This window comes from Pongo pygmaeus, chromosome 13, assembly GCF_028885625.2.
Source record: "Pongo pygmaeus isolate AG05252 chromosome 13, NHGRI_mPonPyg2-v2.0_pri, whole genome shotgun sequence".
Lineage (NCBI taxonomy): Eukaryota > Metazoa > Chordata > Mammalia > Primates > Hominidae > Pongo > Pongo pygmaeus.
The window spans coordinates 36,167,418-36,311,596 of record NC_072386.2 but is presented as its reverse complement, the minus strand read 5'-3'; the positions used below and the strand labels follow the sequence as shown (position 1 = coordinate 36,311,596).

At 37.8% G+C, this 144,179-nt stretch overlaps 9 protein-coding genes and 6 pseudogenes across 9 annotated transcripts; all 15 read right to left on the bottom strand.

The window, feature by feature from the left end:
* Nucleotides 1-21,012: 21,012 nt before the first annotated feature.
* IFNA21 (interferon alpha 21) lies at nt 21,013-22,036 on the bottom strand. Its single transcript, XM_054501618.1, has one exon. The coding sequence runs from the start codon at nt 21,986-21,988 to the stop codon at nt 21,419-21,421; it is 570 nt and encodes a 189-aa protein (XP_054357593.1). The 5' UTR covers nt 21,989-22,036; the 3' UTR covers nt 21,013-21,418.
* Nucleotides 22,037-38,501: 16,465 nt separating this feature from the next.
* On the bottom strand, nt 38,502-39,100 carry LOC129044719 (interferon omega-1-like; annotated as a pseudogene).
* A 7,703-nt stretch (nt 39,101-46,803) lies between these two features.
* Nucleotides 46,804-47,373, bottom strand: LOC129043459 (interferon alpha-10-like). Its single transcript, XM_054500160.1, has one exon. It carries the CDS (start codon nt 47,371-47,373, stop codon nt 46,804-46,806), a length of 570 nt encoding a protein of 189 aa, XP_054356135.1.
* A 4,386-nt stretch (nt 47,374-51,759) lies between these two features.
* Nucleotides 51,760-52,356, bottom strand: LOC129044068 (interferon alpha-4-like). The gene has a single exon (XM_054501617.2). The coding sequence runs from the start codon at nt 52,327-52,329 to the stop codon at nt 51,760-51,762; it is 570 nt and encodes a 189-aa protein (XP_054357592.1). The 5' UTR covers nt 52,330-52,356.
* Nucleotides 52,357-53,024: 668 nt separating this feature from the next.
* Nucleotides 53,025-56,005, bottom strand: LOC129043458 (interferon omega-1-like; annotated as a pseudogene).
* Nucleotides 56,006-63,638: 7,633 nt separating this feature from the next.
* Nucleotides 63,639-64,377, bottom strand: LOC129044064 (interferon alpha-10-like). The gene has a single exon (XM_054501612.1). The coding sequence runs from the start codon at nt 64,335-64,337 to the stop codon at nt 63,768-63,770; it is 570 nt and encodes a 189-aa protein (XP_054357587.1). The 5' UTR covers nt 64,338-64,377; the 3' UTR covers nt 63,639-63,767.
* A 2,662-nt stretch (nt 64,378-67,039) lies between these two features.
* On the bottom strand, nt 67,040-68,023 carry LOC129043457 (interferon omega-1-like; annotated as a pseudogene).
* A 7,148-nt stretch (nt 68,024-75,171) lies between these two features.
* LOC129044063 (interferon alpha-16) lies at nt 75,172-76,112 on the bottom strand. Its single transcript, XM_054501611.1, has one exon. The coding sequence runs from the start codon at nt 76,104-76,106 to the stop codon at nt 75,537-75,539; it is 570 nt and encodes a 189-aa protein (XP_054357586.1). The 5' UTR covers nt 76,107-76,112; the 3' UTR covers nt 75,172-75,536.
* An 11,885-nt stretch (nt 76,113-87,997) lies between these two features.
* LOC129044718 (interferon omega-1-like) lies at nt 87,998-88,595 on the bottom strand (annotated as a pseudogene).
* A 3,407-nt stretch (nt 88,596-92,002) lies between these two features.
* LOC129044074 (interferon alpha-4-like) lies at nt 92,003-92,572 on the bottom strand. Its single transcript, XM_054501630.1, has one exon. The coding sequence runs from the start codon at nt 92,570-92,572 to the stop codon at nt 92,003-92,005; it is 570 nt and encodes a 189-aa protein (XP_054357605.1).
* A 4,391-nt stretch (nt 92,573-96,963) lies between these two features.
* LOC129044073 (interferon alpha-4-like) lies at nt 96,964-97,533 on the bottom strand. Its single transcript, XM_054501629.1, has one exon. The coding sequence runs from the start codon at nt 97,531-97,533 to the stop codon at nt 96,964-96,966; it is 570 nt and encodes a 189-aa protein (XP_054357604.1).
* Nucleotides 97,534-99,561: 2,028 nt separating this feature from the next.
* LOC129043456 (interferon omega-1-like) lies at nt 99,562-102,260 on the bottom strand (annotated as a pseudogene).
* A 6,359-nt stretch (nt 102,261-108,619) lies between these two features.
* Nucleotides 108,620-109,609, bottom strand: LOC129044025 (interferon alpha-10). Its single transcript, XM_054501538.1, has one exon. It carries the CDS (start codon nt 109,551-109,553, stop codon nt 108,984-108,986), a length of 570 nt encoding a protein of 189 aa, XP_054357513.1. The 5' UTR covers nt 109,554-109,609; the 3' UTR covers nt 108,620-108,983.
* A 1,491-nt stretch (nt 109,610-111,100) lies between these two features.
* LOC129043455 (interferon omega-1-like) lies at nt 111,101-113,228 on the bottom strand (annotated as a pseudogene).
* A 7,200-nt stretch (nt 113,229-120,428) lies between these two features.
* LOC129044032 (interferon alpha-14) lies at nt 120,429-121,432 on the bottom strand. Its single transcript, XM_054501545.1, has one exon. The coding sequence runs from the start codon at nt 121,360-121,362 to the stop codon at nt 120,793-120,795; it is 570 nt and encodes a 189-aa protein (XP_054357520.1). The 5' UTR covers nt 121,363-121,432; the 3' UTR covers nt 120,429-120,792.
* Nucleotides 121,433-144,179: the final 22,747 nt, after the last annotated feature.

Genomic DNA, 144,179 nt, shown 5'->3' with positions numbered 1-144,179 from the left:
CTCATAAAATGGCCAAGTATAAGTTAGCAAAATAAAATGCAGCAAAATCGATGACTAGGGGTTCTGGCAGAGGGGAAGAATGAGCCCAATGTTAAGGTACACAAAGGCAGGGAAATGGCTGTTTCTGCTAGAGGCTCAGAGAAGGCCAAGTCCTGGGTCAATGAATTGCTCTTAGCTTTGCAAGACCAGATACTTGCTCTTTTTTCATTTAATATACATAGGATCAGTTCTGAGGAGGGAAGGGAGGCGTCACGCCAACTGGCTCACAAGAGATTGTCAACCAGTCCCCAATTACTAGAACAAGCAGCCTCTTCTGGCAGGATAATAGATATTAGCCTTGCCTGAGCACTCTACCAAGTTAATAAATCCACCTAGGCAATGAAAAGAGTGATTTGAGAAACTCAGAGTAAAAAATAAAGAGAACTGGATAATCCCAAAGATTCTGCTCTTTATCTGGATAATGATGATGACGATGATACTAAAAATGATAACATTGGAATTTGTTGCATGTTGACTAAGACCAGCCTCTGTTCTAAGATATTTGAAAATATTAACTCAGTCTTTTCAATAACCATATTTAGATTCCACTCATTTATACAACTTTCTGGAGAGAAACATATATATGGAGAGATGAGCTATTCTGAAAACACCAATGATTTAAGGTCAAACCTTTAGGGGGAGTCAATATAGTGGCTTATCTGGAAGACTCTATCAATGGAAGTGGAGGGTGGATATGAGTAGATAATTTACAAACCAAGGAGAGGCCAGGGCATGAAGTCAGGTGAGCAGGACAAGTGAGATGACAAGGGATTCAGAGTTCCACGTCACATGCCAATGTGTTGCCATCTATTTGTAGACAGAGCAAAGGGGGTGTGTTGTGAGTAAATTGAACTAATTTTAAGTCCTAAGTAAAAGTAGACCTTTTAAATAGTTAACAGTGAGTAGATTTTTCTGCCAATTGTAAAAAAGGGCTAAGATTTAATGAGTAATTTTAATTTTTGATGTAGCCATTTAATGCTATTAATTTTCCTCCTAATACTGATTTAGCTGTGCCCCAGAGATTCTGAAAGGTTGTATCTTTGTTTTCATTAGTTTCCAAGAATTTCTTGATTTTTGCCTTAATTTCTTTGTTTACCTGAAAGTCATCCACAAATAGGCTGTCTCATTTACATGTAGTTACATGGTTTTGAGAGAACTTCTTGGTATTAATTTCAGTTATTATTGCACCGTGGTCCAGTAGTGTGCTTGGTATGATTTTTTTTTATTTTGTTGAGAATTGCTTCATGGACAAGCATGTGGTTGACCTTAGAGTACGCGTTATGTGCAGACGAGAATGTGTATTCTGCTGTTGTTGGGTGGAGTGTTCTGTAGATATCTGTTAGGTACATTTGATCAAGTGTTGCATTTAGGTCTCAAATATATTTGTTAGTTTTCTGCCTTGTTGATCTGTCTAACACTGTCAGTGGGGTTTGGAAGTCTTTTGCTCTTATTGTGTGGTTATCTAAGTCTCTTTGTAGGTCTCTAAAAACTTATGAATCTTGGCACTCTAGTTTCGGGTGCATATATATTTAGGGTAGTAAGTGTTCTTGTTGAATTGAGCTCTTTATGTAATGCCATTTTTTTGTTCTTGTTGATTATACTGGTTTAACGTCTATTTTATTTGAAATAAGAATAGTAACCCCTACTCTTTTTTTTTTCTGTTTGTTTGATAGATCTTTCTCCATCTCTTTATATTGAGTCTATGGATATCATTGCATGTAAGATGGGTTTCTTGATGACAGCATACATTTGGATATCGCTTCTTTATCCATCTTGCTACTCGGTCTTTTAAATGGGGGCATTTAACCCATTTACATTCAAGGTTAATATTGACATGTGAGGATTTGATCCTGTCATTGTGTTGTTAGCCTGCTGTTATGTAGAGTTGGGCTACAGTTGGTTTATAGTGTCAGTGGGCTAGGTACTTAAGTGTGTTTTTGTGGTGACTGGTAATAGTCTTTCATTTCCATGTTAAACACTTCCTTAAGGACCTCTTGTAAGGAAGGTCTGGTGGTAACAACTTTATTTAGCATTTGTTTATCTGAAAAGGATTTTATTTCTCCTTTGCTTAGGAAGCTTAGTTTGGCTGGATATAAAATTCTTGGTTGCAATTTCTTTTCTTTAAGGATGCTGAATATAGGCCCCCAATCTCTTCTGGCTTGTAAGGTTTCTGCTGAAAGGTGTGTTGTTAGCCTGATGGGGTTCCCTTTATAGGTGACCTGCCCCTTCTCTCTAGCTTTCTTCAATATTTTCTCTTTCATGTTAATGTCAAAGAATCTGATGACTATGTGTCTTTGGTATGTTCATTTTGTATAGTTTCTTGCTGGGGTTCTCTGAATTTCCTGAATTTGTATGTCAACTTCTTTAGAAAGGTTGGGGAAGCTCTGAGTCTTCAAGCTTCCATCCTCAGCTTGGTCTATTCTGCTGTTGATACTTCTGATTGTGTTATATAATTCTTGTAAGAGTTTTTCAGCTCTAGAAGATCAGCTGTTTCTTTTTTGAAATGGCTATTTCATTTTTCAGCTCTTGTACTGTTTTATTGGATTCTTTATATTCTTTGGATTGGATTTCAACTTTCTCTTGAATATCAATGGTCTTCATTTCCATACAGATTCTGAATTTTATGTCTGTCATTCTAGCCATCAGTTAAGAACCAGTGCTGGGAAGCTAGTATGGTCATTTGGAGGTAAGAAGACACTCTGGTTTCTAGAATTGCCAGAGTTCTTGTGCTGATTCTTTCTCATCTGTATAGGTTGATATTCCTTTAATCTTTGAAGTTGCTGTCCTTTGGGTGGGGTTTTAAAATTTTACATTCTTTGATGCCCTTGAGAGTTTGACTATGGTATAAGTTGGGTTTAGTTGATTGGTTTCATTTCTGGATGATTTCAGGGGTATAAGTTTCAGCTCAGCACTCCCAAACTTCATGTTTTAATGCTGGGGTGTGGGGGTACCGGGATCAGGACTATGGCTTTTTTTCTCTGGTCCCTCAAGGTTAAGCATCTGGTATGCTGGAGGGACAAAGGTGTTCCTTGTATGCTGGCAACAGCACTCCAATGAGGGGTGCTGCCAAAAATACTTCAGTGGGGAGGTGGTGGGCAGCAGGGGCCCCCATGTATGACATGCTGAAAAGCAGCAGGGAAAGTCTACAGTGAGTGAGCCCTGGTGGGGGAGGGCTGTGGGTGGGTGCTTGCCAGCAGGGGCCCACTTGCAGTTCTCTGACTATTAGGTAGGGTCTGTTGGTGAAAGAACTAAGGCAGTGCCCACTGGCAAGTGCCTCGGCTTGGCAGCAGAGGCCATGCTGAAAGTGGGTGTAGACAGGCAGTGTCCCTGGGATAGGCTGGCAGATCATGGGGTGCTCATATTGGACTGGCCCATCCCATGGGAAAGATAGCCCTGTTCCATCCAGGTCCAGCAGCCAAAAAAGGCTAAAGCCACCTAGAGAAGCATGTGAGCCTTGGGGAATGAGCTGTGCTCCATTGTACCTCTTCCTACACAAACCCTCGGCTCCATGCAGGCTGGAGTTCTGTCTTTTTCAACTCTCCAGGTAGCTATCCCTGCCAGCTCAAATGTCTGTGGGGGTTATGGGGTCTCCTGAAGCTAGGATTCCAGAGGTCTATGACAAGAGTGGCTCACTCTATGCCTATTTTACTCACTCCTTCCCCAGAAGCTGCTCCAAGTCAGGAATGAGTCCTGGAGCTTGGCAACCTCATGCAGGGTTCCCAACTTCCTCCCCTTTCAGCTTGGGGTCTACATCATCCCTCCGTCCACTCTTCATGCCTTCTTTCCAAAGATCTGTTTAAAATGTGCCAGTCTACTTGATGATCTGGTCTTTCTTGGTGAGAGAAGTTCTTCCTGGCTGTATCTAGTTGGCCATCTTGGCTCTCTGTCTGTCTTTCAGAAGTTTTTCATGATCCACCAACTTAGGACAATCAAATTCTTCATGACCTAGAACCTAGAGTTTGTGTCTTTTAGAAATGACATCAGAGGAATATTCACTTTGAACTCCATTTTAAGGGACCATACCAAGTTCTTATCACCTACACTGCAGTAAAGCTTCAAGGCCTCAAACCTTTCGTCCACATCTCACAACTCAAAAAAACTCCTTCAGATTCTTGGAACTGCATACCTAATTTCCTGCTGTCCTAATCATTTCTCATTTTTGTTGTACAGGAACGTCCACGGGACCATAATCGGTGCAAGCTTTCGCTTAAGCTTGTGCTCTAACACAAAACCAGAGCAATTGTTGGGTTTGTGGGCTACTACCAAAAAAAGTCAGAAAACAAATCTACTAATGCCAATGTCTGTGTTCTCAATGAGAGTCACACTGACACTTCAAAGGAAGAGTGAAAAGCTAATCTTGAAACTCTGAACATCACTGTTACTTGATTTTTTATACTCAGTAGAAACAGCACTCTAACCTTTCCAATTAATAATCTGATCATTACAAAATATAGAAAACATATTCAAGTGTTGCCTGAGCAAAAGTATATTTTGTTTCTAGGTAATGTACGTTTGAGACTTAGGAATTACCCATGTTGGTAAAAGTAATTGCCTGTATAATGTCACCAGATTAAATCAAATAAAGTCCTTTTTCAGCAAATGTGGTTATATACCCTTACAGCATGCTATACATAAACCACAAAAAATGTAAATTTCCACTGGGCTCTGTTCAGTAGCTATGAAGATTTATGGGTAAACAAATTTAACTGATCCTTGCTCAAGTACAGCTAGGTTTTCCTTTTTCCAACCACTGAGGGCTGGGTCTGTGGAGAATCTGCTTATTCCATTCTGCCTCCTCACTAGTTTGGATCATTCTATTTGGCTTGGCTCACTCCTGCCTTTGGATTAACTTTCCCTGAATGTCCCCGTAATAGCTTGTATGATCAGAGGCCAAAATAGTCAATAACCAGAATTAATTAATTAACTTTCAAATAGACAAAGACAAGCTAGTTTCCCTAGTGGGACTCCTGGGGTCTTGCTCTTGGTGGTAGTTGGGTACTGATTATGTAAAATTGGAAGCTAATCTTTAATTTGGGAAAAATCTTGAATTTTGTAGACAATCAAACCTTCCAGGGTTTAAGATGGGTATAAGCCACTCATTGAAGGATAGATAAGAACATATATCTTCAACCAAAACACTTAGTGAAACATCATGTAGCTTTAGATCATTTTGCCCAAGTTGGAGGCTTATGTTTGGTATTGAAAAAAACTGAATACTGTACCTATCTTTCCCCTGAGTTTGTTACTATAGAAAGATTAAGAAGGTGACTAATACTGCTGTTTTCTTAGACTTTGCCACCAAATACATTAAGGAAATTTCTCAAGAGAAAGAAACACGTAATGTATTTGTATATGTTTTGAGATAGGGTCTTGCTCTGCTGTCCACACGTCCACACTGGAGTGCAGTGGCATGATCATAGTACACTGGAGCCTCAAACTCCTGGGCTTGAGGAATCCTCATGCCTCAGCCTCCCAAGTAGCTGAGACTAGATGTGCATGCCACCCTGCCTGGCTTTTTTTTTTTTTTGTATTTTTTAAACATAGGAATGTGATCTCACTTTGTTTCTCAAGCTGATCTTGAACTCTGGGTTTCAAGCAATCCTCCCACCTTTGCCTTCCAAAGTGCTGGAATTACAGATAAAACCCACCACACGCAGCCCACATAATGTGTTTATGGGAGCAACTAACAGTTGGTTTGCAGGCAGCCTAAATAGGGGATGGCAAGGTTGGGTTTTCCAAGGTTTTCTAATCCTTCTATTTCTTCTAGTGAGTCTTTAGGTTATTATGACTTGTGTTACCAGACTATCAACAAAAGTGGATACCTCTTTAAATCAGGCCTATTTATGGTGAATTATAGTTCTTAATCACCATCACACCCTTAAGACAGACTATGAACAATTAGACTCAAATACTGCTTAACTGCCTAGAGAGAGAGAGAGAGAGACTGACCCAGGTGAATCCAGAAATATTTTGTTTTTTGCCGGCTCCTGAACTGAGCCCCCATAAACAGTAGACAAAGAAAGAAAGGCAAGGATAAAAATATTGTCAAATATTATGACTTTGAGTTTCCCAACTCATCCTCCTCCCATCTAGCAAGAAGAAATCTAAACATCGGGTTTGTAATGTGAGCAAACATTTGGAAGATTCCTCCTCCATTGAAGCCCCTTCCTGCTAGCTGAGCAATTCTCACAAACTTCCTGATTAACTTCTTCAATTACAACATTGCACAAACTTATGCTTCCTAAATTTTACCCAATGGACCACACGCTTTCATTTGGCAATTATTGTATTCTCTGAAATTCCTTTACTTATGTCTTGCTGTATCTTACTACTACTGGACGGGATACAAGTCTGTCAAAATTCAAAGCAACAATGAGAATTTCTCCTAACTACAAAGTCAAGTGACATGATCTAATAGGAGTGAATTTGTACATTAGCAAGGTATTTTTTAAAAAAGAATTACTGTAATGTCAAACAAGAGGTTTTTCTTTATTTTCCTTGCAGTTCTATACCCAGATGGGCAGGCTATACAGATTCCTAGTGTAGCTCAACACATGGAGGGAGGGATGAGTCAGGAGGCCCTGGAAGCCTGAGCAGGCTGGAGGCAAGGGATACATCCTGACCCTTTCTCTCTCCACATAGCTGCCCATTGCCCAAAAAAGAGGACAGGTCCTGCTTGAAGCTGGCACTATTTCCCTTCTGTAAGACACAAAGCTAAGGAAATGAACTTTCAGAATTGAGGTCAATACTTTTCAGGAAAGAGCTCATTTTAGCTCTGTAGAAAAATCTCCTGCCAGGAAACAGGATTGTGCGTAGAAGAGAAGGCTGCTCGCCAGACTTGGCTGCTGTTTCTGTCAGTCACGGTCAGTAGTTGGCTCTCTTCCTCTGTAAATCTTTTGATAACCCCCAGAGTAAAATGGATCCTACCCTCTATTTCCTTTTTGCTACAACTACTATTACGTCATTGTAACAGGAATATTCCCTTAATTCCAAAAATACTTACCAGGAGAGAAAAAGGCCTCTTATACGCGAGTTTCTGAAAAACCAAAAATTTGCACTCAACTATTGCTTTCAATTGGTAATTGTGTACACTTTAGGGGGACACAGCCAGAAACCACAATGGAAGAGAAAGCAGCTATATGACTGGGCAGTGCAGGTTAATGAGGAGTGAATGTAGAGGGCACACTGGAGATTTCTGCACTGGAGAGGGAGGAAACTGTTATGATATGGGAATGAAAGAATGGGATCCTGTAAGCAGGGAGGAAAGAAAACTGTGGCAGGCAACAGAATTAGCAAATGAAATATATATATGTGTATGTGTGTATGCACACAAATGTGCATAGGCATTTATATACACACATATATACATGTATCTGTGTATATTATGTATTGCCTACTATATATTATATGTATTGTGTACTATATATTATATACTCTGTAATATATTGTTAAAATATATATTATTATAATTTATATTAAAATATGTTATACATAATATAATAATATATAATATATATACACTTTTAACTTCAGTTTAGGACACTAATCCCTGTACCAGATATTTACAAACCATCAATTTTTGATTAAATATTAATCACATATCTTCAGTGTCAAATGGTATCTAATTTTGAGTCTTTTTCAGAACTCCCATTTCTCTTTTTTTAGACTGTCAGCATTTTGCAGCTGCTTATAGACAGTGGAATAGGAGAGTTCACTATTCTTATATAGATCTGTATGAATCAATAAGAAAATAGTCACCATCTCTTAAGCAGTCTGGAAGATACTCTGCTAAGTGCTTTAAAATATTTTAGTTTTTCTGATACAGAAACTCCAGGAATATTTCCATCTTATTTTACATTTGTGAAAACTGAGGCTCAGAGGGGCTAATTGAATTACCTAGGATCACAGATGTGTGCTGGCCGAATCTAGATTCAATGCAGAATTCTATATTGCATAAGTAATTACTTAAATTTTATAGTTTGAAATTCTGATACATTTTAATCCCCAAATTATACACTCCTGCTCATTGGCCATCTTTCATTCATGGATGCTGTTGTATTTTTAAAATGATTTTCACCCTATATTGCTCTTTAATTTTGATACTGGGGAAGAGAAATATTCTGATCAAGTTTCACTTTTCCGTCTTATAAAGGAACTGTCCCAGATTGTTATGTTCATTGTAAATTATTTGTGAATCCCTAAGAGTTAACAATTTTTATGAAATAATTATTCTACTTATAGACCAAGTCTTAATTTAGTCAGAAAGAAAGGAAGTGATAGAGAAGAATAATGAGAATAATAATTTTTTTTTGCTGTTTTTTTTCTTTTAGACAGTGCCTCATGCTGCTGCCCAGGCTGGATGGAGTGCAGTGGCATACTCATGGCTCACTGCAGCCTCGACCTCCTGGACTCAAGCCATTCTCCTATTTCAGCCTCCCTAGTAGCTGGTACTAAAGACATGCGCCACCATGCCCAGCTAATTTTTTTGTTTTTTTTGTAGAGATGGGGTTTTTCCATGTTGCCCAGGCTGGTCTCAAACTCCTGGCTCAAGCAATCTGCCTGCCTTGGCCTCTCAAAGTGCTGAGATTATAGGTGTGAACCACTGCACCCAGCTGAGGCATGTTTTTAAATAACAGTAAAAACAATGTGACAAAAAGAAAACTTAGGTAACCAGATTATTAAAACATATGATTACTAAAAAATGTTATATTATAGTGGTAATTAGATTTAGGAGAAAGAACTTATCTGATATTAAAATGGCAAAAGTGATATTCAATAAAATGGCTCTAGGGTGATCATGATTACTAAAAATCAATGCAAAGTCTCCTGTCAAGCAATAGATGAAAATATGATCTTGATGGAATACAGGACAGACATAAGAGTAGATTTTTCGAAAGAGAATTTGTACAGTACAAGTTTTATTAATTATTTATTAAGAAGGCTTGAGCTTGTCCTACTACCTTAACAATGACAGAACTGACAAAAAAAATATATGCAGCATAATTTTACAGAAATTGGATGACAGACAGCTCTGGAATGTGACCCTAATACAAACAAACAAACAAACAAAAATCTTGTGTTTCACAATTAACCTACTTTCTTCCTGGAGGTTTAGTGAAGAAAAGAAATAGAAGATATAAATAAAAATCAATGTTAGCTTTTTGAGATGAAAAATGTAATACTTTAAATGAGATAATTAACTGTAGAGGTAAAGCTCAGTTACTTTAAAGGCATAGCAGTAGAATCTTTCAAAAAGGAGGCATGGAATGAAATGAACCTCTGATACTTGGAGTACCAGAAGAAGGAAGAGGAGAGTTAATGAAAATATTTGGAGAAATAATGTCAGGTGATTTTCTGAATTAGATTAAAACAAAACAAAAAAATTTATGAATTCAAGAAGCTCAATAAATTTCAGGCAGCATAAACGCGAATATATATTTAAAACCACAACAAAACACATCATTATAAAATTGCTGAGAACAAGTGATAAAGAAAAATCTTAAAAGCAGTTACTGATAAAAAACACATTACATATAAAGAAAGATAAGAATGCTTTCAAACATCTCATTAAATAGCATGCAAGGTAGATGCCAATTAAATGGCATGTTTAAAAGTTGAAAGGAAAAAATAACACCAAACTTGTTAACCTGGAATGTTATATCCAGCAAATATATACTTCAAAAATGAAAGTAAAATTAAGACTTTTTCAGGGAAACGGAAGTTGAGAGAATTATCACTACCAGACCTGTACTACAAATATTGTTTAAAAATGTTCTTCAAGCAGAGATGAAATTATATCAGATGAAAACTTGGAGCTACACAAAATAATGTAAAGTATTAGATTGTTTAATAAAAAATACAAAATTTATTCAGTGATATAAAACACATGTAGCATAATAAATACAGCACAATAGCTCAATGTCTAGGTAGTGTATGATAATTTAAAATATTATGTGATGAACACTACAAAAAAACTAAAATTAAAACAAAACAGACTAGAAGAATAGCTGATAAAATGATAGTGGAGATAGAGGGAATTATTAAAACTGTAAACTAATTTAGGAGAAGGCAAGAAATTAAGAAAGAAAGGAACAAGGACAACAGGAAGAAATAAAATAAGCAAGATGGGAAACATACACCCAAACATATGCATAATTAGATTAAATGTTTATTGTCTAAACTTTCCACTAAAAAAGTAGAGATTGCTATACTGGGAAAACAAAAGCAAAACAAAAACCAAAAACCGAGCAAACAAAAATAAGACTCAAACAAAAAGATCCAACTTTATATATAAAAACACAGGTTAAAATTAAAGATGGAAAAATTATACCATGAACACACTACTCATTAGAAAGCAGAAATGACTTTATATTTTGTTATACATAGTAAAATGGTTACTATATATAATGTGTTTTTCTACAGACTTCTTTTGGACGCTAATATAGATCATATGCTGGGTTATAAACAAGTTTCTGTATAATGAAAAGAATTAAAATGATAGAGTATGCCCTTTAATTTCAAGCGAAACAAACCTAGAAAACAGTAGCATAGTCCAGGCATGGTGGCTCACGCCCATAATCCCAGCACTTTGGAAGGCTGAGGCATGTGGATCACTTGAGGTCAAGAGTTCGAGACCAGCCTGGCCAAAATGGTGAAACCTCGTCTCTACTAAAAATACAAAAATTAGGCTCCTGTAATTCCAGCTACTTGGAAGGCTGATGCAGGACAATCTCTTGAACTCGGGAGGTGGAGGTTGCAGTGAGCCGAGATTGCACCACTGCACTCCAGCCTGGGCATCAGAGTGCGACTCCATCTCAAAAACAAAAACAAAAATGAAAACCAGTAGCATAAAGATATCTGAAAAACTCCCAAATATTTGAAAATTAAATAATACACTTTTAGGTAATTCATGGATCAAAGAAGAAATGTCAAAAGATACGAGAAAATATTTTGAAACAAACAAAAAATACAACATATCAAAATTTGTGAGACACAGTTAAAACATGGTTAAAGTATAATTTAAGGCTTTAAATGCTTATTTTAGAAGAGAAGTCCAAAATCAACATTCTGTATGTTCCACCTTAACAACTAGATGCCGGTCACTGTGGCTCACCCCAGTAATCCCAACACTTTGGGAGGCTGAGGCAGGTGGATCACCTGAGGTCAGGAGTTTGAGACCAGCATGACCAATATGGTGAAACACCGTCTCTACTAAAAATACAAAAATCAGCCGAGTGTGGTGGCGTGCATCGGTAATCCTAGCTACTTGGGAGGCTGAGTCAGGAGAATAGCTTGAACCCAGGAGTCGGAGGTTGTAGTGACCTGAGATCGAGCCACTGCACTTCAGCCTGGGCGGACAGAGTGAGACTCCTTCTAAAAAAAAAAAAAAAAAAAAAAAAAGAAGCAAAAAACAAGCTAGAATTAGAAGAAATTAAACAAAAATTATATAGAAAATGTATAGAAGAAACAATAAAGAGAAGAGTGAAAAATCAAGGAAATAGAAAAACTGTAAAGCAAATTTAAGAAAACAAAAGCTTTTTGTTGTTGTTGTTTTAAATTAGGACTCTAGCAGGACCCATCTAGGTAAAAATAGAGGAAACAACTTACCACACTTCTATAATTATTCATCCTTGAACCTACTCCAGTCTGGTTTCTGCCTCATCAAGTCTGCCATGCCACATCTTACTAAAGTCACCAGTAGCATCTAAGTTTTCATATCCACTGAGACAGTTTAGTCCTAACCTTTCCTAAATGCATCATTCAATTTTTAAACCCTTTATTTTATTTTTCAATACTTTCTGATGATAATTCTCTCCTGATTGTCTCCTAACTGTACTCACTACTCCATTTCTGCACCCTTTGCTCTTCTCTTCCCTAATCTTGTAAATTGAAGATCTTCCTAAGATTTAGGTCATCTTCTCATTCTACACTGTACTTATAAGTAAACACATACATTACCATGCCCAGATTCCTACAAATCATGTCCAGCTTATACACTGTTGAAGATTCCAAATCCACATATGAATCTACCAACAGGACATAAACACACACATTACCATGACCAGATTCCTACAAATTATGTCCAGGCTTATACATTGTTGAAGATTCCAAATCCACATATGAATTTACCAATGGGGCATCTGTTTTTAGATGTTTCATAGGAACTTTATGGAGTACACCTGTTTGTTTCCTTTCTTGATATCCCTTTTTCAAGCTTCTGATGAGAGAATCCTTTGTCCTTGACATCTCATGAAAACATAATTGAAATGTATTAACCATGATTACTATTTTTGTTTCTTTCTTTAAAATGGAAAGTTATGAGAGGATGTTTTGCATTTGCTTTATTTACCTATATATTTGCAGAAAAAATTGCATAATATGGCATAGAAATATGCCATTTTAAAACATAATCTGACTGAAATAAGTGAATGAGGGAGTTGAATTCAATAATCTAGCTTGCAAATTTAGATTATTTCTTTTTTTTAAGAAGAAACATATCCAAGAAGTCTTTTGGGGAAGAATGTAATAAATATAAAAAAAAGTAAATAAATGTAAAAAATCAATAGAATATAATTGGACACAAGGTAAAAGTGAACATATTTCGTTATATTTTAATATATTACAAAGATGAACAAGCTATATGACAAGAACTACTTTAAATATCATAAATAATATATCTTAGAGAAAGCATATGAGTGAATATAGAAATGCACTTGAGCCCTTAGCATATTAATCATAGTTATTTAAAATTTCTGTTTTGATGATTTCAAAATCTCTGTCATATCTGGACTTTGTTCTGATGCTTACTCTGTCTTTTCAAACTATGTGTTTCATCTTTTAGTGTACCTTGTTAATTTTTTGCTGAAAGGTGGACATGATGGATTGAGTAAAACGAACTGAGGTAAATTGACCCTTAATGTGAGGGTATTTTAAAAATCTAGTCAAGTGAAGCAATGGGAGTGGAGAGGGAACAAAGGAAGCTGTAACTGGTTGTGATCGATTAGTTGTAAACACCACTGCACTCAGACCAGCCCAGTGTAAGCCTTTGTGGTTATCTTGCTGGTGGTTAGGCTGCGTTTCCTGTTTCCTGTAGCTTTATGTGTCAGAAGCTAAAATTTGCTCTTGTGTCCTTGCATTTGTCTCCCAATTTGTCTTTGGATTTCTCTAGAGATTCCTTCTTAAAGTCTAAGTCTAAAATTTGCAGTTATTTTCAGTTGAAATCCTGTTATACAGGAACCCTATTGATGTGATGGTAGATGTGATGGTTAATTTTAGGTGTCAACTTGACTGTGTTAAGGGGTATTCAGATAGCTGGTAAAGAATTATTTCTGAGGATATACGTAAGAGGTATCAGGGAGAGATTGGCATTTAAACTGAGTAAGAAAGATCTGCCTTCACTCAGTGTGGATGAGTGCCATCCACCCCAGGTAGAATAAAAAGGCAGAGAAAAAGGCAAATTTTATATATATATATATATATATATATATATATATATATATATATATATATATATATATATGTAATACTAAAATACTAAAAGACAAATTCTCTCTCTTCCGCTTCTGCATCTGGGACACTCTTTTTCTCCTGCTCTTGAATATCAGAACTCCAGGTTCTCTGTCCTTTGCACTCTGGGACGTGTGCCAGTGGCTTCCATAGTACCCATCCACATTGGGCGAAGGTTGATCTTTCTTACTCAGTTCATGGATTGAAATGCCAATCTCTTTCGGAAATACTCTCACAGATATACCAAGAAATAATGCTTTACCAGCTACCTTAAGTTTATTTCTTAATCCAGCCAAGTTGACTCCTAAAATTAAATACCACACCCTGGAAGTACCTGTTCACCTCTAGAGTAAGGTTTCTGCTTCCCAGAAGAGTCTCTTTAGGTCCCTTTCTCTGTACCAAGCATGTCCAGGTCTTCTAGCTGCCAATGAAATCCAGTGCAAAGTTTGTCCAGGAGGAACAAGTTCCAGATAGTAGAGGAGCTCTGAGTGGAAGTGGTTGAATATTTACTGGAGCATCTCATGGAGGACAGAGATGGCATCGGCCTTCTGGAACTGTCTGTCATTCACCATCTCCTGGGGGGAGTCTAAAGTCATTTCTGTCCTTCAGACACAAGAAATGTCTGAAGGACATTGTGAAGACACAAGTAGAGATTCTGCTTATTTGTCCCAGAAGCATTGGGTATTCCTGTCAACCAGGACAGCTCTGAAGCAGATCAGGGTTCAGAGATCAGATGCTGCAGCAGCTAACCACCACTAAGACCATTAGAGAGGTGGGCAGTTGGCGATCTTGGGCTGCTGACAGCCTGGATAAGGTGTGTGTCTGTGTGTGTCTTGGTCCCTAGTTTCTCTGAAGACTTTTCCATGCTTGTCATTTAAATAGAGAACATAGTACTTTTCATTTTTTGAATATTTCTATATACTGCTTTTTTTTTTAACTTTTCTTTATGTATTTTCTAAATAAACTAGAAGATGTGACAATTTATTCATTTCATTTTCTCAGTTTAATTTAATTTGTTTGAAAATGTTTGAACATAAATGGATTCAAATCTTTCTAATGAAAAAATCCTTTTGTTAAAGTCAAACCTCTGTAAATAATGTTTTTCTTTTGCTAACAACAAAACTTTACCTTTGACCTGGGCTGTTTTCATCTTCCTTTTCGCATGTCAGCTCTGGATTGTCCTCTTGAGACAGAATTTTTTAAAAAAAATCCAGTTGTGCTCAGGTATTTATTCATTTTTATTTTAAAAGTATTTAATTTTATTTTTATTTCCATAGCTTTTGGGGGGGAACAAGTGGTGTTTGGTTACATGAGTAAGTTCTTTAGTGGTGATTTGTGAGATTTTGGTGCACACATCACCCAAGCAGTATACACTGTACCTAATTTGTAGTCTTTTATCTCTCACCCACCTCCCACCCTTTCCCCCTGAGTCCCCAAAGTCCATTGTATCATTCTTATGCCTTTGCATCCTCATAACTTAGCTTCCACTTATGAATGAGAACACGAGATGTTTGGTTTTCCATTCCTGAGTTACGTCACTTAGAATAATGGTCTCCAGTTCCATCCAGGTTGCTGTGAATGCCATTATTTCATTCCTTTTTATGGCTGAATAGTATTCCATAGTGTGTGTGTATATGTATATATATACATAGTGTGTGTGTATATGTATTATATATACATAGTGTGTGTGTATATGTATTATATATACATAGTGTGTGTGTATATATATATCCTTTTTATGGCTAAATAGTATTTCATAGTGTGTGTGTGTGTATACATATATATAAATGAGTGAATAAACATATATCTATAAACATATATGTATAACATAAACATATATATATAAACATATATATATGTTTCTTTATTCACTCATTGATTGACGGGCATTTGGGCTGGTTCCACGTTTTTGCAATTGTGAATTGTGCTGCTATAAATATGCGTGTGCAAGTATCTTTTTCATATGTTGACTTATTTTCCTCTGGGTAGATACCTAGTAGTGGGATTGCTGGATCAAATGGTGGTTCTACTTTAGTTCTTTAAGGAATCACCACACTGTTTTCCATAGTGGTTGTACCAGTTTACATTCCCACCAGCAGTGTGAAAGTGTTACCTTTTCATTGCATCCCCTCCAACATCTATTATTTTTGGATTTTTTTATTATGGCCATTCCTGCAAGAGTAAGGTGGTATCACATTGTGGTTTTGATTTGCATTTTCCTGATCATTAGTGATGTTGAGCATTTTTTCATGTTTGTTGGCCATTTGTATATCTTCTTTTGAGAATCGTCTATTCATGTCATTAGCCCATTTTTTGATGAGATTGTTTGTTTTTTCTTGCTAATTTGTTTTAGGTCCTTGTTTCATACCAGGGATGCAGGGATGGTTTAACATACGCAAGTCAATAAATGTAATACATCACATAAACAGAATTAAAAACAAAAATCACATGATCATCACAATAGATGCAGAAAAAGCATTTGACAAAATCCAGCATCCTTTATGATTAAAACCCTAAGCAACACACTTTGGGGACTGTTGTGGGTTGAGGGGAGGGGGGAGGGATAGCATTGGGAGATATACCTAATGCTAGATGACGAGTTGGTGGGTGCAGCGCACCAGCATGGCACATGTATACATATGTAACTTACCTGCACATTGGGCACATGTACCATAAAACCTAAAGTATAATAATAATAATAATAATAAAAGAAAAAAAAAAGAAAAATTGCATAATAAAACAAAACAAAACAAAACAAAAAACCCTAAGCAAAATTGGCATAGAGGGGACATACATGAAAGAAACAAAGGCCATCTATGAAAACCCACAGCCAACATAATACTGAATGGGGAAAAGTTGAAAGCATTCCCTCTGATAACTGGAATCAGACAAGGATGCCCACTCTCACTACTTCTATTCAACATAGTACTGGAAGTCCTAGCCAGAACAATCAGACAAGAGAAAGAAATCAAGGGCATCCAAATTGGTAAAGAGGAAGTCAAACTGTTGCTGTTTGCCGATGATATGCTTCTATACCTAGAAAACCATAAAGAGGTCTCCAAAAAAGCTTCTAGAACTAATAAATGAATTCGGCAAAGTTGCAGGATACAAAATTAATGTACACGAATCAGTAGCTCTGCTATACACCAACAGTGACCAAGCTGAGAATCAAATCAAGAACTCAACCCCTTTTACAATAGCTGTAAAAAAAATTAAATACTTAGGAATATACCTAACCAAGGAGGTGAAAGACCTCTAGAAGGAAAACTACAAAACACTGCTGAAAGAAATCACAGATGACACAAACAAATAGAAACACATCTCATGCTCATGGTTGGGTAGAACCAATATTTTGAAAATGACCATACTGCCAAAAGCAATGTACAAATGCAATGCAATTCCCATCCCAATACAACCATCATTCTTTACAGATCTCTAGACAATCCTAAAATTCATATGGAATTTGAGCCTCTATAGCCAAAGCAAGACTAAGCGAAAAGAACAAATCTGGAGGCATCACATGACCTGACTCCAAACTATACTATAAGGCCATAGTCACCAAAACAGCATGGTACTGGTATAAAAATAGGCAAATAGACCAATGGAAGAGAATAGAGAACCCAGAAATAAACCCAAATGCTTACAGCCAACTGAACTTTGATGAAGCAAACAAAAACACAAAGTGGGGAAAGGACACCCTATTCAACAAACGGTGACGAGATAATTGGCAAGCCACATGTAGAAGAATGAAACTGGATCCTCATCTCTCAACTTACACAAAAACCAACTCAAAATGGATCAAAGACTTAAATGTAAGATCTGAATCCATAAAAATTCTAGAATATAACACCGGAATAGAATAGAATATAACACCAGAAAAATCCTTCTAGACATTGGCTTCTAGATATAATTCTAGATCAAAGACTAAGACCTGAAACCATAAAAAATCTAGAAGATAACACCAGAAAAACCCTTCTAGACATTGGCTTAGGCAAAGACTTCTTGACCAAGAACCCAATAGCAAATGCAACAAAAATAATGATAAATAGGTGGAACTTAATTAAACTGAAAAGATTCTGCACAGCAAAAGAAACAATCAGCAGAGTAAACAGACAACCCACAGAGTGGGAGAAAATCTTCACAATCTATACATCTGAGACAGGATTTATTAGACCCATTTGACAAGTAACCTCCTTAGGAGAAAGGCCTATATCTTGTTCACTCTTTTATCATTATCACAGGTCTCATAGTAATGACTCAAGATACAATTATTAACAAGTATCATATTCCAGTAGGATACAATTATTAACAACTATCACATTCCAGTGGGTGTAGCTAAAAACATAAAAGACAGTTATTAACAAATAATATTCTCAGATTTTCTCTTAAAAAGGAACACTTTCAGCCAGGCGTGGTGGCTCATGCCTGTAATCCAAGCACTTTAGGAGGCTGAGGCGAGCAGATCACTTGACATCAGGAGTTCAAAACCAGCCCAGCCAACATGATGAAACATCATCTCTAATAAAACATAAAAATACAAAAATTATTCGAGCATGGTAGTGCACACCTTTAGTCCCAGCTACTTGGAAGACTGAGGCATGAGAATTGTTTGAGCCTGTGAGCCAGGGGTTGCAGTGAGCTGAGATTGTGCCACTGCACTCCAGCCTGGGCAACAGAACGAGACACTGTCTCAAAAACAAAAACAAGCAAAGAAACAAAAAAACCAGGAAGACTTTCAAGTGTGGCCATGTCCATGTGGCTCTGCCTCACCAAGGCCTCATGTGCAGGATTGTTGCAAGAGTTTTTTACTCAGTATTGTTGTCGAAATCACTGGCTAGCTTATATGTTTTAATTGCACATGGGTGTGCCAATTTTAATTCCAAGACCCACAACATTGTTATCCTTTCCCAGCACAATCTCACCTCTCAGAGAGCACAACTTTCATCTGACCCTCTGGATCTGAGTGCTCACAGACACACCTCTTCCAATCTAACTCTTGCCAACACACTAATGTGATAGTACAAGTTAGCTCATCACAACTTGAAACTTTTAGTACACCTTTACTGTAGGGTGATTGCTTTTGTTCCCTAAACAATCAAATATCTCCAGAGTACTTCTGTGAATGACCTAGGTTGGCAGCAGTAACCTCATCTTCCTTTGATCAGATATATAGGTGTCAAGTGTTTCCATAGCCTCCAGATGACAAAAGCAAAAATGTATACTCAATATGTGTGCATGTGGTCAGGGGGTGGGTAAATTATCCTTTGTAAATTTTTATCTTAGATAGCAAAATAAATTTATTTGCCAATTGTTGATTTCTGATTTGAGTTCAATGCATTAAACTGCTGAACATTTATTACACTCCAAATTTCTTAGCTAGCCAGAGGATTCAATGATTACTTTTTCTCATAAGGAGGTCATACTGAAGTAACTACTGAATGTCCCTACGTTTTTCCATTGGTGCATTTCTACTGAGCTTCTTGGTTTACCATTCTCCACCTCACAATAAAAATGAGGGGCAATGAAGTCCAGAATATGATGCTAGATAAAATTCCTCTTCCTTACTGGTTTCATTGTCTTTCTCTCTCTCTCTCTCTCTCTATATATATATAAGATATATATATTTTGTATATATACTATATATAATTTATATAAAAGATATATATTATATATCTTATATATAATTTATATAAAAGATATATATTATATATCTTATATATAATTTATATAAAAGATATATATTATATATCTTATATATAATTTATATAAAAGATATATATTATATATCTTATATATAATTATATAAAAGATATATATTATATATCTTATATATAATATATATAAAAGATATATATTATATATCTTATATATAATATATATAAAAGATATATATTTTATATATAATATATATAAAAGATATATATCTTATATATAATATATAATATATAAAAGATATATATTATATATGTATTATGTATCTTATATATAATTATATATGTATCTTATATACATAATTATATATATGTATCTTATATACATATATATATAATTAAATTAGTATTTTTTTGCCAGGGTTGTCTTATTGCTTCTGAATTACTCCCTATTCCATCTTGAGTTTAGTACCTCAACAGGGAAATAAAAATGGTAATGCAAAGAACTTGTATTATTATTTCCCATAATTTTCAAGTCATCATTTTTCTTTCTCCATTAATCTTTTTTAATAAGCTGTTGTTACATTTGCATAAGTTGAGGCAAAAGAAAAAATGTAAGTCTCAATATAATAAAAGTAAAAGAAACAAAGTGACTAGATGAAAAGAGAAAATGGAGTTCTTATTTTCTCTTATCCTTCCACCTACCTCAGTATGGTTTCTGCTTATTACTTCCACTTGTCCAGTTTTCATAAGGTCTGTGTTCCCACTGCATTGATCTGTGTTCCCACTGTAGTGAATGGTTTCAATCCACAGAGCAGTTTAATGATATTTAACATAGTATTAATCAAAATAATGAAGAAAAACAATGATAATTATAATTAATTAAAATGTCATAATTTCAAATCAAAGTATTAAACATATTAAAGTGGTTTGGCAGTCCATCAAATTCACAAAATCTATCCAGAGACAAATATATTTTTTAAAGTAAAAATTATTCAGAGAAAAAAAAATCCACGTTCTTTTCAAAGTCCCACTCTATTTCTCTCCTCCACTTCTGAAAGCAAACTTTTCAAAATCATTTTCTCTACATATGGTCACTGGATTTCTCTTCTCCGATTCACTCTTCCAGCTTACTCCACTGTGATTAATTCCACCCAACTAGCTCTATCAGCGGCAATGCCATCTATTTTCCAGATGTAATGGACACTTTCAATCCACATTTTGCATGAATGCATTGATTCTTCTAAGCAGTTTCAGTCTTTTAAATATGCTCTTAACAACATTTTTTCTTGTCCCAATGCATGGCCATTCAAACTCTTTCCTAGCTCTTCTCTCCCTTTAAAGATGAAGTTTGCAGGCATAAATTTTAAGTCTTTTTCTCATTCTATTCAACTCATGTGACATATTCTGTTCCCAGGCTTTCACTTCATGGTATTGCTTGTAAATTACAGGCAAAAATATCAGGTTGCCAATGGACACTTGCACTTAGATGTCTACTTGTCTACTATAGAGGATATCTACTACTTTTTAAAAAAATTTTTGATATGCCTCGCTTCAGTTTTACTGAATTCCATTTGTTTTTATTTCTTCTCACTATAGCATTTAATGTAACAGGTATTAGAAAGTATAGTTATTATTTTCCTTACAAAAATAAAAGACACAAGAAAGCGAAAACTGTATTTGTTATGTTCACCTAGATATCCTAAGGGCAATATAAAACCTCGCTTAGAGAAAGTCAATTTTTACTTACAATTTGGATATAATGATGATGGGTAAATGAATTGTACCATCCATTCTTTAATGAGATTGCACATTTGGGCTTGGTATTTCTTTATTAAAGAATAAACAAATAATACAAGAAGTTTTAATAGTAAAAATTAATAAAAACAAAATAATATATTGACTAAATATAAATAACATATTTTGATATAACACAATGTAAAACTACACATAGTATTACATGGACAAAAATAATTTAAATCATATAAATAAATAAATATTTCAATAGATAGATAATTAGATCTATCAGCATGGTCATCTGTAAAGGACTAGTGCCTGCACAGGTAAACATGATGTTTCCTTACACTCCTGAAAACATCTGAAAATTTTGATTCAACTCATGCGGTGGTTATAGGAGAAATGAGTCTTTGAAGTGGCAGAAGTCATAGAAGTGTGGAATGGTGTATTAGTCAATACAGATAATTTCCATGTTGAATCAGGTTTCATTCCTTCCTCCTTAATCTTTCTTGAAAGGTTTTTGATAAAGAGAAGGATCTCATGATTTCTGCTCTGACAACCTCCCAGGCACAAGGGCTGTATTTCTTCTCTGTGAGATAAAGAGTGATTCTTTGGAAGTATTTCTTCACAGCCAGGATGGAGTCCACATTCATCAGGGGAGTCTCTTCCACCCCAACCTCCTGTATCATACAGGCTTCCAGGTCGTTCAGTTGCTGGTTAAGTTCAGTGGAAAATTTTTCTAGGAGGCTCTGTTCCCAAGCAGCAGATGAGTCTTTTGTGTTGAAGAGATTGAAGGTCTGCTGGATCATCTCATGGAGGACAGAGATGGTTTGAGCCTTCTGCAACTGGTTGCCATCAAACTCCTCCTGGGGGAATCCGAAATCATGTCTGTCTTTCAGGCAGGAGAAAGGAGAGATTCTTCCCATTTGTGCCAGGAGTATCAAGGCCCTCCTATTACCCAGGCTGTGGGTCTGAGGCAGATCACAGCCCAGAGAACAGATGGATTTGTAGCTGAGCACCACCACGGCCATCAGTAAAGAAAAGGGCAGGGCCATTGGGATGTTGCAAATATTGCTAGGCTACTTGAGATGGGTAACTTTGAACCTTGGCTTCTAGGTTTTCTGAAGACTTTGCTCTGTGCATAGGTCTTAAATAGTGAACATACTAATTTCCATTTTCTAAATTCCCTAGTTTTACTTTCTATCTCTGTTTTTGCTTTCTTTATGCACACTCTACATGTGTTTACAGATGTTTTTCATTTTTTTCATCATTGCCTATTTTTCCCCGCACTCAAAACATTTTATGGTATTTTTTTCTAATTGAAATCTTCATGAAATTTTAATAACACAGATTTGGCATATCTATTTAGGTATTCTACGTATACCTCTACTTCACAGATAAAAACTATAAAGTTTGCTCTTTTTATTCAAAGTAAAGTTAAGAATGACAGAAAAGTTAAACTAAAATCTAAGTTTAAAACCTACTGACATTTAACTTAATTTGATAAGTATATTTGTGGAATGACTTTTAATGTAACTCATTCATGTAAATTTTGTATCAAATTACATATGCAAAATAAAAATCTATATAAATACACAATAATATGAATATAATTACATAGTTATTCAAAACTGCTAAAAATATGAATCAATAATTTTTTAAAATTTTTCTCATAGTATATGAAGCTTTGAATTTTGCTTTATATGAGAAAATAATTTGTAAACTTAACTAGCTCCAGCATTCATCCAGATATTGCCAACACATTTTTCTTTTCAGCACTTGACATAAATATTGATGTGTTGAATAACTTGAGTAGAAATAAATCATATAAGCTATTTGCATTTAATTCTCAAAGTCTACAAAACATCCTGAAGAATTGAGGATCAATCATAAGCAATAACCATGATAGTCAATGGCAGCCCAAAGGTATGCAGGTTAAAGCCACATATTGTGATAAGACTTTAAGATCCAGCAGAAAATGGACAAAAAGTCCTTCAATCACAGCCATCTATTTGCCATAGGTTTGTAACACTGATCTTGCAAATATTTTATTTATCTTCATGAACTCAATACAGTGCTTCTAATATCATACACAAGAAAACCCAATGAGAAAGATATATATTAAGCAATGAAATTTTGTTGGATAGAGTTGTTGGAGAGTCACAAACTATTGTAATATGTTAGATTTGTTTATACTATGAGAACTAATTTTTGTACTCTTAGAAGAAGTATCATTCTAATAAATATATGGGACTTAGAAAATATTATCAATTAAATCATTTTTGGCATTTTTCATTGAAGTTCAAATTCCCTAAAAGTTTTCAGAAGTTCCTATCCAAGTCAATTCTTATCAAATAAAAAAGAACATCTTTGTTCTAAATTCATAAATTTATAAATATTGAATATTATCATGTAAATAATTTACTTTCAGAGTGGTCCTGAACTCTGGGTCTACCTTTTTTTTTTTTTTTTTTTTTTGCATAAGAGGTTAGTTTGCCTTGGCCCTGTAGATACTGAGTCCTTAAATGGAATGAGGTCTGCTTTAGCAAATCAGCTATTTAGTAAGTGGAGTTTTTACTAGTTTCTCATTTTTTCTTCTACTTGAAAGTGTTCAAGAATGAGGCTATTTTTCTTCATCATGACCATATTTGCTGGGATTGTAATAGACAATGACAAAAATTTCCATTCAGCTTTTACTCAGAATCAATAATGCCCATTTAGTTTACTGCTAAAACCACTAGGATTCTGGGGATTCAAGTTGCAAGAGTAGCATAATATGATCCTTTGCCTAGCACTATATTAACTATTTATGACTTCATCTCTAATCTGTCCTCTACTTTGTTATAATAGAAATTAGCTAGCCTGGTGTCAAATACAGAGTCACATATCTAAATTCAAACTCTCCAATTCACCGAGTTTATAGGAATCAGATAATTTACTATTCTCAAAAGTAGGGAATAATAGCCTCTGTCCTCCATATAATCCTACAGCTTTCCTTCCCTGGATCAAATCCCCAGAATGTGTATGTGAACTGTAAATACTTGTGACATCATTTTTCCATCATTTATAAATTTCAACTTCAAATTATGTGATAATCTTTAGATGACACTGGTAGAAAATCAGCCTGTTTATATAAAGGTAGAGATTATGAAATAGATCAATTTTAGAAAATAATCGAACACATTTTATTATTCATTAGTTTAAATGATTCACTTAAATTCTTTATATCATTGAACAATTAAAATATTCTACATTGTGAAATGTGCACAGGGGTTTCCATAATAGAGGAGCTTTCATTTCAGAAATGTATATTTTGTACATTAATTTAGTAGTTTATCCAGTCAACACATTTTTATTGAATTTTGGGCTAATCCTTTTTATGAGACCCTGAGAATACAGGGCAATTTTGCCCAAATTATTATTCTTAGTGTTTGAAACACCGGGGGAGAGAATATTTTTTCTTTGTTCACTTGAGATTGTATTGGGAATTTTTGCATATTCATTTTTTATGTAGTATTTTGCTGTGAAAATTTGTTTTTCTATACTTTGATTTCTTTCATTTTCATATTCAGGTTAGTGTCAATGAAAGAATATAAATATAATTTTCAAATGGACTATACAATGGTTCTGTGTGGCATTCACAACAACAAATATATTTATATTTCTCACATCACTTTTCCTAGAAGGTAAAAGTTGTCTGATTTTTCCTCTTAATTTATGGGAACAAAAAGAAAACAAATGTTATGTCTAAATGTGATAAGCATGTAAGAGGAGAAATACCTAATGTAAATGACGTGTTAACGGGTGCAGTAAACCAACATGGCGCTTGTATACCTATGTAACAAACTTGCTCGTTGTGCACATGTACCCTAGAAATTAAAGTATAATAATAATAATAATAATAAACAATGACCAGAGGGGAACTTAAAAAATATCTTGAGACAGATGAAAATGAAAACACAACATACCAAAGCATATGTGATGCAGTGAAAACAGAACTAAAGGGGAAATTGAAAGCTGTAAAAGCTTATATTAAGAAAGAAGAAAGACCTCAAACCAATGAACTACCTTTACAAGTTAAGGAACTAGAAAAAGAAGAAATAAACACATAGCTAGGAAGAGGAAGAAAATAAGAAAGACTAAAACAGAAATTCATAAAATACAGAATAGTAAAGCAATTAAAAATCAATGGAACTAAGCATTAGTCTTTTGAAAGGATCATCAAAATTGACAAACCCTTAACTATATTAAGAAATAAGTAGAGAAAAATCAAATAAAAATCAGAAATAAGAGAGGACACATAACAACTGATGGCATAGACGTAAAAAGGATCGGCCGGGCGCACTGGTTCACGCCTGTAATCCCAGCACTTTGGGAGGCCAAGGCGGGCGGATCACGAGGTCAGGAGATCGAGACCATCCTGGCTAACACAGTGAAACCCCATCTCTACTAAAAATACAAAAATAAATTAGCCGGGCGTGATGGCGGGCACCTGTAGTGGAGGCTACTCAGGAGGCTGTGGCAGGAGAATGGCGTGAACCCGGGAGGCGGAGCTTGCAGTGAGCCAAGATCGCACCACTGCACTCCAGCCTGGGTGACAGAGCGAGACTCCATCTCAAAAAAAAAAAAAAAAAAAAAAAAAAAAGAAGTAAAATGGATTATAACAGACGACTATGAACAATTATACTCCAACAAATTGATTAACCTAGAAGAAATATGTAAATTCCTAGAAACAAAAAACTTACCAAGATCAAATCAGGAATAAACAAAAAATCTGACTAGACCTATAACAAGTAAGGAGATTGAATCAGTCATCAAACTTCCCAATAACAACAACAATAAAAAAACCATAATCAGATGGCTTCAGTGGAGAATTCTATCAAACATTTAGGGAATTAACACCAATCTTTCTCAAAATATTCCAAAAAATTGAAGACGAGGAATAGTTTCAAACTCATTTTATGAGACTAACATTTCCCTGATAATAAAGCCAGACAAGGACACTACAAGAAAAGAAAACTACAGATCCATATCCCTGATAAATACTGATACAAAAATCCTCACTAAAATAATTGTAAACCAAATTCAACAGCACAATAAAAGGATTATACATCACGACCCAGGGGGATTTATTACTCAGATGGAAGAATGTTTGAACATATGAAAATTAATCAATGCAATACATCACATTAACAAAATGAATGAAAAATATACATAATAATCTCTACAGATACAGAAAAGGAAATTGACAAAATGCCATATCCTTTCATGATAAAAACATTTAACAAACTTGGAATAAAAGGAAGTTACCTCCACATAATAAAGGCCATGTATGAAAAGCCCCAATTAACAGTATATTAAATGGTGAGAAACTGAAAGCTTTTCCTCTAAGATCAGGAACAAGCAGGGATGCCATTGTTACCACTTTTATACAACATAACATTTGTAGATCTAGTCATAGCAATTAACAAGAAAAAGAAATAAAAAGCATTCATATTGGAAAGGAAGAAGTAAAATTATCTTTTTGTGTATAGCCTGATCGTGTATGTAGAAAACTCTAAAGTTCACACACACACACGCACTCACATACAAACTGTTAGAACTAATAAATGAATTCAGCAAAGTTGGAGAATACAAAATTAAGATGTAAAAATGAGTAGCATTTTTATATGCTAACAATGGACAAATCTGTAAAGGAAACTTAAAAAATAACCCCATTTGCAATAGCATCAAAACAATAAAGTACTCAGGAATAAACTTAAAGTGGAAGTTTAACTTAAATAAACTTAAAGTGGAAACTTAAGTGGAAAAAATTTATATATTGAAAACTAGCAAACACTGCTGAAAGAAATTAAGGAAGAGAAATGAAAAGACATTTCTGTTCATGGATTGGGAAGCCCATCATTGTTATGATGTTCAAACTATCCAAAGCAATACACAGATACAATGCAAGCCCTATCAAAATCACTAAGGCATTTTTGGCAGAAGTAGAAAAATCTGTCCTAAAACTCTTATGGAATCTTGAAGGACCAGAATCAATCTTGAGAAAGACAAGCAAAGCTAGAGGCCTCACCCTACCTAATTTTGAAACACATTACAAGGCTACAGTAATACAAATGGAATGATACCGACATAAAGATGGACATATAGGCCAATAGGAGAGAATAGAAAGCCCAGAAGCAAACTCTCATGTATATGGTCAAATGAACTTTGACAAAAGTGCGAAGGCTACACAATGGTTAAAGATCAACTCTTCAAAAATCAGGTTGTGAAAACTGTATATACACATGCAAAGGAATGAAGTTGCATCCTTACTTTTCACTACATGTTAAAGTTAACTCAAAATAGATCAAAGATTTAAACATAAGACCTGAAACTATAAAAACTTTAGAAGAAAATCTTCAGGGGAGGCTCAGACAATGGGTTTGGCAATGAAATCTTGGATATCACACCAAAACACAGGTAACTAAAGTAAAAATAGATAAATTGGAGTATACAAAGATTAAAAATCTCCGTGCATTCAAGGACTAAATCAAGAGTCAAAACCCAAACTTCAGAATGGCAGAAAATATTTGCAAATCATACATTTGATAAAAGGGTAATAGCCTATTCAGAATACAGAAGGAACTCCCACATCTCAACAAAAAAAATATAACTTGAGTAAGGAATATGAATAGATATTTATTCAAAAAAGATATACAAATGGCCAACAAGCATATTTCTCTGGCCTGAATGTTTGTGCCCTGCCAAAATTCATATGTTGAGACCCTAACCCTTAGGGCGATGGTGTTAGGACATGGGCCTTTTTGGGATGTGATTAATTCCATTGTGGCTCATTGTGAAATAGGACACGGGCCCCAACCACACACCAAATCTGCTGGTACCTTGATTCTTGGGCTTTCCACCCTTCAGAACTGTGAGAAATAAATTTATGTTATTTATAAACTACCTAATTGATGATATTTCATTATAGCAGCCTGAATGAACTAAGGAACATAGGAAAGATCCTCAACATCACTATTAGGGAAATGCAAATCAAAGTCACAATGAGATTTCACTTCACATCTATCAAGGTGACTACCATCAAAATAAATAAAATAACCAGTGTTGGTGAAGATGTGGAGAAACTGGAACCCCTGTGCACTGTTGGTGGAAATGTAAAATGGTGCAGCGCAGCCACAATGGAAAACAACATGATGTATCTCAAAAAATTAAAAACAGAATTACCATATAATCTAGGAATTGCCCTTATGGATATATATTTAGAATCGTTTTTGTTTTGTTTTGTTTTTATGATGGAGTATCACTCTGTCGCCCAGGCTGGAGTGCAGTGGTGCAATCTCGGCTCACTGCAAGCTCTGCCTCCCAGGTTCACGCCATTCTCCTGTCTCAGCCTCCCAAGCACCCGCCACCATGCCTGGCTAATTTTTTGTGTTTTTAGTAGAGATGGGGTTTCACCATGTTAGCCAGGATGGTCTGGATCTCCTGACCTCGTGATCCGCCCACATCGGCCTCCCAAAGTGCTGGGATTACAGGCGTGAGCCACCGCGCCTGGCCTAGAATACTTTTTAAAAACGGGATTCAAAGATACATTTTTACATCCATCTTCATAACAATAGCCAAAAGTTGGAAGCAATCCAAGTGTCCATTGACGGATGAATAAACAAAATGTGATATATACATACAATGGAATATCATTCAGCCTTATATATATTCCATTAAGCATATACTGGACTATATTATTCAGTCTTATACCATGGATGATTATTCTGCCTTATCATATTATTCAGGAAAATGTGGTATATACAGATAATGGAATACATTCAGCCTAATTCTGACATATACTACAATGTGAGGACCTAATGTAAGCCAGGCACAAACAGACAAATGTAGTATGATTTCAATCATATGAGTTACCTAGGGTAGATAAATTCATAGAAACAGAAAGTGAAATGGTTGTCAGGGGTGGGGGTCCAGGGCAGAGGAGATAAGGAGCTGTTGTTTAATGAGTATAGTTTCGGTTTTCCAAGATGAAAAACTGATGATTTGTTGCATGGCAATGTGAATTTACTTAATACTGCTAAACTGTATACTTAAAAATGGTTAAAATGGTAGATGTTGATCAGATGTTGGCAAGGGCTCAAAGAAAAGTAAGCATTCCTGGTCCAGATTTTGGCTTTCAGATTTGCTGAATCCTGTCTTCACAGAGTCAAGGGAGACATATCAGCTAACTCAGAAGAGTTTATACACAAGAAGGCAAATTTTTAAGAGTCTAGTATTTTTTTTTCTGGGTAGTCCTAAATGTTAATTGCACTAAATTCTCCCCTGGTATATAAATAAATTAAGCAGATAAATAATTTGCTTGTCATATATCTAACAAGAAGTAAGGAAATAGATAATTGGAAACAATACTTCCGCCAACTTAATAGAGTTAAATAACAAAAATAACATTAATTAAAAGAACTAAATAGCTAAATTATAGAATATATTTACTATCAGTCAGGCATTGTTGTTAGTACTTACAAATCAATCCTCATTTTACCCAATGAAGAAAAGGCCCCATGTTGCATACATGTTGAACACCTATTACATGCCCTGTCCCATTAAGTCACTGGAGACATCTGTGGCTACAGCAGGCAGTATAAATTCTACTATTTTCCTCATTTTTAAGAGAACAAACCTAAGCACAGGGAGCTTTTGAACTGTGGAGCCACTGTTGGAACCCAGAAAATCCCATTTAGAGTACTCAGCTCTTAGGTGTGCTCTGGTAATATGTCATAAGAACCAGAGCTGATTTCTAGACTCTGGTCCACATTTTTCTTTCCAGCAGAGCCCTACCTAAATAATGAGAGGGTCTTTCTCTTCTGTTCTTATTCCTCTCCTCCACCGAGAAGCTTCATTTGCTCATGCCAGACATGTTTTGTTATTAAATTGGGCCCCATGTTACTTACACATATATCCTAATTTTGTCTTCCTAAGACTGTATTTTCATAAACTTGAATATATTTGCCAAACACTTTGTTCACCCCAGTAATATATCCATAGGCAGCTCTTTGAAACCCTACTTATTTCTATCCATTTATGAAAACGTCCACAAGGCTTTAGATTTCTGTTTGTCACACACCTTTGTGTCATCACCAGGATATAAGCATGCGCTAAAATCAGAACTAAACCAACCAAATGAAGGCTCAGAGCTCAGGGAGGGTACATCTAGAAGGGCTTACTAAAGGAATTAGAGGTGTGGAAATGTAAGCACATCTGGGGAAGAGAGGAGAGCCCAGTGCATTAGAGGAGAAGGACTGAGATGACCGAAGACTGAATCACCTCACTTGGCAGCTGGTTGATGCCTTTTATGCCGTAGGACAGAGAGTTTGCTGCTGGGTTGATTGCACATTCTGACTGGAGGAACCCTAATGGCTAAGGAACAGTCTTTCAGACAGTTACATTATAGATAGAATTTTCTGTCTTCTGAAAAAAATTAGGAATCTAATGAATGATTTAAATCAACTAAATACATAAACAACTTTTAAACCAGTAAGGTCTAGAATCTTGAAAATCTATTCATTTTTAACTTTTTACTTTGAAACAATTTTAGATTTACAAAGAATTGTAAAGATATTATAGAAATTTTGCTTATGCCCTTAACCCAGCTTCTTCTCATGTTAACAACATACATGAACATGGTGTAATGAATCAAAACAATGAAATGAACATGGGGCCATATTACTAACATTCAGATTTTACTAAGATTTCCTCAGATTTTTAAAAACTGATGTTTTATTTCAAGAATCAATCCAAATTGATTCTTGATTTGGATCGATTTTTGTCAATCCAAATTGTTGGATTGTTGTCATACCTTCAGTCTCCTCCAATCTGTAATGCATGCTCAGTCTTTCTTTGGCTTTCATGACATTGAAACTTTTGAAGAATATTGGTCAGTTATTTCATAGACTGTTCACCAATTTGGATTTGTCTGATGTTTACTCAGGATTATGCTGAGGTTGTGTGTTTGAAGGATTAAAACCACAGAGTTTATCTGATCGTCTCATTACACAATATCCAAGGTACATGATATTGATATCTTTTATTACATATGTTTTGTTACTGCTGATGTTAACTTAATCACTTGGTTAAGATGGTGTTTGCCAGACTTCTGTCCTATAAAGTTACTATTTTTGCCATCTACACACTACATGGTAGAAGCATATCACTAAATACAGGCCTACACTCAAGTCTCTAATCTAGTTTGTCTCATTCATTTTTATGTTATCTTACATTCTTGGTGATATCATATAATTAGCCATTTTAGGATTCACAAATGTTTATGATTTCATGAAGCCAATACTCTCTATATTAGAACAACTCTAAATTTAATCAGGAAATAATGCAAGCAATAATATTAAAATGTATAAAGGGATTCTTGAACTTAGGTAGCTCAACCAGAAGAATTAAATGAGTTTTAAACTATCAGAAGTAATGTAAGTGTAGCAATTTGTAAGTTTAGCAACCATATTAATACAGAAAAAAAACCTGAAAAAGTTGTATTATCAGAATTAATGAGATTTATGGTAGAGCTGCATCTATTGTTAATAACAAAGAAAATAAAATTGCAATAGAATGTTGTGCAATAATTGCTTGTCACTCTAACAAAAATTAATTTGGATTCTCATAGCATATGGAAAAAATTCTAATATATTACATAATTAAATGTAAAAACACATTTACAAGAACAGGAACTGAATATGTGTAAATCAAAAGACTTAAGGAGACGTGGCTCTATGTTCTAGACAGTGCTTGGAAAAATATACAAGAAACTGTTTAGTGTTTGGTACACACATGAAATAAAGAATAAGTATCCATCAAAAGATTATGGCTACAATGTGCAGGAAATGTTTTGACAATGATTAGGAATTCTAAAATTATAAATCAATAATGTAAATAAACAACATCGAAACTAGAGTAAATGAAATAACAGGTAAAATAAAATCAAAATTGTAAAACTTAATTGAAAAAAGAATTTAAACTAGCAAGTAAATGAGTTACTATTGAAATTTACTACCAAGTAGTATTAATTAGAATAATGATAAATTACCTTTCAGCCAAATAAATAAGCAACATTTTAAATAAAAAAAAATTAATGGTTAAATAAATGAAATATTTAAGATGTTCAGTACAGCATGGGAAATATAGTTAATAATAATGCATTGTATACTTGAAATTTGCTAAGGGAGTAGATATTATATGTTCTCACCATGCACAATAAAATATTATAACTATGTTAGGTGAAGGATGTGTTAATTAACTTGATTGTCAGAATCATTACACAAGGCATAATTAAAGCAAAACACTATGTTGTACACCTTAAATCCATAAATTTTAATTTCTCAACCATATATCAACAGAAAATGTTTAAAGATTTTGTTTGAATTCATCTATTCTTTGAAAATGATTTTCAGAAAACACTAACAAAATGTGCATGAAGATCTTAACCCACATTCTCCTACAAGTATCATCTTATTTCCCTACTCCACAAACAAGTTTCCCACCACAATTTTTTATGCATAGAACACCCAAATACCCTTATTATATTTCTTCTTCAACCCACTCCCATCAAGTTTCTGTCCCATTCATTCTACTAAACCAGATCCACCTAAGGCACTGATGGCATCTGTTTTCCAGTCCGTTAGGACAGGTCAGCCTTCATCTTCCCTGAAAACACCACTGTCTACCCCTCGCTTGTCTCTCCCTCATTCTTTCTTATTTCTCCTTCCAGCTGCACTGACCACTCCTCCTAAGTGCTCTTTGCCCTTCACAGACTCTCCTTCTCTGCCCTACCAATGACTGTTGAGGATCTGCAGGACTAAGTTTAGATCCTGTCTCATCGTTCCCTCAATTTATAACTATGTTAGGTGACAGATTCCCTAATATCCATTCTCATGTTCTCAATACCAGACATGCAATAAAGAATCCCAAATTAATACCTTTGCCCATGGCATTTGTTGTTCATTCTAGACCCACATTCCCAGCTGCCAATAAGATTCTGGAAATACTGTTTCCCTTGGTGTCTGTGGGATTTTGGTTCTAAGACTCCACACCTGTCCTCCAGATACCCAAATCTGTGCATACTCAAGTCCTGCAGTCCCCTTCATATATGCGAGTTTCACATCCCACAAATACTGTATTTTCTATCCAGTTTAGTTTTACATGCAGAAAATACAGATATGTAAGGTGAACTGTATTTGAAAAAAAAAAAAACCTGGAGGAAGGAGCCAAGATGGCCGAATAGAAACAGCTCCGGTCTACAGCTCCCAGCGTGAGCAAGGCAGAAGACAGGTGATTTCTGCATTTCCATCTGAGGTACCGGGTTCATCTCACTAGGGAGTGCCAGACAGTGGGCGCAGGTCAGTGGGTGTGCGCACCGTGTGTGAGCTGAAGCAGGGCGAGCTTCCTCACTCAGGAAGCTCAAGGGGTCAGGGAGTTCCCTTTCCTAGTCAAAGAAAGGGGTGACAGACGGCACCTGGAAAATCGGGTCACTCCCACCCTAATACTGCGCTTTTCCGATGGGCTTAAAAAACGGCACACCAGGAGATTACATCCCGCACCTGGCTTGGAGGGTCCTACACCCACGGAGTCTCGCTGATTGCTAGCACAGCAGTCTGAGATCAAACTGCAAGGCGGCAGCGAGGCTGGGGGAGGGGCGCCCGCCATTGCCCAGGGTTGCTTAGGTAAACAAAGCAGCCTGGAAGCTCGAACTGGGTGGAGCCCACCACAGCTCAAGGAGGCCTGCCTGCCTCTGTAGGCTCCACCTCTGGGGGCAGGGCACAGCCAAACAAAAAGACAGCAGTAACCTCTGCAGACTTAAATGTCCCTGTCTGACAGCTTTGAAGAGAGCAGTGGTTCTCCCAGCACGCAGCTGGAGGTCTGAGAATGGGCAGACTGCCTCCTCAAGTGGGTCCCTGACCCCTGAACCCTGGGCAGCCTAACTGGAAGGCAACCCCCAGGAGGGGCAGACTGACACCTCACACGGCCAGGTGCTCCCCAATACAGGAGCACCCAGATTCATAAAGCAAGTCCTGAGTGACCTACAAAGAGACTTAGACTCCCACACAATAATAATAGGAGACTTTAACACCCCACTGTCAACATTAGACAGATCAACGAGACAGAAAGTTAACAAGGATACCCAGGAATTGAACTCAGCTCTGCACCAAGCGGACCTAATAGACATCTACAAAACTCTCCACCCCAAATCAACAGAATATACATTTTTTTCAGCACCACACCACATCTATTCCAAAACTGACCACATACTTGGAAGTAAAGCTCTCCTCAGCAAATGTAAAAGATCAGAAATTATAACAAACTGTCTCTCAGACCACAGTGCAATCAAACTAGAACTCAGGATTAAGGAACTCACTCAAAACTGCTCAACTACATGGAAACTGAACAACCTGCTCCTGAATGTCTACTAGGTACATAATGAAGTGAAGGCAGAAATAAAGATGTTCTTTGAAACCAACGAAAACAAAGACACAACATACCAGAATCTCTGGGACACATTCAAAGCAGTGTGTAGAGGGAAATTTATGGCACTAAATGCCAACAGGAGAAAGCAGGAAAGATCCAAAATTGACACCCTAACATCACAATTAAAAGAACTAGAAAAGCAATAGCAAACACATTCAAAAGCTAGCAGAAGGCAAGAGACAACTAAAATTAGAGCAGAACTGAAGGAAATAGAGACACAAAAAACCCTTCAAAAAATTAATGAATCCAGGAGCTGGTTTTTTGAAAGGATCAACAAAATTGATAGACCGCTAGCAAGACTAATAAAAAAGAAAAGAGAGAAGAATCAAATAGATGCAATAAAAAATGATAAAGGGGATATCACCACTGATCCCACAAAAATACAAACTACCATCAGAGAATACTATAAACACCTCTATGCAAATAAACTAGAAAATCTAGAAGAAATGGATAAATTCCTCAACACATACACCCTCCCAAGACTAAACCAGGAAGAAGTTGAATCTCTGAATAGACCAATAACAGGCTCTGAAATTGTGGCCATAATCAATAGCTTACCAACCAAAAAGAGTCCAGGACCAGATGGATTCACAGCCGAATTCTACCAGAGGTACAAGGAGGAACTGGTACCGTTCCTTCTGAAACTATTCCAATCAATAGAAAAAGAGGGAGTCCTCCCTAACTCATTTTATGAGGCCAGCATCATCCTGATACCAAAGCCGGGCAGAGACACAACCAAAAAAGAGAATTTTAGACCAATATCCTTGATGAACATTGATGCAAAAATCCTGGATAAAATACTGGCAAACCGAATCCAGCAGCACATGAAAAAGCTTATCCACCATGATCAAGTGGGCTTCATCCCTGGGATGCAAGGCTGGTTCAATATACGCAAATCAATAAATGTAATCCAGCATATAAATAGAACCAAAGACAAAAACCACATGATTATCTCAATAGATGCAGAAAAGGCCTTTGACAAAATTCAACAATGCTTCATGCTAAAAACTCTCAATAAATTAGTTATTGATGAGATGTATCTCAAAATAATAAGAGCTATCTATGACAAACCCACAGCCAATATCATACTGAATGGGCAAAAACCGGAAGCATTCCCTCTGAAAACTGGCACAAGACAGGGATGCCCTCTCTCACCACTCCTATTCAACATAGTGTTGGAAGTTCTGGCCATGGCAATTAGGCAGGAGAAAGAAATAATTGGTATTCAATTAGGAAAAGAGGAAGTCAAATTGTCCCTGTTTACAGATGACATGATTGTATATTTAGAAAACCCCATTGTCTCATCCCAAAATCTCCTTAAGCTGATAAACAACTTCAGCAAAGTCTCAGGATACAAAATCAATGTACAAAAATTACAAGCATTCTTATACACCAATAACAGACAAACAGAGAGCCAAATCATGAGTGAACTCCCATTCACAATTGCTTCAAAGAGAATAAAATGCCCAGGAATCCAACTTACAAGGGACATGAAGGACCTCTTCAAGGAGAACTACAAACTACTGCTCAATGAAATAAAAGAGGATACAAAGAAATGGAAGAAAATTCCATGCTCATGGGTAGGAAGAATCAATATCGTGAAAATGGCCATACTGCCCAAGGTAATTTATAGATCCAATGCCATCCCCATCAAGCTACCAATGACTTTCTTCACAGAATTGGAAACAACTACTTTAAAGTTCATATGGAACCAAAAAAGAGCCCGCATCGCCAAGTCAATCCTAAGCCAAAAGAACAAAGCTGGAGGCATCACGCTACCTGAATTCAAACTATACTACAAGGCTACAGTAACCAAAACAGCATAGTACTGGTACCAAAACAGAGATATAGATCAATGGAACAGAACAGAGTCCTCAGAAATAACACCGCAAATCTACAACTATCTGATCTTTGACAAACCTGAGAAAAACAAGCAATGGGGAAAGGATTCCCTATTTAATAAATGGTGCTGGGAAAACTGGCTAGCCATATGGAGAAAGCTGAAACTGGATCCCTTCCTTACACCTTATACAAAAATTAATTCAAGATGGATTAAAGACTTAAACGTTAGACCTAAAACCATAAAAACCCTAGAAGAAAACCTAGGCATTACCATTCAGGACATAGGCATGGGCAAGGACTTCATGTCTAAAACACCAAAAGCAATGGCAACAAAAGCCAAAATTGACAAATGGGATCTAATTAAACTCAAGAGCTTCTGCACAGCAAAAGAAACTACCATCAGAGTGAACAGGCAACCTACAGAATGGGAGAAAATTTTCACAACCTACTCATCTGACAAAGGGCTAATATCTAGAATCTACAATGAACTCAAACAAATTTACAAGAAAAAAACAAACAACCCCATCAAAAAGTAGGTGAAGGACATGAACAGACGCTTCTCAAAAGAAGACATTTATGCAGCCAAAAAACACATGAAAAAATGCTCACCATCACTGGCCATCAGAGAAATGCAAATCAAAACCACAATGAGATACCATCTCACACCAGTTAGAATGGCAATCATTAAAAAGTCAGGAAACAACAGGTGCTGGAGAGGATGTGGAGAAATAGGAACACTTTTACACTGTTGGTGGGACTGTAAACTAGTTCAACCCTTGTGGAAGTCAGTGTGGCGATTCCTCAGGGATCTAGAACTAGAAATACCATTTGACCCAGCCATCCCATTACTGGGTATATACCCAAAGGACTATAAATCATGCTGTTATAAAGACACATGCACACGTATGTTTATTGTGGCAGTATTCACAATAGCAAAGACTTGGAACCAACCCAAATGTCCAACAATGATAGACTGGATTAAGAAAATGTGGCACATATACACCATGGAATACTATGCAGCCATAAAAAATGATGAGTTCATGTCCTTTGTAGGGACATGGATGAAATTGGAAATCATCATTCTCAGTAAACTATCTCAAGAACAAAAAACCAAACACCACATCTTCTCACTCATAGGTGGGAATTGAACAATGAGAACACATGGACACACGAAGGGGAACATCACACTCTGGGGACTGTTGTGGGGTGGGGGGAGGGGGAGGGATAGCTTTCGGAGATATACCTAATGCTAAATGACGAGTTAATGGGTGCAGCACACCAGCATGGCACATGTATACATATGTAACTAACCTGCACATTGTGCACATGTACCCTAAAACTTAAAGTATAATAATAATAAAATTTAAAAAAAAGATAATATAAAAAAACCCAAAACCCTGTATAAGTGGACCTATGCAGTTCAAAAGTTCAAACCCATGCTGTTCAAGGGTCAACTGTACATATACCCCAAGTACCTTAAGAAGGACATCTAACATTGTTTTCCCTTCCTGGCATCATTTGTATCTAAAACTTCTGGTGTGAGAACATTGTTTTCCTTTACTTCTTTTTCTAGCTTTTAAGAGAATTGCAATAAAGTAAGCATTAATCCTGTTTTTACCTCTCTTTCTCTGTAAGACTGAGAGTGCTTCATTCAATTGTATTTCTTGAAGGGAACTCTACAATCTGCCACTTACTTAACTTATACATATAATGTGAATGGAGTAAATGAACAAATACATTTCATTGTTCTTTCTTCAGTTTTGTTCAAAGTTGCGTGTGGATTTTGTTTTTAGAAAAAAGATTTCAAGACATTTTCCTTAATGAATAAAACAAATGAGAATTTAATGAATAAAACAAATACAAATTTAATAACATGGAAAGATGAATATATTTGTAAATTTTAATACAATGTAAAGATGACTATATTATTATATGTAAAATATCTAAATATTATAAATGAAAGAGCTGCAAAAAGAATGGAAAAAAGTAAGTAAATAAAACACATCAGGGCAGTCATGTCTTAGGAACCGAAGACCAGAGCCAAATGTTTTTAACATATACTTGCTTACTATTGTTAACAACGTATTTGCTGAATTTAATTCAATAAATTCTGTGACAACGGCAGTAATAAGAGCCTATTGAAATGACCAAAGACACATGTGCAAGTGTGATATGGCAGATTAATCAATGAGAATAATTTCAGGATGACCCCAGGTCTTCATCCTTACTTCTCAGTCCTTCTTACAAGTTTGTTGATTGAAGAGAAGGATTTCATGATTCCACTCAGACAACCTCCCAAGCACAGTCACTGTATTTCTTCTCTTTCAGGTAGATTCCCTGGATACCCATGCATTCCCTGAAAGTACCTCCTTAAGGCTAGTGCAGGGCCCCAATCACCCCCACAGATTCTTCCTCTCCTTTTGCCTGCCTTAAGCAAGACTCCAGGCATTCCAGCTGCAGATGTAGTCCAGTGTGGAGTTGGTCCAGGAGGGTCACGTTCCAGGCAGCAGAGGAGCGCGCTGTGGGGAAGAGGCTGAAGATCTGCTGAAGCATCTCATGGAGGACAGACATGGCCTGGGCCTTCTGCAACTGGCTGCCATCCACATCTCCAGGGGGAACCTGAAGTCTCTTCTGTCCTTGAGACACAAGAAAGTGGAGATTCTCTACATTTGGGTCAGAAGTGCCAAGGTGTTCCTGCTAACTAGGCCATGGTTCTGAGGCAGGGCCCAGCTCAGAGATCCAACAGGGCCACAGTGGCAAAGCAGCAGGGCCATGAGTAGAGGAAGCATGAGAACCATTGGGAAACGAGGGTGCTGCTGGCCTAGCTGAGCTGGGGTCTGGATGAAACTTGGACTCCAGGTTCTCTGAAGGCATTCCTTCTATGCATGGCTCTTAGTTGGAAACAAATAGCTTTCAGGGTTGGCCAAGATGGCCAACGAGAAGCTGCTAGTGTGTGCCACTCTCAAGCAGAGAAATGGAAGGGGCAAGTAAATACAGCACCTTCAACTGAAACATCCAGGTACACACACTGGGACTCAAGAAAACGACTTGACCAATGGAGAACTGAGCAAAGCAAGGCAGGATGAATGCCTACCCAGGAGTGACACAGAGCCAGGGGAGCCTCCCCTGCCAGGGAAGTGGTAAGTGAGCAGCCTTGGGGAACCACGCTTCTCCCACAGATCTTTGCAACCCTCAGGTCAGGAGATCTCCTAGTGAACTCACTCTACCAGGGCCTTCAGTCTGACATGCAGGGCTGTGTAGGGTTTCAACAGAGCAGCCACTCAGCAATGCATGGGTACCCTGGAGCCTTAGATACCCAGGCTTCCCCACAAAAGAAGCTATAACTCCAGCCAAGCAGGAGGCTAGACCCCTGTACATACCCCTAGGAAAGGGGTTTCATCCATGGGGCTGAGCAGTGACAAGTGGCAGGCCCACCTTCCATGGCCTGTCTCAGGGTAAGACCCACTGACTTGGGAATCCAGCCAGCCACTGGTAGCAGCCTCATACCTCCCTGACATGGAGCTCCCAGCGGCAGGGGGTGGGCTGCCATCTTTGCTGTTTCACAGTCTTAGCTATTGAAGCCTTTGGGTTCTAGGGAGTTCAAGGCAGCTAGGGACTGGAACAGCCACCCAGCACAGCCCAGCAGCTCTACAGAGAAGCAGTCAGATTGCTTATTCACATCGATCCCAAATCCTGTTTCTTTTCACTGGGTGGAATCTCCCCACTGGGGTCTCCAGTCACCCCTACCACTGTTTTCTGGTGGACAGCACTTTCGAATGTCCCTGGGATGGTGCTCCCAAAGGGAAGGGTAGATTGCCATTGCTGCTGTTTAGCAGCCTTAGCCATTCTTGCGAATGCCATTCTTTTGTGCTGGTGGTGGTAGCAGACCCCCAGCACAGCACAGCTGCTCTACCAAAAAGTGGCCAAACTGTTTTTTCACTTGAGTCCCTGATGCTATTTCTCCTCAGAGGGTGTGATATCCCAACTGGGGTCTCCAGCCACCTCCTGCAGGTATGTTGCAGGAGGCAACAGGTTGTACCTCTCTGGAACAGAGCTCCCAGAGGGAAGGGCAGGCCCCCATCTTCACTGCTTCATAGCCTTCACTGTTGATACCTTCAGGAACTGAAAAATGCGAGGTGACTATGGTCTGGATTGGACCCCTAGCATATTGCAGCAGCCCTATGGAAAAATGGCCAGACTGTGTGTTATGTGAGTCCCTGATCCCCTATCACCTGACTGGGTGGGTCTGCCAGGCCTGGAACTGCAGCCACCAGCTGAGACTATCAAGCCAATAGCAGCTCTGCAACTCCCTAGAACAGAGTTCCCAGTGAGAAGGGTGGGTTTCCATCTTTGCTGTCTCATAGCTCTTACCCTTGCTGTCACCAGGCTCTGGAGAATTTGAGGGGAACAGCGGCTGGTCCAGATCCCTAGCACAGAGCAACTACCTCACAGAAGAGTAGACAGACTGTTCTCCATGCTGTTCCTTGTTGTCACCTCTCCACAATGGGCAGGGCCACCTGACCAGAGACTCCAGCACAGGCACCCTTCCCCTGCCTCATCACCTCTGGACTGCAGGCAGTCCAGCATTTCTCCAAGGAAGAAATCCCACAGTCAACCCACAACCCCTTTACCACTACTGTTGCAGTGGGACAGCCCCAGCAGCCCTCTGGCTGGGGAAGGAACAAAGGGCCTAGTCACTACACTCCCACCTCCAGCACATCATAGCCACTATGCGAAGAGGAGTCCAGCCCCTTTTCCCTGGGAATCCCCATCCCTATTCTTCAGCAGGCAGGGCCCCCAGCCCATGACTGCAAAACAGTCATCCTACCCATGGCTGAGCATAGCCATTGGTAGTTGCCTGGAGTTTCCCTGGGTAGAGATCCCAGAGTCATCCTACCTCTGCCACTGCCACAGCAGCAGTTTTATCCCTGCTGCCTTGGGTCTGGGGAAGAAACAAAGAGTCTGAAGCTCTTTGTTTACAAACTTAACAGCATGCCACAGTCACCTGAACTTACAACATGCTACAGTTACCATATGGTGAGGAGAACAGTCTCTACTCCTGGTAAGATTGCCGCCTTCTGTTTCCCAAAATGTGAAGCCCCAAGCTTACACCAGCAGTGCAGCCACCCAACCCCTCTGGCTAAACACTGCCATTGACATGGCTTCACATTCCTTGGAGGTGGAGACCCCGGGGGCAACAGAAAGCCTGTCTATCACTGCCTCTGCAGTGGCACTACCCCAGCTACCTTGGAACTAATGAAGCAGCAGAGACCCCAAGTGCCTTATCCATACCTCCAACAAGCTGCAGTCAACCCAAGAGAAGAAGCCAGTCTGTCTCCCATTGGTCAACCACCCCCCACCTCACATCACCAGGCAGGGAACCCCTGGCTTGGGCCCACAGCACAGACACCCCCATCCCAGGCTGAATGCACTGAGTGATTGCTCACCTGCATCTCTGGGGTGGAGCCCCCAGGAGACAAGCAAAAGACCCTCAGTTAAAACTACTACTAAGGTCCCTTCCTTCGATGCCTCCAAGGTGGGGAGAAAACATTAAGACTGAGATCACCCCAGAGCTGTTGTGTGCAGCCTGGGAGTGCCAAGATACAAGCTACAGTCAGCACTCAAGTGGGAGAGGAGCCCACACTTTCATAGCATTGAGAAGGAGCACGGCTGCAACTGTGAGGAAATATAGGGGAGCCACATGACTGAGCAAGAGCCTGACAACTGACCACTACACCTAAGAGTCACCTACTAGGTCATGCCCAAAGCTTCAACACTAAAAAATCTCACTAACATACCCTCATTCAACCAAAGACAAGTCAGCTACAATAAAGACCCTGCACAAAGCTGCAGCCCTGTGAATACATCCTGAACTGGAGTCTATTTATTGATTGAACTCAAGCTACACTCCCATACGCAGAGATGAGAAAGAACCAATGCAAGAACTCCGGTAACTCAAATGGACAGAGTATCTTATGTCCTCCAAATAATCACACTAGTTCTCCAACAAGGGTTCTTAACCAAAATGAGTTAGCTAAAATGACAGAAATGTAATTCAGAATATGGACAGAAAGGAATTTCACTGAGATTCAGGAAAACGGTAAAACCTAAACCAAGGAAACTAAGAATCACAATCAAAGGATAGAGGAGCTGACAGACAAAATAGCCAGTATGAAAAAGAACCTAACAGACCTAGTAGATGTACACACTACAAGAATTTCACAATGCAATCACAAGTATTAACAGCGGAATAGACCAAGCTGAGGACAGAATCTCAGGACTTGAAGACTGGCTCTCTGAAATAAGACAGTCAGACAAAAATAAAGAAAAAAGAATGAAGAGCAATGAACAAAACCTCCAAGAAACAGGGGACTTTATAAAGAAGCCAAATAGGAATCAGTTGCATCCTTCAAAGAGACAGGGAGAAGGCAAACAGCTTGGAAGGTATATTTTAGGATATTATCTATGAAAACTTCTACAACCTTGATAGAGAGACCAAAAGTCAAATTCCTTTGAATATCTACACTGAGATTGGCCGGCTGTTCTAATTCCTAGTCTAGCACAATCCATAGGTGAAGGGATAAATTAGGAGGCCCCGGGGAGGCTGGGCAGGCTGGAGGAAAGGGACACATCCTGACCCTTTCTCTTTCCCCATAGCTGTCCCTTGCCCCAAGAGGATATGTCATGCCTGAAGCTGGGCGTATTTTCTCTCTCTAAGATACAAAAGTTAAGGAAATGGGCTAATTCCAGTACCGTGATAGTTCTTTCTTGGGAAGAGCCTCTTTTTAGCTATGAAGATAAATTTCCTGCCAGGGGGCCTACTTCTGCATTCACAGCCTGCTCTCCACAGACTTGGCTGCTGTCTTGGTGCATTTTGACCAGTTGGGGGCTCTCTTTCCCTGTAAATGTTGTAATCGTCTCAAAGTAAAATGGAACCTGCCTTTTATTTCCTTTTTTGCTAAGCGACTGTTATGTCGTTGTAATGGCGACATTCCCTCTTTTACAGAAATATTCATCATAAGAAAGGAAAGAGAGTATTTTATAAAAGAGCTTCTGAAAAACCTAGAACTTTCACTGAACTTCTGTTTTAATTTGTGATTTTGTACTCTTAAGGGGAAAGTGATGGGTAAAACCCACAAGAGAACTGAAAACAGCTGTATGAAGAGGCAGTGTAGGCTAATGATGAGTGAAGAAGAGAGCACAGTGCGCATTCTAGAGGAAGAGGAAGGAAACTAATGTGATATGGGAGTGAAAAATGGGATACAGAAAAGCAGGGAGGAAAGGGGAAAGTGTGTCAGCTCTCAGAACCAGCAAAGATGTATACTTTACTTAAGATTAGGAGAGTAACTTCATATGGGAGTGTACTCTGGAATTCTGAGAGCCAGGAAACGAATGTGCCAGGTGTCAGAATCAGTTAACCATCTACACGTTATTCTGCACTTCAATCTAGATGCTGCTCCTCTGTCAGGTATTTATACAAGCCACCATTTCCTGACTGAATATAAGTAGGACTTTGAAATGAGGTGAGACAATTTTTCAGCCTCTCTAGAATTCATGACAGAATTCTGTTGTTTTACGCTGCCTAAAAACAATATATACAAGCAGAATGGAATTTCAATGTAAAATAAGTTCTTATTATTTATACCTGATGGGTAAATTTTGTGTTAGGATTTCATTAATACTTATTAATCTCCTTTTTTCCTCAATTATACACAACCATCTCCTGCTCTCTGAATTTCCTTGGTTCATGTTGTATTTTCAGCTGATTTTGACCAACTCTTTCCTTCCTTCCTTCCTTCCTTCCTTCCTTCTTTCTTTCTTTCTTTCTTTCTGTCTTTCTGTCTTTCTATCTTTCTTTCCTTTTCTTTCCTTTCTTTCTTTCTCTTTCTTTCTTTCTTTCTCTCTCTCTCTTTCTTTCTTTCTTTTTCTTCTTTCTTTCTTTCTTTCTTTCTTTTTCTTTCTTTCTTTTGATTTTGCTTTAAGTTCCGGAATACATGGGCAGAATGTGCAGATTTGTTACATAGTTATACCTGTGCCATGGTGGTTTGCTGCACCTGTCAACTCGTCACCTAGGTTTTAAGCACAATGTTTTTTTTAATCCATTCTATCACTGATGGGCATTTCGGTTGGTTTCCTTTTTTTGCTATTGTAAATAGTGTTGCAATAGACATACACGTGCATGTATTTTTATCATACAATGATTTATATTCCTTTGGGTATATACTCAGGAATGGGATTGCTGGGTCAAATGGTATTTCTGGTTCTAGATCCTTGATGAATCGCCACACTGTCTTCCACAATGGTTGGACTAATTTACATTCCCACCAACAGTGTAAAAGCTTTCCTATTTTTCCACAGCTTCACCAGCATCTGTTGTTTCCTGACTTTTTAGTAATCGCCATTCTGAGTGGCATGAGATGGTGTCTCATTGCGGTTTTGATTTGCATTTCTCTAATGATCAGTGATGTTGAGCTCTTTTCATGTTTATTGGCCGCATAAATGTCTGCTTTTGAGAAGTGTCTGTTCATGTCCTTTGCCCACTTTTTGATGGGGCTTTTTTTTGTGTGTAAATTTGTTTAAGTTCTTTGTACATTCTGGATATTAGACCTCCATCAATTGGGTAGACTGCAAAAATTTTCTCTCATTCTTAATGTTGCCTGTTCGCCCTGATGATTGATAGTTTCTTTTGCTGTGCAGAATCTCTTTAATTGGATGCCATTTGTCAATTTTAGCTTTGGTTGCAGTTGCTTTTGGCGATTTCATCATAAAATCTTTGCCCATGCCGATGTCCTGAATGTTATTGCCTATGTTTTCTCTAGAGTTTTTATGGTTTTGGGTTTTACATGTACGTGTTTAATCCATCTTGAGTTCATTTTTGTATAAGGTGTAAGGAAGGGGTTTCAATTTTCTGCCTATGGCTATCCAGTTTTCCCAGCACCATTTATTAAATAGGTAATCCTTTCCCCGTTCCTAAAGTATTGAGAAAGAGATTCTCTTTTCTCATTTCCGATTTTATTTTATGAAAGAAATGTGTCAGTTTTTACTGACATTTAACAGAGTAGTAATCAAAATAATGATCAATTACTATTGTAAATGATTTTATATTTTATGCTTTAAATATATAAATTATTAAATGTATTAATATGATTCACCAATGCATCACATTTGTGAAATTTATTCAGTGACATATATTTTGAAAAAGGAAACACTATGCGGATAAAAGATAATCCACATTTTTTGGGGGTCCAACCTCATTACTTGCCACCATTGCAAAGGCCGATTTCTCACAATTTTCTATATGTGTTATCTTGATTTTTCTTTTCTGATTCACTCTTCTGTCTACCCCAATATGGCTTCTGCTGGTTAATTCTATCAATCCAGCTCTCAGTAAGCTCTGCACTCCCATCTATTTTCTTGCTATAGTCCTCAGTTTTAATTCACGTTTTCCATAAGTCTATTTATTCTTTTTCTAAGCACATTTATTTTCTAAATCCACGTTTATCACCATTCCCTCTCGTCCTTCTAATGTTAAGGTATTCCACCTCTGTTTTCTTTGTGTCTCTTCTGTTCCCCCACTTTAATGGTAGAAGGTCCTCAGAATCCAGTTTAAGTCTTTTTTTCCCTCTCCACTTGCTCCCCACATGACAGCCTTCATTTTTGGCCTTTCCATTGCCAGTTATGAACTTCCAGATATCGTATTCCTTGGAAACTGAAAACTCATATATCTGACTGACAATGTACATTTTCAATTACGTGTTGAAAGTCAGTTTACAGAGAATATCTCTGCTTTTATTTCCAGATATGTCTCAATCTACCTTCTGCTAAGAGGAATTCATTGTTTTTTTTTTACTTCCTCACATTATAGCAGATAGCATAACTGATATTAATTCAGTATTATTATTGTTTTTAGATTTCTTTCCTGACAAAAATCAAAGATACAAGAGAACAGGGACTGTATATTTTATGTTCACATTTATTTCCTGAAGGCAACATATAACCAGGTACAGAAAAATGTATTTTTTTATAACTTGAATAATATTATGATAGGTAAGTTAATTAAATCATCTATTTTTAAGTCAGATTGTAAAGTCAGGCTTGGCATTTTATCTTAAAGAATAAGCAGACACAAGAAATTTTGTATAGTAAAAATTTAATGAAAAAGGAAATTAATATATTGGCTAAATATGAAGAACATATATTGGTACATTAACCACAATGTAAAGGTACACATGATATTACATAAAAAATAATTTAAATCTTAAAAATAATTAAATAAATAAATATTTAAATAAATAGGTGAACAGAGACATCAGCATGGTCATCTGTAAAGGACTAGTGCCTGCACAGGTAAACACGACGCTTCTTTACACTGCTGAAAACATTCGAAAATTTTGATTCAAGTCGTGGTGGTTATAGAAGTGAGTCTTTGAAATGGAAGAACTCATGAAAGTGTGAGATGATGTATTAGTCAATGAGGATCATTTCCATGTTGAACCAGTTTTCAATACTTCCTCCTTATTCTTTTTTGCAAGTTTGTTGAAAAAGAGAAGGATCTCATGATTTCTGCTCTGACAACCTCCCAGGCACAAGGGCTATATTTCTTCTCTGTGAGATAAACAGTGATTCTTTGGAAGTATTTCTTCACAGCCAGGATGGAGTCCTCATTCATCAGGGGAGTCTCTTCCACCCCAACCTTCTGTATCACACAGGCTTCCAGGTCATTCAGTTGCTGGTAAAGTTCAGTGGAAAATTTTTCTAGGAGGCTCTGTTCCCAAGCAGCAGATGAGTCCTTTGTGCTGAAGAGATTGAAGGTCTGCTGGATCATCTCATGGAGGACAGAGATGGCTTGAGCCTTCTGCAACTGGTTGCCATCAAATTCCTCCTGGGGAAATTCAAAGTCATGTCTGTCCTTCAGGCAGGAGAAAGGAGAGATTCTTCCCATTTGTGCCAGGAGTATCAAGGCCCTTCTATTACCCAGGCTGTGGGTCTGAGGCAGATCACAGCCCAGAGAACAGATGGATTTGTAGCTGAGCACCAGCACGGCCATCAGTAAAGAAAAGGACAGGGCCATTGGGATGTTGCAAATATCGCTAGGCTACTTGAGATGGGTAACCTTGAACCTTGGCCTCTAGGTTTTCTGAAGACTTTGCTCTGTGCATAGGTCTTAAATAGTGAACATACTAATTTCCATTTTCTAAATGCCCTTGTTTCACTTTCTCTCTCTGTTTTTGCTTTCCTTATGCATTCTCTACATGTGTTTAACAATGTTTTTCATTTTTTTTCATCATTGCCTATTTTTCCCCTCCACTCAAAGCCTTTTATGGTATTTTTTTCTAATTGAAATCTTCACAAAATTTTAATAACATAGATTTGGCATATCTATTTAGGTATACTACATATACCTCTACTTCACAGATAAGAACTATAAAGTTTGCTCTTTTTATTTAAAGTAAAGTTAATGACAGAAAAGTTAAACAAAAATCTAAGTTTAAAAGCTATTGACATTTAACTTAATTTGAGAAGTATATTTGTGGAATAACTTTTCATGTAATTTGTTCATGTAAAGTTTGTATCAAATACATATGCAAAAGAAAAATCTATATAAATACACATTAGTAATATGAATATAATTACATACCTAATAATTCAAAACTGCTAAAAATATGAATCAATAATTTTTAAAAATTTTTCTCCTAGTCTATGAAGCTTTGAGTTTTGCTGTATATGAGAAAATAATTTTTAAAGTTTACTAGCTGCAGTTTTCATCCAGATATTGCCAACACTTTTTTCTTTTCAGCACTTGACATAAATGTAGATGTGTTGAATAACTTTAGTAGAAATAAATCATATAATATAAGCTATTTGCATTTAATCCTCAAAGTCTACAAAACATCCTGAAGAACTGAGGATCAAACATAAGTAATAACCATAAGATAGTCAATGTCAGCCCAAAGATATGCAGGTTAAAGCCACATATTGTGATGAGACTTTAAGATCCAGCAAAAAATGGACGAAAAGTCCTTCAATCACAGCCATCTATTTGCCATAGGTTTCTAACACTGATCTTACAAATATTTTGTTTATCTTCATGAACTCAATACCAGTGCTTCTCATATCATACACAAGAAAACCCAATGAGAAAGATGTATGTTAAGCAATGAAATTTTGTTGGCTAGAGTTGTTGGAGAGTCACAAACTATTGTAATATGTCAGAGTTGTTTACACTACGAGAACTAATTTTTGTACCCTTAGAAGAAATATCATTCCAATAAACATATGTGACTTAGAAAATGTTATCAATTAAATCATTTTTGGCATTTTTCACTGAAGTTCATATTCCCTAAAGGTTTTCAGAAGTTCCTATCCAAGTCAATTCTTATCAAATAAAAAAGACCATCTTTGTTCTAAATTCATAAATTTATAAATATTGAATATGATTATGTAAAGAATTAACTTTCAGAGTGGTCCTGAACTCTGGCAAAGTTAGTTTGCCTCGGCCTTATAGATACTGAATCCTTAAATGGAATGAGGTCTGTTTTAGCAAATCAGCCTTTTAGGAGGTGGAGTTTTTACTAGTTTCTCATTTTTTCTTCTACTGGAAAGTGTTCAAGAATGAAGCTATTTTTCTTCATCATGGCCATATTTGCTGGGATTCTAACAGACAATGACAAAAATTTCCATTCAGCTTTTACTAAAAATCAATAATGCTCATTTAGTTTACTGCTAAAACCACTGGGGATCTAGTTTTTTAAGGTGCATGTAGATCTGGGGATTCAAGTTGCAAGAGCAGCATAGTATCATCCTTTGCCTAGCACTATATTAACTGTTTATGACTTCATCTCTAATCTTTCCTCTACTTTGTTATAATAGAAAATAACTAGCCTGGTGTCAAATACAGAGTCACATATCGAAACTCAAACTCTCCAATTCACCGAGTTTATAGAAATTGGACAATTTACTATTCCCAAAAGGAGGGAATAATATTCTCTGTCTGCCAAATAATCCTACAACTCCTATAGGATTAAATAAATTGAAGCACAATTTTTAAAATGCATTCTATCATTGATGGGCATTTGGGTTGGTTTCCTGTCTTTGCTATTGTAAATAGTGATGCAATAAACATATGCATGCCTGTATTTTTGTAGTAGAATGATTTGTATTCCTTTGGGTATGTACTCAGGAATGGGATTGCTGGGTCAAATGGTATTTCTGGTTCTAGATCCTTGATGAATCACCACACTGTCTTCCACAATGGTTGAACTAATTTACAATCCCACCAACAGTGTAAAAGCTTTCCCATTTTTCCACAGCTTCACCAGCATCTGTTGTTTCCTGACTTTTTAGTAATTGCCATTCTGAGTGACATGAGATGGTATCTCGTTGTGGTTTTGATTTTCATTTCTCTAATAATCAGTGATGTTGAGCTTTTTGCATATTTATTGGCCACATAAATGTCTGCTTTTGAGAAGTGTCTCTTCATGTCCTTTGCCCACTTTTTGATGGGGCTTTTTTTTTTTTTGTAAATTTGTTTCACTTCTTTGTACATTCTGAATATTAGACCTCTGTCAATTGGGTAGACTGCAAAAATTTTCTCCCATTCTGTAAGTTGCCTGTTCGCCATGATGATTGATAATTTCTTTTGCTGTGCAGAAGCTCTTTAATTAGATGCCATTTGTCAATTTTAGCTTTGGTTGCAGTTGCTTTTGGCGATTTCATCATAAAATCTTTGCCCATGCCGATGTCCTGAATGCTATTGCCTACGTTTTCTTCTAGGGTTTTTATGGTTTTGGGTTTTACATTTACATGTTTGATCCATCTTGAGTTAATTTTTGTATAAGGTGTAAGGAAGGGGTCCAGTTTCAGTTTTCTGCATATGGCTATCCAGTTTTCCCAGCACCATTTATTAAATAGGGAATCCTTTCCCCATTCCTAAAGTATTGAGAAAGAGATTCTCTTTTCCAGTTTCCGATTTTATTTTATGAAAGAAATGTGTCAGTTTTTACTGACATTTAACAGAGTAGTAATCAAAATAATGATCAATTACTATTGTAAATAATTTTATATTTTGTGCTTTAAATATATAAAATATTAAATGTATTAACATGATTCACCAATGCATCACATTTATGAAATTTATTCAGTGACATATATTTTGAAAAAGGAAACACTATGCAGATAAAAGGTAATCCACAGTTTTGGGGGATCCAGGTTATTACTTCCCTCCATTGCAAAGGCAGATTTCTCACAATTTTCTATATGTGTTATCTTGATTTTTCTTTTCTGATTCAGTCTTCTACCTACCCCTGTGTGGCTTCTGCTGATTAATTCTACCAATCCAGCTGTCAGTAAGCTCTGCATTGCCATCTATTTTCTTGCTGTAGTGCTCAGTTTTAATTCACATTTTCCATAAGTTTATTGATTGTTTTCCTAAGCACATTTATTTTGTAAATCCATTTATATCACCATTCCCTTTCGTCCTTCTAATGTTAAGGTATTCCACCTCTGTTTTCTTTGTGACTCTTCTGTTCCCCCACTTTAATGGTGGAAGGTCCTCAGAATCCAGTTTAAGTCTTTTTTTCCCTCTCCACTTGCTCCCCACATGACAGCCTTCATTTTTGGCCTTTCCATTACCACTTACGAACTTCCAGACATCGTATTCCTTGGACACTGCAAACTCATATATCTGACTTGCAATGTACATTTTCAATTGCATGTTTGCAAGTCAGTTTACAGAGAATATCTCTGCTATTTTTTCCATATGTGTTTCAATCTACCTTCTGCTAAGAGGAATTCATTGTTTTCTTACTTCCTCACATTATAGCAGTCAGCATAAGTGATATTAATTCACCATTATTATTGTTTTTAGATTTCTTTCCTGACAAAAATCAAAGATACAAGAGAACAGGGACTGTATATTTTATGTTCACGTTTATATCCTGAAGGCAACATATAACCAGGTATAGAAAAATGTATTTTTTTATAACTTGAATAAAATTATGATGGGAAACTTAATGAAATCATCTATTTTTAAGTCGGGTTGTACAGTCAGGCTTGGCATTTTGTCTTAAAGAATAAACAAACACAAGAAATTTTGTAGAGTAAAAATTTAATGAAAAAGGAAATTAACATATTGGCTAAATATGAAGAACATATATTGTTACATTAACCACAATGTAAAGGTACTCATCATATTACATAAAAAATAATTTAAATCTTAAAAATAATTAAATAAATAAATATTTAAATAAATAGATGAACAGAGACATCAGCATGGTCATCTGTAAAGGACTAGTGCCTGCACAGGTAAACACGACGCTTCTTTACACTGCTGAAAACATTCGAAAATTTTGATTCAACTCGTGGTGGTTATAGAAGTGAGTCTTTGAAACGGAAGAACTCATGAAAGTGTGAGATGATGTATTCGTCAATGAGGATCATTTCCATGTTGAACCAGTTTTCAATCCTTCCTCCTTATTCTTTTTTGCAGCCTTGTTGCATAAGAGAAGGATCTCATGATTTCTGCTCTGACAACCTCCCAGGCACAAGGGCTGTATTTCTTCTCTGTGAGATAAACAGTGATTCTTTGGAAGTATTTCCTCACAGCCAGGATGGAGTCCTCATTCATCAGGGGAGTCTCTTCCACCCCAACCTCCTGTATCACACAGGCTTCCAGGTCATTCAGTTGCTGGTAAAGTTCAGTGGAAAATCTTTCTAGGAGGCTCTGTTCCCAAGCAGCAGATGAGTCCTTTGTGCCAAAGAGATTGAAGGTCTGCTGGATCATCTCATGGAGGACAGAGATGGCTTGAGCCTTCTGCAACTGGTTGCCATCAAACTCCTCCTGGGGGAATCCGAAATCATGTCTGTCCTTCAGGCAGGAGAAAGGAGAGATTCTTCCCATTTGTGCCAGGAGTATCAAGGCCCTCCTATTACCCAGGCTGTGGGTCTGAGGCAGATCACAGCCCAGAGAACAGATGGATTTGTAGCTGAGCACCACCATGGCCATCAGTAAAGAAAAGGACAGGGACATTGGGCTGTTGCAAATATCGCTAGGCTACTTGAGATAGGTAACCTTGAACCTTGGCCTCTAGGTTTTCTGAAGACTTTGCTCTGTGCATAGGTCTTAAATAGTGAACATACTAATTTCCATTTTCTAAATGCCCTTGTTTTACTTTCTATCTCCGTTTTTGCTTTCCTTATGCATTCTCTACATGTGTTTAACAATGTTTTTCATTTTTTTCATCATTGCCTATTTTTCCCCTCCACTCAAAGCGTTTTATGGTATTTTTTTTCTAATTGAAATCTTCATGAAATTTTAATAACACAGATTTGGCATATCTATTTAGGTATACTACATATACCTCTACTTCGCAGATAAGAACTATCAAGTTTGCTCTTTTTATTCAAAGTAAAGTTAAGAATGACAGAAAAGTTAAACAAAAATCTAAGTTTAAAAGCTATTGACATTTAACTTGATTTGATAAGTATATTTGTGAAATAACTTTTAATGTGATTTGTTCATGTAAATTTTGTACCAAAGTACATATGCAAATTAAAAATCTATATAAATACGCGTTAATAATATGAATATAATTACATGCCTAATCATTCAAAAATCCTAAAAATATGAATCAATAATTTAAAAAAATTTTTCTGTTACCGTATGAAGCTTTGAATTTTGCTTTATATGAGAAAATAATTTGTAAACTTCACTAGCTACAGTATTCATCCAGATATCGCCATTACTTTTTGCTTTTCGGCACTTGACATAAATATAGATGTTTTGAATAACTTTAGTAAAAACAAATCATATAATATAAGCTATTTGCACTGAATTCTCAAAGTCTACAAACATCCTGAAGAAGTGAGGATCAAACATAAGTAATAACCATAAGATAGTCAATGGCAGCCCAAATATATGCAGGTTAAAGGCACATATTGCGATAAGACTGTAAGATCCAGCAAAAAATGGACGAAAAGTCCTTCAATCACAGCCATCTATTTGCCATAGGTTTCTAACACTGATCTTACAAATATTTTGTTTATCTTCATGAACTCAATAGCAGTGCTTCTCATATCATACACAAGAAAACCCAATGAGAAAGATGTATGTTAAGCAATGAAATTTTGTTGGATAGAGTTGTTGGAGAGTCACAAACTATTGTAATATGTCAGAGTTGTTTACACTGCGAGAACTAATTTTTGTACCCTTAGAAGAAGTATCATTCCAATAAACATATGTGACTTAGAAAATGTTATCAATTAAATCATTTTTGGCATTTTTCACTGAAGTTCATATTCCCTAAAGGTTTTCAGAAGTTCCTATCCAAGTCAATTCTTATCAAATAAAAAAGACCATCTTTGTTCTAAATTCATAAATTTATAAATATTGAATATGATTATGTAAAGAATTAACTTTCAGGGTGGTCCTGAACTCTGGCAAAGTTAGTTAGCCTCGGCCCTATAGATACTGAGTCCTTATATGGAATGAGGTCTGTTTTAGCAAATCAGCCATTTAGGAGGTGGAGTTTTTACTAGTTTCTCATTTTTTCTTCTACTGGAAAGTGTTCAAGAATGAAGCTATTTTTCTTCATCATGGCCATATTTGCTGGGATTGTAACAGACAATGACAAAAATTTCCATTCAGCTTTTACTAAAAATCAATAATGCTCATTTAGTTTACTGCTAAAACCACTGGGGATTCTAGTTTTTTAAGGTGCATGTAGATCTGGGGATTCAAGTTGCAAAAGCAGCATAGTATCATCCTTTGCCTAGCACTATATTAACTGTTTATGACTTCATCTCTAATCTGTCCTCTACTTTGTTATAATAGAAAATAACTAGCCTGGTGTCAAATACAGAGTCACATATCGAAATTCAAACTCTCCAATTCACCGAGTTTATAGGAATCGGACAATTTACTATTCCCAAAAGGAGGGAATAATAGTCTCTGTCCCCCAAATAATCCTACAGCTTTCCTTCCCTGGATCAAATCCCCAGAATGTGTATGTGAACTGTAAATACTTGTGACATCACTTTTCCATCATTTATAAGTTTCAGCTTCAAAGCACATGATAATCTTTAGATGACACTGGTAGAAAATCAGCCTGTTTATATAGAGGTAGAGATTATGAAATGGATCGATTTTAGAAAATAACCAAACACATTTTGTTATTCATCATTTTAAATGATTCAGTTAAATTCTTTATATCATTGAACAATTAAAATATTCTACATTGTGAAATGTGCATAGGGGTTTCCATATTAGAGGAGCTTTCATTTCAGAAATGTATATTTTGTACATTGATTTAGTAGTTTATCCAGTGAACACATTTTTATTGAATTTTAGGCTCATCCTTTTATTAGACCCTGAGTATACCAGGCAATTTTGCCCAAGTTATTATTCTTAGTCTTTGAAACACTTGGGGAGAGAGTACTTTTTCTTTGTTCACTTGAGATTGTATTGGGAATTTTTGCATATTCATTTTTTATGTTGTATTTTACTGTGAAAATTTGTTTTACTATACTTTGATTTCTTTCATTTTCATATTTAGGTTAGTGTCAATGAAAGAATACAAGTAAAATTTTTAAATGGACTATACAATGGTTCTATGTAGCATTCACAGTAGCAAATATATTTATATTTCTCACTTCACTTTTCCTAGAAGGTAAAAGTGTTCTGATTTTTCATCTTAATTTATGGGAACAAAAAGAAAACAAATATATGTCTAAATGTGATAAACATGTAAGAGGAGAAATACCTAATGTAAATGACAAGTTAATGGGTGCAGCAAACCAACATGGCACATGTATACCTATGTAAGAAACTTGCATGTTGAGCATATTTACTCTAGAACTTAAAGTATAGTAAAAAAATAAAAAATGACCAGGGGGGAACTTAGAAAATAACTTGAGACAGATGAAAATGAAAACACTACATACCAAAACGTATGTGATGCAGTGAAAGCAGAGCTAAAGGGGAAATTGAAAGCTGTAAAAGCTTATATTAAAAAAGAAGAAAGCCCTCAAACCAATGAACTAACTTTACAAGTTAAGGAACTAGAAAAAGAAGAAATAAACACATAGCTAGGAAGAGGAAGAAAATAAGAAAGACTAAAGCAGACCCCAGGTCTTCATCCTTACTTCTCAGTCCTTGCAAGTTTGTTGATGAAGAGAAGGATTTCATGATTCCCCTCTGACAACCTCCCAAGCACAGTCACTGTATTTCTTCTCTTTCAGGTAGATTCTCTAGATTCCCATAGATTCTGGAAGTACCTCCTCAAGGCAGTGTAGGGCCCCAGTCACCCCTACAGATTCTTCCTCTCCTGTTGCCTGCCCTAAGCAAGACTCCGGGCATTCTAGCTGCTGTTGAAATCCAGTGTGGAGCTGGTCCAGGAAGGTCATGTTCTAGGCAACAGAGGAGCGCTCTGTGGGGAAGAGTCTGAAGATCTGCTGAAGCATCTCATGGAGGACAGACAGGGCCTGGGCCTTCTGCAAATGGCTGCCATCCACATCTCCAGGGGGAACCTGAAGTCTCTTCTCTCCTTGAGACACAAGAAAGTGGAGATTCTCCACATTTGGCCCAGAAGTGCCAAGATGTTCCTGGTAAGTAGGTCATGGTTCTGAGGCAGGTCAAAGCCCAGAGATCCAACAGGGCCACAGTGGCAAAGCAGCAGGGCCACCAGTAGAAGAAGCAGTAGGACCATTGGGAAACAAGGGTGCTGCTGGCCTAGCTGAGCTGGGGTCTGGATGAACCTTGGACTTCAGGTTCTCTCAAGGCATTCTTTTTATGCATGGCTTATAGTTGGAAACAAATAGTTTTCAGGGTTGGCCAAGATGGCCACCTAGAAGCTGCTAGTGTGTGCCACTCTCGTGGAGAGAAATGGAAGGGGCGAGTAAATATAGCACCTTCAACTGAAATATCCAGGTACACACACTGGGACTCAAGAAAACAACTTGACCAATGGAGAACAGAGCAAAGCAAGGCAGGACAACTGCCTACCCAGGAATGACACAGAGCCAGGGGAGTCTCTCCTGCCCAGGGAAGTGGTGAGTAAGTGAGCAGCCCTGGGGACCCATGCTTCTCCCACAGATCTTTGCAATCCTCAGGTCAGGAGATCTCCTAGTGAACCCAATCTACCAGGGCCTTCAGTCTGACATGCAGGGCTACATAGGGTTTCAGCAGAGCAGCTGCTCAGGCATGCATGGGTACCCTGGAACCTTAGCCAGGCTTCCCCACAAAAGAAGCTATAACTCCAGCCAAGCAGGAGGCTAGACCCCTGTACATAACCCTAGGAAAGGGGTTTCATCCAGGGGGCTGGGCAGTGACAAGTGGCAGGCCCGCCTTCCATGGCCTGTCTCAGGGTAAGACCCACTGGCTTGGGAATCCAGCCAGCCACTGGTAGCAGCCTCATACCTCCCTGACATGGAGCTCCCAGCGGCAGGGTGTGGGCTGCCATCTTTGCTGTTTCACAGTCTTAGCTATTGAAGCCCTTGGGTTCTAGGGAGTTCAAGGCAGCTAGGGACTGGAACAGCCACCCAGCACAGCCCAGCAGCTCTACAGAGAAGGAGTCAGACTGCTTATTCACATCGATCCCAAATCCTGTTTCTTTTCACTGGGTGGAATCTCCCCACTGAGGTCTCCAGTCACCCCTACCACTGTTTTCTGGTGGACAGCAGTTTCGAATGTCCCTGGGATGGTGCTCCCAAAGGGAAGGGTAGATTGCCATTGTTGCTGTTTAGCAGCCTTAGCCATTCTTGCAAATGCCATTCTTTTGTGCTGGTGGTGGTAGCAGACCCCCAGCACAGCACAGCTGCTCTACCAAAAAGTGGCCAAACTGTTTTTTCACCTGAATCCCTGATGCTATTTCTCCTCAGTGGGTGTGATATCCCAACTGGGGTCTCCAGCCACCTCCTGCAGGTATGTTGCAGGAGGCAACATGTTGTACCTCTCTGGAACAGAGCTCCCAGAGGGAGGGGCAGGCCCCCATCTTCACTGTTTCATAGCCTTCACTGTTGATACCTTCAGGAACTGAAAAATGCGAGGTGACTATGGTCTGGATTGGACCCCTAGCATTTTGCAGCAGCCCTATGGAAAAATGGCCAGACTGTGTGTTATGTGAGTCCCTGATCCCCTATCACCTGACTGGGTGGGTCTGCCAGGCCTGGAACTGCAGCCACCAGCTGAGACTATCGAGCCAATAGCAGCTCTGCAACTCCCTAGAACAGAGTTCCCAGTGAGAAGTGTGGGTTTCCATCTTTGCTGTCTCATAGCTCTCACCCTTGCTGTCACCAGGCTCTGGAGAGTTTGAGGGGAACAGCGGCTGGTCCAGATCCCTAGCACAGAGCAACTACCTCACAGAAGAGTAGACAGACTGTTCTCCATGCTGTTCCTTGTTGTCACCTCTCCACAATGGGCAGGTCCACCTGACCAGAGACCCCAGCACAGGCACCCTTCCCCTGCCTCATCACCTCTGGACTGCAGGCAGTCCAGCATTTCTCCAAGGAAGAAATCCCACAGTCAACCCACAACCCCTTTACCACTACTGTTGCAGTGGGACAGCCCCAGCAGCCCTCTGGCTGGGGAAGGAACAAAGGGCCTAGTCACTACACTCCCACCTCCAGCACATCAGCCACTATGCGAAGAGGAGTCCAGCCCCTTTTCCCTGGGAATCCCCATCACTATTCTTCAGCAGGCAGGGCCCCCAGCCCATGACTGCAAAACCGTCACCCTACCCATGGCTGAGCATAGCCATTGGTAGTTGCCTGGAGTTTCCGTGGGTAGAGGTCCCAGAGCCATGCTACCTCTGCCACTGCCACAGCAGCAGTTTTATCCCTGCTGCCGTGGGTCTGGGGAAGAAACAAAGAGTCTGAAGCTCTTTGTTTACAAACTTAACAGCATGCCACAGTCACCTGAACTTACAACACGCTGCAGTTACCATATGGTGAGAAGAACAGTCTCGACTCCTGGTAAGATTGCCGCCTTCTGTTTCCCAAAATGTGAAGCCCCAAGCTTACACCAGCAGTGCAGCCACCCAACCCCTCTGGCTAAACACTGCCATTGACATGGCTTCACATTTCTTGGAGGTGGAGACTCCAGGGGCAACAGAAAGCCTGTCTATCACTGCCTCTGCAGTGGCACTACCCCAGCTACCTTGGAAAGAATGAAGCAGCAGAGACCCCAAGTGCCTTATCCATACCTCCAAGAAGCTGCAGTCAACCCAAGAGAAGAGGCCAGTCTGTCTCCCTTTGGTCAACCACCCCCCACCTCACATCACCAGGCAGGGAACCCCTGGCTTGGGACCACAGCACAGACACCCCCATCCCAGGCTGAATGCACTGAGTGATTGCTCACCTGCATCTCTGGGGTGGAGCCCCCAGGAGACAAGCAAAAGACCCTCAGTTAAAACTACTACTAAGGTCTCTTTCTTCGATGCCTCCAAGTTGGGGAGAAAACATTAACCCTGAGATCACGTCAGAGCTGTTGTGTGCAGCCTGGGAGTGCCAAGATACAAGCTACAGTAAGCACTCAAGTGGGAGAGGAGCCCACACTTTCATAGCATTGAGAAGGAGCACGGCTGCAACTGTGAGGAAATGTAGGGGAGCCACATGACTGAGCAAGAGCCTGACAACTGACCACTACACCTAAGAGTCACCTACTAGGTCATGCCCAAAGCTTCAACACTAAAAAATCTCACTGACATACCCTCATTAAACCAAAGACAAGTCAGCTACAATAAAGACCCTGCACAAAGCTGCAGCCCTATGAACACACCCAGAACTGAAGTCTATTTATTGATTCAACTCAAGCTACACTCCCATATGCAGAGATGAGAAAGAACCAATGCAAGACCTACGGTAACTCAAGTGGACAGAGTATCTTATGTTCTCCAAATAATCACACTAGTTCTCCAACAGGGGTTCTTAACCAAACTGAGCTAGCTAAAATGACAGAAATATAACTCAGAATATGGACAGAAAGGAATTTCACTGAGATTCAGGAAAACGGTAAAACCTAAACCAAGGAAACTAAGAATCACAATCAAAGGATAGAGGAGCTGACAGACAAAATAGCCAGTATAAAAAAGAACCTAATGGACCTAGTAGATGTACACACTACAAGAATTTCACAATGCAATCCCGAGTATTAACAGCGGAATAGACCAAGCTGAGGACAGAATCTCAGGACTTGAAGACTGGCTCTCTGAAATAAGACAGTCAGACAAAAATAAAGAAAAAAGAATGAAGAGCAATGAACAAAACCTCCAAGAAATAGGGGTTTGTATAGAGAAGCCAAATCTAGGAATCACTTGCATCCTTCAAAGGGACAGGGAGAAGGCAAACAACTTGGAAAATATATTTCAGGATATCATCTATGAAAACTTCTACAACCTTGATAGAGAGACCAAAAGTCAAATTCCCTTGAAGATCTACACCCCTATTGGCAGGCTGTTCTAATTCATAGTCTACACAATCCATAGAGGAAGGGATAAGTTAGGAGGCTGCAGGGAGGCTGGGCTGGCTGGAGGAAAGTTACACATCCTGACCCTTTCTCTTTCCCCATAGCTGTCCCTTGCCCCAAGAGGACATGTCCTGTCTGAAGCTGGGAGTATGTTCTCTCTCTAAGATACAAAAGTTAAGGAAATGGGCTAATTCCAGTACCGGGGTCAGTTCTTTTCTTGGGAAGAGCCTCTTTTTAGCTATGAAGATAAATCTCCTGCTAGGAGGCCTATTTCTTTTTTTGTTTGTTTGTTTTTCTTTGAGATGGAGTCTTGATCTGTCGCCCAGGCTGGAGTGCAGTGGCGGGATGTCCAGGCCTACCTCTGCATTAACAGCCTGCTCTCCACATACTTGGCTGCTGTCTTGGTGCACTTTGACCAGGTGGGGACTCTCTTTCCCTGTAAATGTAATAGTCTCAAAGTAACATGAAAACTGCCTTTTATTTCCTTTTTTGCTAAGCTACTGTTATGTCATTGTAACAGCGACATTCCCTCTTTCAGAAATATTCTTCATAAGAAAGGAAAAAGAGTATTTTATAAAAGAGCTTCTGAAAAACCTAGAACTTTCACTGACCTTCTGCTTTAATTAGTGATTTTGTACTCTTAAGGGGAAAGTGATGGGTAAAACCCACAAGAGAACTGAAAACAGCTGTATGAAGAGGCAGTGCAGGCTAATGATGAGTGAAGAAGAGAGCACAGTGCGGATTTCCAGAGGAAGAGGAAGGAAACTAATGTGATATGGGAGTGAAAAATGGGATACAGAAAAGCAGGGAGGAAAGGGGAAAGTGTGTCAGCTCTTAGAACCAGCAAAGATGTATATTTTACTGAAGTTTAGGAGACTAACTTCATATGGGAGTGTACTCTGGAATTCTTAGAGCCAGGAAACGAATGTGCCAGGTGCCAGAATCGGTTAATCATCAAAATGCGTATTCAACACTTCAATCTAGATGCTGCTCCTCTGTCAGGTATTTATACAAGCCATCATTTCCTGAGTAAATATAAATAGGACTTTGAAATGAGGTGAGACAATTTTTCAGCCTCTCTAGAATTCATGACCGAATTCTGTATTTTTAGGCTGCCTAAAAAAATATATGCAAGCAGAATGGAATTTCAATGTAAAATAATTTATTGTTATTTATACCTGACGTGTAAATTTTGTATTGGGATTTCCTTAATAATTATTAATCTCCTTTTTTCCTCAATTATACACAACCATCTCCTGCTCTCTGAATTTCCTTGGTTCATGTTGTATTTTCAGCCGATTTTGACCAAATTTCTCTCTCTCTCCTTCCTCTTTCTTCCTTTCTCTTTCTTTCTTTCTTTCTTTCTTTCTTCCTTCCTTTCTTTCTTCCTTTCTTTCTTTCTTTCTTTCTTTCTTTCTCTTTCTTTTCTTTCTTTCTGTCTGTCTGTCTGTCTGTCTTTCTTTCTATCTTTTTGATTTTGCTTTAAGTTCCGGAATACATGTGCATACCGTGAACATTTGGTACCTAGGTATACGTGTGCCATGGTGGTTTGCTGCACCTATCAACTCGTCACCTAAGTTTTAAGCACAATGTTTTTTTAATCCAGTCTATCACTGATGGGCATTTGGGTTGGTTTCCTGTCTTTGCTATTGTAAATAGTGTTGCAATAAACATACACGTGCATGTATTTTTATAATAGAATGATTTATATTTCTTTGGGTATATACTCAGGAATGGGAGTGCTGGGTCTAATGGTATTTCTGGTTCTAGATCCTTGATGAATCGCCACACTGTCTTCCACAATGGTTGGACTAATTTACATTCCCACCAACAGTGTAAAAGCTTTCCTATTTTTCCACCGCTTCACCAGCATCTGTTGTTTTCTGACGTTTTAGTAATCGCCATTCTGAATGACGTGAGATGGTATCTCATTGCGGTTTTGATTTGCATTTCTCTAATGATCAGTGATGTTGAGCTTTTTTCATGTTTATTGGCCACATAAATGTCTGCTTTTGAGAAGTGTCTGTTCATGTCCTTTGCCCACTTTTTGATGGGGCTTTTTTTTTTTTTTTGTAAATTTGTTTAACTTCTTTGTACATTCTGGATATTAGACCTCTGTCAATTGAGTAGACTGCAAAAATTTTCTCCCATTCTGTAAGTTGCCTGTTCGCCATGATGATTGATAGTTTCTTTTGCTGTGCAGAAGCTCTTTAATTAGATGCAATTTGTCAATTTTAGCTTTGGTTGCAGTTGCTTTTGGCGATTTCATCATAAAATCTTTGCCCATGCCGATGTCCTGAATGCTATTGCCTACATTTTCCTTTAGGGTTTTTATGGTTTTGGGTTTTACATTTAAGTGTTTAATCCATCTTGATTAATTTTTGTATAAGGTGTAAGGAAGGGGTCCAGTTTCAGTTTTCTGCATATGGCTATCCAGTTTTCCCAGCACCACTTATTAAATAGGGAATCCTTTCCCCGTTCCTAAAGTATTGAGAAAGAGATTCTCTTTTCCAGTTTCTGATTTTATTTTATGAAAGAAATGTGTTAGTTTTTACTGACATTTAACAGAGTATTAATCAAAACAATGATCAATTACTATTATAAATAATTTTATATTTTATGCTTTAAATGTATAAAATATTAAATGTATTAATATGATTTACCAGTATATCACATTTATGAAATTTATTCATTGACATGTATTTTCAAAAAGGAAACTCTATGCAGATAAAAGATAATCCCCATTTTTGTTGGTTCCAACTTATTACTTCCCTCCATTGCAAAGGCAGATCTCTCACAATTTTCTATATGTGTTATCTTGATTTTTCTTTTTTGATTCACTCTTCTACCTCTCCCAATGTGGCTTCTCCTGATTAATCTATGAATCCAGCTCCCAGTAAGCTCTGCGTTGCCCTCTATTTTCTTGCTATAGTGCTCAGTTTTAATTCACATTATCCATAAGTCTATTGATTCTTTTTCTAAGCACATTTATTTTCTAAATCCACTTTTATCACCATACTGTCTCGTCCTTCTAATGTTAAGGTATTTCACCTCTGTTTTCTTTGTGTCTCTTCTGTTCCCCCACTGTAATGGTGGAAGGTCCACAGAATCCAGTTTAAGTCTTTTTTTCCCTCTCCGCTTGCTCCCCACATGATAGCCTTCGTTTTCAGCCTTTCCATTACCAGTTATGGACTTCCAGATATCCTATTCCTTGGAAACTGCAAACTCATATATCTGACTTGCAATGTGCATTTTCAATTACTTGTTGAAAGTCAGTTTACAGAGAATATCTCTGCTTTGATTTCCAGATATGTCTCAATCTACTTTCTGCTAAGAGGAATTCATTGTTTTTTTACTTCCTCACATTATAGCAGTTAGCATAACTGATATTAATTCAGCATTATTATTGTTTTTAGATTTCTTTCCTGACAAAAATCAAAGATACAAGAGAACAGGGACTGTATATTTTATGTTCACATTTATATCTTGAAGGCAACATATAAACAGGTACAGAAAAATGTATTTTTTTATAACTTGAATAAAATTATGATAGGTAACTTGATTAAATCATCTATTTTTAAGTCAGTTTGTAAAGTCAGGCTTGGCTTTTATCTTAAAGAATAAACAAACACAGGGAATTTTGTATAGTAAAAATTTAATGGAAAAGGAAATTAATATATTGACTAAATATGAAGAACATATATTGTTACATTAGTCACAATGTAAAGGTACACATGATACTACATAAAAAATAATTTAATTCTTATAAATAATTAAATAAATAAATATTTTAAAAATAGATGAACAGAAACATCAGCATGGTCATCTGTAAAGGACTAATGCCTGCACAGGTAAACATCATGTTTCTTTACACTCCTGAAAACATTTGAAAATTTTGATTCAAGTCGTGGTGGTTATAGGAGAAGTGAGTCTTGAAATGGAAGAACTCATGAAAGTGTGAGATGATGTATTAGTCAATGAGGATCATTTCCATGTTGAACCAGTTTTCAATCCTTCTTCCTTAATCTTTTTTCCAAGTTTGTTGAAAAAGAGAAGGATCTCATGATTTCTGCTCTGATAACCTCCCAGGCACAAGGGCTGTATTTCTTCTCCATCAGATAAAGGGTGATTCTTTGGAAGTATTTCCTCACAGCCAGGATGGAGTCCTCATTCATCAGGGGAGTCTCTTCCACCCCAACCTCCTGTATCACACAGGCTTCCAGGTCATTCAGTTGCTGGTAAAGTTCAGTGGAAAATTTTTCTAGGAGGCTCTGTTCCCAAGCAGCAGATGAGTCCTTTGTGCCGAAGAGATTGAAGGTCTGCTGGATCATCTCATGGAGGACAGAGATGGCTTGAGCCTTCTGCAACTGGTTGCCATCAAACTCCTCCTGGGGGAATCCAAAATCATGTCTGTCCTTCAGGCAGGAGAAAGGAGAGATTCTTCCCATTTGTGCCAGGAGTATCAAGGCCCTCCTATTACCCAGGCTGTGGGTCTGAGGCAGATCACAGCCCAGAGAACAGATGGATTTGTAGCTGAGCACCAGCACGGCCATCAGTAAAGAAAAGGACAGGGCCATTGGGATGTTGCAAATATTGCTAGGCTACTTGAGATGGGTAACCTTGAACCTTGGCCTCTAGGTTTTCTGAAGACTTTGCTCTGTGCATAGGTCTTAAATAGTGAACATACTAATTTCCATTTTCTAAATGCCCTAGTTTTATTTTCTATGTCTGTTTTTGCTTTCTTTATGTACTCTCTATATGTGTTTAACAATGTTTTTCATTTTTTTCATCATTGCCTATTTTTCCCCTACACTGAAAGCCTTTTATGGTATTTTTTTCTAATTGAAATCTTCATGAAATTTTAATAACACAGATTTGGCATATCTATTTATGTATACTACGTATACCTCTACTTCACAGATAAGAACTATAAAGTTTGCTCTTTTTATTCAAAATAAAGTTAAGAATGACGGAAATGTTAAACTAAAATCTAAGTTTAAAAGCTATTGACATTTAACTTAAATTGATAAGTATATTTGTGGAATAACATTTCATGTAATTTGTTAATGCAAATTTTGAATCAAAGTACATATGCCAAATACACATTAATAATATGAATGTAATTACATAGTTAATCACTCAAAACTGCTAAAAATATGAGTCAGTAATTTTTTTAAATTTTTCTCATAGTGTATGAAGCTTTGAATTTTGCTTTATATGAGAAAATAATTTGTAAACTTCACTAGCTGCAGTATTCATCCAGATATTGCCAACACTTTTTCCTTTTCAGCACTTGACATAAATATAGATGTGTTGAATAACTTTAGTAGAAATAAATCATATAATATAAGCTATTTGCATTGAATTCTCAAAGTCCACAAAACATCCTGAAGAATTGAGGATCAAACATACGTAATAACCATAAGATAGTCAATGGCAGCCCAAAGGTATGCAGGTTAGAGCCACATATTGTGATAAGAGTTTAAGATACAGCAAAATATGGACACAAAGTCCTTCAGTCACAGTTGTCTATTTGCCATAGGTTTCTAACACTGATCTTACAAATATTTTGTTTATCTTCATGAACTCAATACCAGTTCTTCTCATATCATACACAAGAAAACCAAATGAAAAGATGTATATTAAGCAGTGAAATTTTGTTGGATAGAGTTGTTGGAGAGTCACAAACTATTGTAATATGTCAGAATTGTTTATACTATGAGAACTAATTTTTGTATTCTTAGAAGAAGTATCATACCAATAAACATGTGACTTAGAAAATATTATAAATTAAATCATTTTTGGCATTTTTCACTGAAGTTCAAATTCCCTAAATGTTTTCAGAAGTTCCTATCCAAGTCAATTCTTATCAAATAAAAAAGACCATATTTGTTCTAAATTCATAAATTTATAAATATTGAATATTATTATGCAAATAATTAACCTTCAGAGTGGTCCTGACCTCTGGCTGTACCTTTTCTTTTGCATAAGAAGTTAATTTGCCTCGGCCCTATAGATACTGAGTCCTTAAATGGAATGAGGTCTGCTTTAGCAAATCAGCTATTTAGTAAGTGGAGTTTTTACTAGTTTCTCATTTTTTCTTCTACTGGAAAGTGTTCAAGAATGAAGCTATTTTTCTTCATCATGGCCATATTTGCTGGGATTGTAATAGACAGTGATAAAAATTTCCATTCAGCTTTTACTGAAAATCAATAATGCCCATTTAGTTTACTGCTAAAATCAATGGGGTTCTAGTTTTTTTAAAGTGCATATAGATCTGGGGATTCAAGTTGCAACAGCAGCATAATATCGTCCTTTGCCTAGCACTATATTAACTATTTATGACTTCATCTCTAATCTGCCGTCTACTTTGTTATAATAGAAAATAACTAGACTGGTGTCAAATACAGAGTCACACATCGAAATTCAAACTCTCCAATTCACCGAGTTTATAGGAAGCAGACAATTTACTATTCCCAAAAGTAGGGAATAATAGCCTGTGCCCCTCAAATAATCCTACAGCTTTCCTTCCCTGGATCAAATCCCCAGAATGTGTATGTGAACTGTAAATACTTGTGACATCATTTTTCCATCATTTATAAGTTTCAGCTTCAAATCACATGATAATCTTTAGATGACACTGGTAGAAAATTAGCCTGTTTATATAAAGGTAGAGATTATGAAATGGATCGATTTTAGAAAATAACCAAACACCTTTTTTTATTCCTTATTCTAAATGACTCACTAAAATCCTTTATACAATTGAACAATTAAAATATTCTACATTGTGAAATGTGCACAGGGCTTCCAATAATAGAAGAGCATTCATTTCAGGAATGTATATTTTGCACATTGATTTAGTAGTTTATTCAGTCAACACATTTTTATTGAAATATGGGCTCATCCTTTTATTAGACCCTGTGAATACCGAGCAATTTTGCCCAAGTTATTATTCTTAGTCTTTGAAACACTGGGGGAGAGAATACTTTTTCTTTGTTCTCTTGAGAGCATATTGGGAATTTTTGCATATTCATTTTTTATGTAGTATTTTACTGTGAAAATGTTGTTTTCTAGACTTCCATTTCTTTCATTTTCATATTCAGGTTAGTGTCAATGAAAGAATATATATATATAATTTTCAAATGGACTATACAATGGTTCTATGTGGCATTCACAACAACAAATATATTTATATTTCTCACTTCACTTTTCCTAGAAGGTAAAAGTGGTCTGATTTTTCATCTTAATTTATGGGAACAAAAAGAAAACAAATGTATGTCTAAATGTGATAAACCTGTAAGAGGAGAAATACCTAATGTAAATTATGCATTAATTGGTGCAGCAAACAAACATGGCACATGTATACCTATGTAACAAAACTGCACGTTGTGCACATGTACCCTAGAACTTAAAGTATAGTAAAAAAAAAAAAAAGAATGACCAGAAGGGAACTTGGAAAAGATCGTGAGACAGATGAAAATGAAAACAAAACATACCAAAACGAATGTGATGCAGTGAAAACAGAGCTAATGGGGAAATTGAAAGTTGTAAAAGCTTATACTAAAAAAGAAGAAAGACCTCAAACCAATGAACTAACTTTACAAGTTAAAGAACTAGAAAAAGAAGAAATAAACACATAGCTAGGAAGAGGAAGAAAATAAGAAAGACTAAAGCAGACCCCAGGTCTTCATCCTTACTTCTCAGTCCTTGCAAGTTTGTTGATGAAGACAAGGATTTCATGATTCCACACTGACAACCTCCCAAGCACAGTCACTGTATTTCTTCTCTTTCAGGTAGATTCTCAGGATTCCCATGGATTCCCTGGAAGTACCTCCTCAAGGCCAGTGTGGGGCCCCAATCACCCCCACAGATTCTTCCTTTCCTGTTGCCTGCCCTAAGCAAGACTCCAGGCCTTCTAACTGCTGATGAAATCCAGTGTGGAGCTGGTCCAGGAGGGTCATGTTCCAGGCAGCAGAGGAGCGCTCTGTGGGGAAGTGGCTGAAGATCTGCTGAAGCATCTCATGGAGGACAGACAGGGCCTGGACCTTCTGCAAATAGCTGCCATCCACATCTCCAGGGGGAAACTGAAGTCTCTTCTGTCCTTGAGACACAAGAAAGTGGAGATTCTCCACATTTGGCCCAGAAGTGCCAAGATGTTCCTGCTAAGTAGGCCATGGTTCTGAGGCAGGTCACAACTCAGAGATGCAACAGGGCCACAAATGCAAAGTACCAGGGCCACCAGTAGAAGAAGCAGGAGGACCATTGGGAAACAAGGGTGCTGCTGGCCTAGCTGAGCTGGGGTCTGGATGAACCTTGGACTCCAGGTTCTCTCAAGGCATTCTTTTTATTCATGGCTTATAGTTGGAAACGAATAGTTTTCAGGGTTGGCCAAGATGGCCACCTAGAAGCTGCTAGTGTGTGCCACTCTCACAGAGAGAAATGGAAGGGGCAAGTAAATACAGCACCTTCAACTGAAACATCCGGGTACACACACTGGGACTCCAGAAAACATCTTGACCCATGGAGAACAGAGCAAAGCAAGGCAGGATGACTGCCCTGCCAGGAGTGACACAGAGCCAGGGGAGACTCTCCTGCCCAGGGAAGTGGTGAGTAATTGAGCAGCCCTGGGGACCCACGCTCCCACAGATCTTTGCAATCCTCGGGTCAGGAGATCTCCTAGTGAACCCACTCTACCAGGGCCTTCATTCTGACATGCAGGGCTATGTAGGGTTTCAATGGAGCAGCTGTTCAGGCATGCGTGGGGAACCTGGAGCCTTAGATACCCAGGCTTCCCCACAAAAGAAGCTATAACTCCAGCCAAGCAGGAGGCTAGACCCCTGTACATACCCCTAGGAAAGGGGTTTCATCCATGGGGCTGAGCAGTGACAAGTGGCAGGCCCACCTTCCATGGCCTGTCTCAGGGTAAGACCCACTGGCTTGGGAATCCAGCCAGCCACTGGAAGCAGCCTCATGCCTCCCTGACATGGAGCTCCCAGCGGCATGTGGGCTGCCATCTTTGCTGTTTCACAGCCTTGGCTATTGGAGCTTTTGGGTTCTAGGGAGTCCAAGGCAGCTAGGGACTGGAGCAGCCACCCAGCACAGCCCAGCAGCTCTACAGAGAAGCAGTCAGACTGCTTATTCACGTGGATCCCAAATTCTGTTTCTTTTCACTAGGTGGAATCTCCACGCTGGGATCTCCAGTCACCTCCACCACTGTTTTCTGGGGGACAGCAGTTTCGAATGTTCCTGGGATGGCACTCCCAAAGCGAAGTGTAGATTGCCATTGTTGCTGTTTAGCAGCCTTAGCCATTCTTGCAAATGCCATTCTTTTGTGCTGGTGGTGGTAGCAGACCCCCAGCACAGCACAGCTGCTCTACCAAAAAGTGGCCAGACTGTTTTTTCACCTGAGTCCCTGATGCTGTTTCTCCTCAGTGGGTGTGATATCACAACTGGGTCTCCAGCCACCTCCTGCAGGTATGTTGCAGGAGGCAACAAGTTGTACCTCTCTGGAACAGAGCTCCCAGAGGGAGGGGCAGGCCCTCATCTTCATTGTTTCATAGCCTTCCCTGTTGATATCTTCAGGTACTGAAAAATGTGAGGTGACTATGGTCTGGATAGGACCCCAGCATATTGCAGCAGCCCTATGAAAAAGTGGCCAGACTGTGTGTTATGTGGGTCCGTGATCCCCTATCTCCTCACTGGGTGGTTCTGCCAGGCCTGGGTCTGCAGCCACCAGCTGGGGCTATTGAGACAATAGCAGCTCTGTAACTCCCTGGAACAGGGCTCCCAGTGAGAAGGGTGGGTTGCCCTCTTTCCTGTCTCACAGCTATTGCCCTTGCTGTCTCCAGGCTCTGGAGGGTCTGTAGGGAAAAGCGGCTTGTCCAGATCCCCAACAGAGCAACTACCTCACAGAAGAGTGGCCACACTGTTCTCCACACAGTTCCTGGTTGTCACCTCTCCACAATGGGCAGGGCCACCTGACCAGAGACTCCAGCACAGGCACCCTTCCCCTGCCTCATCACCTATATCAGGCAGTCCAGCATTTCTCCAAGGAAGAAATCCCACAGTCAACCCACAACCCATCCACCACTACCGTTGCAGTGGGACAGCCCCAGCAGCCCTCTGGCTGGGGAAGGAACAAAGGGCCTAGTCACTACAATGGCACCTCCAGCGTGTCGTAGCCACCATACGAAGAGGAATCCAGCCCCTCTTCCCTGAGAAGCCCCATCCCTATTCTTCAGGAGGCAAGGCCCCCAGCCCATGACTGCAAAACAGTCACCCTACCCATGGAGGAGCATATCCACTGGTAGTTGCCTAGAGTTTACCTGGGGAGAGGCTCCCAGAGCCATGCTACCTCTGCCACTGCCACAGCAGCAGTTTTATCCCTGCTGCCTTGGGTCTGGGGAAGAAACAAAGAGTCTGAAGCTCTTTGTTTACAAGCTTACAGCATGCCGCAGTCAACCTGAACTTACAGCACACTGCAGTTACCATATGGTAAGGAGAACAGTCTCTCCTTCTGGTAAGATTTCTACCTCCTGTTTCCCAAGAAGTGAATCCCCAAGCGTACACCAGCAGTGCAGCCACCCACCCCTCTGGCTAAACACTGCCATTGACATGGCTTCACATTTCTTGGAGGTGGAGACTCCAGGGGCAACAGAAAGCCTGTCTATCACTGCCTCTACAGTGGCACTACCCCAGCTACCTTGGAACTAATGAAGCAGCAGAGACCCCAAGTGCCTTATCCATACCTCCAACAAGCTGCAGTCAACCCAAGAGAGGAGACCAGTCTGTCTCCCATTGGTCAACCACCCACCCCTCACATCACCAGTCAGGGAACCCCTGGCTTGGGCCCACAGCACAGACACTCACATCCCACACTGATTGCACTGAGTGATTGCTCACCTGCATCTCTGGGGTGGAGCCCCCAGGAGACAAGCAAAAGACCCTCAGTTAACACTACTACCAAGGTCCCTTCCTTCGATGCCTCCAAGTTGGGGAGAAAACATTAACCCTGAGATCACGTCAGAGCTGTTGTGTGCAGCCTGGGAGTGCCAAGATACAAGCTACAGTCAGCACTCAAGTGGGAGAGGAGCCCACACTTTCATAGCATTGAGAAGGAGCACGGCTGCAAACGTGAGGAAATATGGGGGAGCCACATGACTGAGCAAGAGCCTGACAACTGACCACTACACCTAAGAGCCACCTACTAGGTCATGCCCAAAGCTTCAAACTAAAAATCTCACTAACATACCCTCATTAAACCAAAGACAAGTCAGCTACAAATAAAGAGTCTGCACAAAGCTGCAGCCCTGTGAACACATCCTGAACTGAAGTCTATTTATTGATTGAACTCAAGCTACACTCCCATATGCAGAGATGAGAAAGAACCAATGCAAGAACTCCGGTAACTCAAATGGACAGAGTATCTTATGTCCTCCAAATAATCACACTAGTTCTCCAACAAGGGTTCTTAACCAAACTGAGCTAGCTAAAATGACAGAAATATAATTCAGAATATGGACAGAAAGGAATTTCATTGAGATTCAGGAAAATGGTAAAACCTAAACCAAGGAAACTAAGAATCACAATCAAAGGATAGAGGAGATGACAGACAAAATAGCCAGTGTGAAAAAGAACCTAACGGACCTAGTAGATGTACACACTACAGGAATTTCACAATGCAGTCACAAGTATTAACAGCGGAATAGACCCAGCTGAGGACAGAATTTCAGGACTTGAAGACTGGCTCTCTGAAATAAGACAGTCAGACAAAAATAAAGAAAAAAGAATGAAGAGCAATGAACAAAACCTCCAAGAAATAGGGGACTTTATAAAGAGGCCAAATCTAGGAATCACTTGCATCCTTCAAAGAGGCAGGGAGAAGGCAAACAACTTGGAAAATATATTTCAGGATATCATCTATGAAAACTACCACAACCTTGATAGAGAGACCAAAAGTAAAATTCGCTTGAAGTTCTACTCTGAGATTGGTAGGCTGTTCTAATTCCTAGTCTAGCACAATCCATAGAGGAAGGGATAAGTTAGGAGGCTGAGGGGAGGCTGGGCAGACTGGAGGAAAGGGACACATCCTGACCCTTTCTCTTTCCCCATAGCTGTCCATTACCCCAAGACGACAAGTCCTGCCTGAAGCTGGGAGTATGTTCTCTCACCAAGATACGGAAGTTAGGGAAATGGGCTAATTCAAGTACCATGATAGTTCTTTCTTGGGAAGAGCCTCTTTTTAGCTATGAAGATAAATCTCCTGCCAGGAGGCCTACTTCTGCATTCACAGCCTGCTCTCCACAGACTTGGCTGCTGTCTTGGTGCACTTTGACAAGTTGGGAGCTCTCTTTCCCTGTAAATGTTGTAATAGACTCAGTAAAATAGAACCTGCCTTTTATTTCCTTTTTTGCTAAGCTACTGTTATGTCATTGTAACAGCCACATTCCGTGTTTTAGAGAAATATTCATCATAAGAAAGCAAAAAGAGTGTTTTATAAAAGACAGCTTCTGAAAAACCTAGAACTTTCACTGACCTTCTGCTTTAATTTGTGATTTTGTACTCTTAAGGGGAAAGTGATGGGTAAAACCCACAAGAGAACTGAAAACAGCTCTAAGAAGAGGCAGTGCAGGCTAATGATGAGTGAAGAAGAGAGCACAGTGCGCATTCTAGAGGAAGAGGAAGGAAACTAATGTGATATGGGAGTGAAAAATGGGATACAGAAAAGCAGGGAGGAAAGGGGAAAGTGTGTCAGCTCTCAGAACCAGCAAAGATGTATACTTTACTTAAGATTAGGAGAGTAACTTCATATGGGAGTGTACTCTGGAATTCTGAGAGCCAGGAAACGAATGTGCCAGGTGTCAGAATCAGTTAACCATCAATACGTGTATTCTGCCCTTCAATCTAGATGCTGCTCCTCTGTCAGGTATTTATACAAGCAACCATTTCCTGACTGAATATAAGCAGGACTTTGAAATGAGGTGAGACAATTTTTCAGCCTCTCTAGAATTCATGACAGAATTCTGTTGTTTTAGGCTGCCCAAAAACAATATATACAAGCAGAATGGAAGTTCAATGTAAAATAAGTTATTGTTATTTATATCTGATGTGTAAATTTTGTGTTAGGATTTCCTTAATAATTATTAATCTCCTTTTTTCCTCAATTATACACAACCATCTCCTGCTCTCTGAATTTCTTTGGTTCATATTGTATTTTCTGCTGATTTTCACCAACTTTCTTTCTTTTTAAATTTTGCTTTAAGTTCCGGGATACATGTGCAGAACCTGCAGATGTGTTACATAGGCATACGTGTGCCATGGTGGTTTGCCTCACCTATCAACTCGTTACCTAGGTTTTAAGCACAATAAATCCAGTCTATCATTAATGGGCATTTGGGTTGGTTTTGTGTCTTTGCTATTGTAAACAGTGCTGCAGTAAACATACACGTGCATGTATTTTTATAATAGAATGATTTATAATCCTTTGGGTATATACTCAGTAATGGGATTGCTGGGTCAAATAGTATTTCTGGTTCTAGATCCTTGATGAATCGCCACACTGTCTTCCACAATGCTTGAACTAATTTACATTCCCACCAACAGTGTAAAAGATTTCCTATTTTTCCACAGCTTCACCAGCATCTGTTGATTTTGACTCTTTAATAATTGCCGTTCTGAGTGGCATGAGATGGTATTTCATCGTGGTTTTGATTTGCATTTCTCTAATGATCAGTGATGTTGAGTTTTTTAATGATTATTGGCCACATAAATGTCTACTTTTGAGAAGTGTCTGTTCATGTCTTTCACCCACTTTTTGATGGGGCTTTTTGTTTTTGTAAATTTGTTTAAGTTCTTTGTACATTCTGGATATTAGACCTGTGTCAGTTGGGTAGACTGCAAAAATTTTCTCCCATTCTATGGGTTGCCTGTTCGCTCTGATGATGGATAGTTTCTTTTGCTGTGCAGAAGTTCTCTAATTAGATGCCATTTGTCAATTTTAGCTTTTGTTGCAGTTGCTTTTGGCGATTTCTTCATAAAACCTTTGCCCATGCCGATGTCCTGAATGTTATTGCCTACATTTTCTTCTAGGGTTTTTATGGTTTTTGGTTTTACATTTAAGTCTTTAATCAATCTTGAGTTAATTTTTGTATAAGGTGTAAGGAAGGGGTCCAGTTTCTATTTTCTGCCTATGGCTATCCAGTTTTCCCAGCACCATTTATTAAGTAGATAATCCTTTCCCGGTTCCTAAAGTATTGAGAAAGAGATTCTCTTTTCCAGTTTCCCATTTTATTTTATGAAAGAAATGTGTCAGTTTTTACTGACATTTAACAGAGTATTAATCGAAATAATGATCAATTACTATTGTAAATAATTTTACGTTTTATGCTTTAAATCTATAAATTATTAAATGTATTAATATGATTCACTAATGCATCACATTTATGAAATTTATTCAGTGACATATATTTTGAAAAAAGGAAACACTATGCAGATAAAAGATAATCCACATTTTTTGGGGGTCCAACCTTATTACTTGCCACCATTGCAAAGGCAGATTTCTCACAATTTTTTAGACATGTTATCTTGATTTTTCTTTTCTGATTCACTCTTCTGTCCACCCCAATATGGCTTCTGCTGATTAATTCTATCAATCCAGCTCTCAGTAAGCTCTGCTCTCCCATCTATTTTCTTGCTATAGTCCTCAGTTTTAATTCACATTTTCCATAAGTCTATTGATTGTTTTTCTAAGCACATTTATTTTCTAAATCCACTTTTATCATCATTCTCTCTCATCCATCTAATGTTAAGGTATTCCACCTCTGTTTTCTTTGTGTCTTGTCTGTTTCCCCACTTTAATGGTGGAAGGTCCTCAGAATCCAGTTTAAGTCTTTTTTTTCCCTCTCCACTTGCTCCCCACATGACAGCCTTCATTTTTGGCCTTTCCATTGCCAGTTATGAACTTCCAGATATCGTATTCCTTGGAAACTGCAAACTCATATATCTGACTTGCAATGTACATTTTCAATTTCATGTTGAAAGTCAGTTTATAGAGAATATCTCTACTTTTATTTCCAGACATGTCTTAATCTATGTTCTGCTAAGAGGAATTCATTGTTTTTTTTTCTACTTCCTCACATTACAGCAGTTAGCATAACTGATATTAATTCAGCATTATTATTGTTTTTAGACTTCTTTCCTGACAAAAATCAAAGATACAAAACCAAGAACTGTACTTTTATTTTCACGTTCATTTCCTGAATGCAACATATAACCTGGTATAGAAAAATATATTTTTCTATAATTTGAATAAAATTATGATAGGTAACTTAATTAAATCATCCATTTTTAAGTCAGGTTATACAGTCAGGCTTGGCTTTTAATCTTAAAAAATAAAGAAACACAAGAAGTTTTGTATAATAAAAATTTAATGAAAAAGGAAATTAATATATTGGCTAAATATGAAGAACATGTATGTTACATTAACCACAATGTAAAGTTACTCATGATATTACATAAAAATAATTTAAATCTTAAAAATAGTCAAATAAATAAATATTTAAATAAATAGATGAACAGAGACATCAGCATGGTCATCTGTAAAGGACTAGTGCCTGCACAGGTAAACATGATGCTTCTTTTCACTCCTGAAAACATTTGAAAATTTTGATTCACCTCATCGTGGTTATAGTAGAAATAAGTCTTTGAAACGGAAGAACTCATGAAAGTGTGACATGATGTATTAGTCAATGAGGATCATTTCCATGTTGAACCAGTTTTCAATCCTTCCTCCTTAATCCTTTTTGCAAGTTTGTTGAAAAAGAGAGGGATCTCATGATTTCTGCTCTGACAACCTCCCAGGCACAAGGGCTGTATTTCTTCTCCATCAGATAAACAGTGATTCTTTGGAAGTATTTCCTCACAGCCAGGATGGAGTCCACATTCATCAGGGGAGTCTCTTCCACCCCAACCTCCTGTATCACACAGGCTTCCAGGTCATTCATTTGCTGGAAAAGTTCAATGTAGAATTTGTTTAGGAGGGTCTCATCCCAAGCAGCAGATGAGTCCTTTGTGCTGAAGAGATTGAAGGTCTGCTGGATCATCTCATGGAAGACAGAGATGGCTTGAGCCTTCTGCAACTGGTTGCCATCAAACTCCTCCTGGGGGAATCCAAAATCATGTCTGTCCTTCAGGCAGGAGAAAGGAGAGATTCTTCCCATTTGTGCCAGGAGTATCAAGGCCCTCCTATTACCCAGGCTGTGGGTCTGAGGCAGATCACAGCCTAGAGAACAGATGGATTTGTAGCTGAGCACCAGCACGGCCATCAGTAAAGAAAAGGACAGGGCCATTGGGATGTTGCAAATATTGCTAGGCTACTTGAGATGGTAAACTTGAACCTTGGCCTCTAGGTTTTCTGAAGACTTTGCTCTGTGCATAGGTCTTAAATAGTGAACATACTAATTTCCATTTTCTAAATGCCCTAGTTTTACTTTCTATCTATGTTTTTGCTTTCTTTATGCACTCTCTAGATGTGGTTACAGATGTTTTTCATTTTTTTCATCATTGACTATTTTTCCCCTGCACTCAAAGCCTTTTATGGTATTTTTTTCTAATTGAAATCTTCATGAAATTTTAATAACACAGATTTGGTATATATATTTATGGATACTATGTATACCCCTACTTCACAGATAAAAACTTTAAAGTTTGCTCTTTTTTTCAAAGTAAACAATGACAGAAATGTTAAACTAAAATCTAAGTTTAAAAGTTATTGACATTTAACTTAATTTGATAAGTATATTTATGGAATATCTTTTAATGTAATTCGTTCATGTAAATTTTGTTTTATCAAATTACATATACAAAATAAAAATCTACATAAATACACATTAATAATATTAATGTAATTACATACTTAATCATTCAAAACTGCTAAAAATATGAATCAATAATTTTTTAAAATTTTTCTCATAGTGTATGAAGCTTTGAATTTTGCTTAGTATGAGAAACTAATTTGTAAACTTTACTAGCTGCCGTATTCATCCAGATATTGCCAACACTTTTTTCTTTTCAGCACTTGACATAAATATTGATGTGTTGAATAACGTTACTAGAAATAAATCATATAATGTAAGCTATTTGCATTGAATTCTCAAAGTCTATAAAACATCCTGAAGAACTGAGGATCAAACATAGACAATAATCATAAGGTAGTCAATGGCAGCCCAAAGGTATGCAGGTTAAAGCCACATATTGTGATAAGACTTTAAGATCTAGCAAAAATGGACAGGAAGTCCCCCAATCAGATTCATCTATTTGCCATAGGTTTGTAACACTGATCTTGCAAATATTTTGTGTATCTTCATGAACTCAATATCAGTGCTTCTCATGTGATACACCAGAAAATCCAATGAGAAAGATGTATATTAAGCAATGAAATTTTGTTGGACAGAGTTGTTAGAGAATCACAACTCTAACAACTATTTATACTAGTTATAATAACATAACTAACTAAACTAGTTATAATAACATAACTATTATAATATGTTAGGTTTGTTTATCCTAAGAGAACCCTTAGAATAAGTATCACATAAACATATGTGGCTTAGAAAATATTATCAAGTAAAGAAATAACTTTCAGAGTGGTCCTGAACGCTGGCTGTACCTTTTCTTTTGCCTAAGAAGTTAGTTTGCCTCGACCCTATAGATACTGAGTCCTTAAATGGAATGAGGTCTGCTTTAGCAAATCAGCTATTTAGTAAGTGGAGTTTGTACTAGTTTCTCATTTTTTCTTCTACTGGAAAGTGTTCAAGAATGAAGCTATTTTTCTTCATCATGGCCATATTTGCTGGGATTGTAATAGACAATGACAAAAATTTCCATTCAGCTTTTACTGAGAGTCAATAATGCCCATTTAGTTTACTGCTAAAACCACTGGGATTCTAGTTTTTTTAAGGTGCATGTAGATCTGGGGATTCAAGTTGCGAGAGCAGCATAATATCATCCTTTGCCTAGCACTATATTAACTATTTATGACTTCATCTCTAATCTGCCCTCTACTTTGTTATAGTAGAAAATAACGAGCCTGGTGTCAAATACAGAGTCACATATCAAAATTCAAACTCTCCAATTCACCGAGTTTATAGGAATCAGACAATTTACTATTCCCAAAAGTAGGGAATAATAGCCTCTGTCCCCCAAATAATCCTACAGCTTTCCTTCCCTGGATCAAATCCCCAGAATGTGTATGTGAACTGTAAATACTTGTGACATCATTTTTCCATCATTTATAAATTTCAGCTTCAAATCACGTGATAATCTTTAGATGACACTAGTAGAAAATTAGCTTGTTTATATAAAGCTAGAGATTATGAAATGGATCAATTTTAAAAAATAATGAAACACATTTTATTATTCATTATTTTAAATGATTCACTTAAATTCTTTGTATCATTGAACAATGAAAATGTTCTACATTGTGAAATGTGCACAGGGGTTTCCATAACAGAGGAGCTTTCATTTCAGAAATGTATATTTTGTACATTGATTTAGTAGTTTATCCAGTCAACACATTTTTATTGAATTTTGGGCTCATCCTTTGTATCAGACCCTGAGAATACAGGGCAGTTTTGCCCAAGTTATTATTCTTAGTGTTTGAAACACCGGGGGAGAGAGTATTTTTTCTTTGTTCACTTGAGATTGTATAGGGAATTTTTGCATATTCATTTTTTATGTAGTATTTTACTGTGAAAATTTGTTTTTCCAAACTTTGATTTCTTTCATTTTCATATTCAGGTTAGTGTCAATGAAAGAATATAAATATAATGTTTAAATGGGCTATACAATGGTTCTATGTGGCATTCACAACAGCAAATATATTTCTCACTTCACTTTTCCTAGAAGGTAAAAGTGATCTGATTTTTCATCTTAACTTGTGGGAACAAAAAGAAAACAAATGTGTGTCTAAATGTGATAAACATGTAAGAGGAGAATTACCTAATGTAAATGACAAGTTAATGGGTCCAGCAAACCAACATGGCACATGTATACCTATGTAACAAACTTGCGCGATGTGCACATGTACCCTAGAATTTAAAGTATAATAAAAATAAAAAAGAATGACCAGAAGGGAACTTAGAAAATATCTTGAGAGAGATGAAAATGAAAATACAACATACCAAAACATATGTGATGCAGTGAAAACAGAGCTAAAAAGGAAATTGAAAGTTGTAAAAGCTTATACTAAGAAAGAAGAAAGACTAAAACCAATGAACTAACTTTACAACTTAAGAAACTAGAAAAAGGAGAAATCAACACATAGCTAGGAAGAGGAAGAAAATAAGAAAGACTAAAGCAGAAATTAATAAAATACAGAATAGAAAAGCAATTAAAAAATCAATGGAACTAAGCATTAGTCTTTTGAAAGGATCAACAAAATTGTCAAACCCTTAACTATATTAAGAAATAAGTAGAGAAAAATCAAATAAAAATCAGAAATAACAGAGGACACATAACAACTGATGGCATAGAAGTAAAAAGCATTGGCCGGGTGTGGTGGCTCATGCCTGTAATCCCAGCACTTTGGGAGGCTGAGGTGGACGGATCACAAAGTCCGGAGATAGAGACTATCCTGGCTAACACAGTGAAACCCCATCTCTACTAAAAATACAAGAAGAAATTAGCCGGGCGTGCTGGCGGGCACCTGTAGTCCCAGCTACTCGGGAGGCTGAGGCAGGAGAGTGGTGTAAACCCGGGAAGCGGAGCTTGCAGTGAGCCGAGATCATGCCACTGCACTCCAGCCTGGGCGACAGAGCAAGACTCTGTCTCAAAAACAACCACAACCACAACAACAACAACAAAAAGTAAAAAGAATTGTAACAGACTACTATGAACAATTGTACTCCAACAAATTGATTAAACTAGAAGAAATATATAAATTCCTAGAAACAAACAAGTTACCAAGACCAAATCATGAATAAACAAAACATCTGACTAGACCTATAACTAGTAAGGGGATTGAATCAGTCATCAAACTTCCCAATGACAACAACAATAAAAAACCATAATCAGATGGCTTCAGTGGATAATTCTATCAAACATTTAGGGAACTAACACCAATCTTTCTCAAAATCTTCCAAAAAATTGAAGAGGAAGGAATAGTTTCAAACTCATTTTATAAGACTAGCATTTTCCTGATAACAAAGCCAGACAAGGACACTACAAGAAAAGAAAAGTACAGATCCATATCCCTGATAAATATTGATACAAAAATCCTCACTGAAATACTTGTAAACCAAATTCAACAGCACAATGAAAGGATTATACATCATGACCAAGTGGGATTTATTACTTGAATGGAAGAATGTTTCAACATATGAAAATCTTAATCAATGCAATACATCACATTAACAAAATGAATGAAAAGTATACATAATAATCTCTATAGATACAGAAAAAGAAATTGACAAAATGCCGTATCCTTTCATGATAAAAAACATTTAACACACTTGGAATAAAAGGAAGTTACCTCCACATAATAAAGGCCATGTACAAAAAGCCCAGAATTAACATTATATTCAATGGTGAGAAACTGAAAGCTTTTCCTCTAAGATCAGGAACAAGGCAGGGATGCCACTGTTACCACTTTTATACAACATAACATTTGTAGATCTAGCCATAGCAATTAACAAGAAAAAGAAATAAAAAGCATTCATATTGGAAAGGAAGAAGTAAAATTATCTTTTTGCAGATAGCCTGATCGTGTATGTAGAAAACTCTAAAGTTTACACACACACACATGCACTCACATACAAACTGTTAGAACTAATAAATGAATTCAGCAAAGTTGGAGAATACAAAATTAAGATGTAAAAATGAGTAGCAATTTTATATGCTAACAATGGACAAATCTGAAAAGGAAACTTAAAAAATAACCCCATTTGCAATAGCATCAAAACAATAAAGTACTCAGGAATAAACTTAAAGAAAGTGGAAAAAGATTTGTATATTGAAAACTAGCAAACACTGCTGAAAGAAATTAAGGAAGAGAAATGAAAAGACATTTCTGTTCATGGTTGGGAAGCCCATCATTGTTATGGTGTTCAAACTATCTAAAGCAATACACAGATACAATGCAAGCCCTATCAAAATCACTAAGGCATTTTTGGCAGAAGTAGAAAAATCTGTCCTAAAACTCTTATGGAATCTTGAAGGACCAGAATCAATCTTGAGAAAGACAAGCAAAGCTAGAGGCCTCACCCTACCGGATTTTGAAACACATTAGAAGGCTACAGTAATAAAAATGGAATGATACTGACATAAAGATGAATGTATAGGCCAATGGCAGAGAATAGAAAGCCCAGAAGTAAACTCTCATGTATACGGTCAAATAAACTTTGACAAAAGTGCCAAGGCTATACAATGGTTAAAGATCAACTTTTCAAAAATCAGTTTGTGAAAACTGTATATACACACGCAAATGAATGAAGTCGCACCCTTACTTTACACTATATGCTAAAATTAACTCAAAATACATCAACGATTTAAGCATAAGACCTGAAACTATAAAAACTTTAGAAGAAAATCTTCAGGGGAGGCTCAGACAATGGGTTTGACAATGAAGTCTTGGATATCACACCAAAACACAGGTAACTAAAGTAAAAATAGATAAATTGGAGTATACAAAGATTAACAATCTCTGTCTATTCAAGGACAAAATGAAAAGTGAAAAGGCAACCTTCAGAATGGCAGAAAATATTTGCAAATCATGTATCTGATAAAAGGGTAACAGCGTATTCAGAATATAGAAGGAACTCCCACATCTCAACAAAAAAAATACAACTTCAGTAAGGAATATGAATAGATATTTATTCAAAAAAGATATACAAATGGCCAACAAGCATATTTCTCTGGCCTGAATGTTTGTGCCCTGCCAAAATTCATATGTTGAAACCCTCTTAGGGCAATGGAGTTAGGACATGGGCCTTTTTGGGATGTGATTAATTCCATTGTGGCTCATTGTGAAATAGGACACGGGCCCCAACCACACACCAAATCTGCTGGCACCTTGATTCTTGGGCTTTCCAACCTCCAGAGCTGTGGGAAATAAATTTATGTTATTTATAAACTGCCTAATTGATGATATTTCATTATAGTGGCCTGAATGAACTAAGAAACATAGGAAAAGATCCTCAACATCACTATTAGGGAAATGCAAATCAAAGTCACAATGAGATTTCACTTCACATCTATCAAGGTGACTACCATCAAAATAAATAAAATAACAAGTGTTGGTGAAGATGTGGAGAAACTGGAACCCTTGTGCACTGTTGGTGGAAATGTAAAATGGTGCAGCACAGCCACAATGGAAAACAACATGATGTATCTCAAAAAATTAAAAACAGAATTACCATATAATCTAGCCATTCCACTTTTGGATATATATTTAGAATACTTTTTAAAAGCAGGATTCAAAGATACATTTTTACGTCTATGTTCATAACAATAGCCAAAAGTTGGAATCACCCAAGTGTCCATTGATAGATGGATTATATGTGATATATACATATAATGGAATATCATTCAGCCTTATATATATTCCATTAAACCTATCATGGACTATTATTCACACTTATACCATGGATGATTATTCTGCCTTATCATATTATTCAGGAAAAGGTGATATACACAGATAATGAAATATATTCAGCCTAATTCTGACATATACTACAACATGAGTACCTAATGTAAGCTAGGCACAAACAGACAAATGTAGTACGATTTCAATCATATGAGTTATCTAGGGTAGATAAATTCATAGAAACAGAAAGTAAAATGGTTGTCAGGGGTGGGGGTCCAGGGGAGAGGAGATAAGGAGCTGCTGTTTAATGAGTATAGTTTCGGTTTTCCAAGATGAAAAACTGATGATTTGTTGCATGGCAATGTGAATTTACTTAATACTGCTAAACTGTATACTTAAAAATGGTTAAAATGGTAGATGTTGATCAGATGTGGGCATGGGTTCGAAGAAAAGCAAGCATTCCAGGTCGAGGTTTTGGCTTTCAGATTTGCTGAATCCTGTGTTCACAGAGTCAAGGCAGACATATCAACTAACTCAGAAGAGTTTATACACAAGAAAAGCAAATTCTGGGGAGTCTAGTATTTTTTTTTCTGGGTAGTGGGCAAATGTTAATTGCACTAAGTTCTTCCCTAGTATATAAATAAATTAAGCAGATAATTTCCTCGTTATATGTCTAAGAAGAAGTAAGGAAATAGATAATTGGAGACAATATTTCCCCCAACTTAAGAGAGTTAAATAACAAAAATAATGTTAACAAAAAGAACGAAATAGCTAAATTGTAGAAGATATTTACTGTCAGGCATTGTTAGTACTTACAAATCAATCCTAATTTTACTCAGTGAAGAATAGGCCCCATGTTGCATACATGTTGAACACCTATTATGTGCCCTGTGACTACAGCAGGCAGTGATAAGTTCTACTATTTTCCCCGTTTTTAAGAGAATAAACATAAGCACAGGGAGCTTTTGAACTGTGGAGCCACTGTTGGAACCCAGAAAATCCCAGTTAGAGTACTCAGCTCTTAGGTGTGCTCTGGTAATATGTCATACGAACTGGAGCTGATTTCTAGACTCTGGTCCACATTTTTTTTTTCCAGCACAGCCATACCTAAATAATGACAGAGTCCTTCTCTTCGGCTCTTATTCCTCTCCTCTACTGAGAAGATTCATTTGCTCATGCCAGACATGTTTTGTTATCAAATTGGGCCCCAAGTTACTTACACATATATCCTAGTTTTGTCTTCCTGAGACTGCATTTTCATAAACTTGAATATATTTGCCAAACACTTTGTTCACCGCAGTAATATATCCATAAGCAACTCTTTGAAACCCTACATATTTCTATCCATTTATGAAAATGTCCACAAGGCTTTAGATTTCTTTTCTTTTCTTTCTTTTTTTTTTTTTTTTTTGAGACGGAGTCTCCCTCTGTCACCCAGGCTGGAGTGCAGTGGCGCGATCTCCTCTTACTGCAAGCTCCGCCTCTTGGGTTCACGCCATTCTCCTGCCTCAGCCTCCTGAGTAGCTGGGACTAAAGGCTCCCGCCACCGCGCTGGGCTAATTTCTTTTTGCATTTTTAGTAGAGATGGGGTTTCACCCTGGTTGTCAGAACGGTCTCGATCTCCTGACCTCGTGATGCTTCCGCCTCGGCCTCCCAAAGTGCTGAGATTACAGGCGTGAGCCACCGCTCCCTGCCAAGGCTTTAGATTTCTATCTGTTTGTCACACACCTTTGTGTCATCACCAGGATATAGGCATGCACTAAAATCAGAACTAAACCAACTACATGAAAGCTCAGAGCTCAGGGAGGGCACACCTAGAGGGGCTCACTAAAGGAATTAGAGGTGTGGAAATGTAAGCACTTCTGGGGAAGAGAGGAGAGCCCAGTGCATTAGAGGAGAAGGACTGATATGACCTAAGACTGAATCACCTCTCCTGGCAGCTGGTTGATGCCTTTTATGCTGTAGGCCAGAGAGTTTGCTGCTGGGTTGATTGCACATTCTGACTGGAGGAACCTTAATGGCTAAGGAACAATCTTCCAAACAGTTACATTATAGATAGAATTTTCTGTCTTCTGAAAAAAAATTAGGAATTTAATGAATGATTTAAATCAATTAAATACATTAACAACTTTTAAACCAGTAAGGTCCAGAATCTTGAAAATCTATTCATTTTTAACTTTTTATTTTGAAACAATTTTAGATTTACAGAGAATGGCAAAGATACTGTAGAGATTTTGCTTATGTCCTTAACCCGGTTTCTTCTCATGTTAACAACATACATGACCATGGTATAATGAATCAAAACAAAGAAATGAACACTGGGGCAATATTACTAACATTCAGATTTTACTAAGATTTCCTCAGATTTTTTAAAAACTGATGTCTTACCTTATTTCAAGAATCAATCCAGAATCTCACATTGCATTTTGTTGTCATACATTCAGTCTCCTCCAATCTGTAACACATGCTCAGTCTTTCTTTGGCTTTCATGACATTGAAACTTTTGAAGAATATTGGTCACTTATTTCATAGACTGTTCGCCAATTTGGATTTGTCCAATGTTTACTCAGGATTATGCTGAGGTTATGTGTTTAAAGGATTAAAACCACAGAGTTTATTTGATCATCTCATCACACAATATCCAAGGTACATGATATTGATATGTTTTATTACTGCTGATGTTAACTTAATCGCTTGGTTAAGATGGTGTTTGCCAGACTTCTGCCCTCTAAAGTTACTATTTTTGCCTTTTATACACTACATGGTAGAAGCACATCACTAAATACCATCCTACACTCAAGTCTGTAATCTAGTTTCTCTCATTCATTTTTATGTTATCTTACATTCTTGGTTATATAGTATAGCTGTTTTAGGATTCACAAATGCTTATGATTTCATGAAGCCAATGCTCTCTATTTTAGAACAACTCTAAATTTAATCAGGAAGTAATGCAAGCAATAATATCAAAATGTATAAAGGAATTCTTGAACTTAGGTAGCTCAACCAGAAGAATTAAATGACTTTTAAAATATCAGAAGTAATGTAAGTGTAGTAGTTAGTAAGTTTAGCAACCATATTAATACAGAAAAAACCTCAAAATGTTGTATTATCATAATTAACTAGATTTATGGTAGAGCTGCATCTATTGTTAATAAGAAAGAAAATAAAATTACAATAGAATTTTCTACAATAATTGTCACTCTAACAAAAATCAATTTGGATTCTCACAGCATATGAAAAAAATTCTAATGTATTACATAATTAAATGTAAAAACATATTTACAAGAAAAGAAGCTGAATATGTGTAAAATCAAAAGACTTAAGGAGGCATGTGGTTCTATGTTCTAGACAGTGCTTGGAAAAATATACAAGGAACTGTTTAGTGCTTGGTACACACATGAAATAAAGAATATGCATCAAAAGATTATGGCTACAATATATAGGAAATGTTGTCACAATAATTAGGAATTATAAAATTATCAATCAATAATTTAAACAACCAACATCGAAACTAGAGTAAATGAAATAACAGGTAAAATAAAATCAAAATTGTAAATCTTGATTGTAAAAAGAATTTAAACTAGCAAGTAAATGGGTTACTATTGAAATTTACTACCAAGTAGTATTAATTAGAATAATGATGTTACCATTTTAGCCAAATCAATAAGCAACATTTTAAATCAAATATATAAATAATAGCTTAAATAAATCAAATATTTAAAATGTTCGGTACAGCATGTGAAAAATAGTTAATAATAGTGCATTGTATACTTGAAATTTGCTAAGGGAGTGGATATTATATGTTCTCACCATGCATAATAAAATATTGTAACTATGTTAGCTGATGGATGTGTTAATTAACTTGATTATCGGAATCATTAAACAAGCTATAATTAAAGCAAAACACTATGTTTTACACCTTAAATCCATAAATTTTAGTTTTTCAGCAATATATCAACAAAAAATGTTTAAAATTTTGTTCAAATTCATGTATTCTTTGAAAATGATTTTCAGAAAACACTAACAAAATATGCATGTTTTGTTAGTGTTTTCTGAAAATCATTTTAAAATAATGAAATATGAAGATGTTAACTCACATTCTCCTCCAGGTATCATCTTATTTCCCAACTCCACAAACAAGCTTCCCAAGATAATTTTTTGTATATGGAACACCCAAATGTCCTTATTGTATTTCCTCTTCTACCCACTCCCATCAAGTTTCTGTCCCATTCATTTTACTAAACCAGATCAACCCAACGTCACTGATGGCATCTGTTTTCGAGTCCGTTAGGACAGGTCAGCCTTCATCTTCCCTGAAAACACCACTGTCTACCCCTCGCTTGTCTCTCCCTCATTCTTTGCTATTTCTCCTTCCAGCTGCACTGACCACTCCTCCTAAGTGCTCTTTGCCCTTCACAGACACTCCTTCTCTGCCCTAACTATGACTGTTGAGGATCTGCAGGACTAAGTTTAGATCCTGTCTCATTGTTCCCTCTATTTATAACTATGTTATAAATATCCATTCGCATGCCCTCAATACCAGACATGCTATAAAGAATCCCAAATTAATACCTTTGCCCGTGGTATTTGTTGTTCATTCTAGACCCATATTCCCAGCTGCCAGTACGATTCCAGAATTACTGTTTCCCTTGGTATCTCTGAGATTTTGGTTCTAAGACTCCACACCTGTCCTGCAGTGACCCAAATCTGTGCAAACTCACATCCTGCTGTCCCCTTTATGTATGCAAGTTTCACATCCCACAAATATTGTATTTTCTATCCATGTTTAGTTTTACATGCAGAAAATGCAGATATGGAAGGTGAACTGTATTTGAAAAAACAAACAAACAAACAAACAAACAAAGATGTATAAGTGGAGCCATGCAGTTCAAACCCACGCTGTTCAAGGGTCAACTGTACATATACCCCAAGTACCTTAAGAAGGACATCTAATATTGTTTTTCCCTTCCTGGCATCATTTGTACCTAAAGCTTCTGGTGTGAGAACATTGTTTTCCTTTACTTCTTTTTCTAGCATTTAAAAGAATTGCAATAAAGTAAGCATTAGTCCTGTTTTTACATCTCTTTCTCTGTAAGACTGAGAGTGCTTCATTCAATTGTACTTCTTGAAGGGAACTCTACAATCTGCCACTTACTTAACTTATATGTATAATGTGAATGGAATAAATGAACAAATACATTTTATTGCCCTTTCATCGATTTTGTTCAAAATTGGGTGTGGATTTTGTTTTTAGAAAAAAGGATTTCAAGACATTTTCCTTAATGAATAAAACAAATGAGAATTTAATGAACAAGACAAATGTAAATTTAATAACATGGAAAGATGAATATATTTGTAAATTTTAATACAATGTAAAGAGGAACATGTTATTATATGTAAAATATCTAAATATTATAAATGAAACAGCTGCAAAAAAAATGGGAACAAGTAAGTAAATAAAACACATCAGGGCAGTCAGGTCTTAGGAACAGAAGACCAGAACTGAATGTTTTTAACATATACTTGCTAAATATTGTTAACAAGGTATTTGCTGAATTTAATTCAATAAATTCTGTGACAATGGCAGAAATAAGTGCCTATTGAAATGGCCAAAGACACATGTGCAAGTGTGATCTGGCAGATTAATCAAGGAGAATTATTTCAGGATGACCCCAGGTCTTCATCCTTACTTCTCAGTCATTCTTAGAAGTTTGTTGAAGAAGAGAAGGATTTCATGACTCCACTCTGACAACCTCCCAAGTACAGTCACTGTATTTCTTCTCTTTCGGGTAGATTCTCTGGATTCCCATGGATTCCCTGGAAGTATGTCCTCAAGGCCAGTGTAGGGCCACAATCAGTCCCACAGATTCTTCCTCTCCTGTTGCCTGTCCTAAGCAAGACTCCAGGCATTCCAGCTGCGGATGAAGTCCAGTGTGGAGTTGGTCCAGGAGGGTCATGTTCCAGGCAGCAGAGGAGCGCTCTGTGTGGAAGAGGCTAAAGATCTGCTGAAGCATCTCATGGAGGACAAACACGGCCTGGACCTTCTGCAACTGGCTGCCATCCACATCTCCAGGGGGAACCTGAAGTCTCTTCTCTCCTTGAGACACAAGAAAGTGGAGATTCTCCACATTTGGCCCAGAAGTGCCAAGGTGTTCCTGCTAAGTAGGTCATGGTTCTGAGGCAGGTCAGAGCCCAGAGATCCAACAGGGCCACAATGGCAAAGCAGCAGGGCCACCAGTAGAAGAAGCAGGAGGACCATTGGGAAATGAGTGTGCTGATGGCCTAGCTGAGCTGGGGTCTGGATGAACCTTGGACTCCAGGTTCTCTGAAGGCATTCTTTGTATGCATGGCTTTTAGTTGGAAACAAATAGTTTTCAGGGTTGGCCAAGATGGCCACCTAGTGTGTACCAGTCTCATGAAGGGAAATGGAAGGGGCAAGTAAATACAGCACCTTCAACTGAAACATCCAGGTACACACATTGGGACTCAAGAAAACAACTTGACCAATGGAGAACAGAGCAAAGCAAGGCAGGACGACTGCCTATCCAGGAGTAACACAGAGCCAGGGGAGCCTCCCCCTCCCAGGGAAGTGGTGAGTAAGTGAGCAGCCCTGGGGACCCACGATTCTCCCACGGATCTTTGCAACCTTTAAGTCAGGAGATCTTCTAGTGAACCCACTCTACCAGGGCCTTCACTCTGACATGTAGGGCTCTGTAGGGTTTCAGCAGAGCAGCCACTCAGGAATGCGTGGGGACCCTGGAGCCTTAGATACCCAGGCTTCCCCACAAAAGAAGCTATAACTCCAGCCAAGCAGGAGGCTAGACCCCTATACATACCCCTATGAAAGGGGTTTCATCCAGGGGGCTGAGCAGTGATAAGTTGCAGGTCCCCCCTTCCATGGCCTGTCACAGGGTAAGAATTCTGATTTTTAGGCTGCCTAAAAAAATATATGCAAGCAGAATGGAATTTCAATGTAAAATAACTTATTGTTATTTATACCTGATGTGTAAATTTTGTATTGGGATTTGCTTTAATTATTAATCTCCTTTTTTCCTCAATTAAACACAACCATCTCCTGCTCTCTAAATTTCCTTGGCTCATGTTGTATTTTCAGCTGATTTTGACCCACTTTCTTTCTTTCTTTATTTCTTACTTACTTTCCTTCTTTCTTTTTGATTTTGCTTTAAGTTCTGGAATACACCTGCAGAACGTGCAGATTTGTTACATAGGTATACGTGTGCCATGGTGGTTTGCTGCACCTATCAATTGGTCACCTAGGTTTTAAGCACAATTTTTTTAATCCAGTCTATCATTGATGGGCATTTGGGTTGGTTTCCTGTCTTTGCTGTTGTAAATAATGCTGCAACAAACGTGCACATGCATGTATTTTTATAATAGAATGATTTATATTTCTTTGGGTATATACTCAGGAATGGGATTGCTGGGTTAAATGGTATTTCTGGTTCTAGATCCTTGATGAATCACCACACTGTCTTCCACAATGGTTGAACTAATTTGGGTTCTCACCAAAAGTGTAAAAACTTTCCTATTTCTCGACAGCTTCACCAGCATCTGTTGTTTCCTGACTTTTTAATAATCACCATTCTGAGTGGCATGAGACGCTATCTCGTTGTGGTTTTGATTTGCATTTCTATAATAATCCGTGATGTTCATCTTTTTTCATGTTCATTGGCCACATAAATGTCTGCTTTTGAGAAGTGTCTGTTCATGTCTTTTGCCCACTTTTTGATGGGGCTTTTTTTTTTTGTAAATTTGTTTAACTTCTTTGTACATTCTGGATATTAGACCTCTGTCCATTGGGTAGAGTGCAAAAATTTTCTCCCATTCTGTAAGTTGCCTGTTTGCCGTGATGACTGATAGTTTCTTTTGCTGTGCAGAAGCTCTTCAATTAGATGCCATTTGTCAATTTTAGCTTTGCTTGCAGTTGCTTTTGGCAATTTCAGTATAAAATCTTCGCCCATGCTGATGTCCTGAATGCTATTGCCTACGTTTTTTTCTGGGGTTTTTATCGTTTTCAGCTTGACATTTAAGTGTTTTATCCATCTTGAGTTAATTTTTGTATAAGGTGTAAGGAAGGGGTCCAGTTTCAGTTTTCTGCATATGGCTGTCCAGATTTCCTAGCACCATTTATTTAATAGGGAATCCTTTCTGCATTCCTAAAGTATTGAGACAGAGATTCTCTTTTCCAGCTTCCAATTTTATTTTATGAAAAAAATGTGTCAGTTTTTACTGATATTTAACAGAGTATTAATCAAAATAATGATCAATTACAATTGTAAATAATTTTATATTTTATGCTTTAAATATATAAAATATTAAATGTATTAATATGATTTACCAATGCATCACATTTATGACATTTTTTCAGTGACATGTATTTTGAAAAAGGAAAGACTATGCAGATAAAAGATATCCACATTTTTGGGAGGTCCAACATTATTACTTCCCTCCATTGAAAAGGCAAATCTCTCACAATTTTCTGTATGTGTTATCCTGATTTTTCATTTCTCATTGATTCTTCTACCTACCCCAATATGGCTTCTGCTGATTAATTCTATCAATCCAGCTCTCCGTAAGCTTTAATTCACATTTTCCATAAGTCTACTGATTCTTTTTCTAAGCATGTTTGTTTTCTAAATACACTTTTATCATCGTTCCCTCTTCTTCTTCTAATGTTAAGGTATTCCACCTCTGTTTTCTTTGTGTTTCTTCTGTTCCCAAGCTTTGACGGTGGAAGGTCCTCAGAATCCAGTTTAAGTCTCTTTTTCCCTCTCCACTTGCTCCCCACATGACAGCCTTCATTTTTGGCCTTTCCATTACCACTTACCAACTTCCAGACGTCGTATTCCTTGGACACTGCAAACTCATATATTTGACTTGCAATGTACATTTTCAATTACATGTTTGCAAGTCAGTTTACAGAGAATATCTCTGCTTTTTTTTCCATATGTGTTTCAATCTACCTTCTGCTAAGAGGAATTCATTGTTTTCTTACTCCTCACATTATAGCAGTCAGCATAAGTGATATTAATTCAGCATTATTATTGTTTTTAGATTTCTTTCCTGACAAAAATCAAAGATACAAGAGAACAGGGACTGTATATTTTATGTTCACGTTTATATCCTGAAGGCAACATATAACCAGGTATAGAAAAATGTATTTTTTGATAACTTGAATAAAATTATGATGGGTAACTTAGTGAAATCATCTATTTTTAAGTCAGGTTGTACAGTCAGGCTTCGCATTTTATCTTAAAGAATAAACAAACACAAGAAATTTTGTAGAGTAAAAATTTAATGAAAAAGGAAATTAATATATTGGCTAAATATGAAGAACATATATTGTTACATTAACCACAATGTAAAGGTACTCATCATATTACATAAAAAATAATTTAAATCTTAAAAATAATTAAATAAATAAATATTTAAATAAATAGATGAACAGAGACATCAGCATGGTCATCTGTAAAGGACTAGTGCCTGCACAGGTAAACACGACGCTTCTTTACACTGCTGAAAACATTCGAAAATTTTCATTCAAGTCGTGGTGGTTATAGAAGTGAGTCTTTGAAATGGAAGAACTCATGAAAGTGTGAGATGATGTATTCGTCAATGAGGATCATTTCCATGTTGAACCAGTTTTCAATCCTTCCTCCTTATTCTTTTTTGCAGGCTTGTTGAATAAGAGAAGGATCTCATGACTTCTGCTCTGACAACCTCCCAGGCACAAGGGCTGTATTTCTTCTCTGTGAGATAAACAGTGATTCTTTGGAAGTATTTCTTCACAGCCAGGATGGAGTCCTCATTCATCAGGGGAGTCTCTTCCACCCCAACCTCCTGTATCACACAGGCTTCCAGGTCATTCAGTTGCTGGTAAAGTTCAGTGGAAAATTTTTCTAGGAGGCTCTGTTCCCAAGCAGCAGATGAGTCCTTTGTGCCAAAGAGATTGAAGGTCTGCTGGATCATCTCATGGAGGACAGAGATGGCTTGAGCCTTCTGCAACTGGTTGCCATCAAACTCCTCCTGGGGGAATCCAAAATCATGTCTGTCCTTCAGGCAGGAGAAAGGAGAGATTCTTCCCATTTGTGCCAGGAGTATCAAGGCCCTCCTATTACCCAGGCTGTGGGTCTGAGGCAGATCACAGCCCAGAGAACAGATGGATTTGTAGCTGAGCACCAGCATGGCCATCAGTAAAGGAAAGGACAGGGCCATTGGGCTGTTGCAAATATCGCTAGGCTGCTTGAGATAGGTAACCTTGAACCTTGGCCTCTAGGTTTTCTGAAGACTTTGCTCTGTGCATAGGTCTTAAATAGTGAACATACTAATTTCCATTTTCTAAATGCCCTTGTTTCACTTTCTACCTCCGTTTTTGCTTTCTTTATGCATTCTCTACATGTGTTTAACAATGTTTTTCATTTTTTTTCATCACTGCCTGTTTTTCCCCTGCACTCAAAGCCTTTTATGGTATTTTTTTTCTAATTGAAATCTTCATGAAATTTTAATAACACAGATTTGGCATATCTATTTAGGTATACTACATATACCTCTACTTCACAGATAAGAAGTATCAAGTTTGCTCTTTTTATTCAAAGTAAAGTTAAGAATGACAGAAAAGTTAAACAAAAATCTAAGTTTAAAAGCTATTGACATTTAACTTGATTTGATAAGTATATCTGTGAAATAACTTTTAATGTGATTTGTTCATGTAAATTTTGTATCAAAGTACATACGCAAATTAAAAATCTATATAAATACACGTTAATAATATGAATATAATTACATGCCTAATCATTCAAAACTCCTAAAAATATGAATCAATAATTTTAAAAAATTTTTCTGTTAGCGTATGAAACTTTGAATTTTGCTTTATATGAGAAAATAATTTGTAAACTTCACTAGCTACAGTATTCATCCAGATATCGCCAATACTTTTTGCTTTTCGGCACTTGACATAAATATAGATGTTTTGAATAACTTTAGTAGAAATAAGTCGTATAATATAAGCTATTTGCACTGAATTCTCAAAGTCTACAAACATCCTGAAGAAGTGAGGATCAAACATAAGTAATAACCATAAGATAATCAATGGCAGCCCAAATATATGCAGGTTAAAGGCACATATTGTGATAAGACTGGAAGATCCAGCAAAAAATGGACAAAAAGTCCTTCAATCACAGCCATCTATTTGCCATAGGTTTCTAACACTGATCTTACAAATATTTTGTTTATCTTCATGAACTCAATACCAGTGCTTCTCATATCATACACAAGAAAACCCAATGAGAAAGATGTATGTTAAGCAATGAAATTTTGTTGGATAGAGTTGTTGGAGAGTCACAAACTATTGTAATATGTCAGAGTTGTTTACACTATGAGAACTAATTTTTGTACCCTTAGAAGAATTATCATTCCAATAAACATATGTGACTTAGAAAATGTTATCAATTACATCATTTTTGGCATTTTTCACTGAAGTTCATATTCCCTAAAGCTTTTCAGAAGTTCCTATCCAAGTCAATTCTTATCAAATAAAAAAGACCATCTTTGTTCTAAATTCATAAATTTATAAATATTGAATATGATTATGTAAAGAATTAACTTTCAGAGTGGTCCTGACCTCTGGCAAAGTTAGTTTGCCTCGGCCCTATAGATACTGAGTCCTTAAATGGAATGAGGTCTGTTTTAGCAAATCAGCCTTTTAGGAAATGGAGTTTTTACTAGTTTCTCATTTTTTCTTCTACTGGAAAGTGTTCAAGAATGAAGCTATTTTTCTTCATCATGGCCATATTTGCTGGGATTGTAATAGACAATGACAAAAATTTCCATTCAGCTTTTACTAAAAATCAATAATGCTCATTTAGTTTACTGCTAAAACCACTGGGGATTCTAGTTTTTTAAGGTGCATGTAGATCTGGGGATTCAAGTTGCAAGAGCAGCATAATATCATCCTTTGCCTAGCACTATATTAACTGTTTATGACTTCCTCTCTAATCCATCTTCTACTTTGTTGTAATAGAAAATAGCTAGCCTGGTGTCAAATACAGAGTCTCATATCGAAATTCAAACTCTCCAATTCACCGAGTTTATAGCAATCGGACAATTTGCTATTCCCAAAAGGAGGGAATAATAGTCTCTGTCCGCCAAATAATCCTACAACTCCTGTAGGATTAAAAAATTTGAAGCACAATTTTTTAAATCCATTCTATCATTGATGGGCATTTGGGTTGGTTTCCTGTCTTTGCTATTGTAAATAGTGATGCAATAAACATACACGCGCCTGTATTTTTATAGTAGAATGATTTGTATTCCTTTGGGTATGTACTCAGGAAAGGGATTGCTGGGTCAAATGGTATTTCTGGTTCTAGATCCTTGATGAATCACCACACTGTCTTCCACAATTGTTGAACTAATTTACATTCCTGCCAACAGTGTAAAAGCTTTCCCATTTTTCCACAGCTTCACCAGCATCTGTTGTTTCCTGACTTTTTAGTAATTGCCATTCTGAGTGACATGGGATGGTATCTCGTTGTGGTTTTGATTTTCATTTCTCTAATGATCAGTGATGTTGAGCTTTTTTCATGTTTATTGGCCACATAAATGTCTGCTTTTGAGAAGTGTCTGTTCATGTCCTTTGCCCACCTTTTGATGGGGCTTTTTTTTTTTTTGTAAATTTGTTTAACTTATTTGTACATTCTGAATATTAGACCTCTGTCAATTGGGTAGACTGCAAAAATTTTCTCCCATTCTGTAAGTTGCCTGTTCGCCATGATGATTGATAATTTCTTTTGCTGTGCAGAAGCTCTTTAATTAGATGCCATTTGTCAATTTTAGCTTTGGTTGCAGTTGCTTTTGGCGATTTCATCATAAAATCTTTGCCCATGCCGATGTCCTGAATGCTATTGCCTACGTTTTCTTCTAGGGTTTTCATGGTTCTGGGTTTTACACTTACGTGTTTGATCCATCTTGAGTCAATTTTTGTATAAGGTGTAAGGAAGGGGTCCAGTTTCACTTTTCTGCATACGGCTATCCAGTTTTCCCAGCACCATTTATTAAATAGGGAATCCTTTCCCCATTCCTAAAGTATTGAGAAAGAGATTCTCTTTTCCAGTTTCTGATTTTATTTTATGAAAGAAATGTGTCAGTTTTTACTGACATTTAACAGAGTAGTAATCAAAATAATGATCAATTACTATTGTAAATAATTTTATATTTTGTGCTTTAAATATATAAAATATTAAATGCATTAACATGATTTACCAATGCATCACATTTATGAAATTTATTCAGTGACATGTATTTTGAAAAAGGAAACACTATGCAGATAAAAGGTAATCCACAGTTTTGGGGGGTCCAGGTTATTACTTCCCTCCATTGCAAGGGCAGATTTCTCACAATTTTCTATATGTGTTATCTTGATTTTTCTTTTCTGATTCACTCTTCTACCTACCCCAATGTGGCTTCTGCTGATTAATTCTACCAATCCAGCTCTCAGTAAGCTCTGCATTGCCATCTATTTTCTTGCTGTAGTGCTCAGTTTTAATTCACATTTTCCATAAGTTTATTGATTGTTTTCCTAAGCACATTTATTTTGTAAATCCACTTTTATCACCATTCCCTCTCGTCCTTCTAATGTTAAGGTATTCCACCTCTGTTTTCTTTGTGACTCTTCTGTTCCCCCACTTTAATGGTGGAAGGTCCTCAGAATCCAGTTTAAGTCTTTTTTTCCCTCTCCACTTGCTCCCCACATGACAGCCTTCATTTTTGGCCTTTCCATTACCACTTACGAACTTCCAGACATCGTATTCCTTAGACACTGCAAACTCATATATCTGACTTGCAATGTACATTTTCAATTGCATGTTTGCAAGTCAGTTTACAGAGAATATCTCTGCTATTTTTTCCATATGTGTTTCAATCTACCTTCTGCTAAGAGGAATTCATTGTTTTCTTACTTCCTCACATTATAGCAGTCAGCATAAGTGATATTAATTCACCATTATTATTGTTTTTAGATTTCTTTCCTGACAAAAATCAAAGATACAAGAGAACAGGGACTGTATATTTTATGTTCACATTTATTTCCTGAAGGCAACATATAACCAGGTACAGAAAAATGTATTTTTTTATAACTTGAATAAAATTATGATAGGTGAGTTAATTAAATCATCTATTTTTAAGTCAGATTGTAAAGTCAGGCTTGGCATTTTATCTTAAAGAATAAGCACACACAAGAAATTTTGTAGAGTAAAAATTTAATGAAAAAGGAAATTAATATACTTGCTAAATATGAAGAACATATATTGGTACATTAACCACAATGTAAAGGTACACATGATATTACATAAAAAATAATTTAAATCTTAAAAATTATTAAATAAATAAATATTTAAATAAATAGATGAACAGAGACATCAGCATGGTCATCTGTAAGGGACTAGTGCCTGCACAGGTAAACATGACGCTTCTTTACACTGCTGAAAACATTCGAAAATTTTGATTCAACTCGTGGTGGTTATAGAAGTGAGTCTTTGAAACGGAAGAACTCATGAAAGTGTGAGATGATGTATTCGTCAATGAGGATCATTTCCATGTTGAACCAGTTTTCAATCCTTCCTCCTTATTCTTTTTTGCAGGCTTGTTGAATAAGAGAAGGATCTCATGACTTCTGCTCTGACAACCTCCCAGGCACAAGGGCTGTATTTCTTCTCTGTGAGATAAACAGTGATTCTTTGGAAGTATTTCTTCACAGCCAGGATGGAGTCCTCATTCATCAGGGGAGTCTCTTCCACCCCAACCTCCTGTATCACACAGGCTTCCAGGTCATTCAGTTGCTGGTAAAGTTCAGTGGAAAATTTTTCTAGGAGGCTCTGTTCCCAAGCAGCAGATGAGTCCTTTGTGCTGAAGAGATTGAAGGTCTGCTGGATCATCTCATGGAGGACAGAGATGGCTTGAGCCTTCTGCAACTGGTTGCCATCAAACTCCTCCTGGGGGAATCCGAAATCATGTCTGTCCTTCAGGCAGGAGAAAGGAGAGATTCTTCCCATTTGTGCCAGGAGTATTAAGGCCCTCCTATTACCCAGGCTGTGAGTCTGAGGCAGATCACAGCCCAGAGAACAGATGGATTTGTAGCTGAGCACCAGCATGGCCATCAGTAAAGGAAAGGACAGGGCCATTGGGCTGTTGCAAATATCGCTAGGCTACTTGAGATAGGTAACCTTGAACCTTGGCCTCTAGGTTTTCTGAAGACTTTGCTCTGTGCATAGGTCTTAAATAGTGAACATACTAATTTCCATTTTCTAAATGCCCTTGTTTCACTTTCTATCTCCGTTTTTGCTTTCTTTATGCATTCTCTACATGTGTTTAACAATGTTTTTCATTTTTTTTCATCACTGCCTGTTTTTCCCCTGCACTCAAAGCCTTTTATGGTATTTTTTTTCTAATTGAAATCTTCATGAAATTTTAATAACACAGATTTGGCATATCTACTTAGGTATACTACATATACCTCTACTTCACAGATGAGAACTATCAAGTTTGCTCTTTTTATTCAAAGTAAAGTTAAGAATGACAGAAAAGTTAAACAAAAATCTAAGTTTAAAAGCTATTGACATTTAACTTGATTTGATAAGTATATTTGTGAAATAACTTTTAATGTGATTTGTTCATGTAAATTTTGTATCAAAGTACATATGCAAATTAAAAGTCTATATAAATACACCTTAATAATATGAATATAATTACATGCCTAATCATTCAAAACTCCTAAAAATATGAATCAATAATTTAAAAAAATTTTTCTGTTAGCGTATGAAGCTTTGAATTTTGCTTTATATGAGAAAATAATTTGTAAACTTCACTAGCTACAGTATTCATCGAGATATCGCCAATACTTTTTGCTTTTCGGCACTTGACATAAATATAGATGTTTTGAATAACTTCAGTAGAAATAAATCATATAATATAAGCTATTTGCACAAAATTCTCAAAGCCTACAAACATCCTGAAGAAGTGAGGATCAAACATAAGTAATAACCATAAGATAGTCAATGGCAGCCCAAATATATGCAGGTTAAAGGCACGTATTGCGATAAGACTGTAAGATCCAGCAAAAAATGGACAAAAAGTCCTTCAATCACAGCCATCTATTTGCCATAGGTTTCTAACACTGATCTTACAAATATTTTATCTTCATGAACTCAATAGCAGTGCTTCTCATATCATACACAAGAAAACCCAATGAGAAAGATGTATATTAAGCAATGAAATTTTGTTGGATAGAGTTGTTGGAGAGTCACAAACTATTGTAGTATGTCAGAGTTGTTAACACTACGAGAACTATTTTTTGTACCCTTAGAAGAAGTATCATTCCAATAAACATATGTGACTTAGAAAATGTTATCAATTAAATCATTTTTGGCATTTTTCACTGAAGTTCACATTCCCTAAAGGTTTTCAGAAGTTCCTATCCAAGTCAATTCTTATCAAATAAAAAAGACCATCTTTGTTCTAAATTCATAAATTTATAAATACTGAGTATGATTATGTAAAGAATTAACATTCAGGGTTGTCCTGAACTCTGGCAAAGTTAGTTTGCCTCGGCCCTATAGATACTGAGTCCTTAAATGGAATGAGGTCTGTTTTAGCAAATCAGCCTTTTAGGAAGTGGAGTTTTTACTAGTTTCTCATTTTTTCTTCTACTGGAAAGTGTTCAAGAATGAAGCTATTTTTCTTCATCATGGCCATATTTGCTGGGACTGTAATAGACAATGACAAAAATTTCCATTCAGCTTTTACTAAAAATCAATAATGCTCATTTAGTTTACTGCTAAAACCACTGGGGATTCTAGTTTTTTAAGGTGCATGTAGATCTGGGATTCAAGTTGCAAAAGCAGCATAGTATCATCCTTTGCCTAGCACTATATTAACTGTTTATGACTTCATCTCTAATCTGTCCTCTACTTTGTTATAATAGAAAATAACTAGCCTGGTGTCAAATACAGAGTCACATATCGAAATTCAAACTCTCCAATTCACCGAGTTTGTAGGAATCGGACAATTTACTATTCCCAAAAGGAGGGAATAATAGTCTCTGTCCCCCAAATAATCCTACAGCTTTCCTTCCCTGGATCAAATCCCCAGAATGTGTATGTGAACTGTAAATACTTGTGACATCACTTTTCCATCATTTATAAGTTTCAGCTTCAAAGCACATGATAATCTTTAGATGACACTGGTAGAAAATCAGCCTGTTTATATAGAGGTAGAGATTATGAAATGGATCGATTTTAGAAAATAACCAAACACATTTTGTTATTCATCATTTTAAATGATTCAGTTAAATTCTTTATATCATTGAACAATTAAAATATTCTACATTGTGAAATGTGCATAGGGGTTTCCATATTAGAGAAGCTTTCATTTCAGAAATGTATATTTTGTACATTGATTTAGTAGTTCATCCAGTGAACACATTTTTATTGAATTTTAGGCTCATCCTTTTATTAGACCCTGAGTATACCAGGCAATTTTGCCCAAGTTATTATTCTTAGTCTTTGAAACACTCGGGGAGAGAGTACTTTTTCTTTGTTCACTTGAGATTGTATTGGGAATTTTTGCATATTCATTTTTTATGTTGTATTTTACTGTGAAAATTTGTTTTACTATACTTTGATTTCTTTCATTTTCATATTTAGGTTAGTGTCAATGAAAGAATACAAGTAAAATTTTTAAATGGACTATACAATGGTTCTATGTAGCATTCACAGTAGCAAATATATTTATATTTCTCACTTCACTTTTCCTAGAAGGTAAAAGTGGTCTGATTTTTCATCTTAATTTATGGGAACAAAAAGAAAACAAATGTATGTCTAAATGTGATAAACATGTAAGAGGAGAAATACCTAATGTAAATGACAAGTTAATGGGTGCAGCAAACCAACATGGCACATGTATACCTATGTAAGAAACTTGCATGTTGAGCATATTTACTCTAGAACTTAAAGTATAGTAAAAAAATAAAAAATGACCAGGGGGGAACTTAGAAAATATCTTGAGACAGATGAAAATGAAAACACTACATACCAAAACGTATGTGATGCAGTGAAAACAGAGCTAAAGGGGAAATTGAAAGCTGTAAAAGCTTATATTAAAAAAGAAGAAAGCCCTCAAACCAATGAACTAACTTTACAAGTTAAGGAACTAGAAAAAGAAGAAATAAACACATAGCTAGGAAGAGGAAGAAAATAAAAAAGACTGGAGCAGACCCCAGGTCTTCATCCTTACTTCTCAGTCCTTGGAAGTTTGTTGATGAAGAGAAGGATTTCATGATTCACCTCTGACAACCTCCCAAGCACAGTCACTGTATTTCTTCTCTTTCAGGTAGATTCTCTAGATTCCCATAGATTCTGGAAGTGCCTCCTCAAGGCCAGTGTAGGGCCCCAATCACCCCTACAGATTCTTCCTCTCCTGTTGCCTGCCCTAAGCAATACTCCAGGCATTCTAGCTGCTGTTGAAATCCAGTGTGGAGCTGGTCCAGGAGGGTCATGTTCTAGGCAACAGAGGAGCGCTCTGTGGGGAAGAGTCTGAAGATCTGCTGAAGCATCTCATGGAGGACAGACAGGGCCTGGGCCTTCTGCAAATGGCTGCCATCCACATCTCCAGGGGGAACCTGAAGTCTCTTCTCTCCTTGAGATACAAGAAAGTGGAGATTCTCCACATTTGGCCCAGAAGTGCCAAGATGTTCCTGGTAAGTAGGTCATGGTTCTGAGGCAGGTCAAAGCCCAGAGATCCAACAGGGCCACAGTGGCAAAGCAGCAGGGCCACCAGTAGAAGAAGCAGTAGGACTACTGGGAAATGAGGGTGCTGCTGGCCTAGCTGAGCTGGGGTCTGGATGAACCTTGGACTTCAGGTTCTCTCAAGGCATTCTTTTTATGCATGGCTTATAGTTGGAAACAAATAGTTTTCAGGGTTGGCCAAGATGGCCACCTAGAAGCTGCTAGTGTGTGCCACTCTCGTGGAGAGAAATGGAAGGGGCGAGTAAATATAGCACCTTCAACTGAAATATCCAGGTACACACACTGGGACTCAAGAAAACAACTTGACCAATGGAGAACAGAGCAAAGCAAGGCAGGACAACTGCCTACCCAGGAATGACACAGAGCCAGGGGAGTCTCTCCTGCCCAGGGAAGTGGTGAGTAAGTGAGCAGCCCTGGGGACCCATGCTTCTCCCACAGATCTTTGCAATCCTCAGGTCAGGAGATCTCCTAGTGAACCCAGTCTACCAGGGCCTTCAGTCTGACATGCAGGGCTACATAGGGTTTCAGCAGAGCAGCTGCTCAGGCATGCATGGGTACACTGGAACCTTAGATAGCCAGGCTTCCCCACAAAAGAAGCTATAACTCCAGCCAAGCAGGAGGCTAGACCCCTGTACATACCCCTAGGAAAGGGGTTTCATCCAGGGGGCTGGGCAGTGACAAGTGGCAGGCCCACCTTCCATGGCCTGTCTCAGGGTAAGACCCACTGGCTTGGGAATCCAGCCAGCCACTGGTAGCAGCCTCATACCTCCCTGACATGGAGCTCACAGCAGCAGGGTGTGGGCTGCCATCTTTGCTGTTTCACAGCCTCAGGCATTGGAGCCTTTGGGTTCTAGGGAGTCCAAGGCAGCTAGGGACTGGAACAGCCACCCAGCACAGCCCAGCAGCTCTTGCAGAGAAGCAGTCAGATTGCTTATTCACATCGATCCCAAATCCTGTTTCTTTTCACTGGGTGGAATCGCCCCACTGGGGTCTCCAGTCACCTCCACCACTGTTTTCTGGTGGGCAGCAGTTTCCAATGTCCCTGGGATGGTGCTCCCAAAGGGAAGGGTAGATTGCCATTGTTGCTGTTTAGCAGCCTTAGCCATTCTTGCAAATGCCATTCTTTTGTGCTGGTGGTGGTAGCAGACCCCCAGCACAGCACAGCTGCTCTACCAAAAAGTGGCCAAACTGTTTTTTCACCTGAGTCCCTGATGCTATTTCTCCTCAGTGGGTGTGATATCCCAACTGGGGTCTCCAGCCACCTCCTGCAGGTATGTTGCAGGAGGCAACAGGTTGTACCTCTCTGGAACAGAGCTCCCAGAGGGAGGGGCAGGCCCCCATCTTCACTGTTTCATAGCCTTCACTGTTGATACCTTCAGGAACTGAAAAACGCGAGGTGACTATGGTCTGGATTGGACCCCTAGCATATTGCAGCAGCCCTATGGAAAAATGGCCAGACTGTGTGTTATGTGAGTCCCTGATCCCCTATCACCTGACTGGGTGGGTCTGCCAGGCCTGGAACTGCAGCCACCAGCTGAGACTATCGAGCCAATAGCAGCTCTGCAACTCCCTAGAACAGAATTCCCTGTGAGAAGGGTGGGTTTCCATCTTTGCTCTCTCATAGCTCTTACCCTTGCTGTCACCAGGCTCTGGAGAGTTTGAGGGGAACAGCGGCTGGTCCAGATCCCTAGCACAGAGCAACTACCTCACAGAAGAGTAGACAGACTGTTCTCCATGCTGTTCCTTGTTGTCACCTCTCCACAATGGGCAGGGCCACCTGACCAGAGACTCCAGCACAGGCACCCTTCCCCTGCCTCATCACCTCTGGACTGCAGGCAGTCCAGCATTTCTCCAAGGAAGAAATCCCACAGTCAACCCACAACCCCTTTACCACTACTGTTGCAGTGGGACAGCCCCAGCAGCCCTCTGGCTGGGGAAGGAGCAAAGGGCCTAGTCACTACACTCCCACCTCCAGCACATCATAGCCACTATGCGAAGAGGAGTCCAGCCCCTTTTCCCTGGGAATCCCCATCCCTATTCTTCAGCAGGCAGGGCCCCCAGCCCATGACTGCAAAACTGTCACCCTACCCATGGCTGAGCATAGCCATTGGTAGTTGCCTGGAGTTTCCCTGGGTAGAGGTCCCAGAGCCATGCTACCTCTGCCACTGCCACAGCAGCAGTTTTATCCCTGCTGCCTTGGGTCTGGGGAAGAAACAAAGAGTCTGAAGCTCTTTGTTTACAAACTTAACAGCATGCCACAGTCACCTGAACTTACATCACGCTGCAGTTACCATATGGTGAGGAGAACAGTCTCTACTCCTGGTAAGATTGCCGCCTTCTGTTTCCCAAAATGTGAAGCCCCAAGCGTACACCAGCAGTGCAGCCACCCAACCCCTCTGGCTAAACACTCCCATGAACATGGCTTCACATTTCTTGGAGGTGGAGACTCCAGGGGCAACAGAAAGCCTGTCTATCACTGCCTCTGCAGTGGCACTACCCCAGCTACCTTGGAGCTAATGAAGCAGCAGAGACCCCAAGTGCCTTATCCATACCTCCAACAAGCTGCAGTCAACCCAAGAGAAGAAGCCAGTCTGTCTCCCATTGGTCAACCACCCCCCACCTCACATCACCAGGCAGGGAACCCCTGGCTTGGGCCCACAGCAGAGACACCCCCATCCCAGGCTGAATGCGCTGAGTGATTGCTCACCTGCATCTCTGGGGTGGAGCCCCCAGGAGACAAGCAAAAGACCCTCAGTTAAAACTACTACTAAGGTCTCTTCCTTCGATGCCTCCAAGGTGGGGAGAAAACATTAAGACTGAGATCACCCCAGAGCTGTTGTGTGCAGCCTGGGAGTGCCAAGATACAAGCTACAGTCAGCACTCAAGTGGGAGAGGAGCCCACACTTTCATAGCATTGAGAAGGAGCACGGCTGCAACTGTGAGGAAATATAGGGGAGCCACATGACTGAGCAAGAGCCTGACAACTGACCACTACACCTAAGAGTCACCTACTAGGTCATGCCCAAAGCTTCAACACTAAAAAGTCTCACTAACATACCCTCATTCAACCAAAGACAAGTCAGCTACAATAAAGACCCTGCACAAAGCTGCAGCCCTGTGAACACATCCTGAACTGAAGTCTATTTATTGACTGAACTCAAGCTACACTGCCATATGCAGAGATGAGAAAGAACCAATGCAAGAACTCTGGTAACTCAAATGGACAGAGTATCTTATGTCCTCCAAATAATCACACTAGTTCTCCAACAAGGGTTCTTAACCAAAATGAGTTAGCTAAAATGACAGAAATGTAATTCAGATTATGGACAGAAAGGAATTTCACTGAAATTCAAGAAAACGGTAAAACCTAAACCAAGGAAACTAAGAATCACAATCAAAGGATAGAGGAGCTGACAGACAAAATAGCCAGTATGAAAAAGAACCTAACGGACCTAGTAGATGTACACACTACAAGAATTTCACAATGCAATCACAAGTATTAACAGCGGAATAGACCAAGCTGAGGACAGAATCTCAGGACTTGAAGACTGGCTCTCTGAAATAAGACAGTCAGATAAAAATAAAGAAAAAAGAATGAAGAGCAATGAACAAAACCTCCAAGAAATAGGGGACTTTATAAAGAAGCCAAATAGGAATCAGTTGCATCCTTCAAAGTGACAGGGAGAAGGCAAACAACTTGGAAGGTATATTTTAGGATATTATCTATGAAAACTTCTACAACCTTGATAGAGAGACCAAAAGTCAAATTCCCTTGAATATCTACACTGAGATTGGCCGGCTGTTCTAATTCCTAGTCTAGCACAATCCATAGGTGAAGGGATAAGTTAGGAGGCCCCGGGGAGGCTGGGCAGGCTGGAGGAAAGGGACACATCCTGACCCTTTCTCTTTCCCCATAGCTGTCCCTTGCCCCAAGAGGACATGTCATGCCTGAAGCTGGGCGTATTTTCTCTCTCTAACATACAAAAGTTAAGGAAATGGGCTAATTCCAGTACCGTGATAGTTCTTTCTTGGGAAGAGCCTCTTTTTAGCTATGAAGATAAATTTCCTGCCAGGAGGCCTACTTCTGCATTCACAGCCTGCTCTCCACAGACTTGGCTGCTGTCTTGGTGCATTTTGACCAGTTGGGGGCTCTCTTTCCCTGTAAATGTTGTAATCGTCTCAAAGTAAAATGGAACCTGCCTTTTATTTCCTTTTTTGCTAAGCGACTGTTATGTCATTGTAATGGCGACATTCCCTGTTTTACAGAAATATTCATCATAAGAAAGGAAAGAGAGTGTTTTATAAAAGAGCTTCTGAAAAACCTAGAACTTTCACTGAACTTCTGTTTTAATTTGTGATTTTGTACTCTTAAGGGGAAAGTGATGGGTAAAACCCACAAGAGAACTGAAAACAGCTGTATGAAGAGGCAGTGTAGGCTAATGATGAGTGAAGAAGAGAGCACAGTGCGCATTCTAGAGGAAGAGGAAGGAAACTAATGTGATATGGGAGTGAAAAATGGGATATAGAAAAGCAGGGAGGAAAGGGGAAAGTGTGTCAGCTCTCAGAACCAGCAAAGATGTATACTTTACTTAAGATTAGGAGAGTAACTTCATATGGGAGTGTACTCTGGAATTCTGAGAGCCAGGAAACGAATGTGCCAGGTGTCAGAATCAGTTAACCATCTACACGTGTATTCTGCACTTCAATCTAGATGCTGCTCCTCTGTCAGGTATTTATACAAGCCACCATTTCCTGACTGAATATAAGTAGGACTTTGAAATGAGGTGAGACAACTTTTCAGCCTCTCTAGAATTCATGACAGAATTCTGTTGTTTTACGCTGCCTAAAAACAATATATACAAGCAGAATGGAATTTCAATGTAAAATAAGTTCTTATTATTTATACCTGATGGGTAAATTTTGTGTTAGGATTTCATTAATACTTATTAATCTCCTTTTTTCCTCAATTATACACAACCATCTCCTGCTCTCTGAATTTCCTTGGTTCATGTTGTATTTTCAGCTGATTTTGACCAACTCTTTCCTTCCTTCTTTCCTTCCTTCCTTCTTTCTTTTTCTTTCTTTCTTTCTTTCTATCTTTCTTTTCTTTTCTTTTCCTTCTTTCTTTCTTTCTCTCTTTCTTTCTTTCTTTCTCTCTCTTTCTTTCTTTCTTTTTCTTTCTCTCTTCTTTCTTTCTTTCTTCCTTCCTTCCTTTCTTTCTTTCTTTCTTTCTTTCTTTCTTTCTTTCTTTCTTTCTTTCTTTCTTTCTGTCTTTCTTTCTTTTTCTTTCTTTCTTTTGATTTTGCATGAAGTTCCGGAATACATGGGCAGAATGTGCAGATTTGTTACATAGTTATACCTGTGCAATTGTGGTTTGCTGCACCTGTCAACTCGTCACCTAGGTTTTAAGCACAATGTTTTTTTTAATCCATTCTATCACTGATGGGCATTTGGGTTGGTTTCCTTTTTTTGCTATTGTAAATAGTGTTGCAATAAACATACACATGCATGTATTTTTATCATACAATGATTTATATTCCTTTGGGTATATACTCAGGAATGGGATTGCTGGGTCAAATGGTATTTCTGGTTCTAGATCCTTGATGAATCGCCACACTGTCTTCCACAATGGTTGGACTAATTTACATTCTCACCAACAGTGTAAAAGCTTTCCTATTTTTCCACAGCTTCACCAGCATCTGTTGTTTCCTGACTTTTTAGTAATCGCCATTCTGAGTGGCATGAGATGGTATCTCATTGCGGTTTTGATTTGCATTTCTCTAATGATCAGTGATGTTGAGCTCTTTTCATGTTTATTGGCCGCATAAATGTCTGCTTTTGAGAAGTGTCTGTTCACGTCCTTTGCCCACTTTATGATGGGGCTTTTTTGTGTGTGCAAATTTGTTTAAGTTCTTTGTACATTCTGGATATTAGAGCTCCGTCCATTGGGTAGACTGCAAAAATTTTCTCTCATTCTTAATGTTGCCTGTTCGCCCTGGTGATTGATAGTTTCTTTTGCTGTGCAGAATCTCTTTAATTAGATGCCATTTGTCAATTTTAGCTTTGGTTGCAGTTGCTTTTGGCGATTTCATCATAAAATCTTTGCCCATGCCGATGTCCTGAATGTTATTGCCTATGTTTTCTCTAGAGTTTTTATGGTTTTGGGTTTTGCATGTACGTGTTTAATCCATCTTGAGTTCATTTTTGTATAAGGTGTAAGAAAGGGGTTTCAATTTTCTGCCTATGGCTATCCAGTTTTCCCAGCACCATTTATTAAATAGGTAATCCTTTCCCCGTTCCTAAAGTATTGAGAAAGAGATTCTCTTTTCTCGTTTCCGATTTTATTTTATGAAAGAACTGTGTCAGTGTTTACTGACATTTAACAGAGTATTAATCAAAATAATGATCAATTACTATTGTAAATGATTTTACATTTTATGCTTTAAATATATAAATTATTAAATGTATTAATATGATTCACCAATGCATCACATTTGTGAAATTTATTCAGTGACATATATTTTGAAAAAGGAAACACTATGCGGATAAAAGATAATCCACATTTTTTGGGGGTCCAACCTCATTACTTGCCACCATTGCAAAGGCAGATTTCTCACAATTTTCTATATGTGTTATCTTGATTTTTCTTTTCTGATTCACTCTTCTGTCTACCCCAATATGGCTTCTGCTGGTTAATTCTATCAATCCAGCTCTCAGTAAGCTCTGCACTCCCATCTGTTTTCTTGCTATAGTCCTCAGTTTTAATTCACATTTTCCATAAGTCTGTTTATTCTTTTTCTAAGCACATTTATTTTCTAAATCCACGTTTATCACCATTCCCTCTCGTCCTTCTAATGTTAAGGTATTCCACCTCTGTTTTCTTTGTGTCTCTTCTGTTCCCCCACTTTAATGGTGGAAGGTCCTCAGAATCCAGTTTAAGTCTTTTTTTCCCTCTCCACTTGCTCCCCACATGACAGCCTTCATTTTTGGCCTTTCCATTGCCAGTTATGAACTTCCAGATATCGTATTCCTTGGAAACTCAAAACTCATATATCTGACTGACAATGTACATTTTCAATTACGTGTTGAAAGTCAGTTTACAGAGAATATCTCTGCTTTCATTTCCAGATATGTCTCAATCTACCTTCTGCTAAGAGGAATTCATTGTTTTTTTTTACTTCCTCACATTATAGCAGATAGCATAACTGATATTAATTCAGCATTATTATTGTTTTTAGATTTCTTTCCTGACAAAAATCAAAGATACAAGAGAACAGGGACTGTATATTTTATGTTCACATTTATTTCCTGAAGGCAACATATAACCAGGTACAGAAAAATGTATTTTTTTATAACTTGAATAAAATTATGATAGGTGAGTTAATTAAATCATCTATTTTTAAGTCAGATTGTAAAGTCAGGCTTGGCATTTTATCTTAAAGAATAAGCACACACAAGAAATTTTGTAGAGTAAAAATTTAATGAAAAAGGAAATTAATATATTTGCTAAATATGAAGAACATATATTGGTACATTAACCACAATGTAAAGGTACACATGATATTACATAAAAAATAATTTAAATCTTAAAAATAATTAAATAAATAAATATTTAAATAAATAGATGAACAGAGACATCAGCATGGTCATCTGTAAAGGACTAGTGCCTGCACAGGTAAACACGACGCTTCTTTACACTGCTGAAAACATTCGAAAATTTTGATTCAACTCGTGGTGGTTATAGAAGTGAGTCTTTGAAATGGAAGAACTCATGAAAGTGTGAGATGATGTATTCGTCAATGAGGATCATTTCCATGTTGAACCAGTTTTCAATCCTTCCTCCTTAATCTTTTTTGCAAGTTTGTTGAAAAAGAGAAGGATCTCATGATTTCTGCTCTGACAACCTCCCAGGCACAAGGGCTGTATTTCTTCTCTGTGAGATAAACAGTGATTCTTTGGAAGTATTTCTTCACAGCCAGGATGGAGTCCTCATTCATCAGGGGAGTCTCTTCCACCCCAACCTCCTGTATCACACAGGCTTCCAGGTCATTCAGTTGCTGGTAAAGTTCAGTGGAAAATTTTTCTAGGAGGCTCTGTTCCCAAGCAGCAGATGAGTCCTTTGTGCCGAAGAGATTGAAGGTCTGCTGGATCATCTCATGGAGGACAGAGATGGCTTGAGCCTTCTGCAACTGGTTGCCATCAAATTCCTCCTGGGGAAATTCAAAGTCATGTCTGTCCTTCAGGCAGGAGAAAGGAGAGATTCTTCCCATTTGTGCCAGGAGTATCAAGGCCCTTCTATTACCCAGGCTGTGGGTCTGAGGCAGATCACAGCCCAGAGAACAGATGGATTTGTAGCTGAGCACCAGCACGGCCATCAGTAAAGAAAAGGACAGGGCCATTGGGATGTTGCAAATATCGCTAGGCTACTTGAGATGGGTCACCTTGAACCTTGGCCTCTAGGTTTTCTGAAGACTTTGCTCTGTGCATAGGTCTTAAATAGTGAACATACTAATTTCCATTTTCTAAATGCCCTTGTTTCACTTTCTCTCTCTGTTTTTGCTTTCTTTATGCATTCTCTACATGTGTTTAACAATGTTTTTCATTTTTTTTCATCATTGCCTATTTTTCCCCTGCACTCAAAGCCTTTTATGGTATTTTTTTCTAATTGAAATCTTCATAAAATTTTAATAACATAGATTTGGCATATCTATTTAGGTATACTACATATACCTCTACTTCACAGATAAGAACTATAAAGTTTGCTCTTTTTATTTAAAGTAAAGTTAATGACAGAAAAGTTAAACTAAAATCTAAGTTTAAAAGCTATTGACATTTAACTTAATTTGAGAAGTATATTTGTGGAATAACTTCTCATGTAATTTGTTCATGTAAATTTTGTATCAAATACATATGCAAAAGAAAAATCTATATAAATACACATTAGTAATATGAATATAATTACATACCTAATAATTCAAAACTGCTAAAAATATGAATCAATAATTTTTAAAAATTTCTCCCCTAGTCTATGAAGCTTTGAGTTTTGCTGTATATGAGAAAATAATTTTTAAAGTTTACTAGCTGCAGTTTTCATCCAGATATTGCCAACACTTTTTTCTTTTCAGCACTTGACATAAATGTAGATGTGTTGAATAACTTTAGTAGAAATAAATCATATAATATGAGCTATTTGCATTTAATCCTCAAAGTCTACAAAACATCCTGAAGAACTGAGGATCAAACATAACTAATAACCATAAGATAATCAATGTCAGCCCAAAGATATGCAGGTTAAAGCCACATATTGTGATGAGACTTTAAGATCCAGCAAAAAATGGACGAAAAGTCCTTCAATCACAGCCATCTATTTGCCATAGGTTTCTAACACTGATCTTACAAATATTTTGTTTATCTTCATGAACTCAATACCAGTGCTTCTCATATCATACACAAGAAAACCCAATGAGAAAGATGTATGTTAAGCAAAGAAATTTTGCTGGATAGAGTTGTTGGGGAGTCACAAACTATTGTAATATGTCAGAGTTGTTTACACTACGAGAACTAATTTTTGTACCCTTAGAAGAAATATCATTCCAATAAACATATGTGACTTAGAAAATGTTATCAATTAAATCATTTTTGGCATTTTTCACTGAAGTTCATATTCCCTAAAGGTTTTCAGAAGTTCCTATCCAAGTCAATTCTTATCAAATAAAAAAGACCATCTTTGTTCTAAATTCATAAATTTATAAATATTGAATATGATTATGTAAAGAATTAACTTTCAGAGTGGTCCTGAACTCTGGCAAAGTTAGTTTGCCTCGGCCCTATAGATACTGAGTCCTTAAATGGAATGAGGTCTGTTTTAGCAAATCAGCCATTTAGGAGGTGGAGTTTTTACTAGTTTCTCATTTTTTCTTCTACTGGAAAGTGTTCAAGAATGAAGCTATTTTTCTTCATCATGGCCATATTTGCTGGGATTCTAACAGACAATGACAAAAATTTCCATTCAGCTTTTACTAAAAATCAATAATGCTCATTTAGTTTACTGCTAAAACCACTGGGGATCTAGTTTTTTAAGGTGCATGTAGATCCGGGGATTCAAGATGCAAGAGCAGCATAGTATCATCCTTTGCCTCGCACTATATTAACTGTTTATGACTTCATCTCTAATCCGTCCTCTACTTTGTTATAATAGAAAATAACTAGCCTGGTGTCAAACACAGAGTCACATATCAAAATTCAAACTCTCCAATTCACCGAGTTTATAGCAATCGGACAATTTGCTATTCCCAAAAGGAGGGAATAATATTCTCTGTCCACCAAATAATCCTACAGCTTTCCTTCCCTGGATCAAATCCCCAGAATGTGTATGTGAAATGTAAATACTTGTGAGATCACTTTTCCATCATTTATAAGTTTCAGCTTCAAATCACATGATAATCTTTAGATGACACTGGTAGAAAATCAGCCTGTTTATATAGAGGTAGAGATTATGAAATGGATCGATTTTAGAAAATAACCAAACACATTTTATTATTCATTATTTTAAATGATTCAGTTAAATTCTTTATATCATTGAACAATTAAAATATTCTACATTGTGAAATGTGCATAGGGGTTTCCATATTAGAGGAGCTTTCATTTCAGAAATGTATATTTTGTACATTGATTTAGTAGTTTATCCAGTGAACACATTTTTATTGAATTTTAGGCTCATCCTTTTATTAGACCCTGAGTATACCAGGTAATTTTGCCCAAGTTATTATTCTTAGTCTTTGAAACACTCGGGGAGAGAGTACTTTTCCTTTGTTCACTTGAGATTGTATTGGGAATTTTTGCATATTCATTTTTTATGTTGTATTTTACTGTGAAAATTTGTTTTACTATACTTTGATTTCTTTCACTTTCATATTCAGGTTAGTGTCAATGAAAGAATACAAATAAAATTTTTAAATGGACTATACAATGGTTCTATGTAGCATTCACAGTAGCAAATATATTTATATTTCTCACTTCACGTTTCCTAGAAGGTAAAAGTGTTCTGATTTTTCATCTTAATTTATGGGAACAAAAAGAAAACAAATGTATGTCTAAATGTGATAAACCTGTAAGAGGAGAAATACCTAATGTAAATGACAAGTTAATGGGTGCAGCAAACCAACATGGCACATGTATACCTATGTAAGAAACTCGCATGTTGAGCATATTTACTCTAGAACTTAAAGTATAGTAAAAAAATAAAAAATGACCAGGGGGGAACTTAGAAAATATCTTGAGACAGATGAAAATGAAAACACTACATACCAAAACGTATGTGATGCAGTGAAAACAGAGCTAAAGGGGAAATTGAAAGCTGTAAAAGCTTATATTAAAAAAGAAGAAAGCCCTCAAACCAATGAACTAACTTTACAAGTTAAGGAACTAGAAAAAGAAGAAATAAACACATAGCTAGGAAGAGGAAGAAAATAAAAAAGACTGGAGCAGACCCCAGGTCTTCATCCTTACTTCTCAGTCCTTGGAAGTTTGTTGATGAAGAGAAGGATTTCATGATTCACCTCTGACAACCTCCCAAGCACAGTCACTGTATTTCTTCTCTTTCAGGTAGATTCTCTAGATTCCCATAGATTCCCTGGAAGTACCTCCTCAAGGCCAGTGTAGGGCCCCAATCACCCCTACAGATTCTTCCTCTCCTGTTGCCTGCCCTAAGCAAGACTCCGGGCATTCTAGCTGCTGTTGAAATCCAGTGTGGAGCTGGTCCAGGAGGGTCTTGTTCTAGGCAACAGAGGAGCGCTCTGTGGGGAAGAGTCTGAAGATCTGCTGAAGCATCTCATGGAGGACAGACAGGGCCTGGGCCTTCTGCAAATGGCTGCCACCCACATCTCCAGGGGGAACCTGAAGTCTCTTCTCTCCTTGAGACACAAGAAAGTGGAGATTCTCCACATTTGGCCCAGAAGTGCCAAGATGTTCCTGCTAAGTAGGCCATGGTTCTGAGGCAGGTCAAAGCCCAGAGATCCAACAGGGCCACAGTGGCAAAGCAGCAGGGCCACCAGTAGAAGAAGCAGTAGGACCATTGGGAAACGAGGGTGCTGCTGGCCTAGCTGAGCTGGGGTCTGGATGAACCTTGGACTTCAGGTTCTCTCAAGGCATTCTTTTTATGCGTGGCTTATAGTTGGAAACAAATAGTTTTCAGGGTTGGCCAAGATGGCCACCTAGAAGCTGCTAGTATGTGCCACTCTCGTGGAGAGAAATGGAAGGGGTGAGTAAATATAGCACCTTCAACTGAAATATCCAGGTACACACACTGGGACTCAAGAAAACAACTTGACCAATGGAGAACAGAGCAAAGCAAGGCAGGACAACTGCCTACCCAGGAGTGACACAGAGCCAGGGGAGCCTCTCCTGCCCAGGGAAGTGGTGAGTAAGTGAGCAGCCCTGGGGACCCATGCTTCTCCCACAGATCTTTGCAATCCTCAGGTCAGGAGATCTCCTAGTGAACCCAATCTACCAGGGCCTTCAGTCTGACATGCAGGGCTACATAGGGTTTCAGCAGAGCAGCTGCTCAGGCATGCATGGGTACCCTGGAAACTTAGATAGCCAGGCTTCCCCACAAAAGAAGCTATAACTCCAGCCAAGCAGGAGGCTAGACCCCTGTACATACCCCTAGGAAAGGGGTTTCATCCAGGGGGCTGGGCAGTGACAAGTGGCAGGCCCACCTTCCATGGCCTGTCTCAGGGTAAGACCCACTGGCTTGGGAATCCAGCCAGCCACTGGTAGCAGCCTCATACCTCCCTGACATGGAGCTCACAGCAGCAGGGTGTGGGCTGCCATCTTTGCTGTTTCACAGCCTTAGGTATTGGAGCCTTTGGGTTCTAGGGAGCCCAAGGCAGCTAGGGAGTGGAGCAGCCACCCAGCAGAGCCCAGCAGCTCTACAGAGAAGTCAGATTGCTTATTCATGTCAATCCCAAATCCTGTTTCTTTTCACTGGGTGGAATCTCCCCACTGGGGTCTCCAGTCACCGCCACCGCTGTTTTCTCGTGGGCAGCAATTTCGAATGTCCCTGGGATGGCACTCCCAAAGGGAAGGGTAGGTTGCCATTGTTGCTGTTTAGCAGCCTTAGCCATTCTTGCAAATGCCATTCTTTTGTGCTGGGGGTAGCAGCAGACCCCCAGCACAGCACAGCTGCTCTACGAAAAAGTGGCCAGACTTTTTTCACCTGAGTCCCTGATGCTGTTTCTCCTCAGTGGGCGGGATATCCCCACCTGGGTCTCCAGCCACCTCCTGGAGGTATGTTGCAGGAGGCAACAGGTTGTACCTCTCTGGAACAGAGCTCCCAGAGGGAGGGGCAGCCCCCATCTTCATTGTTTCATAGCCTTCACTGTTGATATCTTCAGGTACTGAAAAATGTGAGGTGACTATGGTTTGGATTGGACCCCCAGCATATTGCAGCAACCCTATGGAAAAGTGGCCAGACTGTGTGTTATGTGGGTCCGTGATCCCCTATCTCCTCACTGGGTGGGTCTGCCAGGCCTGGGTCTGCAGCCACCAGCTGAGGCTATTGAGCCAATGGCAGCTCTGCAACTCCCTGGAACAGAGCTCCCAGTGAAAATGGTGGGTTGCAATCTTTGCTTTCTCACAGCTCTTGCCCTTGCTGTCTCCAGGCTCTGGAGAGTCTGCAGGGAATGGCGGCTGGTCCAGATCCCCAACACAGAGCAACTGCCTCACAGAAGAGTGGCCACACTGTTCTCCACACAGTTCCTGGTTGTCACCTCTCCTCAGTGGGCAGAACCACCTGACCAGAGACTCCAGCACAGGCACCCTTCCCCTGCCTCATCAGGCAGTCCAGCATTTCTCCAAGGAAGAAATCTCACAGTCAACCCACAACCCCTTCACCAATACTGTTGCAGTGGGACAGCCCCAGGAGCCCTCTGGCTGGGGACGGAACAAAGGGCCTAATCACTACAATGGCACCTCCAGCACATCATAGCCACCATATGAAGAGGAGTCCAGCCCCTCTTCCCTGAGAATCCCCATCCCTATTCTTCAGGAGGCAGGGCCCCCAGCCCATGACTGCAAAACAGTCACCCTACCCATGGCTGAGCACATCCACTGGTAGTTGCCTGGAGTTTCCCTGGGTAGAGGTCCCAGAGCCATCCTACCTCTGCCACTGCCACAGCAGCAGTTTTATCCCTGCTGCCTTGGGTCTGGGGAAGAAACAAAGAGTCTGAAACTCTTTGTTTACAGGCTTGCAGCATGCTGCAGTCACCTGAACTTACAGCACACTGCAGTTACCATATGGTGAGGAGAACAGTCTCTACTCCTGGTAAGATTGCCGCCTTCTGTTTCCCAAAATGTGAAGCCCCAAGCGTACACCAGCAGTGCAGCCACCCAACCCCTCTGGCTAAACACTCCCATTGACATGGCTTCACATTTCTTGGAGGTGGAGACTCCAGGGGCAACAGAAAGCCTGTCTATCACTGCCTCTGCAGTGGCACTACCCCAGCTACCTTGGAGCTAATGAAGCAGCAGAGACCCCAAGTGCTTTATCCATACCTCCAACAAGCTGCAGTCAACCCAAGAGAGGAGACCAGTCTGTCTCCCATTGGTCAACCACCCACCCCTCACATCACCAGGCAGGGAACACCTGGCTTGGGCCCACAGCACAGACACCCCCATCCCAGGCTGAATGCACTGAGTGATTGCTCACCTGCATCTCTGGGGTGGAGCCCCCAGGAGACAAGCAAAAGTCCCTCAGTTAAAACTACTACCAGGTCCCTTCCTTCGATGCCTCCAAGGTGGGGAGAAAACATTAACCCTGAGATCACCTCAGAGCTGTTGTGTGCAGCCTGGGAGTGCCAAGATACAAGCTACAGTCAGCACTCAAGTGGGAGAGGAGCCCAAGCTTTCAAAGCATTGAGACAGAGCATGGCTGCAACCGTGAGGAAATGTAGGGGAGACACATGACTGAGCAAGAGCCTGACAACTGACCACTGCACTTAAGAGTCACCTACTAGGTCATGCCCAAAGCTTCAACACTAAAAAATCTCACTAACATACCCTCATTCAACCAAAGACAAGTCAGCTACAAATAAAGACCCTGCACAAAGCTATGCCCCTGTGAACACAGCCAGAAAATAAGTTTGTTTATTGATTGAACTCAAGCTACACTCCCATATGCAGAGATAAGAAAGAACCAATGCAAGAACTACAGTAACGCCAATGGACAGAGCATCTTATGTCCTCCAAATAATCACACTAGTTTTCCAACAAGGGTTCTTAACTAAAATGAGTTAGCTAAAATGACAGAAGTATAATCCAGCATATGGATAGAAAGGAATTTCATTGAGATTCAGGAAAACGGTAATACCTAAACCAAGGAAACTAAGAATCACAATCAAAGGATAGAGGAGTTGACAGACAGAATAGCCAGTAGGAAAAAGAACCTAACAGACCTAGTAGATGTACACACTACAAGAATTTCACAATGCAATCACAAGTATTAATAGCAGAATAGACCAAGCTGAGGACAGAATCTCAGGACTTGAAGACTGGCTCTCTGAAATAAGACAGTCAGACAAAAATAAAGAAAAAAGAATGAAAAGCAATGAACAAAACCTCCAACAAATAGGGAACATTATAAAGAGGCCAAATCTAGGAATCACTCAGATCCTTAAAAGAGACCGGGAGAAAACAAACAACTTGGAAAATATATTTCAGGATATTGTCTATGAAAACTTCCACAATCTTGACAGAGAGACCACAAGTCAAATTCCCTTGAAGTTCTACACCCAGATTGGCCGGCTGTTCTAATTCCTAGTCTAGGACAATCCATAGAGGAAGGGATAAGTTAGGAGGCCCTGGGGAGGCTGGGCAGGCTGGAGGAAAGGGACATATCCTGACCCTTTCTCTTCCCCATAGCTGTCCGTTGCCCCAAGAGGAGATGTCCTGCCTGAAGCTGGGAGTATTTTCTCTGTCTAAGATACGAAAGTTAAGGAAATGGGCTAATTCCAGTACTGTGATAGTTCTTTCTTGGAAAGAGCCTCTTTTTAGCTATGAAGATAAATCTCCTGCCAGGAGTCCTACTTCTGCATTCACAGCCTTCGCTCCACAGACTTGGCTGTTGTCTTGGTGCATTTTGACCAGTTGGGGGCTCTCTTTCCCTGTAAATGTTGTAATCGTCTCAAAGTAAAATGGAACCTGCCTTTTATTTCCTTTTTTGCTAAGCTACTGTTATGTCATTGTAACAGCGACATTCCGTGTTTTACAGAAATATTCATCATAAGAAAGGAAAAAGTATTTTATAAAAGAGCTTCTGAAAAACCTCGAACTTTGACTGAACTTCTGCTTTAATTTGTGATTTTGTACTCTTAAGGGGAAAGTGATGGGTAAAACCCACAAGAGAACTGAAAACAGCTGTAAGAAGAGGCAGTGCAGGCTAATGATGAATGAAGAAGAGAGCACAGTGCGCATTCCAGAGGAAGAGGAAGGAAACTAATGTGATATGGGAGTGAAAAAATGGGATACAGAAAAGCAGGGAGGAAAGAGGAAAGTGTGTCAGCTCTCAGAACCAGCAAAGTTGTATATTTTACTTAAGTTTAGGAGAGTATCTTCATATGGGATTGTACTCTGGGATTCTGAGAGCCAGGAAACAAATGTGCCAGGTGTCAGAATCAGTTAACCATCAACACGTGTATTCTGCCCTTCACTCTAGATGCTGCTCCTCTGTCAGGTATTTGTACAAGCCACCATTTCCTGACTGAATATAAGTAGCAATTTGAAATGAAGTGAGACAATTTTTCAGCCTCTCTAGAATTCATGATAGAATTCTGTTTTTTTAGGCTGCCTAAAAAATATATATGCAAGCAGAATGGAATTTCAATGTAAAATAAGTTATTGTTATTTATACCTGATGTGTAAATTTTGTATTGGGATTTCTTTAATACTTATTAATCTCTTTTTTCCTCAATTATACACAACCATCTCCTGCTCTCTGAATTTCCTTGGTTCATGTTGTATTTTCAGCTGATTTTAACCAACGTTCTCTCTCTTCTTTCTCTTCCTTCCTTTCTTTCTTTCCCTTCCTTCCTTCCTTCCTTCCTTCCTTCCTTCCTTCCTTCCTTCCTTCCTTTCTTTCTTTCTTTCTTTTTCTTTCTTTTTGATTTTGCTTTAAGTTCCGGAATACATGTGCAGACCGTGCAGATTTGTTACATAGGTATGCCATGGTGGTTTGCTGCACCTATCAACGCATCACCTAGGTTTTAAGCACAATTTTTTTAAATCCGGTCTATCATTGATGGGCATTTGGGTTGGTTTTGTGTCTTTGCTATTGTAAATAGTGCTGCAATAACCATACACGTTCATGTATTTTCATAATAGAATGACTTATATTCCTTTGGGTATATACTCAGGAATGGGATTGCTGGGTCAAATGGTATTTCTGGTTCTAGATCCTTGAGGAATTGCCACACTGTCTTCTACAATGGTTGAACTAATTTACATTCCCACCAACAGTGTAAAAGCTTTCCTATTTTTCCACTGCTTCACCAGCATCGGTTGTTTCCTGACTTTTTAATAATCACCATTCTGAGTGGCCTGAGATGGTATCTCATTGGGGTTTTGATTTTCATTTCTCTAATGATCAGTGATGTTGAGTTTTTTCATGTTTATTGGCCACATAAATGTCTCCTTTTGAGAAATGTCTGTTCATGTTTTGCCCACTTTTTGATGGGGCTTTTCTTTTTTGTAAATTTGTTTAACTTCTTTGTACATTCTGGATATTAGACCTCTGTCAATTGGGTAGACTGCAAAAATTTTCTCCCGTTCTGTAGGTCACCTCTTCGCTCTGATGATTGATAATTTCTTTTGCTGTGCGGAAGCTCTTTAATTAGATGCCATTTGTCAATTTTAGCTTTAGATGCAGTTGCTTTTGGCAATTTCATCATAAAATCTTTGCCCATGCCGATGTCCTGAATGCTATTGCCTACGTTGTCTTCTAGGGTTTTTATGGTTTTGGGTTTTATAGTTAAGTCTTATATTCATCTTGAGTTAATTTTTGTATAAGATGTAAGGAAGGGGTCCAGTTTCAGTTTTCTGCATATGGCTATGCAGTTTTCCCAGCACCATTTATTAGATAGGGAATCCTTTCCCCATTCCTAAAGTATTGAGAAAGAGATTCTCTTTTCCAGTTTCCAATTTTATGAAAGAAATGTGTCAGTTTTTACTGACATTTAACAGAGTATTAATCAAAATAATGACCAATTACTATTGTAAATAATTTTTTATTTTATGCTTTAAATATATAAAATATTAAATGTATTAATATGATTTACCAGTGCATCACATTTATGAAATTTATTCATTGACATGTATTTTGAAAAAGGAAACACTATGCAGATAAAAGATAATCTACATTTTTGGGGGGTCCAGCTTATTACTTCCCTCCATTGCAAAGGCAGATCTCTCACAATTTTCTGTGTGTGTTATCTTGATTTTTCTTTTCTCATTGATTCTTCTACCTACCCCAGTATGGCATCTGCTGATTAATTCTATCAATCCAGCTCTCCGTAAGCTTCAATTCACATTTTCCATAAGTCTATTGATTCTTTTTCTAAGCACGTTTGTTTTCTAAATACACTTTTATCATCATTCCCTCTTCTTCTTCTAATGTTAAGGTATTCCACCTCTGTTTTCTTTGTGTCTCTTCTGTTCCCACACTTTAATGGTGGAAGGTCCTCAGAATCCAGTTTAAGTCTTTTTTTCCCTCTCCACTTGCTCCCCACATGACAGCCTTCATTTTTGGCCTTTCCATTGCCAGTTATGAACTTCCAGATAGCGTATTCTTTGGAACTGCAAACTCATATATCTGACTGGCAATGTACATTTTCAGTTACATGTTTGAAAGTCAGTTTACAGAGTATATCTCTGCTTTTATTTCCAGACATGTCCCAATCTACCTTGTGCTAAGAAGAATTCATTGCTTTTTTACTTCATTACCATATAGCAGTTTGCATAACTGATATTAATTTAGCATTATTATTGTTTTTAGATTTCTTTCCTGACAAAAAATCAAAGATACAAGAGAACAGGAGCTGTATTTTTTATATTCATGTTTACATCCTGAAGGCAACAGATAACCTGGTACAGAAAATGTATTTTTCTATAACTTGAATAAAATTACGATAGGTAACTTAATTAAATCATCTATTTTGAAATCAGGTTGTACAGTCAGGCTTGACATTTTATCTTAAAAAATAAACAAACGCAAGAAATTTTGTATAGTAAAAATTTAATGAAAAAGGAAATTAATATATGGGCTAAATATGAAGAACATATATTGTTACATTAACCACAATGTAAAGGTACATATGATATTACATAAAAATAATTTAAATCACAAAAATAGTTAAATAAATAAATATTTAAATAAATAGATGAACAGAGACATCAGCATGGTCATCTGTAAAGGACTAGTGCCTGCACAGGTAAACACGATGCTTCTTTACAGTCTTGAAAACATTTGAAAATTTTGATTCAACTCATGGTGGTTATAGGAGAAGTGAGTCTTTGAAATGGAAGAACTAATGAAAGTGTGAGATGATGTATTAGTCAATGAGAATCATTTCCATGTTGAACCAGTTTTCAATCCTTCCTCCTTAATTTTTTTTGCAAGTTTGTCGAAAAAGAGAGGGATCTCATGATTTCTGCTCTGACAACCTCCCAGGCACAAGGGCTGTATTTCTTCTCCATCAGATAAAGAGTGATTCTTTGGAAGTATTTCTTCACAGCCAGGATGGAGTCCTCATTCATCAGGGGAGTCTCTTCCACCCCAACCTCCTGTATCACACAGGCTTCCAGGTCATTCATTTGCTGGAAAAGTTCAATGTAGAATTTGTCTAGGAGGGTCTCATCCCAAGCAGCAGATGAGTCCTTTGTGCTGAAGAGGTTGAAGATCTGCTGGATCATCTCATGGAGGACAGAGATGGCTTGAGCCTTCTGGAACTGGTTGCCATCAAACTCCTCCTGGGGAAATTCAAAGTCATGTCTGTCCTTCAGGCAGGAGAAAGGAGAGATTCTCCTCATTTGTGCCATGAGCATCAAAGTCCTCCTGCTATTCAGGCTGTGGGTTTGAGACAGGTTACAGCCCAGAGAGCCACTTGACTTGCAGCTGAGCACCACCAGGGCCATCATTAAAGCAAAGGGCAATGCCATTGGGAATCCTGAAGATGCTGCTGGGCTGGTTGATGACGGGTAACCCTGAACCTTGGTCTGTAGGTTTTCTGAAGACCTTGCTCTGTGCATAGGTCTTAAATAAGGAACATACTAGCTTCCATTTTCTGAACGTCTTCATGTTTCTTTCTACTTCTCTTTTGGCTTTCCTTTATGTCCTGTCTACATGGGTGTACAGCTGTTTTGCAACCACTTTTATTTTCAGTATTATCTCATCTTTCCCTGCCCCATAGGCTTTTTAGAAATTTCTTTCTAATTCAAAGTCCCATTAAATTTTAATAACACAGACATACCATATATTTGTTGATGTACTATACATATCTATTTATAAGGAGTGTAAAGTTTAATCTTTTTATTCAACATAGTGTTAAGAATGACCAAATGGGCCGGGCCCGGTGGCTCACACTTGTAATTCCAGCACTTTGGGAGACCAAGGCTGGTGGATCACGAGGTCAGGAGTTCAAGACCAGACTTGCCAACATGATGAAACCCTGTCTCTACTAAAAATACAAAAATCAGTCGGGTGTGGTGGCAGGTTCCTGTAATCCTAGCTACTCAGGAGGCTGGAGCAGAATTGCTTGAATCCGGGAGGCAGTGGTTGCAGTGAGCTGAGACTGCAACATTGCACTCCAGCCTGGGAGACAGAGCGAGATTCCATCTCAAATAAAAAGAAAGAAAGAAAGAAAAAAAGAAGACCAAATGAAATTTTTAAGCTAAAAGTTAATAGTTAAATTTAAAACCCATGGACATTTAACTCAATTTGTTTGTGTCTTTAAAGTAATTTATTTACCTATATAAATTGTAATGTGTCCAATTACATCAGCAAATTAACAAATTATAAAAACACATAATAATACCTAATATCATAAAATACTTAAAAATCATTCAAAACTGCTAAAGACTATTAAAATTTAATTTTTTAACATTTACTTTTAGTGTAACTTAATTTTCTGTCATGTTAGAAAATGTTTAACTTCACCAGCTGCTAGATATTCATCCAGATATTGTCTAGATTTTTTTCTCTTCCGTGCTTGACATAATTATTGATGTATTGAACACCTTTAGTAGAATTAAATGTTAAAATATAAAGTATTTGCATTTAATTCTGAAAGCCCACAACGCAGTCAGAAATGCTAAGGATTAAACATAAGCAACATTCACAAGATGGCTAATGACAGCCCATATGTATACAGAGGCCACCTCAGATGTTATGACTTTGACATCTAGTAAACCTTAGAAATTCCTCCAATCACAGCACCCATTTGACATAGGTTTGTAACACTGATCTTATATACCTTGTGTGTATCTTCCATGAACTTAATGTCAGTGCTTTTCATGTGATACACAAGAAAACCCAATGGAAAAAAAAGTACCAAGGAATAAGGTTTTGTCAGATAGAGTTGAGTTTTAGAGTGCTACCAATCATCGAAATACCTAAGATTTGTTAACACACTCAAAAATAACTTTTACACTTTTGGGAGCAATATCATACTGAATGAGTATATGTAGTTAAGAAAAAGCCATTAATTTGATTAAACAAATTTTTGGCCCTAAAATTCAAATTTCCGAAGGACCTGCAGATGTTCCAATTCTAGTTGATTTTTATCAAACTAAAGGAAACCCTTTTGTCCTAAACGTCCATAATGGAATGTAAATGTGATAACATAAATGTGTTGTACAATTGTTTTACATGCAGGACACCAGAAACCTTTATTTCTCATTTTCCTTTTCATTTTTATTGAAAACAAAGGTTGTCACTTTTTGCATCCTAAAGAACTGGGACAAAAGAAACCCCCAAACAAATGTATATCTAAATGTGATAAAAATGTAAAAAGGAAGCAATATATTAATGGGAAGAAAACAAGGACAAAAAGCAACTTACCTACATTCAGCCCAGCCAAGATGGAGATTAAGAAATGGAGAAGAACAGAAGCAGGAAAGTAGAACGGATGTAGATCAAAGGCAGCAAATGGGCATGGGCTAGAAGAAAAGTAATCATTCCTGATCAAGGGTGTGTTTTCTGCTTTGCCGAATACAGCCTTCACAGAGAGTCATGGGACACACACCAACAGCAAGAGTTTATACACAAAAAAGGCAAATTTTAAAGACTACAGTATATTCTCCGCATAATGGGTAAGTGTTATTTCCCAAGCTCTCCCTTAATGTATACATAAACTCAAGAGGTTAATGTTTTTCTTATCATGTCTCTTAGAAGAAACAAGGGAGTTGATAACTTCAAAGGACACTTCTCCCAACTTAATAACATGTGTGTTGTCAATGTTTTGGATTTTAGCCATTCTAATAAGTATGTAGTGGTATCTCATCATTGTTTTAATGTGCAATTCCCTAATAATGTATGATGCTGAGCATATTTTCATGTTATTTGCCATCTTTATATCTAGTTTGATTAGGAGTATATTCAGAGGTTTTGCCTAATTTCTAATTGGGTTGTTTGTTTTCTTATTGCTGAGTTTTAAATATTATTTGAATATATATATGTGTGTGTGTTTTAATTTTTAATTTTTATGGGTATACAGTAGATGTATATATTTAAGGGGTACATGAGATATTTTGGTACAGGCATACAATGAGTAATAATTTCATCAGGGTAAATGGGGTACCCACCACCTGAAGCTTTTATCCTTCCTTTGTGTTAAAAATAATCCATTTATACTCTTTCAGTTATTTTTAAATGTACAATAAATTATTGTTGACTATAGTCACAATGTTATGCTATCAAACTAGATCTTACTCATTCTATATAATGGTATTTTTGTATCCCTTAGCCTTTCCCTCTTTCCTCCTCCACTACCCTTCTCAGACTCTGGTAACTATCCTTCTACTCACTGTCTCCATGAGTGCAATTGTTTTAATTTTTAGCTACTACAAGTAAGTGAGAACATGCGAAGTTTGTCTTTCTATGCCTGGCTTATTTCACTTAACACAATGACTTCCAGTTCCATCCATGTTATTGCAAATGACAGGATATCATTTTTTTAATGTGTCAATTGTACTCCATTGTATATGTGTATGTATTATTTGCATATTTTGGATAACAGCCATTTATCAGATGTCTTTGCAAATGTGTTCTCCCAGTATGTGGCTTTTCAAATTCTCATGACAGTGTCTTTTGCAAAGCAGAAATTTTAATTGTAATAGAATCCAATGTATCATTTTTTTAAATGAATCATGCTTTTGGTATTTTATCTAAAGTTATCACCAAACACTAGATCATCTAGAGTTCCATATTTTCAAAAGGACACATTTTTGAAAAACATATCTTCTTTTCTTACTAGGTATGACTCTTTCAGTTGGTGCCAATATTCATAATACAAATCCTAGTTATATTCAGGTATAATGGGTGTGGGAATTTAAATTACAAAACCAACATTATCTTCATCCTTTTCACAGTACCATCTCACCTCAAAATACTGAGGTTTCACATCTCTAGTGGCACCCTCTGTTCTGAAGTGACAAAGTGTAGCTTGATTAATATGCATGTAGCCATGTGTCCTGACCTCCAACTCTCCCTGACTCAACCCCCTTTGGTAGGGCATGGGTTACTTCTGTCAGTAAGATATTCCTTTATTGGGTAGTTTCAAGTGTCCCCAAAATAATCCCCCAAAATTCTTCTCATTGCCTAAGCACTACCCCTATTTACCAAGTGTGAATATAACTGAGAAAGTAGCGGGATGTAACCTTCTCTCCTCCTGACCCAGGTGTCAAATAGTCTGACAGCCTACACATGATTCCAGCAAACATTTTCTGTATTCCCATGCTCCCATTACCAGATATGAATAAAGAATCTCAATTTATACCTCCACCCATGGCATTTATCATTAAATCTTAACCCACATACCCAACTGTCAATATGATTTCTGTACTTTCATGTTTTCTAGGCACCTTAGAAAGGAAATTTATTATTTTTTTCCAGCATGATTCATACCTAAAATTTTTGTTATATAAACATCATTGTCCTTTACTTCTTTTTGTAGTATTTCATATAAGTGAAATTAAGTAAATATTAGTACAGCTTTTACGTTTCTTTCTCTGTAATAATTCAAGTTTCCACAAAGAAGGAAGTGTATTACCTTTATTCACCTGTGTTTCCTGACTGACAGCAATTCCATAATATATCACTTTGCTGACAAATTTTTACATATGATATGAAGGGAATGAAAGAAAAAGTAAATGAATATTGTCATTCATTCTTCATTTGGATTTAGAAAACCAGAATTTGGAATTTATTTTTAGAACAAAAAATCCAAAAAGTTTTCTTTACTAAGAATGTATTAAATAATACTTTTTTTAATCAAATGAAAAGTTGAACATGTATTATACACTTTAGTACAATGTAAAAGTGAATATCTATTATAGGAAATACACAAATATTAGAAATATGACAAGTTGCAAGAGTAAATAAATATAAATAATATAGCAAAAGTTTGTTCTGTCTAAGTAGGTGGAGGAAGTATTCAATTGCCATAATTTTAACTTTAGTAAGCAAATAATTTTTATTTTGAAAATTATAGATTTTATTGGTCAACTCTTACTTTCATTCTTCAATACTTAAAACTATTGAACACTTGCTCGATTTGACCTTTCTGAGCTGGCTACAGGGGTGTTAATAATGATGATAATGTTGTCTCTTTTTGGCAACTAATATGACAGAAACTAGGACTTTCAGTTGTTCATCCAGTTAGTGTTTTTCTTGGGGTTCTTTACCTGGATCTCTGCCTTACTCTGACAGTGCAGGGCAAGTTAGGCTCCAGACTATTCTGTCAGGAAGAAATAGGCTTCTTTCCTTTATTGGTTTGTGGTTTTTTGTTTTAAATTTGCTTCTTTGCACATAGTGATTTTCTGGACAAGGTTTGTCTTGCTGTTTCTGCGTTACATTCTAATTCATGACGAAGTAACAAAAATTAAGAGAAGTAAAAGTCAGGCAAAGGGGCCACATTGTTTTTTTCTATACTTTCCCTGATTTCATTTTTTTTCTCATTTCCACTTTCCTAGAAAGCAAAACTTGATAGTAGTTTGTGGTTTACAAAAAAGTACAATGTCATGAAAGTGGAAGAAGAGAAGTGACTTTCTAATGACACAATCACCAAGTGTAAGTTAGCAAAATATAATGCAGCAAAATTGGAGACTGGGGTTCTGGCAGAGGGCACGAATGAAGGCCCATATTGAGGTACACAAAGGCAGGGAAATGGCTATTTCTCCAAGAGGCTCAGAGAAGAGCAACTTCTGAAGCCATGAACTGCTCTCAGCTTTGCAAGACCAGCCACCTGACTTTTCTGTGAATTAATACACGTTTGAAAACATTTCTTGCGTTGTATTATAGTACACATTTTAAATTTTTATTGATACATAATAGTTGTACATATACATGGGGTACATGTGCTATTATGATAATGCATAGGATGTACATTGATTAAGTCAGGGTATTTAGGATATCCATCACCTTGAGAATTTATCATTTTTTCTGTGTTGGGAACATTTCAAATCCTCTCTTCTAGCTATTTAGAAATGTATAATACATTGTTGTTAACTTTAAATACTGTACCATTGAATGCTAGAACTTGTTCTTTTCCTCTATGTGTCCACATATAATCACCTCTGAGGAGAAAAGGGAAGAGTGACACCAACCACCTCCTAAGAGATGGGCAACAAGACCCCAGTTGCTGCAACACCAATCCTCTTGGGCAGGATAATGGATATCAGTCTTGCCTGAGCACTCTACCTAGTTAATAAATCTACTCAGGCAATGAAAAGATTGCTTGTGGAAATGCAGAATTAAAAGAGAGGGAATTAGATGCACCCAAAAGATTCTGCACTTAATCTGGATTGTAATAATAATCATGATTTGAAAATATGATATTTAGTTTTATTGCATGCTTAGTATGGATCATCCACTGTTGTAAGGTCTTTAAAAATACTAACTCAGGCCTAGGACATGGGCACAAAGCTGCTTTGCCAGTCTGGGGATGAGCCTGAGAGAGGCAGCCCGAGGGGCTGTTTTTCAGGCCCAGGGCCCAGGTGCAGGTCATTCACCCTGGTATGGAGGAAGTCAAATTGTCTCTGCAGACTGCATGATCTTATATACAGCAAAACCTGAAGATTGTACCAAAGAATCCTTAGAACTGATAAATTAAGTATGTTTGCAAGATATAAAATTAATGTACAAAAATCAGTAGTGTTTCTACACATGAAAAACTAGTTGAAAGAGAAATCAAGAAGCCATTCCATTTTCAGTAGCTACAAAAAAAAAAAAAGTAATAAAATGGCTAGGAATAAATTTACCAAGGAGGTGAAAGACCTCTACAAGGAAAACTACAAAATACAAATGAAAAAAATTGAAGAGGATACAAGCAAATAGAAATACATCCCATGCTCATGGATTGAAATAATTAATATTGTTAAAATGAGAATACTACGCAAAGCAATCGACAGATTCAGCGTAATCCCTACCCAAATACCAATGACATCTTCACAGAAACAGAAAAAAGTTCTAAAATTTGTATGGAACCAGAAAAGACCCCAAATAGCCAAAACAGTCAAAAAAAAAAAAAAAAGAAAAACCAAGCTGGAACTATCACACTATCACACACTACCGGGCCTCAAAATAGACTAAAAAGCTGTAGTAACCAAAGCAGCATGGCACTAGCATTAAGAACTGACATATAGACCAATGGAACAGAATAAAGAAAACATAAATTAATTCACGTATCTACAACAACTAATTTCTAACTAAGGTGCCAGAAACATTCACTAGGGAAAAGATAATATTTTCAATAAATGGTGCTGGGAAAACTGGATATCCATATGCAAAAGAATGAAACTAGGCCCCTGCTTCTCACCCTATACAAAAATCAACTCAAAATAGAACAGAGACATAAATCCAATACCTGAAACTTTATTTATTTATTTATTTATTTTGAGACAGAGTCTCGCTCTGTTGCCAAGCTGGAGTGCAGAGGCGCAATTTCGGCTCACTGCAAGCTCCGCCTCCCGGGTTCACGCCATTCTCCTGCCTCAGCCTCCCAAGTAGCTGGGACTACAGGCGCCTGCCAGCACGTCTGGCTACTTTTTGTATTTTTAGTACAGACGGGGTTTCACCTCGTTAGCCAGGATGGTCTCAGTCTCCTGACCTCGTGATCCGCCCACCTCGGCCTCCTAAAGTGCTGGGATTACAGGCATGAGCCACCGTGCCCAGCCCAATACCTCAAACTTTAAAAGTACTAGAAGAAAACATAAGAGAAGTCTGGGAAAAAGTTTTACGAATAAGACCACAATAGTACAGGAAACAACAAAACTAAACAAATCACAACAAAAACAAAAATAAACAAATTGCAACAAAAACAAAAATAAACAAATTGCATTTATCAAACTAAATTTTTTAACAACAAAAGAAATAATAGAGTGAAAACAATCTATAGAATGGGAGAAAATATTTTGAAACTACTCAACCAACAGGGAATTAGTATACAGAATATACGAGGAACTCAAACAACTCAAGAGCAAAAAAGTAATAATAGTGTGATTAGAAAATGGGCAAATGATCTGAACAGACATTTCTCAAAAAAAGATATAGATATCGCCAATAAATATATGAAAAACTGCTCATCATCACTATCATTAGGGAAATGGAAATCAAAACCACACTGAGTTATCATTGCATCTTAGTTAGAATGCCCATTATTCAAAACACAACGTTAAAAATGCTGGTTGGATATAGAGAAAAGAGAACTCTAAACTACCTCAGCCAATGTGGAGAACAGTATGGAGGTTTCTCAAAAAGCGAGAAATAGAACAACCATATGATCCAGGAATCTCAGTACTGGGCATTTATCCAAAGGAAAAAGAATTATTATATCTAAGAGACATCTGCACCCCCGTATTTATTGTAACATTATTCACAATAGCAAAGATACGGAATCAGCTGAGTTCTCCAACAACAAATGAGTGGATAAACAAAATGTGGTATACATACACAATGACATACTATTCAGCCATAAAAAAATAAAATCCTGTCACTCATGGCAACATGAATGGAACTGGAGAATATCATGCTAAGAGAAATAAGCCAGAAACAGAAAGTTAAATACTGCACGTTTTCACTTATATCTGGAAGCTAAAATAAAAGTTGATCTCATAAAAGTAAAAAGTAGAACAGAGGATACTTGAGGGTGGGAAGGGTTGGAGGAAGAGACGGATTGGAGAGATTTGTTAAAAGATACTAAATTATAGCCATGTAGGAGGTTAAGGTCTAGTGTTGTATACCATTGTAGGGTATAGTTAACAATAATATATTATATAGTTGTAAATAGCTAGAAGGAGGACAGTGACTGTTCCCTTCACAAAGAAATAATAAATGTTTGAGATCATGAATAAGCCACTTAACAAAATCTAATTATTTCACATTATGAATATGGAAATCTCACCATGTATTCCATGAATATATACTATTGTTATTTATCAATTCAAAAAAAAAAGTTCAATACTCTCAACAAACCTATTTGTATTATGTTCCTTATATAACTCTTTGAGAGGAATAACAATCTGGAAGGATGAACTGTTCTGAACATACCAGTGATCCAAGGTCAAAACCTTATGGAGAGTTGAGCTAATTGGTTTGTATGAAAGGGCATGTTACATAAGTGAAGAATAGATATGGGACCAACGTACAGGAGCAACAGTGGTGTTTTATACGTGAATTTAACTGATTGACTTTAAATTCTAGGTAGGCAAAATATTGTTTAAATAGCTATAAGCAAGAATTTTTTTCTCCCAATTGAAAGACAAAGTCTAACGTTTAATGTGTGGTTTCATCAAAGAAATACAGGAAAACAACTATTAACTTACCAATTGTAGACCCTTGAAAGCCTATTTATTTTTAATCCTCGAGATTTTTTGTGAGTTTAAGAATAATCAAAAAGCACCTAGCAATTATCAGTTTGCTGATAGTGAAGCCTTATGGGATCTGTCTTATCTCCTTCAGGACCTCACTAAATCTACAGGAGAGCTTCTTCAGGCTAGCCTACTGTTCTCATTCCTAAAGGTGACAGCACTGTTTCTTACCTCCAGCCCAGACTGAACTTCATCTTGTGTACTGATAGTCTTGTAAAGAATCTCTTATCCTCTGTCTTTCCAACAAGCGGTTGAGTTTTGAGTGCTGAAAAAACATTTTGTCAGATGGAAGAATATTATGCACTTCCTGTACAGAAGAAGTGAGGGCTTTTGAAGAGCTGATTACCAAAGACAGTCTGGCTGTAACTCCAAACTTAGTTCAGCTGCCCAACATGGTTGATTTTATTTAATTTCTAGCCTGATCCAATTAAAAATCATGAAATACAACTTAGCAATGAAATAAATATATCGCTAAAATCAGCAGTAATTGACAAAGTGATAAAAGCATTAGTATATTTTGTCGGAAATAAAGGATGATCTTTGCTTGTCTTTTGGACTTGAATCCTCAGAAAGTGTGCAAATCCTAACTTTAAATGTGCCTATTGAGTATAGAATGCAGTGACTGGAAAAAAGAAAAAAGAAGAAAGAGAACTGACCCACCAATGTCCTCTTTTCAATTAATGAAGTTAAATAAATACAATTCAGCAAAGATCTTTGCTGCCTTTAGAAGCTGTGATTCTTCAGCCAGGTGCGGTGCCTCACGCCTGTAATTCCAGCCCTTTGGGAGGCCAAGGCAGGTGGATCACGAGGTCAGGAGATGGAGATCTTCATGGCCGATATGGTGAAACCCTGTCTCTACTAAAAATACAAAAATTAGGTGGGTGTGGTGGCACATGCCTGTAATCCCACTTACTCGGGAGGCTGAGGCAGGAGAATCGCTTGAACCTGGGAGGAGGAGATCGCAGTGAGCCGAGATCGCGCCACTGCACTCCAGCCTGGCGACAGAGCAAGACTCCATCTCAAACAAACAAACAAACAAACAAAAAAATACAAAAAAAAAGAGAAGAAGTTGTGATTCTTCAGTACACACATTATTGATATCTGTCCTGCTGGGAAGTCTCTGCCCCAATTGAAATGTACTCAAATACCTGCTGTGTCCCTTCTGTTCAGGCATTGTTTCATTTTTACTGCCTTTAAGGAGGCTGCGTTATGACTAGAATTTAAGAGATGACTTGAGTTGCACTGGCCCCATAAATAATTTTACCTGTAGTGTGAGAACTTGATGGGTCCTAGGGAGAAAACAGGAGTTTGCAGTTGACACTGAAGTAACCCTGTCCCTTCCAATACTCTACAGGCTGCTGTAGTATCAGTGTCACCCGTGCAGGGGACAGTGTTGGCTGTGTCTCCATGGGAGCACTCTATGTTCTCAGCATCCACTTCAATCTTCTCTCTCTCTGATTGGAATATTCTGAACAGTTGACTCAGTGCTTCCATTGCAGTTCCATTTTCTGAGGACCTGCCTCTCTTCCAGTCTTCTCTCCTCCTTCCAAATTCTAAAGCTGCTGCTGGCTCTTTCTTCATGTTTCATAATGTGGGCTCTGCTTTTTTCAATAAATGAGAGTCCTGAGCCTGGTGGAGTCTCTTCCTAGGGGAATCAGAATGTTCGAAGTCCCTAAAAAGAGGCACAAATGAGCTCCTACATTCTCTACCCGCTCATTGGGTGTAGTGTTGGGGGCAGGACTCCCTCTATTTACTGTGTTTCTGTTCCCAGCAAAACATCCTTGACCTCTGCAGTGCTGAGCTTGCCAGGCAAGGAAAATCTAGGGTGGCTACATTCTTTGGCCTCTTGAGCTCACAAAGCCCCATTGTCTCCAGGTGGTACTGTATCATGATCTCTTGTATCTGTTCCAATGGAGTCAGGTCAGGGACTAAGCTTCCATGTGTTCCCCACCAGAGGAACTGTCCAGGGACTTGTATGAGGCAGGCTATAATAGGGATCCTCTCTGCCAGCTCTGTCACTTCCTTTCACTGGGTCTCCAATACTTTAGAATATATAAAAAATTAACTTCTGGATATGTTCAGGATATAGTTACCGACATTTTTCAGGATAAGGTGACAATATGCAGCCACATCATTACAGTTTTTGCCCACTGAAATGATAAAAAACAAAAATAACATTAAAGAAATAAGAAGCTTAAAAATAGTCAAGAATAAAAGGGTTTTTAATATATGAAAGGTGTTAAACCATCAAAGAGACAGATGAGAGAGAACCAGGTATATTCAAAAATGTTAATGTTTTCTTCCTGATCCTAAACTGGGTCCCCCACACTCAGTAGCTAACGAAAGAGAGGTGAAGAACAAATATATTGTAAAATATAACTTTGAATTTCCCAATTTCTCTCCTCTTCCATTTCAAAAGAGCCATATAAAGGTTGGGTCTGTACCTTGAGCAAGGAATTGAGAAATCCATCCTAAGTTGAAGCCTCTTCCTACTAACCTAAGCAATTCACACGTGCTTCCTGGTTAACTTCTTCAAATACACCATTTCACAGATCACTTTAATGTTTCCCCAATTCTACCCAAATTGATACTTCTACTGGGTATCATTTGGCAAGAATTGTATCTTCTGATCCCTTTACAGATCTCTGTCCTCTCTCTTACTACTGAGTGAAAATAGAAGGGATGCAAGTCGAGTCATTATTGAAAATAACAGAGAATGTTCTCCTTATTATGAAGGTAAGTGACATGATGTAAGGAATGAATTTATAAAATTAGCAACTTACTGTTAAGAAAGAGCTAATGTACCTTCAAACAGGAGATTTTAATGGATGTCCCTTACAGTTCTACACCCACATTGGCAGGCTGTGCTGATTCCTAGTGCAGCTCAATACATAGAGGAGGGATGAGTCAGGAGACTGAAGTCAAGGGACACATTCTTACCCTTTCTCTCTCTACATAGCTGTCCACTGCCCAAAGGACATGTCCTGCTTGAAGCTAGGAGTACTTTCCTTCTCTATGATAAAAAAAAAGTGAAGGAAATGGGCTTCTTCCAATATAAGGTTCAGCTGTTTCTGAGAAAGAGTCCCTTTTACCTATGAAGAAAATTCTGCAAAGGGACAGAATTCTTTATAGAACAAAAAAGCCGACTCTCCACGGACTTGATGTATATCTTTGTCGTCATGGCCAGTAGGTGGCTGTCATCCTCTGTAAATATCTGAACAGCCTCTGGCGTACAATAGATCTTGACGTTTCCTTTTTCTTTGGAGGCAGTTACATCATTTTAACAAAAGTATTCATTCACTTCCAAAATTTTTCACCACGAGGGAAAAAAAGACCTCTGATACAGATGTTTATGAAAAACCTAGAACTCTCACCTAACTTTAGCTTTCATTTGATGACTTTGTGCTCTTAGGGGAAAACTGACAGCCAAAAACTACAATGGAACAGGAAGCAGCTGTATGAGTGGCAGTGCAGGTTGCTGGTGAGTGAATGAGGAGAGCACCCTGGGATTTCTACACGGGAGAGGGAGGAAGCTATTGTGAGATGGGAGTGAAAGAATTGAATCCTGTAAGCAGAGAGGAAAGGAGAGTGTGGCAGCCATCAGAATCAGCAAAGAATATTATAAATATAGATAGCTATAAAGCCCATGCTATTTATACATTATATAATATATAGTATCTGAAACAGGGATCAGTCTCTTAGACTGATATTTAACCTCCCAGAATTATATATATTTAGTCTAGGAGGAGACTATATATATATATATATAGTCTGTATATCAGGCTACATTTCCCACTACCATTATCAAGAACTGCCAAAAAATGTATGGAATACCAATTTACAGATACATTTATAATATATTAGTCTAGGAGACTAATTCCTATATCAGATATTTACAAGCCATCACATTCTTATTGAATAAAAATTAGTCAGACTTATCTTTAATGTCAAGTGTATCTAATATTCATATTTCTCTAGACTCTCTTCAATTCTCTTTTTAGGCTCTCAGCATTTTCCAATCAGCTATGGAGAGGGATGGGAGAATTGACTATTCTCAGATAGATCTATATGAATGAATGAGAAAATATCTACCATCTGTTAAGGCGTGAGTCAGTGGAAGATAATCTGTTAAGTGCTTTTACATGTTTTAGTTTGTTTGATATTCACAGCTCCTCTAGAAATCTTTCTACCTTACTTTACATTTTTAAAATTTGAGGCTCAGAGGAGTTAAGTGAGTTACCCAGGATCACAGACATGTCCTGGCAAAATATATATTCAATGCAGAATCTTAAATTCCATGTTACAAATAATTACTTAAGTTTCATATTTTGAAATTCAGATACAAATTAATCAAAAAATTACACACTATTTTGCTTTCTGTTTTTTATTCATAGATGCTATTTTAGTATTATTTTTTACTGATTTCCATCCAAGTTTGCTCCATACTTCAGATATTGGGGATGAGAAATGTTCTAATCTAGTTTCACTTTTCTATCTTATGGAGATACCAAAACTGTTATATTCATTACAAATTGATTATTTATTACTCCCTAAGAGTTTATAATTTTTATGAAATATCACCATACCTATAGATCAAATATTAATTTTATCAGGAAGAAAGGACGCAGTGGAGAAGAATAATTCTTGGCATTTCTATCTCTACCAGAAATAGAGGTGTATTTTCTAATAACAGTGAAAGCAATTTGACAAAGGGTAAGATTAGGCAACCAGATTGTTAAAATATATAATATCTGAAACTATTTTACTATCATGGTAATAGGATTTAGGAGAAAGTTTGTATCAATTTTCAATAAAATGTTTATAGGGTGATAATAAGGCAATCTAGGTAGATATCAACATAAACTCTCATATAATAGATGAAAATAAAATCTTGATGGAATGTAGGATTGATTTAAGATTTGGTTATAAAAAGGAAATTAACACAGTACAGGTTTCAGATATGATATATTAAGAAGGCTAGACCATGTCCTACTACCATGAACAAGTACAGAACTGCCAAAAGATGTATAAAGTACCAATTTACAGATATTGGATAACAGTCTATTCAGGGCTGTGACCCAGAGGTAAAGAATAAAACAACTCCTTCAGTTCAAAAATTAACCTTTCTTTCTTCCTGAAAGTTTGGTTAAGGGAAAAAATGGAAGCATCAGGGCTTCCAGTTAACCAGTCCATGGGTCTGAGGCAGGTCAGAGCCCAGAGATCAGAGGTTGCAGCACCTATGCAACACTAGGACCATGAGACGGAGTGTGCAGTTGAGGATCTTGGGATGCTGACAGCCTGGGTCAAGTGTGTGTCTGTGGGATTCTTGGCCCTACTTTGTCTGAAGACCTTTCAATGCTTGTCTCTTTGATAGAGAATATGATAGTTTTTATTTTCTGACTGTTCTTCCATCCTTTTATTTGCTTCACTTTATGTATTCTCTAAATAGATTAGATAACATAGTAATTTAAAATTTTTGTTTAATTTATTGATTTAAGTTTGGTTTGCCTTAAGAAATGTCATATATGTCAACATAAATGGATTCAAATCTTTCAAAAGAATAAAGTCTTTCTGTTAAAATCAAACCACTGTTAAGTACTGTATTTCTTGTTGCCAACAATAAAATTTTACCTCTGATTTGGGCTCTGTTTTAACCTTCTTTATTTTGCATGTCATTGCTGGATTTGTCTTCTTGAGACAGGATTTATTAGATCTATTTGACAAGTAACCTCATTAGGAGAAAGGGATATGTCTTGTTTTCTATTATTATCACGGGGCTCATAGTAATTGTTATAATAGGGTAGCTCGTCAAACAAGTAATTTAACAAGCAAGACAGTAGAGTGCCCTTCTTACCCTACCAAGAATGTTAAGGGAGAAGGGACACAAGACCCCAGAGTATGCCAACATATAAAACCCAAAGTGAAAAGGTCAAATCATGCACTTGATCCCTCAAGTCACCTTCTTGGCCCTCTTCCAAGTGTACTTTATTTCCTTTCATTCCTGCTTAGAGCTTTTAAATAAACTTTTACTCCTGCTCTAAAACTCGCCTCAGTCTCTCATTCCACCTTATGCCCCTCAGTTGAATTGTTTATTCTGAGGAGGCAAGAATTGAGGTTGCTACAGACCCATATGGATTTGCTGCTGGTAACATACTTTGGTGCCGTGACTTGGATACATTCCGCTAATAACATACATTGTTGCTGTGTGATTCAGATATGTTCCCCAGTGGTAAGATACTGCTCACCTTCTTCGGCTGGAGGTATTCAACCCAAGTACATGGTTTTCTTCTCCCTTTTTGCTCTAATGCTCACTAACCAACCCCTAGAATGACTTTTCTCAGCCACAAGTGGCTGTTCCTCTGTTCCTCCAGCTGATCTCTCAGCTCACCCTGAAGGGTGGCTTGCAGGTGTGTGAAGGACCTTGGGGTTCACACCAAGTAGCCCTGAGACACTAATCATCTTCCTAGACAGGAGGCTCATGAGAGTGGTGCTCTCATGAGACCAAGCAATGTCCGGGGTTTCCTCTGCTTTTTCACCTAAAATCAGCTCTTTCCCCCAAACCCTTCACTGCCTATTCTGTTTTCTCTGTGTATATTCTGAAATGACCTTGCATATCTCTGACCATCTGCCTTGGGGGAAGTCTGCCTTTTTGCTTTCACTTTGCATGCCACATAACTTCTTAAACACACTCCCTGTTATTTGGGCATCTGTGGCTCTTGCAGCATTTGCGTGGGAGCAAAGACGTGGGCTACCTTGTAGATATCCTCTGAGATTTATGTTTGTTTTTACCCTACCAGCCCAGATGACCTCCAACCCTTCCTCTTTCTGCTGGCACATTGCTGGGACAGAGGCACAGACACTAATTGGAACTCTGGCTCTGTCAGCTCCTTATGACTTACCATATGTTTCTTGTTCCTGTTATGCCCCAGGAACAAGTTTTCCAATGGCCTTTGAAGCAATCTGTCCACCCGCATAAGGCCTCACTCTGTAGCCCCACTTGCTTTTTTTTGAGTTAGCACCCCTTTGGGAGGAGGAGATAGTCTTCCTTTGTCATTTGTGAGTTCTTACCCCAAGCTCCAACTCTTCTAGAGGTTACTACTTTATGTCAAGAGGGCAAATAGACATTGCCCTCTTGAATCCAAGGGCTTTTGGTTTGGGGAACATATGAAGGCTTTCCATGAGTGTTCCTCTTTCTTCCTACTATTTCTTCCTGTAGCCTCCATTTCTCAAATCACTTGCATGCCCTTCTCAGTGTGCATCAAGACCTTCATGGTCTTATTTGAAGGGTGGGGGAAGTCTAGCTCCTTTGTGGCAATTAGCTGAAAAGCAGGCTTCTTGTCTACTTGAACATGAGAAATGGGAATCTGAGAAAAGAAATAATCATTTTGTTGATAAAATGCTCGGAGCAAAAGTTACTCTAAGGTCATGGAGACAAGGATAGGTCAGTCCAAGAGCCCAGGCACAAGAGACCCATAGGACACAGATAAAGGTTTGCCCCAGGCTAATAGATTACCATCAGAACAGAGATGAAGGCAAGGTTAGGGGTACATGGTAAGATTGGTTTACTCTGGAACCCCAAGGATGAACAGGGGAAGGTCCTCTCTTCACTCTGGTATCTCCTCTGTTCTCAAGTGGGTCATTGTAATGAGACAGGACCAGGGTTAAGGGCACACAGTAAGACCAGTTTATTCCAGAACCCTAAGGACAAATGGGGGACACCCCATTCAGTATAATAGGAAAGTAATAGGGGACAACTTCTTGTTCCTTTTTCCCATTTTCTCCTCTGTTCTCTCTCTGCAAATGGGTAATCACATCTCCATACCACAGAACACACCCTTAGGATGCATCCTTAAGAACTGGAAAAAGTTTAATTCCCTGAAACTTTGAAACCAAAATCCTAGCTTTCCATTGTAATACTGTTGGCTAAAAATGAACTCAGAGAAAATTACAAAAGTCAGACTTAGAACCCAGTGCCTCTGTGAAGGAGATCCTCAAATTAGCCTCCTCAGTCTTTTATAACTGAGATCAGGACAAGGAAGACAAGGCTAAGGAAAAGGAGAAATGCAGGGAGAAAAGGCAGGCTCAACTATTGGCTGCTCTGCAATAGAGGCTGGAGCTCTCCAACTCCCTCCAGGTTGCCCTAAGGACATTTCTTCAGGTAACTGCCACTGGTGTGGCAATTCAGGCCACTAGAAGACAAACTGCCCCGATGGGATAAATGGGAAAAAGCCATGTGCAGCTTGCTCTCTCTGCCACAAGCTTGGCCACTGGAATGAGACTGCCCCAAGGGCTGAAGTGTCCGAGGAAGGGATCCCAACCCTTGATGGCCTTGAGCCAAAGGGGCTCTCTGCTATGACTGGCTTCCAAATCAGAAAGCATCATCAACAGAACAAAGCCAAGGGCAACTCTGGAGGCAGAAAGTAACATTGTACATTTCCCTTTTGGGTTCAAGAGCTGCCTACTCTGTGCTAATATCCTTCTCTGAGCAACTCTCCTCCAAATCCTACTGAGTAATGGGAAAAAATGGCACCTCCTTCATCCAAAAGAAAAGATTCGCACCCCTTTGGAGAAAAATATACCTTGAAGTTGGATGCCTACTTAGTATTTACACAACTTTTGAATTCATCTTTCCTTCTAATAGCACTATTTCTTCCAGGATATCTACCTAAAACATGAACAAATTAACTTCAACCTGGACAGTCTTACCTCAGGGTTTAGAATAGCCCACACTTAGGTTGACAAGCCCTAGCAAAAATTGAACTGAACAATCTCTTGAGTGGAGATAACTTCTACAGTATGTAAATAACCTCCTCATTTACTCCTGCTTTACAGAACTTGCACAGCAACATGCAGTAAAATCCTTAACTTTATAACAGAAGGAAAATGACTTGTCTAATTAAAAGGTTATCAATGTAAAGAGGTATTTCTAGGAAGGAAGGTTATAAAGAAAATAGATTTTATATGAGAAAGAATTTTGTTTGGTAAATTCTTGTCCCGAAGTAAAACAACTGGTTGTTTAAAAAGAAAGATATTTAGGACAAGTCAGAAAGTCCAAGTATGTCATAAGTGGCCTACATTGTGAAAAGATTAGTGAAAGGGAATTTATGAAAGAAATCTTGTACAATTTAAAGGTTAATAGGCCTACTAAATGTTTCATAAACTGCTACTATGACTCTTAACTATACAACTACTTGTCTGCTTTAAAGCTAGGTAAGGCCTAGTGACAGAGTTAGCCATGCACCCTAGCTATACTGGAGTCAGACCTTATCTGCATTTCTGTCTGGTATCCTAGGCTCAAAACCTCATATGTAATTAGAATTACTTACTTACCAGCTGATAAGATTTGGCTGTGTCCCCACTAAAATATCATCTTCAATTGTAGTTTCCAAAATCCCCACATGTTGTGGAAGGGACCCAGTGGGAGTTAATTGAATCAAGAGGGCAATTACCTCCATGCTGCTGTTCTTGTGATAGTGAGTTTTCATGAGATCTGATGGTTTCATAAGGGGCTTTTCCCCCTTTGCTCAGCAATTCTCTTCCTGCTGCCATGTAAAGAAGGACATGTTTTCTTCCCCTTCCACCATGATTGTAAGTTTCCTGAGGCCTCTCAAGCCATGGTGAACTGTGAGTCAATTAAACCTCTTTCCTTTATAAATTACTCTGTCTCAGGTATGTCTTTATTAGCAGCGCGTGAACAGAGTGATACACCAGGTTTTCATAAAAAGTTTCCAAGAGTTAAACAGTGTAACATGTATTTGAGACTACTTGAAAAACAGTTTTACGTGCAAGGTATGTAAGGAAAGTCAAATGTGCTTTTAGTAAAAGATTATAAAAAGGCATGGGAATGTGGATTTTTGTCTTGTTTAGAGGATTTAAGGATTGTTTTAACTTAGATAGGATAAAGCTAAAGGTTTAACCAAGTTGTGGAAGGTTTGTGAAATATTAGTCTTGCAAAAGAAATTCTGTGTGTAATCATATTGGCTAAAGTTAAAGGGGTATTATTCAATTTTCATTTAAATTGAGCATTGAAATAAAAGCACAACAGTTTTATTAATGCATTAATCTGCTCTTTATCAATGTGCTATTGGTGTGTGTTCCAAAACTACGTAAAACTCCTAATCCTTTTTTTTTTTTGAGATAGAGTCTTACTCTGTCACCCAGGCTGGAGGCCAGTGGTGCGATCTCGGCTCACTGCAATCTCTGCCTCCTGGGTTCAAGTGATTATTCCACTTCAGCCTCCCAAGTAGCTGGGACTACAGGCGTATGCCACCACACCCAGCTAATTTTTTGTTGTTACTGTACTTTTTTAGCAGAGAATGGGTTTCACCATGTTTGCCAGGCTGGTCTCAAATTTCTGACCTCAAGTGATATGACCACCTCAGTCTCCCAAAGAGCTGGGATTACAGTTATGAACCATCACGCCCATCCTGAAACTCCTAATTTTTATATACCTTAGTATACATTATCAGTAATTTTTTCCCTCTTGTTATAAAGAATAAAAGTAATTTTATTTTGCCAAATGTTGATGTCTATGTTGAGATTAATTCATTAAACTGTTGAACATTTCTTATGCTTCAAGCTGCTGAGCTGGTCACAGGGGATTCAATGAAGATTGAAGGTGTTTGTTAGTCACACATTATTAACACTTACAAATTAATCCTCATTTCATCTGGTGAAGGATATCTCCATTTTTCAGATGACAGGGTCTCATTATTTTTTATGGCTGAATAGTACTGCATTGTGTGTATTAACTACATTTCCTTTACCATTCATCTGTAATGGACACTTAGGTTGTTTCCAAATCTTAGCTGTTGTAACCAGTGCTGCAACATAGTAGTGTAGATATCTCCTGGACATACTGATTTCCTTTCTTTTGTGTACATGTACAGCTGTGGGATTGCTGGATCATAAGGTAGCCCGATTTTTGTTTTCTGAGGAATGTTCAAATTGTTCTCCATAGTGGCTGTACTAATTTAAATTCCAATCAACAGTGTACGAGATTTCCGTTTTCTTCACATCCTCATCATCACAAATTAAAAATTTATAAATATATATTTATAACACTGATACAATGGTAGACTTAAAAGTCATTCAAAACCTTTTTTAAAACTTGAAAAATTATTTTCTGAACATGGATAAATGAAACTACATCAAAATTAAAAACTTCTGTGTCTCAAAGATACAATCAAAAGAGTTAAAAGGGCAATCTTAAAAATGGAAGAAAATATTTGCAAATAATATATCCAATAAGGGGTAATGGCCAGAATCTATAAGGAACTTCTACAATCAGCAACAAAAAGCATTTAACTTAATTTAAAAAGGGAAAAGGTTTGAATAGACATTTATTTAAAGAAGACATACAAATGTTCAACTAGTATATTTCTATGGTCTGAATGTTCCTCCTAACTTCTTATGCTGAAATCCTAACACTGAGGTGATGGTATTAGAAGGTGGGCATTTTGGCAGCAGATTAAACCATGAGGTCAGATCCCTCATTAATGGGATTAGCGCCCTTATAAAAGAGACCCCAGAGAGCCAACTTTCCTTCCAGCATGTGAGGATACCACAAGAAGACATCATCATTTGAGCCAAGAAATGGGCCCTCGGTGGACTCAGAATCTGCAGGGGCCTTGATGTTGGACTTTCCAGCTTCCAGATCTGTAAGAAATAAATTTCTCTTATTTGTGAATTACCAAGTTGATGGTACTTGTTACAGCAGCTCTAACAGACTAAGGCCCATATGGAAAGATGCTCAACCTGACTAAGTGTTAGGGAATACAAATCAAAATCCCAAAGAGATATCACTTCACATCCATCAGGGTGGTTAGTACTTTAAAAGACACCCCAAATAACAAGAGTTGGCATGATGTAGAGAAATGGAAAGCCTTGTGCCCTGTTTGTGGGAATATAAAATGATGTAGCATAGTTGTAATGGAAAACAGTGCGATGTTCCTTAAAAACTTAAAAATAGAATTACTATATAATCCAAAAATTCCACTTCTGGGTATATATCCAAAACAGTTTTTCAAAGCACGGTTTGAAGAAATATTTATATACCATGTTTATAAAAGCTTTCTTCACTGTAGCCAAAAGGTGGAAGGAACCCAAGTGCTCATCAATGGATGGATGAATAGATAAATAAAATGTAGTGTATACATATAATGGAATATTATTCAGCCTTATATGCATTCCATTAAACATATCATGGAAAATTATTCAGCTTTTTACAATGGAGTATTATTTCTCATGATATTATACGTATGATGAAATGTTATTCAATCTTATTCTGACACATGCTACAACATGGATAAACCTTGAGTACACTATGCTAAGTGAAATAAGCCAGTCACAAAATAGCAGATACTGTATGATTCCACCTATATGAAGTATCTAGAGTAGTCAAATTCACAAAAACAGATAGTAGAATAGTGGTTGCCAGAGGCTTAGGGATAGCAGGAGCTGGAAGGAGTGGAGAGATGTTATTTAAGGAGCATAGAATTTCAGTTTTGCAAGATGGAAAAGTCTGGAGATTAGTTCCATAATGGTGTGAATGCAGTTAATACTACTGAACTGTATACCAAACATGGTTAAGATGGTAAACTTTCTGCTAACTGTACTTTATCTTAATTTTAAAAATAGGTAACAAGGGCAACATTATTCCTTGGAAAACAATGACAAAATATAACTTAGCTAAATTCAGCCCAGCCAAGCAGTGATTAAAAGATGAATTAGAGGGGAATCAAAATTGGAGAAAGGATGTAGACCAAAAGCAGCAGATGGACATGGGCTCAAGGAAAAGTCATCATTCCTGGTCTAGGGGTTAGCTTTCAGATTTGATTATTCTAGGCTTCAGAGTTAAGAAGGACATAACCAAGTCACGAGAGTTGATATGAAAAGGTAAATTTTTGAAAGTGCAATATTCTCTGTGGATAATGGGTAAGTGTTAATTGCACTAAGTTCTTTCCTAGTGGATTAATATATCCAGAAGATCAATAATTTCCTTGTTGTGACTGTCACAAAAATCAAGGAAATACATGATTTCAAACAATGCTTCTCCCACATTGTTTAACTTAATAGAGTTAAATAACGAGAATAGTGTTAATAAGAAGAATGAAATAGCTAAATTCTAGAAAATGTTTATTGTCAGTCGCACATAGCTAACACTTACAAATTAATCCTCATTTCACCTCATGAGGAATACCTGCATTTTTCATATTTATTGAATGTGTACCAGTGGTCAATTCCATTTAGTCACCGTAGATATCACTGTCTCTGATGGTTAATTTTAGGTGTAAACTTGATTGATTAGGAATACCTAGCAATGTTGGTCAAGCATTATTTTGGGATGTATCCCAGGGTGTTTCCAGAGGAGATTAGCATATGAGTCTTAATGGGCTAAGTGGGGAAGATCCAACTTCAATGTGGGTGGGCACCATGCGATCTGCTAGGAATCTAGAGAGAACAAAACTGATAAAAGACAGATGCCTGGATCTATCTGCTGAAACCATGATGCACTCTTTCTCCCGTCCTTCAACAACAAGCCCAAGCTCCCCAATCTTTGGACTCCAGGGCTTAAACCAAAAGCCCTTAGGTTCTCAGGACTTTGGCCAGGGACTGAGAATTTCATTATCCACTTCCCTTATTCTGAGGCCTTCAGACTTGAACTGAGCCACACTACCAGCATCCCAGGGTCTCCATATTTATTATATGTAATTATTATATATATTTATTACATCTATATACATATATATACTGATTTTGTCTTGCTGGAGAACCGTGAATAGCACAGTGACCAAAGCAGACAGTGGTAAGTTATATTATTATTCCCATTTACAGAAGAAAATACAGAAGTATAGGGAGTTACTGAATTGTGGAGCCACTGTTGGAATGCA

Coding starts and splice junctions, on each gene's coding strand:
- IFNA21 (XM_054501618.1), bottom strand. CDS start 21,988: ATGGCCCTGCCCTTTTCTTTACTGATGGCCGTGGTGGTGCTCAGCTAC.
- LOC129043459 (XM_054500160.1), bottom strand. CDS start 47,373: ATGGCCCTGTCCTTTTCTTTACTGATGGCCGTGCTGGTGCTCAGCTAC.
- LOC129044068 (XM_054501617.2), bottom strand. CDS start 52,329: ATGTCCCTGTCCTTTTCTTTACTGATGGCCATGGTGGTGCTCAGCTAC.
- LOC129044064 (XM_054501612.1), bottom strand. CDS start 64,337: ATGGCCCTGTCCTTTTCTTTACTGATGGCCGTGCTGGTGCTCAGCTAC.
- LOC129044063 (XM_054501611.1), bottom strand. CDS start 76,106: ATGGCCCTGTCCTTTTCTTTACTGATGGCCGTGCTGGTGCTCAGCTAC.
- LOC129044074 (XM_054501630.1), bottom strand. CDS start 92,572: ATGGCCCTGTCCTTTCCTTTACTGATGGCCATGCTGGTGCTCAGCTAC.
- LOC129044073 (XM_054501629.1), bottom strand. CDS start 97,533: ATGGCCCTGTCCTTTCCTTTACTGATGGCCATGCTGGTGCTCAGCTAC.
- LOC129044025 (XM_054501538.1), bottom strand. CDS start 109,553: ATGGCCCTGTCCTTTTCTTTACTGATGGCCGTGCTGGTGCTCAGCTAC.
- LOC129044032 (XM_054501545.1), bottom strand. CDS start 121,362: ATGGCATTGCCCTTTGCTTTAATGATGGCCCTGGTGGTGCTCAGCTGC.